The sequence below is a fragment of the Pyrgilauda ruficollis genome, unplaced genomic scaffold, assembly GCF_017590135.1.
Source record: "Pyrgilauda ruficollis isolate IOZ18807 unplaced genomic scaffold, ASM1759013v1 scaffold40, whole genome shotgun sequence".
Taxonomy (NCBI): domain Eukaryota; kingdom Metazoa; phylum Chordata; class Aves; order Passeriformes; family Passeridae; genus Pyrgilauda; species Pyrgilauda ruficollis.
Window position 1 is genome coordinate 12,455,277 of NW_024525490.1, and position 144,179 is coordinate 12,599,455.

Below are 144,179 nucleotides of genomic sequence, written 5' to 3' on the forward strand. Positions count from 1 at the left end.
CAATTAGCATCAGTCAATTAAACAGATAAACCAAAGAACTCTCCTTCATCTGTGTAAGGTCACCTGTCTCAATGCACATCTCCCCTAGGGGAGATGTACTGGGAGGTCAGCCCATGCTGTGCCATGAAGAGATTCATCACTTACACTCTAAGTAAAACCAAATTATTACTTTCTCCTTCTTTGGTGCACTTAGTCATGGCACAAAGAGGACCCGTGACCTGCTGAGTTTCACACCTATTTAAGAGTCTTAAAGCTTAACTGGGATTACAGTATTTTCTGCCACTTCCATTTCTTTGGGCATTTTTGCTGCAGTCAGTTCCTAGGAAGGAACACATGTTTTTGTTCATCTCTCCACCTGAGCCCTTACCTTTTTGTTCACAAAGCCTGCAGCTGGTAGTCCTGCCAGAGAGCTCTTCCTTCTGTGAGAGCTGCTGTGTGCCTCGCTGTAAATACAGCCAGCTTGGCCAGCATGATCATTGCTTTATAAACCATTTGTCACAGCGCTCAGGGTATTGCATGTGCCCTTTACGATACTAAGCACACAGAGGAAGCTACAAAATAATGTATCTGATTATTTATTCTGGAAAGTAATTTCTGCTGAATGAGAGAACAGCAATAACTAATATATTGTGCCAGCTCTTGGCAGGCTGACCAGCCCAGAAAACTGACCAGCCTGCAAAATCCCTTTGTTTCTCATCATCCACCAAGTAGAGATGCCTTTCTAAACCTCTTTTTTAGCTCTTTATAAGTCCATCTGTTTTCATTCTCCCTTTATGCTTTCTCCTTTAACATCTTTCTTTATTTGCCACAAACAAAGCCATTTTTTCCCCAGCTGCACCTCTAGAAAAATGGAAAGTTGATGTATACTATTTTTGGGTAGAGTGTTGACACCAATTTTTCTCCACTGAGTCTTAATATTTATTTTTATTTTGTTAATAAATCCAGAGTGTTTACATATCTGAGAATTTGACTAACATTATACATTAACACAAAAGGACTTAACTTTCTAATTTACATCACTTTTCATTTGTTTCTCTAGAATGTGGTAATTCAAGTTTTGATACAAACGTTTACGATTGTATATATTGTACTTGCTGTGAAGCATATTAGCTTGTAAATCCTTGTAAACATCTAGCTTGTCTAATGTCTTATCAGCAATTCAAATGTCTAACTTCTTTTTTTTTAAATTGTTAGGCTTTCTGAATCATTATCGTATTCTTTTCAGCTTTCCTACATTTTGCCATGCTTGAAGAATGACTCTATGTTATATGAATATGACTGGCAATTGTTTCAGTGAAAACAAGTTTAAAAAACTTTCATATTTTAAAAAAGGAACTCCTTTTAGAAGTTAGCCTTGTGTAGATATTTCTAAGTTCACACATATATTTCTAACTTATTCCCAATTATGACTTCTCAAACTGCCTTTTACTCTTTTCATTAAATGTATAATAACAATTTCCCCCCAAAAAAATATATATATTTCTATCTCTATTTTGAGGTAGTGGCATATATTAATATACAGATGCTTAATTCACATAGGCATGAGCAATCAAAGTGTTTAAAGAGGTCATTGTCAGGGCATTAAAGCAGATGTTCTTGCACCCCCTTTGCTGATTGTGGTTTCACATAAAGCTCAATGTCTTGCTATTCACACATATGCAAAGAAAAGGCTTTTTCTTTTCGCATTCTTTAGGGAAAATTCACGAAACGGAGCAGAGACAAAGGATACCACTGATGTATCCTAATGGAAGCATTTTGGCACTCACCAATAATTGTGAGTAGCATATATCCTGTGAGAACTCTGAGCAGCGTATTGTTGTGAGATGGTGAACCCCTAGAATCACCCTGATACACTGTGTCCTCCAAGGCATCATAACGAATGCACTATCAGAAAAATCTACTAGAAATAAATACTGAGAAAAAGTGGTTCACTAGAGAGATCGTTAAAAGACTTTCAGTGGTGTATAAAGGCACAATCTGGAAAAGCAATTTATTATCCTGTGCTCTTGGTAGCCTGGCACATACGCCCTTAAGTGACAGGTTTGGTTAGTTCCTATAGAAATTATTCTGATTATTATTGTTTTTATAACACCTCTTCCAGTGGTTAGTTGAAAGTGCTGTCCACAGGCTATCCATTCTACTAAGATTTCAAATTCATTATGGTCATTTTTCAGAACAAGGAAATCCATTTTCTATTACCCAGAAGATGTTAGCTTCATGCGTTTCTGAAAGAGCACAATTGTGGTGGTTGCTGATGGTGAGTGAGTAATTGACCAAAGAAACTTTTTGTATCCACTTTGGCATGATAAAAACCTAGTGCTGTTCAAGTGAAATATTATAAGCTCTTTTTTGTACAGAGAACTCATTCTTTGTCCACATAGTAAGTGCAAATAATTACATGCCATTTAGTTGAATAAAAAGATAGATGACAGAAAATGGGAGGAAACTGTAGCAAAGAGAAGAAAAAAAAATAGCTATGTAAAACTTATAAATCATTTTTACCTCCACAGAGTCCTTGAGATAAGAGGTACTAGTCTGCTTAGCTACTCTGAAGAGAAATTGTCTTAGAATTAGTACCACATTCTTATAAATTAAAAGTAAACACCTTTTTTACACCCTGCTGAGACCTCCCTGCTTTGAGCTGTCATGGCTTGAACTCTTCCAATGCCATGGGATGAGCTTTGTCCCAAAGCAGGGTGAGCACAGCCCTGCCAATAGGCTCTGGGGGAGTGGGTATTGGGGTAAAATATCCTCAAGCATGGAAATCAAACTGGGGCTCAGTGAATCTCCACATGCAGCGCCTCAGCACCTGCATCTGGAGCTCAGTTATCTGTTTCATTTCTGCTGCTGTTGTTTTTCCCACTCCTTCCAGTCTGGTGGAGGCGGTGGTAGGTAGAGGTCACATTTCAGATTAACATATGTCCTCCATAGTGATTTTTCAAAGTAATCTTGTTATGCTTATTTTTTGACAGTTGAAAGAGAGGAAGGAGCATGGGGCACCATGACATGAAAAGCATTTCTAGCAACCAGAAGTAGGGCAGACACAACATTGTCAAAGCAAAACAAATCCTGTTAAGCTCAGCCTGTTCATACAGCGAAATGGGTTTTCTTGCAGTTTATTATTTATAATACATATAACCTTAAAACCTTCATGACTCAGTTTCCTAAGTTGGGAGTACTGTTCTGTTCCTTTACTTAATAAGTGAGAATAACAAAACATAAATGAGCTACTCTATTGCAACATAAATTTGGATTTTCTAATTTGAAGCGGAACATAGTGCTGTAATTTAACATTAAATAAACGCTGAAGTCCAAAGACATCACAGTCAGAGAATAATACATTTTTGCAAGGCTGGGTACATCAATGGCTACATAGAAGGAAGCACTGGGGGAATTTGAGTACCATTGAGGAAGATTTTGATAATTCATTAAGCATGAGAGACAGTGCAACAGGGAAGACTGCAAATGAAGTTTCCCAAGTGTAAGACAAGAAGAAGAGAACAAAACTCCAAATTGTCACTGAATATAATACTAAAACTCTGATTTCAGTCTTCTTTGAGACAGAAGAGCTCAAAAATATATAATTTAATAAAAGCTAATCAGCATAGACCCATTACTGGAAGCCCAAACTTCAGAAATTTGCTTGAATGTTTTTATATATATAACGATGGGTGTGAAAGTCATAACATATCCATATTTCAGGAAATATTTTAAGCCATACTGCAGAATATATTATTCTGCAGAATATGAGGAAAGGTGCCCAGAGCAGCTATCAGGTGAGTGCAACAATCCCTGACTCTGGGACAGATGTCCCCAGTATCTCCGGACAGAGGCACACTTCTCTGCAGCAGGTAAAGGGAGGATTTGTGCACTACAGCATGTCCTGCTACAAGAAAGGATAAGGTGACAGGATGACCTAGATCCTCTTCCTATCAATCAAGAAAATCACAGCCTTCCTGACCACAGGGGATTTCATCAGTCTTTTCATTACGACACCATGGGTTAGATTTAGTCTGCTTGGATACCTACCTCAGAGCTGTAGGTTTGGTTTTCTGCTGAAACACTCTTCCTTCAGTTAAATGTGCTTCCTTATCTGTCAGTGAAATGTGGCTCACTGTTCTGAAGTCCTCCAGGAGGATATTTGTTCTGCTGGATCTGGTCAGAGTTGTGAAAAGATGAAACTTCCATTCATGGGTTGTATTTACAACACTCGCTGCCTTGCTTGAGTAATTGAATTCCTCTTTGCACACCTATGCTATGCAGAATAAGAGAAAATATGCCTTTAATCCCTTCTGGGGGCTTTTACTCCTTTATATGACAATGACTATATTGCTACTAAGCATTTTTGGTTTTGAAAGCCCACAATGCTCGTTAAGAAATCTCAGTGCTATTGCAGTGCTGTTGTATCGTGCTTTTTGTTTTATCATCACAGCCAGGTGGGGATATTCATCAAAGAGTTGTTTTGTGTTTATTATGGGTCATGTGCAAGCCAAGCTCTTTACATGCCTGAATAAAGGAGAAATATTTTTTTTTATGTTAGGGTTCCTCTCCTAACATAACCGTCTCATCCTCTGAACAGATCCAAAGTGGTTGTCTTTGCCAAAATTTTAGCAACCTTGAACACTTACTAGATATCCACGTCCTGTTTTCACAGCTCACATGATGCATATCATTCTATGCTCGTTAATCAAGGTCATGCTTATGCAGAGAGTAAAAACTGTCACTGGTAACAGATTCTCTTTTTGAGGGTTTTTCCTTATTCAAATGCATGATAGACATAAGAACAATTCTCTTTTTTCGCTTCTAATTTTCTTCATAATATGTTCAATTTGAAAACCATCTGGAACTGAGTTTTAAATCAGACACACTTTGGTTGTTCATGCTATTGCTAGATGATGTAAACATTCACATTACACACATGGTAAGTTAAGTGTAATCAACCATTTTGTGTCTTTCCTCCCCAGTGAAAATAGAAAATTCTTGGGGTTTAGCTGTCTGTCACAGTGAATTAAAAGCACAGACTTTTATATTTGAGGAGACTGTCTCTGATTAAAATGATCAAAGAGCTCTGTCTATGAACCAGTAATAAAAAAGTTATGCATCATTCAGAAATAAGGGTAAAAATATGGAAAATTCAAACACTAGTATCAGGAGAAGTTTGGGTGTTTAAAGCTGGATCTACAGCCTTCTCTATACCCTGTGTAGCTGAGTGAGTAATTGCTTTTGAGATAGTGATGGCATTTACATGTGCAGGTTTTTTTCCCCGGGTCTCAAACATGTCTTCTTGTTCAAAGAAAACAGAAGTCTTCTTTTTGGTACTCTATTACTGATATCTGCTTTTGTTATATATTACAATGCTTCCTTTGGATGAAGATACCATATTCTCTTACAGAGAGTGAAAAATGATCTTAGGCTGCAAGAAAAAGACCTTGTACAGGGTTCAGAGTGAAATAGCGTATTACTCATTCAGTTGTCATACTTATTTACCATATTACAGCTGTCACTGTTTGTAGATGGTGATGCTATCTCATTATTTTCCAGCCTGCCTGCAATTAACCTCTTATTTTGAGTGTGGTGAAAACATGCTGTAACAGCATATAATGTTTCAAACATATTTCAAAGTGCATCTTTGTCACTTCAGTCACTCGTGAGGGAATCAAATGCTTCCTTACTGATTTGCATGCATGCTGGTCATAAATAATTATTATCCTTAGTATCATGCATTAGAAAAAAGTAATAAACTTCGCTAATGGATTATGTGTTTGCCATCATTGTCTGAATTTTAATAGCTCCTGAATCTTGAACAAAAGTAATGCAAGCAGTAGCAAATAGATTGTGAGCTCAAAGGAGATCATCTTGACTCTGGAGCTGTTTGTGATGAAGACTGGCCAGTCTAGTCCCAAAATGTAGTCGTTGTGCTGTTACCCTCAGGAGAACTTCCAGTACCCAAATTTACTAGGGCCTCCAGTGTGCAATAAATGCTGAATTGCTACTTAATTATATTTTCACCCTCACATAAACTGTGTGGTAGCATACCTGCTTTAACATTTAAACCCTGTTTAAAAGTCAGCCTTGGGGACCTAAGCTTAGCGCCTTACCCTCCCTCTCTAGCCAGCTACAAAGCTGCTTCAGAAGGCAATTCCACTCATCCTCAGATGGTGGTTATAACAGGTGAGACAAACTGTTTCACTGGCGTTGCTATTCTCTCTAAGAGCAAAATTGGGAGTGAAGAGCTTCAATTTGGGCGAGGAACTTCTGACCTCTGGCATTGATTGGGCTGTGCCTGCTGATTTTTCCCTTTTCTTCTGTGAGACAGCTGTTCTTAGCTAATCATCTGGTTTCCCACCTACAGACAGCAGAGAGCAAAGAGACTCTCCGGTATGATTCATCCTCTCCAAAGATAAGTATCTGACACAGGTGGGTGTTAGTCAAAGTAGAAAATGTACTGTAAATTCAATTCTGCTGGTATTGTTCACTACTTAAGCAGTCTCTTGGGAGGAGAGCTTCTTATCTGATTCTTGCTTCAGAGAAGAGGGTAGCCGACCCACCGAATTGCTGGAGGATGAGCTCTCCTGGATGTTAGTCTGAGCATTGTTTCCCTGCATAAATGAGGGACATGCAGGAGGAGAGTAAGGCCCTTGGGAAAGGCGTGAGCAAGGAAAAGTATTTTGGGACATGTAAGAGGGTATATGTGAGAGGCAGTGATTACAGAAACAAATAGAAAAGGATTTTTAAGAGAAGAATGGTACAGGAAGTCAAATAAATTAAAGATTAAAGAGCACAAAAGATGTGGGGGGAAATGAATACAAATGCCATCAGAAATGGATGGTAAATACATGATAGAACTTGTATGGAAAAAGATGCCTCAGAGCAGGAGATTTTGAAGAGGTTATTTACAAAATGAAAAAGTAAGCTGTTGTCAGCTAAATAAAATAAATGCTGTTTTATTACTTTCATTTCAGGATAAGTTTTTGACAGAGGCAGGTAAAGTGTCTGGGAAATATGCCAGTTTGTTTTCCCAGGCCAGGAAATTAGAAAGAGGTGAGTTCCATATTGCCTGAATTTGAAGTTCAAGTGTTTGAATAATGCTTTCTGATAGCTGGTGTGATTTTTGGGGTTGTCATGTGCAGAGCCAGAAACTGGACTCCATAATCCTTGAGGGTCCCTTTCAACTCAGGATATTCTTTGATTCTATAATTTAGCTGTGTTTACTCTATGAAACTCACCACTGGGTCCTAAGCAGATTTAGGGGTTTTTCAATCTGGTCAGACACTTGCTCTGGTTCTAGTAGAAACTCTTTTCAACTGAGTGGATCTCCACTCACTAAAATGGGAGTTCAGCTCTCTAATGTGTCTGTAAACACCAAGATACAGAATTGGATGTGTTAATTTTGAATGGAATCTTACTCTCCTAGGCTGTGCTATCCTGCTCATGTGGACAGTTAACATAATTATTTTTTCCTTTCCTTCATTATTGTTCTTTATTACCATAAGGATTTTCTTTCTTGGACAGTAATAAGTGTTTGGCCACAGCAATACTGATTCACAGTGCACCATTTGTGATGAATTAACCCCAAGCAGACAGAGAATTCTACTTTAGCGTAAAGATGGGATAAACTATGGTTCATTAAGACACATGAATGTATCACTTACAAGTAAGATACATCAGAAACATAGACTGGGAGTTGCTTCACCTGGTTTAAGGTCATCACTTGTCCTAGCTCTAAAGACTTAAATAATGCTTTTCTAAAATAGATGTCTTAAATGCTCAGGTAGAAAGGTGACTTTGTCCAGAGAAAGACCCTGCTTTATTTAGGTGCTTCACTTTAGTGTACAGGACTTTACTGTGTGGCTATGGTCCAGAGTGTTCACTTGAGGTGTTTGGACAGACAGCAAAATTCTACCTACACTGCACCTACCATGTAAACCAGAGCACAGAGCTGTGTTGTAACTTAGACTAAAATAATTATTCCCAGGCTGTTTATTCTTGCCTGTCAATGTTGTTCATGACACAAGCAGAGAGCAGGCCTGATTGTGGTCCTTGGATGCAGTTATGGTACAAACAAAACCCAACAGTTTGACAATTAGGAGGTGAATGGAGCAGGGACTCTTGAGTTCTTCCATACCAGAAAAAACTCTGTTCCTCCCTTGGTATTAAAAGTAAATCCCCTAAAGTTCCTGAATGTCAGTAAGCCACTTTTAAGTATGCCTTAGCTATTGGTATTTGCTAGCACTGCTCAAAAGTCTGAGAAGGGGACTCCTTAAGCTGTATATCAGAAATGCCAAATGGTCAGCATAAAACTACATCAGTGTTTTGTCAAAATGCTGAGAAAAATGGAAAGTTCTTATCTTTTTGTTCCAGGCTGACAGCTGAGTTTTATTCTTACTGAAAAAGAATATGAGCAGAGTCTGTTTTAGTGCAGCAATCTGAGCATTAGAAGTCTAGCCATGACTCTGGACTAAAACTGATCCATGAACCAAAAGAGGCTTCAAGAATAATATTAGTTTTCTTCTTTGATTTAGGTCATAGAATCATAGAATGTTTTTGTTGGAAGAGACCGTAAAGATCTTTTTTCAATCCACTTGCCATGGGAGGGATGCCATTACCCTCACTACAATATCACCTGTCCCTGCCCTCCCTCCATTAATCCTGACCCATAAACTCTTGATCAGCTCCTCATTCAACTCCAGGTGAAGCTTCATGCTGGTCATGGCATAGAGGGTGACATTCCCTCCTTGTCCTCCTCCTCCTTTCATCAGTCTTCATTGGGAATGATTTTTACTGTTCATATTACAGCTCTGGCAAAACAAATCCTCTATTTTAAAATTATAAGTCACTTCTATTAAAGCACTTGACTGAAAGTTGAAGTCCTTTTTCTGCTGGGTCCAGCACTTGCAAATGTGAGTTCCGTCCCCTACAAAGTAGTATTAGACTGCCTTAAGAAATTCAAAGAGAGAAATAAAAGGTACCTTTGTAGGTGACTTCCATTCACATTTCAGATCTAGCCTAACTAACCTCTGCTGTTGGCCTCTGTGGCTTTGGGCTCCATGTAGGGCAAGGAGGAGATAGCCATGGCTGGCTGTCATCAAGGGATGCATGTAATTTTCAGATTTCTCCTTGTTTTAAAATAGACTCTAATTGTTGGTATAACTTTTATAGAAGTATAAGAACAGTGGGCTGCTTATCAGCAATTTTAGGTCCAAAAAAGTGGGGTAGACATATTGCATATGGTGCAACTTTCTTGCACCAGTATCTGAATCCAGCACCACATGGCTAAGACTTGTCTGAGGAAATCACTCTCCATACACCTGGTTCATTTCAATGCTGTGGCACATTGGAACAATACCTTGGAACAGACTGTTGAAATAAGATGCTTGCTTGCACAACTTAATTTAAACAAGCGCAAACAATTTTGAGAGAGTGATTTGTTACTCAGATTTGCTATAATCCTTTTGTGAATATATTTTAAGTCCTAAGAAGAAAATCTTAGATCAATTACTGTTACAATTCCTGTGGGGGGTTAAGTTCTTTTTAAAATTCCAAATACAGAAGAAAATAGATCAAATTTTGGAAAATATATTACAGAACCAAACACACGGATAGTTTGTGTCTCAAAGGACTTGACTCTTACCTACCTACTGCTGTAAATAACAAAGATGGGTGTCAGAAATCACAGGAGTACCAAGAAGCTCCAGTGTATTACTTACTAAAATGAAATAGAAGCAACGCCTCATTTCTGAAGTGAGTTAGACATAAACTTCCTAAGAGACCAACTGTAATGCTTTAAACATATCTCCACTCTCTTTCAAAAAAGATGTGATTGATTCCCACCACATTTTCTAGTCTACACTGCTCTGTCAAACTCATTCAAGAGTTTGTTCCCTTCATTTTGAACATTACAGAATCACAGAATATGCTGAGTTGCAAGGGACCCACAAGAGTCACAGAGACCAATTCCTCACATCAATTATGATTTATTTTTTTTTTTCTGAAGGAGTTTTTCAATTGATAGATTTAAAAAAACCCCATTGCTTTCTCCTAAGTTCTTTTGGTAAAACCCTCTACAATGATTGTGCTTGCTATCCATAATACACTGTTGGGATGAGTTCTAACTTCTTCCAATATGATCTAACTATAGACACACTGAAAATATAAAATACATTCCCCTCTTCCAAAACAACTTTAGATCTAGTTCTGGCCTAAAATATTTCCTGTGGCAAATGGAGGTTTATAAAGATAACTTAATGTTATAGTTCAACAGCTATCTATATTCACAGCAGTCAGAAGGAGTAATATGGTTGTATGTTTCAGTCACAGAATATTAATTTGAAATAGATTGATTTCCCCCTTAGATCAATACTTTCATAGCATATATATTTTAATCTATATGCAAAGTTGATGGTACCATTTGAAAAGCAATAAAGGCACAATTTATTTCTAGGTAGATCTTGAATGCTAGTTATTTTAGTATGACTACCAGAATAATTGACCATAAATTTTTTTCCAAGTTCATCTGTTTGTGTGGTTTTCCACAGTTCTTAAGACGAAACTGTGAAAATACTATATTAAATCCCATTTTAATTAAACTTCAAAAGCATTTACATATCCTTGTTGCTCTCAGGCAGTAGATCTCAGTACAAACAAGTCAATTGAATTATATGTTGGTCAAAATACTCCATAATAAGAGAAATGCAATGGAACTAATAAATTGTCACACATGAGAGTCTTGCTTGGGCTTTTTCCTCTCCTTTGGGCAGTAAAAGGGGGTGTCATCATCCTGCTTGTTCATTACAGGTGCTAGAAACCATATTTGACAAAGGCACATTTGATGCAATGTGTTAATAATCATTATAATTGATTTAAATGCTTGAATTGACCAAGAACACTCATAGATTTTTTCATTAGTTGGCTGCAAGATAACGCTGATGAAAACTGGAACATTTTGTTGTACTGCACAAAAGGCCTTAGAAAAGTTTCTGTGATGAGCAATTTTTTTTTCTACCTGCTGTTTTGAATATTTTTCAACTGAAGGTAAAGATTCAGGTGAATCAAAAGGTGGATGTACTGTGTTACCCTAGGCATTCACTCAATGGTAAAACAAAATCCGGGATTTAAATAAGCAGCGAGAAACAATATTTGTCAGCACATTTCTACAGCTTGAAATTTCCTCTGGATGCCACAGGAAGAATCACACTCTAGTATAAAAATTATTTTTGAAAAGCTAAAAGCATATCTGTGATTCTTAGTGTGCAGGTCAAGCCTTGTCCATTCTCACCTTCAGCACTGCCAACACAGAAGTCTCTTGTGAATTTTTGAGACAACACTTAAGGAAAGGCTGGTTGCAAATTCAAACCTGGGGGAGAGGAACAGAAAATCTGAGCTTGGCAGCATTTAGACACCAGGGTGCTGACAATGTGGAACCAACCTGATACAGTAAATCACCTTGGTTTTATTGTTACTCATTGAGGTCAGTAAGTGATTTCTATATAGGTAATAGAGTGGTTTCCACATAGACTTTTCGCCTTGTTTGTGCTGAGCAACTTTTATATTAAAGGGGTTTTGATTTATGAATATTGACAGGTCATATTCTGCTCTCAGTTATACCAATAATAAAATTCAATTCCACCTGTAAAAATCTGTTATGCCAATAGTTAACCTATATAGAAATAGGTGGAACTGGTGGTGGCATTTTGATAACTAAATGCAATCTGAAGAAATGAAACACCTTTATGCACTTTTTTGAATCATAAATGTTCTAGTTAGATCTACATCTACCAATGATGTGCCTCTGGTAATTATTCCAAAGTACTGGTTTCAGAAGACATCAGATTTTATCTTATATGATAATTTCCATGTCTATAGGAATCACTGATAGTAATTTGTACTTGTTCAGGTAAGTGTTTTTACAACACCTAGTAAACAAAGTGAGAAATATGCTAATTACCATAAATAGTGCATAAATTAATTCATTGCTCTTCCAGTAGCAGCATATGTTACTTTCTGATTGCAGAACCTTTGAGTTATACCAGAGATTCAATCTTTTTATAATTTATTGTCAAAGATATTTTCATGTGGAACAACATTTAAACACTGGTGATGATTTCTAATGTTTAGGATTTTCCAGGGTATTTTAGCAAAGCCCTCTGGACTTTATTCTGATTCTCAAGTTTGTTTAAGCTGCCCTAGTGCCCACAGTCCTAATTAAAAAATATATTGAATCTCAAACTATTAGTCAGAGTGTTCTCAAAAGAAGATTCTTTCCTCTTCTAAGCATTTATGAGGGAATGATTAGAACAATAACAATATCCATAAAAGTTAAAAGCAGCTAAAACGCCTCTCTCGAGGATTAGAAAAATTCTCAAAACCCCAGTTCTCAAAACTTCAATGCCAATGGATGGTAATGTAGGCTACTTAGAAATATAAAGGCAACTTTTATATTTGCAAAATCTTTCCTGCATGAGACAGCTATAAGGTAGGAATGTTCATCAGTCACATTAAAAAAAGGGGGAGAAATTTCTCTGTTGCTTGTCTCTCCACTGAAAGACAGTCTGCTGGGGTAAACAGTGATTTGTGCTGGATTGTCCCCTCTAAAATCTAATCTTGACAATATTTTAGCTTCCTTGCTGATACCTTAATTAATTCAGTAACTCGTTTACGATTTTCAAAGAAAGGATGTCTGTGGATTACTTTTGCCTAGATAAGAAATGAGTATCAATGCAAATGCATACTTTTCTCCATAACTGAATTTGTTGACAGTTATTTGAACCCACCAATCAAGTTTTTAAAGAGTAAGTTGAGTAAACATCTTCCACCAGTATTAACTAAGGTGTAGTTGAGTTCTGGTTTGGGGTGGAAGAGATGAATTTGTTAGCCTCTCTAATGCTGTGAGATGTCCTTATCTGTGCACTCCGCTCTATATATATTGCATAATATTGTAATTCATTAATCTTCGAGCCTACTTAATTCCTAGACTATGGAGTTCAAATGCTCCATCTGCCAGATTTTTACTTACAAGGTAAGCTTGCATTATCTGGCACAAAATCACTGCTTACAGTCTTGCTTCAAAGTCTGGGGTTTAGAGAGGATTTTGCCAACTCAGCTGCAGTGAGTACAGAATTGAAACCACCTAATCCTCCATGCAATAATTTTGAAACCCCCAAGAGCTCCTTGACAGCTGCACTCAATTCTGTACTGACTTGTGGTTTAGAGATCCAGTGGTCTCCAAACACATGCAGGAATAAATTGGTTATTGCTAAGATTTGTGATCTGAGGTAAATAAAACTTCCTCACTATTAGCAGTATCCCAGCTCCAGCAGGAGAAAGATCAGGTAGTACAATAAAGACACAGGAAACTTCTCTTGCAACAAAAAAAGGAAAGAGCTAATTTTTCTATATTGCTTATTTGGGGAACATAGTGCCAGATTTGGGGGCAGAGTAAAGGAGCAGGAACCTTGAGAGAAATGAGGACTCCTTGGCAGGGGTTACACAGATACTGGATAAGAGTGGTGAGATGCAAAACTCTCACTGGGGGTTCAGCCACACAAGATGAAAAAGTTTTATTCCTATCTTAGATACTTAATGAAAATTTTATCTTTTTTATAAAGAAATTGTATTTTCCATTTTCGTTGCTTATAACAAAGATTCAGCTGCAGCCACTTGTGACTTCAAAACAGTATTAGATGTGATCTCTATCCCTTGTGTTGGCTACACTGTTAATCAGAAAATGGACTGCATGGGATCTCTTAAAATGCCCATTACTGATGTAAGGAGAATTAATCTGGTTTTACTACCTTTTGTCTGCTGGCCTGGCAAACACATATTCATTGCAACTCGAGAAGGACAGACTCTGATTTAAAAAAAAAATAAATTAAAAATGTCTTGGAGTACCTCATCACTCTCCAAGATGGGCACCTTAATATTCTTTCAATTCACTCTCAATCCACTTTGTGAATTTTCTCAGAAAACCCTAGTTTTGTAGCACCTAACATAGGCCAGACTGTAATACCTGTTTTAGGAGCTCAATTGGTGCCATGGCCTTCCAGAGGACAGTCTGGTGCTTAGACAGGCATAATTTTCCAGTGCCTTGTCTCTCCCCTCCCCTCTGAGGGGAAATGATTAGTTCCTTAAGTTAGTCTATGTCTGCCTTAGCAAGTGGTACAGCACAGCAGGAGTTAGTCAGAAAACAAGGCATTCTTTTGTGGAGGATCCTTCATCTACTCCATGTCCTCTGTAATGCTTTAATCTACACTAAAGTAAGCCAAGTCTGCTGTCCCAAGCATGGTCATGGTACACAGAGCTGAAAGGAATTGCAGCCTCACTTCTGCTCCGTAGAGGTACTCTGGAGGAACAGATGCTGCTCCCCTTGACTGTCCTTTCCTAAGGAAAGAAGGCAGGGGCCATGAGATTCTGATAGTCTTCCCTGCTACAGCTGCTTTTATCCTCATTCACACGAAGTTCTGGATGCAGCAGGTGAGCTCAGAAGTGGTGGAAGGTGGAAATTGCATGGTCCATGGGATGGACAGCAACAGGCACAATGTTTGTGAACGAGGAGGCCAATATGAAGAGCTCGTGCTGTTATTCCACTCTCAGTGAATACAGCCTGGGGGGCCATCCCTTCATTTAAATTAATGGCCACCACTGTTGAGTCTTGCAGACCTCAGCACCTGCTGCTTGGTGGATAACTGTTTTTGAGGACAGCAGAGAGAAAAGTGATGAGGGAAGGTTTAGGAGGCATCCTCCAAGAGCATTTTTTTGGGGGGAAGTGAAAGTGGGACATATCAACAAATGGACAGAGAGCTGAGTGGTACTCCCTGATAATGAATGTTTCCAGAAACTTCTGAATACATGCTCAGCCCTCAGCACCTTCTGTTAGACCATAAACATTTTCAACTTAATGTTCAGCTTTATTAAAAGTGTTGGTATAATTTGATTTCCTGTTTGGCCTTATTAGTTTTATACAACATACAAAGTATTTTCACTGCAATAAATCAGTTTAGAGATTTAACTGGATATGTGTTGATAGGGATAGGTATGTACAAGGCAGGTTTTGAAAGAAAAACAACATAACTCTTTAGATCTTTGAATAACTGAAAAGGTTTGGGGAAAATTGGCTAAAGAGAAATAAATCCTTATGCTTTGGAGATGTTAATGAAAAATACTGTGCTCTTTTCTGTATTTTAACATGTGTTTACACTCACAGAAAAGATATTTGGATTCTAACAGAACTGTCACTGTCATTTCACTTCAGATTTTTTATCAAAATACTTAAAAATTTGAAAGTGTATTTACATTTTTATGCCTTTGCTGTGGTATTAATATAGGACTATCAATTATGGGGGTTACAGTTGCAGTGGGTAGATGAGGGCCTTCAGGCAAGGTGATGAGCTAAAATTCTAACTTGTACTTCTCTCATTTGCTTTTTCTTCTACTTTCATGTCACTATTATTATTGCTATCATTATTATTGTTGTTATTATTATTATTACCGTTATCTGACCATCCTCATCCATAATAATCACACCTCTAACTTTAGAAGTTGAAACTACTAAAAAAGAGACTCGATAGCACACCTGCTCAGCAATTTGGGAGTGAAAGGATAAAACAATTTGCTTTCTGTTTCCTGCTGCCTTTGCAGAGAATCTACAATTGACTCCCCTATCTTCTGTGCACAATTTGAATATTTTTTTTCTGTGTATTCTTGAGACCATCATGAAGCTGGGAAGAAGGACACACTGCAGAAAGCAAAGAGGCTTCCCTGTATTCAATTATAATGTCATCTCCCTTGACTCTACATTTTGCCTACACATTTTTTCTCCATTTATCTGACTCTGGACTGCAAAGTCTTTTTGAGGCTATTTCTGTTACAGAAACTCTGAAAAAATTGACTAATCAGATGAATAGAAAAAGAAAATAGTTTACTAGAGTGTTTCAAATGTGTGATGGTGTAAATGTCTATGATTTTATTTTAATAGTTAATATTTGGGGTTTGCATTCCTTGAATATTTCTCCTTGGTTATTTCCTGTGCTCTTGTCTCATTGAAAGCATCTCAGACGTGGCAGGTGGACTGCTGTCAGTGCTCCTCTAGTGTAATGTGAGAAGTGAGGGAGAGAAAGCTATAGATGCATTCTGGCCCACAGAATAAATGGTCACTGCAAGCATTGCAACATCAGAGACAGCCTATAAGAATCTATTGCTGTATTAAGATTACCAATTTGCTTAGAAGATCCAGATAACATTAAACTACTTTTTCTGTACAGTGAATAAAAGACACATAAGTTATCTTCCACATCTAATCAGGTTTGCAAATCATTAGCCTGGCAGCTATGAAAGGCTATAAGAACATAGCCCTACAAAGTAATAAGTAATAATAACTGCAGACTGTTTGAATCACTTTTTTTTTCCATCTTTGTTCTTCCTCGGTCCTCAGGTCAGTGGTCACTTAAATGTATCCAGAAATATGAATGTCCAGTAGCACCAGAGTCAGGGAGAATGATTTGCCTTTTCTGTGCACAGCAATACTTTTTTCTTCACTGTAAAACTTGGACTAAAAATAAACAGCCACCTGTAGCTGTGGATCAGGTTGTTTTTCTAGCTTCCAAATGCCTACACCAGTCTTACCTGGGTTATTGTAGAGTTCCCTCTGTCTAGCACAAACCATCAAAGAGAAGAAAATGATCCTGTTTCTTAAGAATAAATTTCAATTAGACTGTACTGTGTATAGTCACTGGGTTGTACAAGCTGGAGAAACTGCAATATTTAAAAATAATGGTCTGTAACAGGATTCCCCCGTGGATTTTCTCCTACAAATTCAATTTTCCTGGAGAAAGAAATGAAAATGTTTTTTTTTATGTTCCCCACTTTGTCTATGACTTTCCAATATCCTTATGGTGTTCAAAGAGCACATTTTAATTAACATTGCCTGGTCAAAGAACAATCTTCCAGCAATGAAAACATGCAGGATATTACTGTGCCCGGTGTGCAGCAGAACATCTGTAGCCAGTGAGCAATATGTCTCAGCAGGGTTAGTGCTCTAGAGAGGTCTAGCATACTGCTAAAAATAGTTTAGTTAAAATATTTCTGATATAAAAAAATAAATAGTGAGGAGTAAATAACAGAGAAAATGTTAACAATTCAGGCTTCATAGCAATTTACATAAAGTTTTTACTTTTCTTCGGTAGCTTTATCTTTCTATTTTTTTTCCTTAGTAGTTTTATTTTGGCCTATATATAGATATTGTTCTTGGGCCTTGTCTTATTTTTTTGGCAATTCTTCTCAGTATCTAGAAAAATCTTAGCCTTAGATAGCATCACAGTGGTATCTAAGGATTTTCTCACATGAAGGTGCTTGAAGAAGTCACAGGAAATCCTAGACACTAACTTAAGTCTGCCTGAAAGAATGCAGAACATTTATTAATTTTTTTGTGCAAAGTTGCTTCAAAACTTGAACTGGATCAGTTTGGAGCAGTGTCCCAAGTTACATTGCTCAGAAACACTGTGGAGATGGAGTTAATCTTAGGTGGAAAATTGTAACTGCGACATCCCTTTGCAATTCTTAATGAATACTAACTCTCTTCTTTCCATCTTGTTTTCATCTAGCAAAAGAGTAAAATCACATTGCAATTCTCCTGTCAGAACAATAAAATACAATTACCCCTGGCTGCAAAGACATTCCTGAAGGAATATAAAGCATTCCTTCAAACATTGATGGTGTAATGCAAATGAGGACCAAGAGGTAGAAGGAATATAACCTTATTTAGATGGTGCTTTATAGCTTTAAATGACACTAAGGAAAAATACAGCAAGTTATTACCAACACTCGGAATATTTCAAATCATCAGAGTACGTCAGCAAATAAAGGCATGTGTTTTCATTTGAAAATATTCTCTTTTTTCTAAGCCTCTCTGTATGTAATCATAAATTTTCATTGGTGCTGTAACTTGGAGAAAACAGCACTTCTGCTTTAACACTGTGTATGGAATGGTTGGAAAACTTAGGTATCAAACACACAAGTTAAATTCTTCATTTTAAGTGCCAAGACAATGCACATCTTTAGACTTCTTAATATACTTTGAGCCTGAAATGGAAAAGACAGCAGCTGCTTTTGATGATATCCACTGCAACTCTGACAGATGGCGATGAACAATGTGAAATCAGTGTTTCCCAAAAACGTTTTAAAATTGAGGATCGTTACTCCCTGATTTGCCACCAGCACTCCAGTGAAAACATGTAGATTTATGCTGTAATATTGTAGTTGGTCTTTGTGAGATGTACTTCATGGAATTTCTTCTTTCATTGATGTGTTGGAGTGCCTGACGTCTCCAGCACAGACTGCAGATAAGTGATACTGGTATTGTTCTTGCAGATATGTGCAGGACATGGAAACAAAGAACAAACTTATTTTAAAAAACAGCTGTGCCAGCAGAATTTTTCTGCCTTGCTGAGGGATTTAAGAAATTTCACTTGCTTAATTGTTTTTTTCACCTTGGCTGTTTCATTTGCCCTGTCTGGTACCACCTTGTCTTTTTCACTTAGACTAAGTAAAAATGAATCCTTCAAGGACTTTTCTAACACTTCCAGTGGTACAGAGCAGAATAATTTTCCCAGCATTTCTGAAATGTGATCTGAGTTGTCAAAACCAATCACTTGCCCAGAACATAGAACCACACAGCCTTACTCAGCATTTTGTCTCTGCTCAATATGTTGAATGTAGATTACCTTTTGATGTTTCTATGACAGAAATTCTATAAACGGGGTAATAATTGTATCACCCAAAATATAAATTAAAAAATAAAGAAAAATAAAGAGTGCCTACTTAATCTTCTCTTGGAAGAACACCAGATGAGTCTCCTGAGAGTGAAATAAAACACTTGGAATATGTTGTGGAATGTGATTATTTCAGTTCTTGACATGGGTATCACAATAAAGACCAGGGTTATTTGAACCCATTGAATTGAATATTGGGATATTTTTCACATTCCTGTCCATTAAGGTTTGAATTTTGTTAGGTATTGATTACAACGGTGCTGGAATACAAAAGTTTTGTAGATTAGGTTCAGGAAGTTGAAGGTAACATTATATAGAAGATATTAATATTATTAATATTATTGTGGGCACTTATATCTGTTGTGATTGCCTTATTAACAGAAGTTGAAAATCAAGAAGTGTTTAAAGAAATTATTCAAGACCTTGAAACTGACCTATATGTTAGACCTTAAATCTGAACAATCCGTTTAACTTACCAAAGAGACAGTTAAGAAGGGATTTGACAGTTATCTGTGCAGAGAGGTTGCAGGTGGTAAGGAAATGTTTCATTTAGCAGACAATGTATAATGCAATTCTCTGGTTATGGGGGGACACTGGATAAATTCAGCTGGAAATTAAGGTTCAGGTTTCTAGGCAGGCTGTTGCTGCAACAACTCCATGGGAACTATGATGAACTCGCTTGGTCTCAATAAGTCTCAGCTTGAGATGTGTCTTTGAAGTATAAATTATTCACCTAATCAAATCTGAATGAGAAATTATTTTAGTTAAATTCTATGGTTTGCATTGTGTGGGACATGAGACTGGGAACATTATCTGTACCTCCTGGATCTTAAATCTATGAACCTAGAACCAGAATACTTAAGGGCTGATTTTAACATAAATCACAGGTCTTTAACACAGTTGTGGCAGAATAAAGTGTTCTTTAAGTGAGAGTAAATGTAATTTATGCACAATTAAAAGGCACTTTACACTGCCTAAATAGTGTGAAGTGGAGTTATAATAGTGACAATAAATCCATACTTGTTTGGGAATAAAAGGGACTCTCATGATCATCTGGTGTGAGTTATGGCAGGACACAAGCTATAGAACTTCACAGAGTGTTTCTCACATCAAGCCAAATGATATGTGCTTGATCTTTTGGAGGGAATTCTGTTTTATGCCTTCATACCAGCTTCTTGATTCCCTTTACTCAAAATCTAACACACCTTTAAATTTTTCCTTCAGAGACCCCTGTTAAGTGAGGAGTGGAAATTTTTACACTGCCTTTGACATTCACGGACAGACTGGTGAATTTGAGAAAAATTAAATTAAAAGTAGGTGATTAGTTTTTAAGAGAGGGACTGAAAAATGCACTTTTTTCTCTGCATATATTTGGTTTATATTTGGTTTACATGGCCAAGCTTTGGTATTTGGGGGGGGGGGGGGGGGGGGAGTGGCTTCTGTGAGAAGCTGCCAGAATCTTCCTCTTTGTTTGGTAGAGCCAGTTGCTGGTGGCTCCAATGGTGGAGTGGTGGACGTGCCACCACTCAAGACTGGGCAGTTTAGAAATGGTGATAATACCTCTGTGACAACATATTGAAGAAGAAAGAAGAAGAAGAAAGAAGAAGAAAGAAGAAGAAAGAAGAAAGAAAGAAGAAAGAAGAAGAAGAGGAGAAGAAGAAGAAGTTGTCATTGCATGGTTGTAATTGCAGCCAGAGAAGAACAAAGTGAGAACATGTGAGAGGAACAACCCTGCAGGTACAAAGTGACCACGTGGAGAAGAAGGGGTGGGAGTTGAGATTCCCCTGCAGGCCATGGTGCCAACCATGGTGAGGCAGAGGCAGCTGGGCACCTGCAGCCCATGGAGGGCCATGGGGATGCAGAGATCCACTTCCAGCTCGTGGGCAAGCCCCACAGAGCAGGTGGATGTCTAAGAGGAGTCTGTGACCGTGTGGGATGCACATGGAGAGAGAAGCACCTTTGAAGGACTGCAGCCTGTGGAAGAATGACCCACATTGGAGCAGTCTGGGGAGGACTGTTGCTCATGGGATGGAGTCACGCAGGAGAGGTTCATGGAGAGCTGTCTCCCATGGGAGGGACCCTACAGTGAAGCATGAGAAGGACTGCTCTCCCTGAGCAGCAACCTGTGATGAACTGACCTTAGCTCCCATTCTCCTTGTGCTGCTGGCAGATAAGGTAGAGCTGGGAAGGAGGGAGGGATGGAGGGAAGGTGTATTTTAGGTTTTATTTTACTTGTTATACTATTCTAATTTTTTTAGCTCTATACTTAATTAATATCTCTAAGTTGAGCCTGTTTTTCCTGTGACGGTACTTGATGAGTGATCTCTCCAGGTTCTTATCTCAATCCATGAAACCTTTGTTACATTTTCTCTCCCCTGTCCGCCTGCAGAGTAGAGTGACAGAGTGGCTTTGATGAGCACCTGACATTCATCCAGCATCAACTCACAACTAGTTTTCCTCTGAATAGGCCCAATATATTGGTTTAGGTTATCTTTCTGAAATTTGTGAAGGTGTTTGATTGTACTTGTCTATTTTGACTGAAAAGCTTACTTTTGTTTCACAGAGATACAAAGATGTAAATCATAGTCAGAGTTAAGAATGTAAGTGGTTTTGAATAGCTGTTAAATGACACTGCCTACTCTGGGGCATGCTACAGTTTTCTAAAAACTTCATCAACTTTCGGATTATGTTTTGTCCCAGTAGAATCTAGGGGATCAGTTTATCTCCTGAATGTAACTGCCATGTTCTGGGAGCTGGATCAGACTGTAGGGTCTAATTTAATGCCTTATGATGGGCTCACCAAGGTTTCTCAAAATAAATTTGCCACAAATATGAACATGTATTTGGCAACAGGTCTCTTTGCTCAAATGTCCCTTTCAATGACAATAGTAATATAGTTATTTAATTTATTCTAGTTCATTTACGTTTATTACATCTCTTTTGTACTGCTAATGTGTCTTGTCCATTTGCCCCCCGGCTTCCACGTCTTTTTTTTCAGAAGGAACAGCCTTTACCTTGTGTCTAAAAATAAACACTTTCAAAAGACTTGTGAGGGGTAATGCTGGAAACCATGTTATGCTAAAATGTTGTACTCTGAAATGAAGTAACAATACCTAATCAGCAATAACATCTATCATGAAGTTGTGAAAAGCTGCAAAAATCTTAGACTTGTTTAGAGGAACAATTTTAGTTATCGATTTCATTACCTTTCCTATCACCTAATCACTGAAAAAGGCTTGGAATTAATGTGGAAGTCATTTATGACAGCTTTTACTATGACAGTGACTTAGATATCTATGTGCTTATGTAGAACAAGTGTTTATGTGTGTTTCTGGGGTTTGTAAGACCTTCACTGAATATCATCTTAATAACCGTGGTAACCATCGAAAGCTGAGGGGAAAACAATTTTCAAGTGCAAATAAAAGCCTCATGGAAGAACAGAGTAGAATGAGATTTCACCTGATCTAGACCTGTGATTTTTAAATGCATTAATAAATATGAATTATTAGGATCTTTTGTTTTCATTTGCTACCTAGACCAGTTCACCTACCTCCTTTTTCTACCTATTTGTGTAGCAATATATTGTTATTAATGGTACATGTTTTGAAACTAGTTTTTCATACCAGCTGTTAAAACTCCAGGTAGATATAAAGATAACAATCACCATGAAGAATACGTTGAACATATTTGAAAATCTCAAATTAACTTTTGAAGTGCTGCCAAACAATATCTCAGTGAGGTTTATGGATTTGGTGCACATACAGGATGCTTTGCTTGGGAAAATTCAATAGATCTTGATGAAAGTTCCTGAATCCCTAATTAGTGGAGTACTTTACAGAGGCTTTTTGGCTGAAGGTCTGTCTAGAAAAGAAAGCTGCAATTAACTTCTCAGCAAACCATCATGAACTTTATGGTACTTTTCAGACAAAAGCAGTAAAAGACAGATCCTGGAAGGACTGGAACGCCTCTTGCAATGCTTCTTTCCAGGTTTCTCAAACTGCGTCTGGTCTCTGCTGAACAGTGTGCTGGAAGAAAAGCATGAACTTTTCACAAATTTCTTCCTTTCTTGTCAGCCCCACGTCTGTTCCACAATATCTATAGCTTTTAAATCCAGTCATGGGATGCTTGCTCACATTTTAGCTTGATTGGTGTGGCTTACTGGACATTACTTAATGCCAAATAAGCAACCAGGAAAAAGTGCAATCCTTAGAGAAACTAATGTTTTTGGAAGGGAGATAACACAGATAAAAGTTTTGGTTAAGGATAAGAAATACAATGGTTGAGTTGTAAGAATAAATGATTACATTTTTTCACCTAGGAAAGCTTCTTCAAAGCTGCAGGAAAAAATGTGTTTTAATGTTATGACTAAAATCAAGTGTCAATTGTCATGCTCTGATGGCCATGCCTGAAGTTTGTACTATACACTGGGGAAGTTTAGCAGTGGCTTGCTTTCTGCACACTCCTGCATGCAATAGATCTAGTTACACAGGGTGTCTGTCATAGTGATTTATATCTTGTACACTGCATTTATGTTTATTATTGCTACAACTTCTTAAATGTGATAATTCTTTCATATAGATACAGTCCAGAAAATTGAATTCATGTTTCAATGCTTTATAATTCAAGCTACAGTGAAACTGAGTAAAAGATGTTTCATTAAATACTTACCAAATAATTAATTATTCTGCAGGAGAAGGCTCAAGGCATCCTTTCTTATTCAGTCACCATTAAAAATTCTTTTAAACATTTACTGAAAACTTCCAGCTGCTACCAACTTTTTAAGAACTCTTCATACAGCATGTATCAGTCTTCCACACTGAAAAAGAGCCCCTTTTCAGACAGATGAAACTGAGACAAAAAAAAATGGTCAGATAAAACCTGGTAGAACGGAAAGAAAACATCGAGAAAGACCTCCTGATGTTCATCCAGAAATTTGTACTCAGAAAAGTGTAATGTCAGTGACATTAAGTGATTTTTAATGGATAAGAAATAGTCATGCTTATCAGTTCTGATCATTTAAATAGGAGAAATACATACTTCTATTCTTCTTCCATAATGTTGTATCAGACTGCTTTACTAAACATTTCAAAGTGTAACAAACTAAGACTAATGCCAAAATATTGTATTCTCATTATGGTTTATAAATAGTGGGATGAAAAATAATCAGTAAATGCATGCTAAGTTACAGAGGTCATTAAATTAACTATGGCACATACTTTTGGTCAATGTTTTAGTTCACAATATGACAACGGGTCATCGGCTTAATCAAAATTATGGTACTTCACTTTTAAAAAAACTAAATTAATTACAAGGTTTCTATTTTAATTAGGTTTTTAATTTTTAATTTTAATTAGAATTTTAATTTTAACCTCTTGCAGTTAGAAAATCATGAGCTCATGTAGATTAGATTTAATCAACATTAAGCAAAACACATTTCAGTTCTATCAATTCCTTGGAGGTCCTTGAAGTAGTAATTAAATATTTCATTCAACAAAACTAGGTGTGAAATGAGATGCAGCTCACCTCATATGATTTTGTAGATCATTATTTGTATTTTCTCCTTCCTACTTGCTTAAAAATTAGCCACATGATACAGGTTTGAAAGAGAAACCTTTTCCTAAACCTTGGTGTAATATTGAGTACACATAGCTGTTCAGGGTACAGATTTGCAGTAGAGGGAGCCACAATGAATATTATAGAATTCAAAGAAGTCCAAAATATCCCACAGCCTTGCAGTTCCTAACCTCTTTTTGAACACAGATGCTGGGAAGTAGAGATTATTTTTTTTTCCCCTTTGTTTATGTGTGTGCAAATTTTCACTTGTTTTTTCCCTTTTAGTAAACTGGCTTATTTCAACTTACTGGTTGTTTTCCATTTTATTCTTTTCTCTCTCCCACTAGAAAGGAGGTTTAGTGGGCACCTGGCACCCAGCCAAGGTCAAACCACTACAAAATATTGCAAAAATCAGACTGTACATAAATGAGAGGAGTACAACCTAACAGTCAACCAAGAAGTTACCAAGAAGCCAGCTGCTGCTGCTTTATGTTGATTTTACAGCTACACAGTCATGGACGGAAGCATATCTCCAGGCCCACTTTCTTTCTTCCCTCCCTTTACACTGTATTTTCTCCTTGTTTCTTCTCTATAGTTATAGTCCTTAAGTAAAGGTCTTGAGGTTCACAAAGTTACATGCTAGACTGCACTGAAGACATATAAAACAGGCTTTTTCTTCCTTTGTACTACATAATTCTGCCCTGTTACTCTCTGTGAAATATGGAAGCATGGTTCCCCGACTAATGAAGAGGAACTGCCACACTTCTACAATTGCTCTAAATGATCACCATGATACTGTAGTTTTTGCCCATAAGAATCAGTTATTTACAGACACTTAAGTCTCTGTAGTTCTTTTTAGGACTGGGAAAAAACAGATAGTCTTAGAGATGTTTTAGACCCAGATAAATGCAGTATTAGGTTCTGTGATATCTGCCCTACACAGAGGTAGATGTGGACAATATATCTCTGCTCTGATTTAATTGGTTTAATCTGAGATAGATAGGAGAAGTCATAGACCAATTGTTTTTCAAGACTGTTTATGCTGACTTTCCTAATTTTTTTTCCCAGTGTGTCTTTGGGAAGACAATTTGGAAAAAAAAAAAAAAAAGATCAGCCAGAATTAATCCTTTCAGTGGTCTTTCTAAATATGTTGCCTTTCATTTTTTTTTTTGCTGTTGGAAAGATGGGTGGCTTGTTTTGACTTAAGAGAAACATGGATTTTGTATATACCAATAACTGTAAGAACTGGAAATTTAAATGAAGAGGCTGGTCTTTCCTATTGGATTAGGAAGAAATAGATACCATTTAATGACTGCTATGGAGAAAAAATAGGAGCTATATAGCTCACCTTTTTCAATGGACTGTTTTTAATAATAACTTATTGAATTTGGTCTGATATCTTGTGTAGTCTTTGGCAAACCAAATTATTTTAATTATCTCTGTGAAAATGATCATATAATATGTTAACTGGTTTGAGTGTTCTCAAAGCAAAACAAAACTAAACAGAAAGGCCTCCACAGGGCAGTTAAACCAATATAATAAACCTTTTTAAAAACAATATTTATAGCAATTTTGGAAGGGCTTGCTTTTACATTTTCTCTAAATATATTGGCTGTAATGCAATTTGTATTACTTTTAAGTATCTTGGAATTAAATAATGAATTTGTATGTAACATAAAAGTGACACAAATGAGCTCTGGTTTGCAATAATACCTTCATGCAATTCATACCCATATGTGTTTCAGTACCTCCTTTTAATTCCAGAGGGGCAGAATGCCTTTCAAATCCTCAGCCTTAACTCACCAAGAAAAGTAGTTGCTGGCTGATATCTGAGTGCATCACACAAGGTTACGATATTTCTAAGTTATAAGATAGTCTAAATCCTTGGCAAATTTAAAAAACATTATATTGTGTGTGTGTGTGTGTGTGTGTGTGTGTTTGTGTGTGTGTGTGTGTGTGTGTATAATCAACATTTAACTTTCCTTTAAACTCATAATATGATGAATCTGTAATAAAGTTCAAAACCTAGGGGACATAGTAGCATAAATTTACCTTAAGAGCTTAATTTTTTAGTTTACATTTTCTTATGCAAGTCTGACTTCTGAGAAGTGTGTTGGCTGAACTGTAGTGCCTTCACGGTTTTGCAAGTGAAAATACTGAAAGGCTCATCTCTGTGTATTTGAGTGTACCTTTAAAATATTCAGAGAAGCTAAGTAATTTATTATACTTCTGCTGATCTTGCCTTAGCAAATATTCCCCGTGAAAGCATTTAGTGAAGCCCTAAAATGCTTAAACGTAAATAACTAAGGATAAGTACAAATGATTTATCTAGGATAGCACATTTAAGGAATCAATACAGACCATTAGCTATTTTAATTAAAAATAGACAATAGATGGCTTTCAAGTAAAAATTCAAGAGCTTCACCTATCTCTCCAATCTGGTCCTGCCAGAAGAAATAGTATTTTCAAAATATGAACATTTGAAAACCCATTGGTTGAACCCTTGAAACACCAATCAATGCCTGTGCATCTTCAGGAGATAATCACAATTGCTTAATTTGGTTATTTTCTTGCTTTCAGTACTCTATCATATTTGTTTCTTGTTAAAGTTGTATTGATCTTCCACCACACAATTTTCAACTACTTAGCATGCTGACAGGGTGGCACTTGTCACAATGGATACTGGCAATTAAGCAGCCAACATTGTGAGAGGGATACAATTTACACCATGTCACTCTTTATAGATAAGATTATTGATGAGGGGCACGTACCTTGAAACAGAATTATTGGGTATTATTTAGGAATTTGCAAACTGGCTAAGTCACATGCTCATTTTGTCACTGTTAGCAACTTATTAGTTCATCGTTACTTTAAAGGTGTTGTTTATTTCGCTCTTTGGGAGTTAACTAGGTGTTTATACACCATTGACCTAGAAACCTATAAGGTAAGTTGGGTTCTTTCATACCAGAGATATTCATAACAATAGTTTGCGACTTGCCTACACTTTCCCAAAGAAATGGAAAAATCTTGTTATCCCTTCCTTAAAGTGTTCAAAGGGCTGACAGAGATTGTTAATGCCACTTCCATACTTCTCAGAGGCTTTTGTAGTGTGAATAGGAGGTTTCACAAGCATTAACACACACGACCTAACATTTTCAAAAACTAATCCAGAATTACACTTCCAATTTAGTCAATTATCTACCTGCAGCAATTCAACCACCTCTACCTTCCTTCTCTGAAGTGTACTGTGTCTCTTGCAGTCTCTGAATGTTTCATTAACCAGGAAAACAACAAGGAGTACATGTCAGTGAAGTACAGTTCATTCAGCACAGTAACTATCAACAACACTCCCGGAGTATCTCCAAGAGTCAGGGAGAGTAACATGCGGAGAAGTCTCAGAAAGTGATGGAGCCAGACTAGGTCTGCAAATTGGACATATCAGCCTGGTCGTTTGCCCTTCCTCTTCCAAATAAGAGTCCAAAACTGGCAGTCTGCACTCCTGTTCTCTACAATTTAGCATCTTTTGGGGCAGCCCTTTTCTGTCTGCCTCTGCTTTTGTTCCAAGTCCTAAATTCCAAGTGTTCCTTCCTCTCTTGATGCGGTGAGATATTGTGGTCCTCAAGAGGAGTGAGGACAGGTGGAAATTGTCTCTGTGATCCTGAAGGTTGTGATGATTTTGTGCCCAAAAGTGGCTACAAGTTGAGCTGAGCTGGGAGCAAGGTGCTACAGCTACACTGGCCCTACAACTAAATCTCATTGCTTCACTACAGGCCTCCTGTCCAAAGTAGGACTGCTTTGAGAGGTGAAGCATGATGACATCATGGAAAGGAGGACAACAACATCATGGGCACCCTGTGGGGCCTAGGGAGGGCTCTCAGTCATTTCAAGATACCAGGAAGGTGTGGAGATATCTGTTAAAGCTGTTAAGCATGGACTGTCCCTCTCCTATGGAGAAGGAAAAAGTGCAAGCAACGTGAATTTTTCACCCAGGACTGAAGACCATTTATGGTGAATTTTCAGACTACTAAAAACTCCTTTCTTTCTCTAAAACAGCAGTAGCTACCTTTAATACTGTACATTTGTAGTGGAAGCTCAGGTATTTACAGTCTGTAGTTTCTCTCCACCTGCAGAAGTTCAAATATATCTCTCCAGAAATACACACTCGCCACCATGGCTAAGTCATTAGAGAATTCCTGTTTTTTCCTATTGAATATATGCCAGTGTGAAAGTAATATTGACCTGATGGTGATATGCAAAGAGAGGCTGCCTGAAGGATATGGCTGTTGTAGCCTGGAAACTAGAGCACTCCGTTGAAAGCAGAAAGTTTGGGATTGGTTGCTATTCCCAGGTTTATTGCTAGGGGGGTTATGTATGTCCAGAACTAAGCTCATATCTATGCTTTATTCATGTTTGCTTCAGGCTTCTACATTCTGCCTAGGTCCCAGTTTAGAAATATTCTTTCTTCAAAAATACGTGATTCGTTTATTCCTGGGTATAGCCAAACTATCTGCCAGAGAGCTTTCAGCTATGCATTTGCTGGTGTCCAGGAGACAGCATGTGTGTGCTGCTGCAAGAGAAGACAAAGGATGAGAAGCAAGGATATGGAAAAAGATCCCCTTTTTATTTTCATACAAAGAATCAGAGTGGAAAACATACTATTTGCTCAGAGAAATTGTGTGAAGACTTGGAGACAGACTGACTTTTCCATAAAATTTTTGTGGTAGACTAATGTAACTTCTTTTCAGTAGTCCTGGATCTATTAACTTAGCAATAACCTGTTGTGTCTAGGACATGAAAGGATTATGGGAAGTACTCGAGTGGCCATATCAGAGGTTTTCAGAAGTTTTTCATGTGGTGGTTTTTATGCTTGTTTTTTAGGCACCAGAAACCTGTCTAAAATAGTTCTTACCACCTACCTACAGGCACTGACTTACAAGGAAATAAACATTACCATGCTTCAAATTCCACTCCTTTAGGTGTGGGAAGAAAGCTTAGTAGAGAGGGTAGGCCAACGTGGAATTGAGTTCCCTGTTTTTGTGCATTATGTCTAAGACATAACAGTGACAGAGTGGTGCAGTGGATTGAATAGGAGATTGTTTTGACATTAACTTCCAGGTTCACACTTCCACTTATTGAACAACCCTTAGTCAACAAACCAGCATGCTAAGATTGTGCTAATATTATTTCAGCATCATTCATCATCTGCTTATGCTCTTTGAACAGTAAAAAAATCTGTTATCTCTTAAACTCCTATTGCATACAATGTTAAACAGAGTGCTTTTTACAGCTCCTCATTTAAAAGTGCCTCTAGACCTTGATGAACAGAGATCCCTTACTGTAAAAATTAGTCTAAACATTTACTGTTTTTGTAAATCAATATATGCAACTCTAGAAGCTATAACCTGACAAAGGACAGAAATATTTTCATCCCCCACAATGGTAAAGAACCATCTAGACACAATCCTGTGTAATGTGCTCTAAGACAACCCTAACTGAGTAGGGAGGTTGGGCCAGATGACACACTGTGGTGCCTTCTAACCTTACCCATTCTGTGATTCTGTGATTTTATAAAAAAAAAAAAAAAAAAAAAAAGGGGACTAAGTGTGGAAAAGTTATTAGTCCAGTTATTGTGGGGCCAGCCATTGACAAAGCAAGGGCTCTAAACCAACAGCTGCAGTGCCTACAAAAATATTGGCAGGAAAACAAGTGAAAAGAAAGAGCAAAGTAATGGTTGTTGTTTATCTTCTCTGGTGACATAAAAGTGGAATGTGTTAAACTGGGACAAAGCAAGATATTTCAGTGTACATCCACTCAATTAGTTTTGGGACCACTTCTTTTAAGGTGGTCTTTCTTCTTTCTTCTTTGTTGAAATGTCTAAAGAAACAAGGATGAAAATAGTTAAAGCCTAGAACTTGACAGACCATCTCATAGAAGAATGTTAATGGCTAATGAACAATTTACCAATTCATTTGTTTATAGTCTCTTTCTTCCATCTAATGGTCAGGCAAACTACTCTTCAAAAATTCCATTAAGTTTCATAATTTCTGTTTGTTGACTCCCTTGGATCCTTTATTTCCAGCTTCTTCCGTCTCTTGAGGAAGTGATCTTTAAAATTACTCTTTTTTTGATTATGTGTTGCTCCAACCCATCATCAGGGAGTTGAATGAGTGCAATACATCCTAAAGTTGCGTTTCTGTTACTCACTAATGTAACTACCTGACAACAACACATAGAGAACATCACAGTTTTATATCTAATGTTTGGCTTCAGCATTCAAGTATTTAAAGTTTTCTTTTTTTTAAGATTTAATCAATATTCAGAGTGAAAGCAATAGAACTCTGGTGGAAGAATCTATTTTCAGCACAGAAAAAAAATGGGCCTTTTGGATTGGGTCCAGAGGAGGGCCAGGAAGATACTTAGAGGGATGGAACATCTCTCCTGTAAGGAAAGACTGAGAGAGTTGGAGTTGCTCAGCCTGGATGAGTTGTCTCCACAGAAACTTTATTGCAGCCTTCCAGTGTCTAACAGGGTCTTACAAGAAAGATGAAGTCAGATTTTGTTCTCCACAAATAGAATAGTCTGCTTCTAATCTGCGCCAAAATTTTATGATGCAGGTAATTTCTGAAAGGCAACCAATGTACAAGACTTTAGCCAAAGAAAGGCAATAATCAGGTGAGGCTGACATACACAGGTGGTATCAGGGAAGAGGAGGTTCCATGGTACTTCTGAGGCAGAGCAGAGCACACAAGTGAGTTAAAAATCCATTATCTTGCCAGCCAGCATGGAATTCACAGTCATGAACTTCCTAAGATTTGCAGTGAGAATGTGTCTCCATCACACTGAATTTGTGTAAACTAGTATTTAAGGGAACTTTAAAAAATATTTATTTATTTTTATATGAGTACAGTAACCCTTTCATGTTTTGGAATAAATGTGAAATTAAAACATTGCCCACCTCCATTAAACCAGAGGGGAAATAATATATGGTATCCATCCAGGTATTGCACCACAGACATACCTGACACTATGACATTTTTAGAAGACTACTCAACATTCTGGCTGAGATGTCTACATTCCCCAGGGACCATTTGTAAAACAAGATGTTTGCAACTCAATGAGATTGACTCATAGCACTTTTTAATAAAGAAGTAAGTATAACAAAGATCTCGAGGATTCCCAAAAACAATATGTCCACCCATGCAAAGACTGTATCCAACTTGTACCAGCACCCTGTGCTCTGAGTTAGTATTTTATGTGTGAATATTGTTGTTATTACTGGTCTGTAGTTTGCAGCTGCACATATTAAGAAACAAAGCTCTAAGTAGACCCACATTTAAATTGCAAGTTTCAATTAAATCCACTATTTATTATTCTCCTCCTCAACCAGCTGCAGATAACCATAAAGATAAGAATTAACAACTTAAATACAAATGTAAATGGTATCAATAGAATGCATGTGTTCCAAGTGAGACTGTGAATTAATTCCCTTCATGGGGAAAATACCTTAATAACTTATGCCAAGTTATTAAGTCGTCCTTTCCCTTGTGGTGTAGTTTCCATAACTCATGGAGTTCATTAAAGGGTTTGCATAAATATAGATCATCCACAGAAAATACTTAATCCTGTTACCTGTTTAGTAATCTGTGTGTTATACCTTATTAAAAATGCCATATACATATAAATATTAATATTCCAGGAAGAATGCTTATGGGAAAGCTGAAATTTCTGATTTTTTTTTATATTTTACTGGAGCCTTTTGATGTGGTTTTTTTTTTCCTTTTTCCTCTTTTTTTTTTTTTTTAATACGAAACTATATGTTTAGTGTCAGGACATAATTATGGTAGCAAAGTAGGCATTAATAATAGCTCATTACATAGCAAGGCTAGTCATACTCCATGGAGGTCTGTGAGAGATTTGCCACTGATTTCAGTGAAAGCAAGGTCAAGCCCACTGAGTTTCAAGATAATTGTTGCAAAGTATCCACTGGATAATAAAGGAGGTTATTAATAATTGGACACTAAAAAGCTTTCATTTATCATTAGATTAATATTTCAAATTTTCTTCAATGCAAGCAATACTCAAGAAACAAAGCATTGCAGCTTGTCTGCAGAGAAATGTGTTTTTAGATAATTAAGCCATCTGAACCTGAATTAATGGTACTTTATACCAGTAATTCAGGAACAGCTTAAAGCCATAGGTAATATTTTTTCATAATTTTCAGAAATTTTGCATAAGTAAAATATACGTTATATTTTTATGCAATACACTTTCATGAAGAGAGCAAGCTAACATACAGTTTTGGATAAAGAATAACCTAAACGTTTTTTAGGCTTCATTGAAAAAGTCCTGCATTTATCCAGGAGTGATAAATTCATTAGTATTTTGTACTGACTTGGTAAAGAAGGACTTCAGATTCATAAAGGAAGTAAGGTGATGGATTGATAAACTCCTGCATGCCCTTTTGAATGCAAGTATGTTGAAAATGTGTTGTCCTCATTACAGATAATATGAGAATTAAACAAGCCAAAGCTAAGTGGACAATATTATTATTTATTGTGTTCAAATATTCTTCGTAGCAGTAATTCAGTTAATGACTCTTTAAGTACATCATTCCCAGGGACTGGTTCCCATCAGTGTCCTTCCGTTACTTTATTAAATGGGCATAAGGATTGCAGGGATGAGAGAAGTGTTCTAGGCAGGAAAAAAAAAACTTCAAAGGCAAGAAAGAATTTCATATCTTTTGATGTCACTCAGCTTCAGGTAAGAGAGCATTACAGCTTCCAGGAGTGCCAATTAAAACTGATAGTTATTTCATTAACTTCATGTGCCTTTCAAATAGCTTACAAAACCTGCCATTCCTGACAAGAGGAAGTGCCTTAGTCCACGAACATGTATGATTTATAAGTCTTCCTTCTTTTGCCATGGAGACGCAAATGTAGTGATCTTGGATTGCAAGAATCAAAAGACAGAGCTGTACATACTAATTCTGAGGGCAATTCCCACTAGCAAAGTGCATTTTCTTTTCTTGACACTTTTAGGGGAGAATTGATTAACCTGAGTGTGGTATCAAAATTGTTTTCCTTACAATTGTTTCTAACGAACAATGTCTTTTCTAGCATAGGACAAAGCTGACACTTACTAACATCACCTTGTTGGAGAATGACTAGCAGCTCTGTCTTGTTAGTCTTTCCCGAGTCACAACACTCTCAAATACACCTCAAACTTTCTCTAATGCTCTGAAGTAGATATTGTTGCAGGGAATGATTTTATAGTCCATATTGTATGAAATACAGTAAATTATTTTTTCTTTGTTTCAGTGACATTGGTTATTTCATTACTGATAACCCATATGGCCTAGAACAGGTTAACAGGCAAAAGTCATGAAGTGCCTATGAAAGATGATTTTTGCTCTAAGAAAGGTTTTCCAAAATGTGTGAAGTGCAAAAAAAATATACACAAAAGTAATTCCTCTGCAAAAACGATTTGATGGCAGCTTTCCATTTCAGCTATTGTGAGACAGTTAGAAAAAATAAATGTCTTCATGACATATTTCTCTATGATGAAGGCTTGGACTACTGAGAATAGTATCAAAACACTGTTTCTGTCTCGGCACTCAAAGAGGAATGTAGGACTTTTCTTGACAATTTGGGGGAGATTTTGCTGCTTTGAGCTGCTGTTCATAGATGTGGTTTTCAGGTAGTTTTTTGTTGGGCAGCTTTGGAGTAATTCCACTTCTTGTTTGGTTTTTGTTGTGATGGTTCATACAAATATAACAGTCAACAAAGCAGTAGTTTTGACATGTGGGTGTTATTAACCTGATATCCGACATTAGCTCCTGCTGTATTTCCTTGTCTATTGTCTAATGATCTGTGACTAAATACCTTATCCTTCTTTTTCATTTCTTAATTTCATAGAATCATAGAATGGTTTTGGTTGGAAAGGACTTTAAAGAGCCTCTAGTTCCAACCCACCTGCAATAGCAGGAACACCTTCCACTAGACCACATTGCTCAAAACCCCATCCAGCCTGGCCTTGAACACTTCCAGGGATGAGGCACCCAACTTCTCTGGGCAACTTGTTCCAGTACCTCACCACGCTTACAGAAAAAAATATCTTCCCAATAGCCAGTCTAAATCTGCCCAGTTTATGTTTGATGACTTTGCTCTTCTCCTTACTGCATGTCCTTGTAAAAGCTTCCACTCCTGCTTTCTTGTAAGCCCCCTTCAGGTACTGAAAGGCCTCTGACAACTAGTTTGCTTTTTCTTTTCTGAATAAACCACCGTGGTCATAAAAGCAAAGACACTGAAATTGTCTCAAACCCTGACAGTGCTCCCAGCAAGGCACATCTGCTCCCATTTGAGCCTTTCTGCTTGACCTGAAGGATTAAGGATGAAATCAGCTGAGTCGTTGCATCTCATTTTTTCTCCCAGAGCTGACTATAAGTTCTCTCAATTTGCTCCATATGATCCTGGAGAGTGTCATTGGTGCCCATGTTGAGCAACAAGAGATAAAGGGCTGGACAAGCCTTAGCAGCCCCTGCAACATGGCAAATCTCCCTGTGAAAGCAACAAACCTCCAGTGACCACAAGCCTGCTTAAGCTGATGATGTCTCCCTGCATCCATCCTCACCAACCACTTCTGGTGCTGACTTTTGGCTCAGGCTCAGTAGGCTTCTGGAGTTTGTCTTGATGGAGCTTGATCCTCTCCACTGTCTGTTAGAGCACTTTACTAACACTACAAGTTCAAATTTGAGAGCACAGAAGGAACATTGTTCCTCTGTGAGAAGTCAGAAATCTCCATCTTTCCTTATGTTGGGACCATCCAGCCAGCACTTGTTCAAGCCCAGCTGTCCTTCCTTTCTTTCATTATATGGCTCAGGATATCTGCCAGGTTTCTGCAAAGACCCTGCCTCTTATTCACAAGGGATCTATTTGAGGCTTATCACTTGGAAGTTTCTGAAATATCAAGTTATTCTGAACCATACTGTTCTGCCTCAAGAAAATTGCTTTACATATATTAAGTATATCAGACTAAGCAAAAGCCCTTTACTTCAAAATCTGTTTATATCCAAATGCCATCTGCTGCTGGGTGGGTTTTTTCATGAAATAAATGATGTGCAACAAAGGTCATACTTACTGCTCTATTGATATTTCAGCATGACACCCAATTTTATAAAGGAATCTCATGCAGAAACGATTTGTTTTGCTACAGAGAGGTGTAAAGTTTAAATGCTCTGTCATAAAATAAAAGACAGCTTCTATACCTTGGGCACGCAGGAATCAGCACATTCATTAGTTTTAGGACAGCTGCATGCTGATGTTACAGCACTGGAAGTTATTGATACAGGGAACCTACAGAGAACACAGGTAGAACAAAGCAGTATTTAAATTGTGTGGTGCTAGTGATCAGTATTCTTTTGCTAGCTAATTTCTATGATCTTTTTATTAGACTTTTAGTCATCCAAGTAGTAGCTAAGAATTCCTATGATTCATTATTACATCAAAATAGGCGTTTGCAATGGAGGTTATGTAGATTCTTTCTAGTAACACTAGATAACATCAGTCTGAGGATGTCCTAATGTAAAATGTGAACTTTAGTACTGCAGTGTAAACAACTCAGAAGTATTCTCAGGAGAATATCCCAGTTCCACTTATTTCCAACATGATGTGTTGCCATCTTCTGGGCAGAACTTACTGGTTGAAAGTAAGGAGAGAGCGTGAGTGGAGGGGTCCGGAGCAGAGAGCACAGGAGTAGGTTAAGGGCATGCCTCTGAAAGGAGGCAGGCATGGCTATGAATCCCTGCAGTTCAGACATAAGCTCTCCTACAGAGCTATGTCATGGCAGAGTGACAAAGGTAACAGGAAGGCTGTTTTACAGGATAGCAAGGCTGCCATGGTGACTGTAACAAGGTTTGCTATGGGAGATGGACACAAGGAAGCTGCTGGTACACTGTTTTCAGGGAAAGAGCACTTACTTACTTGGATCCACAGTCTGATAAAATGTAAAGGCTGATTTCAAGTTGTTCAAAAATTAGAACAATTTGTTCACATGCAGGTGATAAAATGTCAAATACCAATAAACTTACAAAGTCCAGGAAACTCCTTAATTAGGTACAGGAGAAGAAGATTTTTGAAGAATGTGGTTTTTTAGGATTCTAAACTGTTGGCTTTAATCTCTTCACAGAAATCCTAGTGGAACTGTTACAAATAGAGGGAGAAACATCTGTCAGCTAACAGTGCATCTGTCAGTGGCACAACTTAGCTTCGTTAAGAGAATTTTCAGATGCTTGGAGGTCAGTTTTTCATTTTAACTAAGTGAAATATGTGCTTTGTGAGGGTATTAAGATGAGGAAAATCTGTAGGTTTAGAGTAGCTAAGGACATCTCCAATGTCCTTATTGTGCCAACATTTTATGTTGAATCGTTTTAGGTATGTAATCCCTAAGTGACTATTTATGCAACCATAAGTAAATAGACATTCTATTCCTGTCTCTCTGTAATCATTGAGTCATGGTGACAAATGTACAGGGGTGCAGACTGCATTGTATTTTTACTCACATATATATACTTTAATAAACTTCAGCTTGAGATATTAATGTGAGAACTATAAGCCATGACCTTCCAGATTAATTCTTTTAAAGTAGTACCTGATAATTCCTCAAGCTAGACAATGCATGATTTTAATTCTCACCTCATTTTAATAATTAAACAGATACTTTCATCAGCCTCTTATTCTGAGTGCATGCTACTTCTACTAATTGATTGAAAAATAACATGGTAGAAATGCCTGTAGCCACAGAAATACATATGTATTTCCATAGTAAGGATATTGCATGTTCAAATTTTTAAAACTGTACTCTGCTCAGAGAAAGTGGCCATGTAATCAGTAATACCAGTGATGCCACATGTTAAAGGAGAGAGATGCATCTTGTTCTGTCTCAAGGATTATTTTTGTCGCTTCCTGCTTTATAGCTTCCCTTAGTCCTGAAAAACAAGTACCGGTAGGACTGAGAAAAGCAGTAGTGTTAGAGAAAGGAGAAGGTTTTATCATTCTTCTCAGCCCAGTATCCAAGGCAAAGACATTAGCAGCAAACAAGAAAACACTTCAAAACTGTGAGGAACTGTTGATCTTTTAGATTAATTGACACTGAAAGTACTTTAAACAAAAGGAAATATTTTTCCGAGTTCTAAATTCTTATGAATGCTTTAGGATAATAGCCTGCAGATTTCATATAGAAAATTTTAAGGACCTCACCTTCACTTAAAAGGAAATAAATCTGGGTTTATCTTGAAAATCAATCTTTGTGGAAGTAATACCCTACTGCCTCATCTTGAGCCTTTAATATTCATTGTTTGTGTTCTCTGGATTCTCAAATACAGAGAGGAAGAACTACAGTTGTAAACACTACAAAAGAGTGATAACTTCAGCTGTCATTTTGCACCATCTGTGCATCTCAGTACTGCACATCTCAATGAATTGCTTAATCCTTCAGCAATTTGCTGTTTTATTTCAAGTAAAACATTCTGTCTTTGCAAGCAAAGAAGAACTTATCTAGTGCTTTCATCTTGCTATAACCATACCTGCTTTAAAATGTTCCCTACCTCCAGGGTACTATTCTGCTGGGATGTGGACAGGTTCCTAATTTTTTCAATGGAATCTCTCTGAGATGCTATCCAGATCCCAGGCCTCGGCACCACACAAAAGCTCTTCTGTGGGGTTGTAAATATTATACAGCACTATTGCAGGAAATCCAAAAACATTTGTATTTTTATTATTAATTCCTTCTCAGAACACTGTCAATCTCTTTTTTATATATTTGCATTCGTATTGTGTTTGCATGGTGAGGTTTTGGCAAATGGGATCCAGGGGTGGTTGCTACCAGAAGCTTCTCCCATGGCCAACAGAGCCAATGCCAGCCAGCTTCAAGACTGACCCACTGCTGGCCAAGGCTGAGCCCATCAGCAGTGGTGGTAGTACCTCTGGGATAACAGATTTAGGAAGGAGGAAAAGTTACTTTGCAGAAACAAATTGCAGCCAGAGGAGAGTGGAAGAAACAGTTCTGCTGACACCAAATTCAGTGAAGAAAGATAGGGACAAGGTGCTCCAGGCACAAAGATTTCCCTGGAGCTCATTGTGGATACCATGGTGAGGTGGCTGTGCCCCTGTAGCCCATGGAGGTCCATGTGGGAGCAGAGATCCACCTGCAGCCTCTGAAGGAGCCTGCACTAAATCAGGTGGATGCCCAAAGGAGGCTGTGATCACATGGTAAACCTGTGCTGGAACAGGTTTCTGTCAGAATTTCTGGCTGCATGGAGAGAGGAACTCGCACTGAAGCAGTTTTTTTGGTAGGATTTGGGGCCCCAGAGGGGGTCCATGCTGGAACAGCCTGTCCTTGAAGGACAGCACCTTGTGGAAGGGACCCACAATGGAGCAGTTTGTGAAGAGCTGCAGCTTGTGGGAAGGACTTACACTGACTAAATTAGTGCAGGATGACCTACCATGGGAGGGACCCCACACTGGAGCAGAGGAAGGGTGTGAAGAGTTCTGCCCCTGAGGAGAAAGGAGCAGTAACAAAATGTTATGAAGTGACTGCAGCCCCATTCCCCATTCCCCTGTGCCTCTCAGATGGAAGTGGAAGAGAAATTGAGAGAGAAGTTGAGCTCAGGAAGAAGGGAGTAGTTAGTGGTGGGTGTTTTTAAGATTTGGGTTTATTTCTCATTACTCTAATCTGATTTAATTGGTAATAAACAAAACTAATTTCCCTAAGTCTGTTTTGCCCATGACAGTAACTGAATGATGTATCTGAGGTACTGATGCTGAGTGATCTCTCCCTGTCCTTAGCTAGACCCATGGGCCCTTCATTACATTTTCTCTCTCCTGTCCAGATGAGGAGGAAAGGGAGAGAACGGCTTTAGTGGGCACCTGGTGGCGAGACAAGGTCAACCCACCAATCAATAAAACAAAATTATTCTCTACTTAGCTGATGGGTTCATTTTGCATTTTTCTTAGAGGAAGTCTCCCTTCACCACAATCATAAAGCACAGTTCCAGACATCCTGAACACCGTGTGAAGTCCACTATATTGGAAACTTGTTCTTCCTGCTTGAGTCCCCTACACCCTACAAGTGTCTAATTTTTTCGTTTGTAGAACAGCAAAACTACTCTCCAAATTCTTACACAAATGGAGAGTAATTTAGACACTTACTAATGCTAGCTATCTCATAACTGGAAGAAATAGTAACCTCAGGGAAAATGAGTCTGTCTTGTTTAAATGCTGGAAGGAGTTTTTTGCTTTTGTGCTTGCAGAAGTAGACAAAACAAGAATGAAGGATCACATTTCAAACACAGTCCTAGGCTTGTCTTTTTTCTTCTTGTTTCATCTTTTGCATATTTTCAGTGCTACACAGAGACAAAGAAAACTCAACTCATTGTAAAGTGATGCAGAACTTACTTGAGAAATTTATCTTTCTTCTAGGAAAAAAATTTTCAATTTAAATATTCATTTCATTCAGCATCTTTGTCTTGAGGGATTTCTTACATAGATTGCACAGAGATGAAAACTGAAAATCTGCATTTAGATAGAAGTATCAGGAAAGGCTTTCTTTACAAACTAAGCAGTATTGCTTTTTTCTTCCTTACAATATGACACGAAATAATTTTACTCTTCCATTCTTTAAATAATGACACTAAAGCAGGACTTCATGGTCCCCTAAATACTGAGGGTGAAGATTTTTTAATATCTCTAATTTTGTATGATGAACCAAACTTCCTGCATGGAATGCCCAAAAAGATATCTTTCTGTTCACTATAAAGATCTTCTGTTCTTCATTCACATACAATGACCACATTAAAAGTCAACAGAAAAAAATAGGAGAGCTAAGAAATAACATTTCTATTATATTCTTGCGCAAGGTCTTGCTGCAGTCCATGTACTGGGAAAGAAATGTTAGCAATGACTGATGAATTTTTAATAGGTTTTCCTAGATTTCAGTGGCTATCATTTGTTTTCAGTCAATAATTCACATGGTTACAGAAGGCAACTCAATTGATTTTTAGTGCAGTGGTTCACGGGGAAAAAGGATTGTAAAATGCTTCGTAACATTTTACACATTCTGGGAAAATTCTGCCCCCAGCTCAGATCCTGGTAATATCACTGATTTCACAAAGGGTGGATGAGACCCAGAGGAATTACATTAGAAGCAAAGTATGTACAATCAGTAGAGGGAAATCCCCAGTATCCCACTCCCTAATGGAATAGCAGGTGCAAAGACAGAGGGGAAGAACACAACTTGAGAGCAAGTGAAATTCTTATGCCCAAAATGATCCCATTGGATCACTCCATTGGGAAAATACTGATACACATGAAGGGAATAGAACTTTCCCAGTGAATTTCAGTGAATTTACCACAGTCTTCTGTTTTCCTCCACAAATAATAATCTTTAATTAATGAAAATCACTGCTGTAGCACCAAGAATGTCAGTGAGTTACAGCAAGTTGTCTTTTATGTGGCCAGCATGGTTCAAACCAAATCTACCAGACAGTAAAATAACAGGCAGATTTAATGAGATGTATTCACAGCCAGGAAGTTTCCAGGAACCAAGCATGACTCAATTGTTACGATTTCCAGAGAAAACAAGTCAGTCATGTAATTGTACTTTCATTAAATAATGGCATGTGCAAAACAGCTTCCTCAGAGTTGTGTTTCAAGCATTATGCTTATGATAAGCACACATTTAAAGCAGATGGTTCCCAAAAAGCCTCTGTTACAGAAAATTAAAGTTGGGGGTTACAATTTACTTTGTTTTAGGAAAAATATACAGAGACATTGATGTTTAGCAGGTTTTTATGTAAATGAAACTTGTGATCTAAAAGACAGAAGAGAAAGCAGCTTGATTGGTCATGCCTTGGAGTGATGCACCATGGTAGGTAACGATGGCTCTGAAGGACCCAGAGTTCTGGATGCATCATTAACAACCTGCAGGTGTTGAAAGACCCATTGTAATGCTGCTCTTCAGGTAAAGAAAAACAATTTCATCATCTCCTTCTGAAGAAAGACAGCCTTACAGAGCCAATATGAGTGACCTGACCAAAACCTCTAAAAACATGTTGACATGAACATGTGATCTTAGAAAATCTTATAAAAATCACTGAGTCTACAGGCTTTATAATGATCTTCGGTTTTTAATGAACCTTACTGCAAGTTTAGAAGCAAGGGAGGTTGGTCATTGCATTGCTGTCTCTCTCCCCATCGGGGAAAAAAACTTGGAAGTAGCCAAAGTTCAATTTATATGCCTTATAGAGCCAGGAATGAATGGAATTCCTGCATGGATTTACTGTGTTAACTGAATCTTTTCTTTGAAATTATTGAGTCAAGACATTCACCATTCACTCTGAAAGTACTGCCACCCGAAGGTAAAAACTGCTTTAATGAACTTCAATGAGCTTAAAAGCATTGCAAGAACTGGAACTGCAGATTATTTTTACACTCTATTGTTTATTTATCCTCATCAACATATTGATTGCAGCAGTGTGGTGAAAGCTCTGTGGTAACTGAGCTGAGAGAAGCAGATGAAAAATGAAATAGAAACATGGCAAGGCTACTTAACAGAATGATTGTGCTTACAGGTTATAATTATTCTATTGAATCTTATGGTTTCAAAGGTAAAACAAGTATTTTCACAATTTAAAGGTATTTAAATGCTCACCTGACTGTATAATGATTTAAGACATTTAAACTGTGGATGTCTGATTACACTAGTAGGTAATAGTAGGTAATATGCATGATAGTCACAAATTATCTGGCAAGTTCTTTCTTTTCAGGCCTCATGATTTATAGACAAGATACAGTGGGGGATAAGAAAAATGCTGGTAATCCAAGTATTGAAGGATTTCTTGATTGTGCTTGTAGCCTATTGCAACACTTGTCAGGATGTTCATACCAGGCTGCACTGCATCACTGGATATAAGCCTATATACCTAGTCTGAATCTCATCTTCCCAATAAATGTGTTTTTCAACACTCTCTAAAGTAAAGCTTTTACAGATTTTAGAGGAGAAAGATCTATCAACATGCTCTGGATTTAAGAGAAATCAGATTTACCAGGTAGTGTAAGTTACAGGGTACAGAAACATCAAGAAGAAAAGTGACTTTTTTTCATATTAAGAGTTTCTCTAAATGGTATTTATATGCTTCTTATGAAGTGAAGGATCTGAGAAAACCAAATGCAAAAGGTATGCCTTTCATTATTCCATCTCCATTTATTTTAAGTTGCCTGATTCCTCTCCAATGCATACTTCAAGCTGCAGTATTGGGCTCTAAATCCTTCTAAATCCTCTAAGAGACTAAAGCATATGAGACCAATAAAAGTAATGTCACTCTGCTGATCTTTGCCTCCCTAAAATCTTCTTCCTCCCTCCAGAAGCATATAGTTCACAACAGTGAACCACTACATTAAAACTGCTTGACAAGATGGCCAAGCCAAGCTATAATAGACAGTTTCCTGCAGGGTATCTTCCCAAGCATTAAAGAAAAGGGATAGCCAATACTTTTTAAAAAAAGGGGAGAAAAAAATCCAGTAAAGGATTGTAATGATACACTTGCTATGTTCTTCCTGGGCTGATAATAAAAGTTCTATGATATTTATTTGGATCCTGGACCCCCACGGATATCTCCGTGTACACACATACAAAAGAAATCACAGAACTATTGAGTTTTGAAGGGACATCTTGAGACCAGCTTGTGCACTCCCTGAGTTTAATCAGGCCCTGCTAGAGGGGGTGGCCCATGGCCATGTCCAATTGGGTTTCGGAGCTCTCCATAGATCCAGAGCTTCTCTGGGAAACTTGATCCAGTGTTCAAGCACCCTTACAGTAAAAATATATTGTGTTGTGTTCAGACAGAACCTCCTGTATTTCTGTTTTTCTTATTGTCTCTCTTTCCCTCAGTGAACACCAGTAAGAGCTCAGCTCCGTTTGCTTTAGTCTCCACATCAGGTATTTATATCCATTGATAAAATTCCCCTTGACCTCCTCTTCTCCAGACTGAGCAGTCCCAAATCTTTCTGTCTCTCCTCATATGTCAGATGCTCCAAGCCCTTCATTATTTCTGTGGCCCTTAGCTAGGCTGACTTGTATATCCATGTCTCCCTTGTGCTGGGGAGTCTAGAACTGTAAGCAGCATTCCAGGTGCTCCTCACTAGGGCCAAATAAGGGGGAAGGATCACCTCCTTTGACCTGTTAGAAAAGGCCTGCCTTCTGCTGCCCAGGATGCTGCTTGCCACTATTGTTACAAGGATGCATTGCAGCCTCATGGTCATCTGGCTGTCCACCAGTATCCCACGTCCTTCCCAGTAAACCTGCTTCAGCCACAGCCCTAATATACACTATTCAAGCATTAAACACCATTAAAGAACCTGTAAAACGTTCCATTTCTTCTGTCTGAGCAGGTTATTTTCTACAACAGGAGACAGATACTTTAATTGTCTCCTATTAAGAAGATAAAGAAGTTTGTGCTGTCAGCTAAAGAATAAAGAATTTTTAATTCTTCAAAATTACATAATTTGTGATATTATATCACATGCTATAGAGTTCTGCTTTTACTTAACCTATTAATAATATGCCTTTTGATTTACTTAGAGCCACAATTGCTCACTAGGGATTGAAGATATCTAAACTGGAAAATGAGCCTTTCAATCACTCAGTCTTGGCTCTAGATGAGAAATTAGTCTGAAGCTTGTTCTCTGAGAACATTTTTCTTATTCCCCAGAGGTTCATTTATAAGAACCAAGAGCATTAGTGCCCAATGTGAAACTGTCTAGATGGGTTTCAGCAAGAAATCAAACCACTCTGTGCTCCCAAAAATTCAGTACAGGGCTGGGGCTTTTAAAGTAGTATTTTTTCAGGAAACAAAAATGGAGGGTAGGTCAGCACAGTACCCTCCCTGGTAGCACTGACCTTTTGTTCTCATGTGCCAGCCCAGAAAACCAGCCCAGTTTGATGTCTATTTCTGGCCCCTCTGGCCCATGTACAAGATGCAAGGCACCAGCTGCGCAAGAGCAAGGCAGTCTATATCCCAGCTTGTTTGAAGAGTCCTGCCCCACGACACATTTGAGTTCAGGCACGAGGGGTTATTCCTGACACAGTTGTGTAGAAGCACACAGCCCCTGTTCAGGCACCAGCTGCACCTAATCCAGAGCACATTATTAGGGAGCCATGTTTTTCCTGGGCCGTATGCTGTATGGGGCTTGATGTAAGCAGGGGGAGTGATGCACACCCATAATTTCCTTGCAAGACAGAGTCATAAGCACTGTGAAGAAATAATAAGGTATTGAGTGGACACTGGAAAATAGCATCTAGCTTGTTATGAAGACTCAAATGTCAGATTACAATCTGACTGCAGTTTACAGGACAGGTGTCTCTGCGCTGCCCAGGCACAATTCGTTCAGTCAGTTTTGTGAAGGAGAATCCAGGCAATAGTTTTCCTAAAGCTGACACAACTGTGTGGATGGAAACACACCTTTGCAAAGTCTCTTTCAGTACAAAAGGCCATGGTGCTGTACTCAGGGGTTGACCTGAGAGCTCAGCCGTGCCTGCTGATAATATTGGGATGCCTTGCATTAACCAGGCTGCCAGGAACATGGCTCACAACCAGGGCAGAGGAGAACGAGGAATCAGGCCCCCCCCATATGCCTGGAAGGGGGGATCTTTTCAGCTGTCTGGCTTAGAGCATTAGGTCTGAAAAGCACATCAAGTCGCTGTTCATAGCACCTCAGAGAGCCGAGCAGGCTGCTTTCCACATATTTTGCTTGTCTAGTTTGTAAAAGCTCCTGATTTAATGAGATCTGTTTAGGTTCCAAGCCCTTAATAATCCAGGGCTCTTCCACAGCCATCCTTTTAAATTTCCCCCACAAAGAGTTTATTCACTGACATCTTTAAGCCGACTGATAGGTGAGCATTGCTCTCCAGCTGGTTGTCTGTCTTGTAACCTGACACATAAATGAACCCCTCTCTGTGGATGTGTATATATCTGATTGTTCTGAATAACAGACCATGTTATTCTGAAGTTCTTTGGCAAATGCCATAAGCACCAGCTGCTCACAACATTCATTACACCCATGTCTTAAGGATTAACTTATTGTTAAAGGAATGTTGTAAATAACCACTTCAGAGCTTTGGGGACATTTTATTTGTTCTGTCACATGCACCAGCATGGCAATATTCATGCATGAGACAGATGTTTATCATGATAGTTTACATAGACAGAGCTCCTGACTTCTGCAGTTTGAGAATAAAATGCACTCCTGGGAGAAGAACAAGTTTTGATATTTTCTTTCCCCTCCGCTTTCCTCCCTAAACCTTTCAGAAAGAAAGTAGAAAATGCTCATTGAAGCCTTCATTTTGAGGCAATTAAGACTATTCCTAAGCCAAGTGAAAAGGATTGCTGAAATGCACAGACCCGGGCTACTCACAAAGACAGTAAATTCTTGTGTGAAAGCAATTAAGACAAGAAACACATATTCTCAAGACAGCAGCAAGGAAATTCTGGTGTGACAGGAAAGAGCTTCACGTGATCTCCAGAAGTTAAAGTATCTCAAAATATTTGCTTTGAAAAAAGTTTGAAAATGGAAGAATGGTGCTTTTATCTGAAATTCTGAGAAAACCTCTTGATCTTGAAACAAATACATAAGGAGAACACAGAAAAAAACTAAAAACCTTCCAGGAAAAAACTAATATATTAAATATGTTGTATATATGCCATAAGTTTTCTTTTGCCCCTTTAAAAAAAAAAAAGAAGATGAAGAGAAAGGGGAAAGGAAAATTAAAAAGAAAAAAGAAAACACCACAATTTTCTTACATGTTAGATTTCAAATAATCAAAGACATTCAGAGTTTTGGTATAAAAATCTTGAGAATATCATTTACCTAAAACCCCAGTAAGGAATAATGGCAAATTTCCCCCAAATTCCTGTTCCCAGTACAGGGTATTTTTAAACCAAATCACTTGAATTAATTATCCTTCCTTAACTTGAAAAGTATAAATGAGAAGTTAACAGGTTTACTACTTGAGAAAGTCTCTACTCTCACCACTTCAGACTGCAGAATTGGATTCTGAGAACAAAGAGTCATTCAGTGACAACCCCTACATAAAATCTTGTCAAGCCAAGCCATATAATTAAATGTCAAGCCATATAATTAAATGCCTTGAATTTTCAAATGTATTAAAGTGTATTTTGTGTGCACAGTCTTGGACTGACAGTGTTTTGAATACAGAGTCACTGGTCCTGTGTGTGGCCATTTTGAATTCATAACACACTTCTGACTCTGTTTCCATTCAGAAAATTGGACTAAGGAAAGCAATGTTCCTACATAAAATGTTTTGGCATTTGAAATGGAATAGAAATGGAATTAATAACTAGCAGCATATAACAGTAATATTAGTAACATACAAATTAATAAAAGTTAAAACTAGTGAATATCTACTGTAGTACTTCTCAGCACTAATCTTTTGCCTAACATAGAAATACAGACACTAGTAGCATTTAGAAAAGGAAGATATTCAGGTCGCTCCATGAGTTCCACCTTAACAAAATGGCACATTTTTTAAAAAAATTAAAACGGGCCAGTTTTCAGTGACTACACCAAATTATGTGGTATATAGGTAAAATTCATCCAGTAAAATCTTAACAATAGTGAAGGCAAGTTGAATTTTGACACTGACATAGAAATAGATCATCTTTCTCTATTTTTCAGAAAAATCCTTTCTGTTGCTTGTACAATTTACAAGTATCATATTGAAGGAGTAACATTGGGTCATTTTGACATTTAAATGTCATAAAAAACCAGAAATATAATGAAACTTTAAAACTGAAAAGAAATAGGACACCAACTTATTAAACTTTTCATTGTTATGAGAAATGTGAAAACTTTGTGTTAGTGGGGTTTTTTTTAAGTTCATTTAAAAGATTAAATTATTCACTTAATTTAAGATCCCCTGTTCCACAGTATCTGGCTCTTCAGAGTGGTAAATCTCCCCAAAATGTGTTAAAAAGGCAGAGAATTATTCATCAGACCAAGCATGAAACCCTAGTTACTGTACAGGGAAAACTTAAAAATCAAATTTTCCATTGCCTAGTGGTTCCAGTTTTCTGTGGGATTTTTTTAAAGCTTTAGAGCTATTTTACAGATGGGTTTGAGAAAAAAATTGAAATAATTGGAACTATTTTTTTCATACAATAACAAAATATATGGAAACCCAAATAAAATAATAATTCAAATTACTTCTTCTTCAAAAGAAATGCATTTGTGATTAAATTATCATGCAGTGGATTAGTGGATTAAATGCAGCTAATAACTGCATTTAATTTCAAAAGATTAAAACTATTTTTCATCAAAGATTTTCAGTTTTTACCAAGGAATAACAATAACAGAGTGAACTATAAGAATGTGAGAAGAATGTCGCATTCTTCTTCACCCATTTACAGTGGCTTTCAATGTTGGAGGGCTAGAAATTTGAAATGTCTTTGATCACAGTATAATATAGCTTTAAAAAATCGGAGAAACACAACTCTAAACTTTGTGCAAAATGATGCCAGGCCCAAAACACAAAAACTGTCACCATATACATTAGATATCTTGTGTTCTTTTTCATCTCCCTCTTCCATAATTTGGCCCAGCTCTGCCATGAGTTGTTTTTATTTTCCCTTCAAACTTCTGCACTGTCAAAATAATTGTAAGTATAATCATCTAATGGTTTTGTTTAACATTCTACAGTTGTAGGATGAACTAATATATACAAATACATTCAGTGTAACTATTAGAAGCTTGAAGTAAACTGTCATCTTTGCCTGAAAAATACTTCCTTAACAGAGAAGACATTTTTCTCTCATTTAGTGTTCCCTTAATGATACTGGATCTTAAATTTCATTGACAACTTTTTCCATTTTTGATTGGCCTGAGTTTTATTTTCCAACTCATTGTTTGCTAAAGAAACAGAATGGGCTGACAGTTTTAGGATGTAGTCAACACACGTTAATTGAGCCAGCCAATATACATCTTGTTGAGAGTTCTTGTGCCAGGTACATGGCAGCATCAACATTTAGCACTTCAGACTGGAAAGAGGCTCTGGAACCAGCCAGAAACTTACACACTTCCCAGTGCCTGTGGCAGCTCTTGGAGTCCAGGTGACAAAGGGGAGAAAAAGTTCCCACACAATCTGTAAAACATGGTGGAAAAGCCTCAGCCTTGCTCCCACCACATGAACCCTCAAGTATTCTTTAAGAAAGTTGTTTTCTCCATTGCTATTATTCTTCTCTATGAATTCTTGTTAATCAGTTACTCTGCAGTGGCTCAGAATTATTTTCTTTCCTCTGAAAAAAAAAGGATTAATTTTTTTGGTACTGCAAAGCAACAGTTATTGGTGTTAGGAGGTTGCACACAAAGAAATTCACTTTTTGAAAAGCTTAGGGGGAAAACTAGGCTCCCTATCACCAAAAGCCTGGTACTTCTACAGGATTGAAATGCCATGCAATTTTCTGCCTTAGAAAAGCCAAACTAATGTCAAAATAGTGATTTTAGAGAAATAGTCTCTAGAAAATGTAGTCTATAAAAGACAAGTCTGTAAGTTTTACCATTTTTCTGGTAGTGATTTTTTTCATGATGCATAGAGCAGCTTTAATGCTGGAAGAATATAGAAGAAATTATGGGGCCATAGCTCAGAGGTCCAATAAGGAAACTCTGGAGATGTGCCACTAGAGTGCCTCCTATTCAGCAGTCCATTAGTTAACTGGGGTTTTTTCTGGCTAAGTGGAGAAGGCACACAGCTAGCTGTTTCCAGTAAAAAAAATCCACACCCAGGGGTCTCAGACAGAAACGCAACCTCTTAACCAGCTCATGAACTCTGAATTACAGAAAATCTCTTCATTCCTTGATCCTGCGCCTGAACTTTTAGTACCTTAAGCTTGACACCAGCACCTACCCACCCTCCCATGCCCTCTCAAACAGCACCTGTCTGTGCAATAGTTCTTATAGCTTCTTAGGATGTTCTGAAGGTGAATGTCTATTTGGATGTTCATGCCATTAAATAGTTTTTTGGGTGCTTTTGGCTTACCTTTAAGGTATGTCTGTTCCGAATTTGTTTAGAATTCTTCTTGAGACAAGCTTTATTTCTTTTCCAAGGCTAATGTTTCTAAAGCATTTCTCTCTTTCTCTCCACATGGTCTGTGCAGTGCCATGGCTTTTTCAGTTCTCCACATCAGATTGTACCAGTCAAAGTCTTCCCCTACAGAGTTTGGCAGCTGTGGAGAACTTGCTCTTACAGAGTCAGCATTTTCCCTGTTACTCTTGTTGCCACCAGAAAAGATTTTAATTATTTATACAAAAAAAAAAAAAATTACCTGATGCATGCAATTCCTTGGAGAATGTTGGGGGTTTTTTACCTTTCTACATGCTCACCTCATGTAGACAAGAACTTCCAGTGACCCAGAGATTGGTGGTTGAGCGTTCTTTAGGAGACTCATTCAACTCAAGCACAGTACTTGGTTATCTTTCTGTTAGCTGAATATACTGTAAATTCAGTGGTTTTGGAACCAAAGCAAGAAGGGGAAAAAAAAAAAAGGCATCCAAAAAACCAAAACAGAGTATTCAGGCATGTTTTACAGTAACCAGTGTGACTGAGACACAGTCAAAGCTCACTTGCAGAGTCACTGAGGATGTGGCATCATCCCCACTCAAAGCAGACAAGCATCTCTGCAATAGCAATTCTGCAGGAGATATATCTGAAAGCTGGACAGATAAAAGGATTAACTTTATATAAAGAAAAAAATTCTCCCTAGGAAAATGAGCCACTGAGATTGTTTGTAAATATCCAGATAGGTTTCAGACTGCAGAGTGCAGCAGCTCCATTTCATCTTTGGAAAACAATCTTACACATTTTGTAGTGTTATCAATAATGAACAATATTTGGTAAAATCAAAAAAGCCGGGAAACAATTTGGTATTTATAGCATGAGATAGTGCAGTACAAAAGCATACTTTCAGAGACTGTAAATTCCTCTGATCTGCCTGTAGAATCAAAAAGCTGAATGGACTTCAAATACCCTAACTAAACATTTTAGCTAATTATATAACAAATTTCTTACCATTTTATTGAAAAACATAATTTACTACAATTACAGTTTAATTACTTCACCCTCAGCATACTCTTATATGATAGCTATCAGATCTAATTATTTCCTTTCCATTTGAGTTTAATAAAAAATAAATTGGGCCAATGTAATTACTAGAGTAAATCTAGATGTAGTGGAGTAACACAGCTGAGTTTTTATCATGCATCTACTGGGGCACTGCTAGCTTAAATTGGGGAAATTTGTGCTTTGGAAGACACCCAGAAATTTTAGTTGAAATAAGATCCATTCAAATGCCACTACATTTTCTCTTAAAAGCTTCAATGAGCAAATCTAAATCTCCATATAAACCAATGAACATGTATTGTGACTGCAAAGAAGCACAGGGCACCATTCATGACCTGAAAATTAAGCTGAGTAAGCTGTTGCAGCCCTGTAAAAAATATTAGAATCACAATTTGTGGAAAACAATCTGGTAGCCTCAAATTTCTGATAGCATTTTTGGTCAGGAAATGTCTTTCAGACCTACTTTTATGATTGGCACTCCTCCAGCTATATTTTCACTGAAAAAAAATTGTAATAATAAAGTTTAAAGTATTTGAATTTGCATTTGCTTGTGATGATTTATTTTCTCAAGGCACTGACATTTCCTCTGGCCCCAAGAACAGAAGGCACAGGATGGTTCAACCTCTGGGAGGACCAGATGTCCTGCATGTCGTGCAGTTGCAGATGCACCAGCAGAGATACAGCCTCCAACAGCCACGTGAGTTCCACATTTCTGGAAACAAGGCAGCAACAAAGATGCAAATTAATGATGAAACTGTGAGAAAACAAATATTTTCAAATAAACCCCAGGAAGATGGCAGAAATATTACTGTGCTAAAAATGACTGCATGAACTGTTCTGTTTCATGAAGGTCTTGTTCTGTTTTGATAGAAAATATGAAAAAGAAGGTCTCATCATTTTCTGATCTCCTTTCTGTGCCCTGCAGAAATACCAGCATTTCTTATTGAAGAGAAAGTCTAGTTTATAATCTTCAGTGGTCATCAGTAAGTTTGGAAAATGATTTTATTTGCAGAATAAAAGTCGTAACATTGATGATATCCCTAACTTGAAGATCCAAAGTGTGAAACTAAGTTGGGGGTTTTTTCCTTTTCTTCAGACCAGTAACTTGACATTCTTAAACTCATTTGGTGCTTCTGAAGATTGAGATGTATTAGTCGTCTTTGCTTACAAGCACATTCTCATTTTTAGTCTTGCTTATTTTTCCTTCCCACTTTGACCCATCATTCAGGGTTTGCAGGGCAAGGTTTTGGTAGAGGGTGTGGCAACCAGGGTGACTTCTCTGAGAAGCTGCTGGAGGCCTCCTCCACATCTGACAGAGCCAACGCCAGCCAGCTCCACGATGGACCCACTGCTGGCCACAGAAAAGCCTATCAGCAACACTGATATTGCCTTTGGAATAACAGATTTAAGAAGGAAAAAAAAAAAAAAAAAAGTTATTGTGCAGAAAGAAATTGCAGCCAGAAAAATGAGGAGTAAGAATATGCGAGAAGAACAGTCCTGCAGACACCCCGGTCAGTGCAGCAGCAGTGGTGAGTGGAGGGCAGGGGGATGCTTCGGGCACCAGAGCACAGATTCCTCTGCAGCCCATGGGGAAGACCATGGTGAGGCAGCTGTTCCTCTGCTGCCCATGGTGGTCCATGGGAGAACAGAGATCCACCTGCAGCCTTTAGAGGACCCCACAGGGAAGCAGCTGAATGGTCAAAGGAGGCTGTAACCTTGTGAGAAGCCTACACTGCAGCAGGCTCTGGGTAGCAACTGCACACTTCTGGATGGAGGAGCCCACACTAGAGCAGGTTTGCTTACAGGATTTGTCATCCCATGGAAGGGACCCACCCTGGAGCAGTTCAAGAAGAACTGATGCCTGTAGAAATGACCCACGCTGGATAAGCTAATGGAAGATGATTTGCCATGGGAGAGACTCCATGCTGGAGCAAGGGAAGAATGTGAGGAGTGTTCCCTCCCTCTGAGAAGGAAGGAGCAGGAGAGACAACAGATGATGATCGGACTGCAACCCTCATTCCTCATCCCACTGTTCCACTGAGAGGGAAGAGGTAGAGAGAACTAGGAATAAAGCCTGAAAGGAGGATGGAGCAAAGGGGACATGTTTTTAAGATTTTGATTTACTTCTCAATATCCTACTCTGATTTGATTGGTAATAAATTAAACTCATTTCCCCAAGCTGAGTCTGTTTTGCCCATGATGGTACTTTCTGAGTGATCTCCCCCTTATCTCTAGGCACAAGCTATTTGTTACCTTTTTCTCTGATCTGTCCAACTGACAAGGGGAGTGACAGAGCAGTTTCGGTGGGCACCAGTCATCCAGAAAAGGTCAAAACACCCATCCCACTCAGTTTCATGCCATCCTTGCAAAATTTTCCCAACTGCTGAGTGGCATTTGTAAATATTTGCAAAGATCAGGCTCACGGCTATTTCAGACAGAATGCATTTTCCTCTTCATTGTGCAGTAAAATATCTTTGCATTCTTCAATGGTCTTTGCAACGTTATTTAATCAGTCCATTATCCAGAAAATATTGTCACTTCAGTCATCTTTTTCACATATTCTAAGTGTGACTGAATACCAGTAGGATGAAATAGCTCCACAAGTCTTAAATCTCTGTATTACTACCCATTTGTCACCCTTTTATTCTTTCTTTTCTTTTGAGTTAAAACCATTACTCTCTGTATTCTCAATTGAACAACAAACAAGTATGACATACTTGGCCTCAGTTTCAGTTGAAAAAATTTAATTTCACATTGGCTTTTCTACACAGAAATTAAATGGGTTATCTAGTCTTTAATAAAACTGCCTGGAGATCACCAATCTGTTAAGTTTAAGATTAATCAACACTTATTTACTTCAAACAAGAGTAGAAGCTGGATTTTTAAAAGCACTCAGCAGCAGTTCTCTCTCTGTCCTCATTGAAGTCTATTGGCTTCTGCTGATGAATTCAGTGAGCTGAAAAAGCCATTTAAGCCCTGTCTGTGCCTTACAGAAAAGATTAATGGTTAAAGAGCACCTTCATATGATAACCTGGGTCATTTCAATATCCAGAACTCTGAAGCTTATAGCAATTTCCTTTCCATACAGAAGTGTTGATATCCTCTCAAAAAGGCTTTCAGAATATTTCCCAAATTTTTCCATAAAGTGCAGAATTCAGTGAAATAAGACAGCATGAATCTACTGTTACCCATTAAAAATATTTTGAGGGTTCTGCAGTTTTGATACCTCAACAATTTCTTTTTCTGTGTTTGCTACTAAGAAAAGCAAAGTCTCTGCAGAAGAGAAATGAAACCATTCTGATAACTCTTTTCATCAGATATGGCTCAAAACTTTCAATCATCTTTCATGGCATGAATAATCAGACTATAGAGGAAATGAAGGTGTTTTATGTATTTAGCACATTTTGTATATTTAATTTTTTTCTTTTAAAATCACATCTTTCTTTTTACCTTTAGGTAAGCATACCATTGGCTAATCTCCAGAAACTGAAATTGTTTAGGTCTTTAAGGAGTTCTGTGAGTAGCTTAAAGAACAGGATATTTTATACCTGTTTGTATGAGTACCATCTGGATGGACATATCTAAGATTTTGTCTCACAAACTGAAAAAGTTTTGGTTTTTCAAAAAATATTCATTGTAGAATGGCTTGGCTTGGAAGGCACTATAAAGATCCTCTCTATCCACTCCACTCCCCACCCCCTTACCCCTTGCCGTGGGCAGGGATTTCACCCCTAGACCAGGTTGCTCATGGTCCCATCCAACCTGGCCTCGAACACTTCCATGGATGAGGCATCCAAACCTTCTCTGGGCAACCTGTTCCAGTGTCTCACTGTGCTCACATTAAACTTCCTCTTAGCCACTAGTCTAAATCTCTTCTCTTTTAGTTTAAAACCATTCCCCCTTTTCCTATCACTATCTGCCCATGTAAAAATCACTCTCCCCAGTATAAGTGATCTGAGGTCTTTATCTTGGTCTAAAACCACAGAATCTTAAATTTTAGAAAGATAAATTACACTAAAATTTGTATGAAAAAAGTAGGTGTAAATATGGTATCACACCATGGTATTTCCAGAACATCTCTAATCACATATGCTGCTGGCTTTCCATCATTCTTCTCTCCTCTAAGTAAGAAAGTACTAGAAGTTGCACACTGTGAGTTTTCATAAGATAACAACATTCTGTTCTAATTTTGGAACTCATCCCTTCCTTCATTTACAGCCATAAATTTAATAGATGTGACTCTCTCCCAGGTGGAGATGCATGGGACTTCATCACTGCCATCACCACGGTTTTTTTCTAGGGAACTACAGCATTCAGGTCCATCTCAGGTTCTCTAGCAAGGCTGCCAGATAATATTGTTCAGAAATTACACTGAATTCCCTGGGGTTACCAGGGAGAAAAGGCAATCTGGTCCATTGCCACTGGATCCTTCATTAACTTCCATCAATTTTAACATTTACACCTGCCATTACTTTCCTGCTGATAGAGTCTTGGCAATGCTGGCACTTCCAGGGTATTCCTGCCAGCTGGGTTTTCCTGACAACATTCATTAGCAGGTAATTTGCCAGTTACTCTGAAGGACCATGTTGTGTTCTGTGGTTTGAAGATCTCTAGCATACACCTGGTGTGGCTAATTGAATTCCAGCAATCCTTGCTATGGTTACTTTCATTACAGAATGCTTGCAGCCTGTTAAAGGAACAATTAAAACACATCCTTTTCTGCTTGCAAATTAAAAAATCTGCCAGCTTCTTATCCAGCTATGCCCAGTTGCAGGTACTGGAGACACACAAGCCTCTCTTGCTGTGAGGCTTTCAGTAAGTTTCCTTTTTACTTTGTTTTACTTTGTTTTGCTGCCACTGTTCATTGTGTAAGATTGATCTTCAGAATGATAGAATTCCAGTTTTTCAGTCTGAGTGTTGAATGTTTATGTCCTTCATGTGCAGTGTAAGCTGTATTCTAAGCAATATTTTAGAGCATTTTTATTTGAGAACCACCACACCTTTCAAAACCAATTTTAGCAGTGCCATTGGCTGAGGACCATCCATGATGCAAATTAGGTTAAATTTTGAATATTATTTTCATATCATTTGATACTTTTATTAAATTGGTGGAAATACATTTTTTGTAGTCATTCCATAGGTCTAATACTACATGGATCCTCTGTGATTCACTGAATACAGATTGTGAAATTTTTTATTTAACACAGCTCAACCATAAGCCAGGAAAATCTACTCCTGCAAATCCAAATGCATTGCTGGACATGATAATATCCAGCCTGTTCTGATTTTTGAAGCCATTTAAGTGTGTCTGTGTCACCAGCCCCCCTATTTAACAAAATATTTCAATGTCTATTTATAAAGCTACTAACACCTGAATCAGTTGAAGTTTTCCCACTTCTTTGAGAGAAGAAGATTTCAGCCTCAGTGGACACCTGATGCATCATCATTTCTGATGTTATTTTTCTTTTTTTCATCAATGCAAAGCTAAAGAAGTAGGTTTGTGTGTACAAGTTATTTTAATGTAATAATTTCTTTAAGATGATTTTAAATCTGCTTTCCTATGCCTTTACGTAACAGTTCCTATTCTCCATGATTACATTTTTTACCTGTCGGAATAATACAGGCAGTGCAAAAAGAATTATAATAAGACAGTTAGAATTAGTAAACTTCTGTGCTGCTCTCCAGTGTGGGTCCAGTCAGAGTTTCCTCCCAAACACACAAAATTTGCACTTGTCAACCAAACCTGAGGAGAAACACTAAGGTTGATATAGAAAAGTTCCCAAAACTGATATGGAAAGCTGCACTCGGTAATTTCTCTGTCTTGTTATAAAGGAGAATAATTTCTTTTTCATTTTGAAGTTTCGATAGCAGGGAACAGTGAAAATGGCACGCAAGAGCAATGATTTCCTTAGCACCTTATTGCCCCATATGAGCTTTTATACTTATTGAGATTTCTTTAAGCACTTGGGACAGCTGTGTCCAGCTGCATACTCAGACCTGTCTACAATTTTATCATCTCTCCTACTGAATGGTGTGGGTGAGTGGATTGAGCCTGTCACTCCCAACAAATCCTGGCCACTGCTCCCCATGGTGCTGGTGATAGTTTAATAAAGGTATAGTTCCATGCAGTGCCATGTATTTTAATGATTACACATTTTCCAGCTGTCATTTCCACTTTCCCAAAGTCACTCCCAGGCTTGGAACAGGAATTAATTGCAATCCTCCTGTTAGGCGGGTAACAGTGCTTGCCAGATTCATTCAAATTCTGCTGCTTCCACCCAAAAAGCTGCTTCGAACAGTCTTGAAAGAACAAAATGAGGAAGCTCCGTTCTTAGAAACTCTATCACTTGCTCACATGCTGCTACAAACAAACATCAAGGTAGATTATGGTGCCAGAATTGAGAATTATACCATTCTATCATAGCTGAACAAATTCAGTTTCTGCTAGTGATGTAAAAACCTCTGGGAAGATGGAGAAAAGGAATCAGAAATTTAAAAAAAAGAAAGATTACTTTATGTGCAATGGAATAAAAATTGAACATAAGCAAAAATTAAACCCTTCCTTTGATAACGAAGTTTGAGCTAAGGAAATAATTTCTCTGACATGCCATCTTTGCTGTTCCCAGTTTTCAAAACTTCAAAATTAAAAAAAATTTATTTCTCTTCATAGGAGACAGAGATATTACATTTTAGGTTATAACTCAAAATAATTGGCATGTCAGGCAAGGAGATGTTTTAAGTTCTATTTTACTTCCTTGCTTTTCTACTTCACTCCTTTCTTTCACCTATGATCTCTGATTGGAGAGGACTTGTCAAGAGATGTAGGGGTACGTATGTTGGATAGTCCATTTTGAGTTCTAGGGAAACAATAATAAATTCTGTACTCAGAGAGGTGAGTGAAATACCAATTTCTGTTACAAAGAGCACCACAAATTTAAGGAAAGCTGCTTCTGAGTAGTTCTGGTAATACCATGAAGTAAAAATTACTCAGTCTCCACACAAAAATTTGAATTGTGCTGAGTGACTTGTGCAAGATTGAGAATGGTTATATAATCCTTTACAAACTTTTCCCTGAAAAAAACTAGAAATTTCTTTTTTTTTTTTTTTATTTTTTTTTTATTTTTTTTTTTAGTTTATGAAAACATTCAGAAAAGTTTGTCTCCCCTTTTTAGGTTTTAGTGTTGAGGCAACTGCTCTATTTTCCCTTTTCTCAGATTTTCAGTCCTTTTGCTCCCTTCTTTTCTGTCATGTTAATAGTTGCATTGGGATTGCACAGCCAGGTTTTGGTAGTGGGGGGCTGCAGCACTACAGGGGTGGCTTTTGTGAGGAGGTGCCAGAAGCTTTCCCCCATGTCCAACAGAGCCAATGCCAAAGGGCTCCAGGATGGAGAGAGGAGCCCATGGTGGAGCAGGTTTCCTGGAAGGACTTGTGACCCTGTGGGGGACTCACACTGGAGCAGCCAGCTCCTGAAGAACTACATGCCATGGAGAAGTGACCCACATTGGAGCTGTTTGTGGGGAACTCTCCCAGGGGGAGGGACCCAATAGTGGACCCTGTGGCAAGGGCTCTTCTCCGTGAGCAGCAGCAGGAGCAACCTGTGATGAACTGACTGTAACCCCCACTCCCTGTTTCCCTGCACTGCTGGGGGCAGGAGGGAGAACCTGGGAAGAAAGGAGGGATGGGGGAAACTTGTTTTTAAGATTTATTTTACTTCTCGTTATCCTGCCCTGGTTTTGTTAGTAATAAATGCAATTAATATCCCCAATCTGAGTCTTGTTTGCCCATGTTGGTGTTTAATGAGTGATCTCTACTAGTCCCTATCTCAATTCACAAACCTTTCGTTATATTTTTTCTCCCCTATCCACTTGTGGAGGTCTGTGATAGAGCAGTTTTGGTGGATGCCTGACACCTAGCCAGGTCAAACCAACACAACATTGTGATCCTTCTGTGAGGCTTCCCACTTATTTACCAGAGCAAAAAAAAACATAAGCCTGCTTCAGACCATGAGTAGCCACTTTTGTTTAAGAAATCAGGGATTTTCTCTCTGGCTGGGGCAGGACTAGTACAGACCATGGGGGTGGAAGGAAGCAACCATCAGACTTTAATGCTCCTAGGTCAGTGGAAAGGCAGGCTGTCCCACTTCTTACACTGTATTTTTCTGCCATGGAAGCCATCAAGTGGATGTATTTTCACTATTTCAGCATTTGTTCAGATGTTAAAAATGTTCATCAGCATTTCTTTTCCCTCTGAATACCAGACAAGTAGGTCGTGCTCCACAAATTACTTTTTTTCCTCTTTGTGTCTAGACTTCATTCTGTTTGTATTTTCACCACCACACTCAGGATTTCACAGTTATGTGACTAAGCCTTTCTCTATGAACTACTAAATCACCTGATTTCCATGGCAACTTCTCTCATGGGACTGTCAATTAACTGACCTCTGGGTTTATATAGAACTGGCATGTATTATATTTCTTTCCTAGGGAAAGCAATTCTCACAAGCCGTCCTTTTGCCAGCAAAGTTTGCAAACCCTTACACTTAATCTACCATGCAGCCTCTCCAATAGGTTCATCTGGAGAAAAATTAAGTGATACACAAAAATTAAGACACAGTACTGCTGTGACAAACCTTTTTTGCCCAGAAATAAAGGAAAAATCCCATACTTTATTCTGTAATGCAGTCCTCTTGAGTTCTTAGTAATGGACCAATCCAGACCTAGGTACCAGTTACCTACACCCTGTAGGTGTATTTTCCAAATTAAATGCTATGACCCTCCTCTGATGCAGACTCCAACAGAGAAAACAATGAGCCTCAGACCTTCATTTAGCCGGTGTGTGGCTAAACATTGCTTTTTCTTCCTCAGCTCATAATGTGAGGCAGCTGCCTGGTGGAGAGAGCAGAAGAAACTAGATGAAAAGGTGCCAGATTGTTTGCTTCTACTCCTGCCACTCCTAAAGTATAGCTTTTATAGGCAAAGGAAACAGTGAGTTTGAACCTAAGCCTGGTTTTGTCTTTTGTTTTAAATGAATGACTTTAGTATTAAGCCAAAACAGTTAATAAAATCTTTTATTTTTTGTAAAAATCCCCCCAACATATATAAAAAACAAGAACAAGGAAACATTCCTAATACTTATCTTTGTATGAGCTTTCTTGATGCCATTTCTTCTCCAGTTGTTTTTCACAGGCTCTCAGGTTGTCTTTTCTTGACTGGGAAGTAAATCTCAGACCTACCTTTGAATCAGATCTGGAAATGCTGTGGGAGTTCCAAATAGTATGAAAATACCTGTACAGATCCTGAAAATACTCTGAAAAGCATGTCTGTAGACATTAAACATCGTAAAATCCATTATTCCAGGACACTTCAGCATTGATTAAAAGTCCTTTTAATTATGTCAGCTGAACTTGGATATTCAGTAAAGTCCACTGGAATTTTCTTGGAAAAGATTGCTATCATTGCCTGCACTTTCAATGGTAGCATATAGATGCAAAACAATCATCTTTAATTAAAGTTGTTTGCTTCTTCTGATCTAAAATACCACAGTCCATGAACTGTCATTTCATCATCCCACACTGTAGTTGTAAAATTGTTTGCCTGTTATAGAAATTCCTGCAAGAGTTTTGAGATGTACTCTTTAATACGTTTTGGTTGTTGTTGTTGTTTTTTTTTTGGTTTTTTTTGGGTTTTTTTTGTTTTTTTTTTTTTGTTGTTGTGGGGGTTTTTGGGGGGTTTGTTTGTTTGTTTTGGGTTTTGAGATTTGTGACTTACAGGAACTTATTTCAAAAATATTTATTCAAAATATATCCTGCATTTTTCTTTCCTTCTGTTTCTGGTCAATATCTGCCTTCTTTCCACTTTCACACATGGTATGGTATTAATATTTCATTTAGCTTTTGTACCAGGAGTCATATTTACAGCATATTAAATATATAAATATATATACTTCTTTTTCACTGCAGAATAAGGTATGCTGCTCAGTAATTTACTGAGAATCCTGGTTTTGGTTTGTTTTTATTTTTTCCTGAGGACTCTATATTTTTCCTTGTGACTCAAGGTGGCTGAATGGCGTGCATGGTTTACCTTGGCAGCTGTTCAATACAATTCAGAACACACAAACATATGCATACATTTTTAAATAATACTATTTATTTCATTTAGCCATCTTATATCATCACTGCTTTCTCTGATGCAAATGAATAGAATAGAATTACACTAGAAAACAGCATTTTATAATACAATCACAGCGCTGTAGTAAAGCTGCAACTTCACCCATCTGATCCCACAAATTCTGCTCTCATCCCTACATTTTTACAGGAAAAATGGAAAGATGAAACATTAAGGAGCCCAAGAAACTTTTATTCTGGTTTCCGAAATACTAAAATAGGTGAATAAGCACCACAACCGCTAAGTTGCCACAGTCCTTTGTGAAGAAGAATGTGAAACATCTTCTGTGTACAGGCTGGATGAGAACACAAAGGACAGCAGCACAAAATCAAATATGCTGCATTGGAAGGGACCAACAAGGATCATTGAGTACAGCTCCTGGCCTCACATGGGACCATTCCAAGAGTCACACCATGTGTTTGAGAGCACTGCCCAAATGCTTCTTGGACTCTATCAGACTGATGCTGTGATCACTTCCCTGGAGAGCCTGTTCCAGTGCCTAACCACCCTCTGGGTAAAGAAACTTTTTCTAATATCCAGCCTAAACCTCCCCTGACACAAATTCAGGCCCTTGGGTCCTGTCTCTGGTCACCACAGAGCAGAGATCAGTGCCTGCCCCTCCTCTTCCCGTCGTGAGGAAATTGTAACTGCAGTGAGGTCTCCCTTCAATCTCTTCTCCAGGCTAGAAGACTCTACAAGTATTCAGAATAGTGGCAACAGATCTGGACTAGTTCCAGTTATCCCAAAAGTCAAACAGGGACAGAAAAATGATTTGTCACTTTTACAGGAGTGAAAGGAGAAATGTCCATGCCAGCTGAGCTCACAAAATGTTGAGGTTCTTGCAGGAGGTCCCTATAGAAGAATAAGAAGGTTTTATAGAAGAGTTAAGGCTCTTGAATAAAGTATCCCAAGTGGAGAGCACTTAGAATCTTATTTAAGACTAGATTGCAGTGGGAACACAGAAATCTTATGATGACTGCTGGACTATCCCACCAACTATACAGAACTAGCATGGCTAAACACACATCTTCTGAGCATCCATTTTCTTATCAGAAAGTTATAGTTGTTATATATAGAACACCAGATGGGTATAAGAACTGATAATAGACTGAAATATTCTAGTGTTTTAAAGTTTTTAATAATTCATAGGATTTTAAGACTCCATATACCCAGATACCCAGAAACTGCTGAGGATTTTGGCAAAATTTATCAAAAATTATTGGAGCTGTGTATAAGATTTATGAATCAAATACAGTTTCAAAGTTACATTCACACTCTTAAATGAAGGCATCCTCTTTGTGTCCAAGACCACCATCTCCTGAAACACACATTCAGAATTCAAATGTCCAGTTTTGAAATCTTGGATGTTAAAATCAATATAGAATAAACATTAAATGTCATGACAAAGTGGAGAAAATATTCTCTTATGAAAGATCAAGTAATGTAAGACCTATGCAGTCACTAGATGGTGTACACATACTCAACTTATGAGGCTGTTACTCTTTGCTATGAGGTTGTTATGAAACCAGGGAAGATTTAACAAAGTCATATCTTTCTGTTCATCCTATGAACAGATATTTGTCATAAAAATGGAATAGATCCTGGAATTCTGAGTCCTGGAGCTGGACTGAAAGGAACAAACCAAGCTAATAAATGCTGCATTGGGAATCTCTGAGCACAGAAATGCAGGTGCAGTCTGAGTTGTCTCTTGGTAATCTGCACAAATAATGGAAATTTGTTTTCTTTTGTACCAAAGGTGTGCAAACTCAGTTACGTGTTAATTAATAAATAAATAAATAAATAAAGGCCCTCTGTTTCCTGAAAACACTATATTTTAATTTGACAACTTATTCTTGCAGTACATGTCAATAAAAACCTTGTTTTCCTGCAAAGTTGATTATATTCAAATTGAAACTAGGGTGGCATAAAGAAATCCCCTCAAATGTCAGTTATCCAGGAGTCTTGCAGTCCTTCTTGAATGAATGTTGCAACAAAGCTGCTAGATCTGAACTTACCATCTTTGTGACAACTGTAAACTCTGTGGCTGCAGCTTTTATGCTTCATAGGCTGTTATACGGACACTGTGGCTCAGTGTGTGCTTTTATATGTAGATACATTAAATGCCAATATTTTATGAATTCAGATACATAAAGTATGGGCTTGTCTGTCCGGGCAGACTGAGAGATTTCCTACAGAAGCAGTGGCACTTTGACCTATGTCACATTCACAAAGTAAGCATAATCAGTTTCTCACTACCAATTAGCTTTCTGGTACAAAACTTGCTTTATCCCAGAGCCCTAGACAGAGACTATATAAATGTTAATACCTGAATGGATTCTCTCAACCTTTTATTATAACTTATAACCTTTGCACTAACATTTAGTAGTACATTTTCAGTGCGAAATCCAAAGAACTGATCTACAAAGTGCACTTAAATTAATACTGAATTTTAAACAGTCTTTACTGACCAGCTAGTCAGAAAACCAGTGTTACCAGTGCTATAGCTAAGCAGCTTTAAAAAGCTGAATTTTAAGGTCAGAAATAACTATTGAGCAAAGCATTCTTTCTGGATTCAAATGCCAAATACTTAGCAGGGTGTGGATCTTATGTTGCACAGTTCTCAAGGCTGTGCAAAGAATCTACTCCCTTATGAATGAATTCAACCTTCAGTGTTATCCTTTTGCAGAGGAGCCACTACAGGACACCCACCCACTGTAAGTATCTTTAATCACAGTGTGGGTGACTGAAAATGCTTCCAAAGGGCAGGAAACGTCCTGTTCTCCTTTGAGTGCTGGATGCCAATATGGACCTACAAATATAATTTTTTTAAGGATAGGTGGAAGCATGCATCTGATTTATTAAGTTGTTTAGTTAAGGACTATTCAGTCCTAAAGGATTAAAAAAGCAACAAGGAAATTGATAGATGGAAAGGAAAAGGGAAGTGACCATAATGATGACCAGTGCTCTTTGGGCACTGATTGGTGACCATTGAGGGAACTGCTCAGGCACAGCCTTGAGGAGGGTCGGTGTAACTAACAAGGAGGGGAAACATTAAAATTGTGAGCACTGGGGGATATTTCAGGAGACTTCTGAGAATGTTCTGACGCTCTTGAAAGGGTCTTGTGGCATTGTGTAAAATGTATTGTGGAATGTTTAGGAGAATGGTCAAAGGAAGGGTCATGCTGCACCATGGACCAGCAAGCACAAGACAAAGGAGAAGAGGGAGGAAAAGGGACGGTCACACATGAGCAGCCATTTACCCATGGCTGGATATAGCCTCTATAGGGGGGTATGCTTGCAAACAGGTAAGGAGAGGGGGAGGGGTCTGTGCACATACTTCACTAGTGAAATTCAATCCTGACTCAGTGGCTGGTAAGAAGATGGGAACATGAGCATCTAGGGAGAGTTTGTCAGTACAAGACACCTCATTTCTGTAGTGGCATAGCATTATATATGGGGTAACGTGATTTGACAGACTTCAGAGTGGGAGATGACCTTGTTGACACCGTGCGAAAACTGACAAAGCAAAGCCCCCACACTCTTCCTGGTCCATGGAAAGAAAAGACATCAATTCCCGTTGCTGCATATTTGGCATCATTTTGAAGAAAATTCTCAGCAGGCAAATTGCTAAATAAATATCTCATAAAAGAAAACCTCTTTGCCTATATTGTTTAATGAAAATATTTGTTCTGAAGGAACGTTCCTTTAATCTGAAACAAATAAAACTGTTAAATCTTCCTGCACAGGTTGTCACAAAACCAGCATAAATCCTTTGTCAACTGTTTTCATTAGCATAGAAAGTCAGCACAGCAAGAACCATAACTCTATCCATCTGGTATTGGAACAAATATATATACACATATATATTCCAAAAAATCAGCTGACTTTAGTACTCCCCACAGTCTTAATTTTCAGACTGTTGCTTTGAACATGACCACATGCATGAGGATACAGCTTTCACATTAAGGAAAAATATATCATGACTTTTGTGTACATTTCTCTGTTCTTTACCTCACTGTGTCTCCAGAAAATACCAAATGTAAGAGTGAAACTGGACTTCTGCAGTTAGGGCAGAAACATCACTAGCTTTAGGTTGCTAAATTTGAGCAATGAAGGACCACCAATGCTTTTGGAAACTATGTCCTGCTATGAGGGATGTCAGGAGGTCAGCACCAACCTGAGCCATGCATGGCTACAAAGCACCTTTCATCCTTTAATGTAGCTTGCAAAGAGTTTGTCAACCTCAAATAGTTTTCAGCTCAGAATCACAGAATTACTGAGACTGGAAGGAGCTCCTGGAAACTGAGCAGTCCAACAACACTGCTCAGAGCAGGTAGCCAGCTAGAGCAGGTTGTTCAGGACTTTTCCAAGCTATTTATGACTATGTGTAAGCATGAAGACTCCTCAACCTCTCAAGCCAACCTCTGCTGGTTTTTTAAAGTAAAAGTATCTCTCTTAAGTTAAAATGGAATTTTCTATTCCATTGACTCCTAGCCCACTACTGGATGCCACTGAGAAGTGCCTGGCTTAATTTTCTTAAGTCCCCCCACCATTCATGTATTTATACATGTTTGTTGATAACATCCCTTTGAACCTTCTGTTCTCCAGGCTGAATAGTCCCAGTCTTCTCAGCCTCTCCTCAGACATCAGATGCTCCAAATCCCTTAATGTTCAGCCCTTTGCTAGATTCTCTGCAGCATGCTCATGTTCCTCTTCTACCAGAGAGACCAAACCTGGACCTAGTACTTCAGAGGTGTCTCATTGGTTCTGAGTAGAAGGAAAGAGTCACCTCATTTGACATGCTGGCATTGCTTCTCCTCACTTTTTACTTATTTATCCCATACTTCACTAGTTTGTCTGTGTGGATATTACGGAAAACTATGGAAAACTGTATTGAAAGCTTTGCTTATGTTGAGCTAAAACATCCACTGCTCTGCCTTCATCCACCAGCCAGAAATCTCCTTGTAGAGGTTATGAGGCAGTTTAAACAGGATTTCCTCTTTGTAAAACCACACTGACTTCTCTCAGCTCCCTGCTTCCTGCTGAGCGGCCTGGTCTAGCGGAAGGTGTCCTTGTCTATGGCAAGAGAGTTGCAATAAATGATCTCTGGAGTCCCTTTCAACCCAAGCCATTCTACAATTTTATGATATGTTTGGAAATGGTTTCCAGGAGGATTTGGATTATACAGGCTTGTTAAATGGTGGGTTAGTTCAGAATGTAAGTATACATGTTTCAGCCAAGCAATTTAGGAGAGCAGGTGGTCAAGCCCAGCTGTACATGAGTTGTCTAAAGGAGTAAATTAGACTGTTCATAGAATGTAGTTGGGGTTTTTTAATTTATTCATTTTTGACTGATTAAGGCATTTCAGTTATTCTTATGCGAATAAGTGGAGGAGCAGAATATCCTTCCAACATTAATTTCTTGGAGACTAAGTCAAAGGTATTGAAGCTTTTGAAATGACACAAATATATTCTGATAAATTCTGGTTGCCACTAACATAAATGAAGTCCTTTTGCTGTGGGCACAACATTTGCATATCATGAAAGTTGATCCTGGACTTTGGCTGTTTTAATATCTTTGTTGAACACAACACCGAGAATAAGTTTGTCAGAGAAGAACTTTTTTTAGTGCAGGAATTGAAGCAGGAGAGAACAAAAAAGGGGAAAATAAAGGAAAAAAAAATAAGAGAAAAGAGAAAAAACAAAGGTGTGTAGGTGTTTTTACATGAAGACTTTGGTGTCCACCCTCCTGTTACTGACAGTGTTGACCTTATTTCAGTTGCCAAAAAATAGGTGGCCAATGTTATTTGAGATGTCTTGGACATGCCTGGTAAATAGCATGAGCTGGTAAATGAAGATTCTTCCAAATTAAATAAAAAGTGGAACCCATGGTTGTAGTGGGTCTTTTGGTGGGAGCATTGCAGCTCTAATTTTGCCAGAGTTGCCTGAAATTCTACCTCTTCCCTCCTTGTTAAGTAGTCAGTCAGGTTCTAAAGATTGTGTCTGTGCCTCATTTAACATCAGTCCTAAAGGAGATAAAATGTATAGTTTGCTAGGAAGAGAAAATCTCAGCTGAATAACAGAAAGTCACACATCCATTTCAAAACACTCAACTCAGGTGCTTCCGCATGTTCTTTTGTATTTAGAAATTTAAATGGAAACATAGCATTTAAGACCTGATGGAGATTAATTGTTTGTGTGCTCAGCAAGCCCATGAAGAGGAATAAAAAAATAATTTAAAAAGAGCATGATTAAAATGCATGATGTAAGCCACAGGTATTGATGTATAACAGTTAGGTGCTCACTCAAATGTTTCTCTTATTCAGAGTCAGTATAGCAAATACATTTCTTTCCTTTCTCTGCAGCTCAACTATGGAATGAAAATTTCATTTTTGTGGAGTATTAGAGATACGTGACACTGAAAGCTTTTGGAAAACAGAAGATACACAAACACATCCTCATTTTAGAAAATTCTTGGATGAGTTGAAAGATGAAAATTATGCAGGCTCAAAAATAATTTTAAATTAGCTCTAAGGTTCTTTAATACTGAAGGCTAAATAATCCATCTGGTGGATTTTGGGGGCAGAGTTAATCTTTGGTATCAAACAGCTCAGCAAGAGTATTTCTTTGCAGTTTCTATTTGCCAAAAGTCCTCTTCTGCAGCACTTTTACAAGCACCTTGTCTGTTGTGCTCTGGGGACCATCTTCTGCCTCAGATCCCATGCCGGGAGAAATGCCATGCTAAGAGGAATAGAGAGAGATGCCACCTGGGTTCACCTTTAGCAGCAAGACTGTCATGGTACAGGACACTCCCTCATTCCCCTCTCAGGAAGGGGTGGTGGATCAGAAAGGCCCAGCACCAGGAACTGCAACCCAGGAAAGATGCTGCAACCTGGTCATGGGGGGAAGCACAAGGCGAGGAGCAAGCATCAAACAGGAAAGCAAGACCTAACACAAAGAGGTGAAGAAATAAATTCCATACTGTTTGCTTCCTATTCTTCCCTTTTTCTGTCTCCCAAGCTATTTTTCAACTCTTGCTCCTAAAGAGCAAGACTGTTATTAATATTTTCCCCCATACTCTATAAAGTATTGAAAATTATATCCTTGGCCAGCTTTTCCATACTTTAAATCTTGATTTCCTTTGTTCAATTTCTCTTTCTTTTCTTCCTCAGTATATTTTTCCTGGAACTCTTAAACAAGTGTCAGCCTAGCCAGTCTTTGCTACAATTTTAGTGCTCAAATATTCTGAGTGAATCATCTTTTTCATGTAATTCCATTTGTATCAGGAAATAGGACTATGTCATAATAACATGAAAATATTTGCCTAGAAATTGTTCTGGTATTTGTAAAGCGCACCAAATTTTCTTGAATGCTTTGCCTTCCAAGATTTTGTGCTGTACTGTTACTGTGTATTTTTACCAGTAAGGTTAGCAAACACTTCTAAAAAGTATAGTCTCCAGAGGTTAAGCAGACTGATTGGTTGACAAAACACATAAACAAGGAGTCATCTTTTAAAATTTAATTCAAGATAAAAAAACTTTTCTTGTCACTTTCATATCACATCAGATTTTCTGTGTGTGTATCACCATAGTCCAGTTCTGCTCAAGAGAAACAGAGAAAAAAGCACTGCCTTGCTCTCTCACTGGGTCAGGACTAAGTTATAAGGATTAAAATGAGCCCACCCATGTTGGTAACAATTGGCAATTTCAACATTTTTAAGTTCATAAACATATTTTGATCTCTTTTACTTTCAGGCTAGAGCTAAAGAGGATTTTTTGGATCAGCATGGGGATCTTGTCTTCCTGAACAGGAAGAAAAGTGACAAAAGCTCCGTGTTAGGTAGAAAGCAATGTTCCTTAGTAGGATACTTAATTTCCTTGGGGAGCTTCTTCCCCTCAACAATTATAAACCATGTTTAGAAATACTATTTCATTTTTGTAAACCAGGGAAAAGAAATACCTCTTGCAGTCACTGTACTGTCAGCTCAGAAAGACATCAAAGTTGGGAAGGAGAGGCTGTTTCCTAAAGGTTATTGCCAGTTGCATCTGCTTCTTCATTAACACTGTAAAGCTCAGAGAAACTTTTTCTGCTCCACCTAGTCAGCTGAGCCACTAGAACTCCTGTCAAGAGACATCTTGGATTCTGCATTTTGTTTAATGCAATCAGATGGCTACTGGCAGTTGAAACACAATCAAATTTATTGTTTCAGGTAGAAAAAACCTACAGAAATGTTGAAAACTGACTGATAATTCTCCTTTCCCCATAGAATATATACCAGGCTAGGCTGCTCCTACTTATAAACACTCATTGCCCATTTGGAGATTGGGAGATTGTGGCTGCCATAGAGGGAAGCATTTGCCATTCTGGCTGAAGGCTATTAGCTGGGTCATGAAATAAATACCTCGAAAGGCTTAAACAACTGCTGGCTGCCCAATTTTTTGCAACTTACTACATAAACACTCTTTGATGCAAGCACTATAGCACATTGGTCCACAGCCAGATACACTTTTAACAAGCAATGTGTGGGCTCAATCTGTCCATCAGCAGAGCTCTCATTCACCACCCTGGGAAGAGCAACAGCCAAACAACATCACAGGTGTCCTCCTTCACTACTTCGTAACAGCGAAAGTCTCCTGAACAGCCCTTGCCTTCTCTCAAACACTGTTGAAAAGCTAAGTTTAAGCAGCATAATAGAGCTTTATAAAGGAATTAATCTGTGTGGTGATTGACCACAGAGATTAATTCCTTTAAGAAACTTTCTCACTTAGATCCAACCAAGCCATCTGTTCTTTCAAAGGTTTGGGTTTACTTCGAGCAATCAAATTTTCCGAGAATGATGATACATGATACCTGTGTCCCTCCTTTGCATGCATTTATTTTTGTTCAAACTGTGCTCCCTAACAACGGCCCTGGAAGATATTCCAGTGCTTTTTTATCAATACTGAATTTTTTTACTACTGAATGCATTAATCCATGAACTGGACCATAGACCATGTGTAGCCATATTTGGCCCCATGGTGATCAAGTGCCTCACCCCTCCAACAGAGTAATGACTCAAATGCGTTGCCCAGCTACCCAAGTGGCTGGCTAGTAGCAATCAGGACTTGTACTTAAAAGCAGGTAAAACAGCTGAGTAATCCCAGTGAGTTTTAAATTTTCAGTCCATCTCTTCGAAGTTCCAGTCAGTCATTACATCAGTATGTAATAGTTGTACAAGAAAGCAAGGGATAATATTAGAGGCAAACCCCTGCCACCTCTGTCTGGTTTTGGCTGGAGTATAGTTAATTTTCTTCTCAGTTGCTGATGTTTTGGATTTGTGCTGGAAACACTGCTGATAACACAGGGATGTTTTTGTTATTGCTGAGCGGTGCTGCTCCCCACCCCATGCCATCAGCAAATAGGGTGGAAGTGCACAGGAATTTGAGAGGGGACACAGCTGGGACATCTGACCCCAAGTGACCAACAGGAGGCTCTATACCCTGTGGCATCATGCTCAGCATATAAACTAGAGGGAAAGTTGCTCAGGCACTGTCTGGGCATCAGTTGCTTGATGGTGAGTGATTGCTTCACTTGTCTTTCATGGGGTTTATTTGTTGTTGTTGTTGTTGTTATTTTATATCTTTATTATTTTTGTTATGATATATACAGCTATAATAACTATTGTAATTATTTTTTATTTCAATTATTAAAGTCTTCTTATCTCACCTCACAAATCTTCTCCCTTTTGCCTTTTGAATCCTCCTCCCCCCATCATGCTGGAGGGAGTGAGCAAGCATCCGTGTGCTGAGCTGCCTGCTGGAGTCAAACCATGACAACCACAAAAAAAAAAAAAAAAAAAAAAAAAAAGGAAAAAAAAGTATCTGACTTGAACTCATTACATACAAAAATTGTTATGATATTTTTTATTTAGAGAAAAAAACAGTATATTCATAAGATTGCTGATCATTGCTTTAATGCTTTTGTGCTTAACCTAGGATTTTCTTTTCCAAACTGCTTTGTTGGCAAAATATAGGAAATGTTAGGACAGTTTAAAGAAATGTTTTTTCATAGGTCATATTGCTGATTGCTGTTATGTTATTCTCATATGGCAGGGCACCAAATCTTAAGAGAGAATAGTTTTAATTAAGCAGGAGAGTGCACTTATTGCCTGCTAGAGACAAACCTTACAGAAAGGTTTTTCATTTAATTTGGGGCCATCTTTTCAGTGTAGAGGGATCCTTTCAAGCCTATGCAGTAATTGAGAGGTGCTCAGGTGCAATGCTGAGAGAAAATGTCTTGAAAAGATTTTCAGGGATGAGTCAGCCCTAGTTCTGATCAGTAATTCAGACAGAGTTTTTCATAGCAATGAAAATATAATCATTGTGCTGCTGCGTGGAGTGATGTGCTGGTGTAGAACTGGGCATCAGATTCAGTAGTAGAGTACACAAACCTCAGGCAAGAAGCGGGTAGGCACTGTACAGGCTCACAGGTAGATCCACTACCTGCCACACCCTGCTCACATATTTTACCTCTGCAGATTGCTTTTCTGAGCCTACCAATTTAAATCCCTTGCTGTAATTTAATTTTTAAATTAAAATCATGTATTATAGCTTTGCTATGGGTGTTTTAATACACCACAGAGAGTAGAAATTTGCTTGAATGCCTTTCCTTTCGTTAATGCAGAACAGCCAGCTGCCCTTCCCTCTTTGTCTGCAATGACGGGGAAGTTGTAACAATAGGATGAACAGCATCTCTCTGCATTATGTATGTGCACACAGGGGCAGTAGCAGCCCTTAAGCAGTGCCTGCTGCCTAGCAAGAAGTTACTCACTTTTAAGACACTATTATGACAGAGAGACAGGCCAAAAAGATAATTACTCAGTGGCCAGTGCAATTTTGCACTTGAGGGTTATGCAAACATCCCCAAATAATTAATACTATCTCAACAAGAGTGTAATAGGAATGGCTTCAGCTGTTGCAATGAAGAATAGAATAGTTATAGCACTTGTGCATCACCTCTTGTTTTTTAACTCTGGTATAATTATGATGTTAAATAACAAATACCTTTTAAGTGATATCACAGATGTTGTCATGACGAAAAAAATACATAACCATGTAGCTGTATTGTGATAAGATAAAACAAATTTCTTCTTACAAAGAACAAATATAAATATAGAAGGTTGTCCTGATGAATTATTCAATTTGAGGGCTCACTGTGTTCTACAATAAAAAATTGCTGTAAACTGACAGACCTCAAATTTCGTACACACTTTGTTTGAATTGTTTGAAATATGTAAAAGCAAATGTAGAATAAGCTTTAAGCTACAATTTGCAATAAATTCAACTTCTTCTAACTAGGCACTGGGCTCCTGAAACTGATTCCAGGATGAAGGATATTTCTCTCAATTCCTTTTAAATTTTATTTGTGCTAAACTGGAAAGGAGAAAAGCAGGAGCAATTCGTTTCACAGCATAAACTTTATGTATGCTGCAATTTAATGGTTTGAAGACACAACTGAGTGCAACTTCAGGAATATAATCTGATATCCTCTGTCTGCTGAGCCAATGACAGAAACAGCAGACCTTCTGGAAACTAATAATTTCTGCAAAAAAATAAAAACACAGTATAGTTATTTTGTGATGTGTTCATAAAAATCCTCCTTGAGTTTTCATTGTGATATATATGTTCACATCCATCTTTTTTTGCTGGTTTGCAGAAACAACCATCATTACATAGTTTAGAAGTTAAAGCAGGACCTCCCCATATGATAAATAAAACATAATGGGTAGTGAGCAGCAACATTCCCCAGTAATCATATTAGAACACAAAAGCCTTTGTGCTCCCTGTTTATCACTCCTTTGGTAAAGCCCAGATCATAAATTCTGATTTAATAATAGAGAATCATTTAGAATGAAAAACACCTTTTTCCCTTTTTTTTTTTTTTTTTTTACTATCATGGAGTCCAGTCATTAACCCATTATTGTCAAATACATGACCTTAGATGCAACAACTACATGTCCTTTAAATACCTCCAGCGATGGTGACTCAATCTTTTCCTAACACCTGACCTAGCCCACTCACACACCGACACAGCTTCAGGCCATTCCCTTGGTTCTGTTTCTGGTCACCACAGAGCAGAGATCAGTGCCTGCCCCTCCTCTTCCCCTCACAAGGAAGCTGTAACTGCAGTGAGGTCTCCCCTCAGTCTCCTCCAGGCTGAACAGACCCAGTGCCCTCAGCTGCTCCTCACAGCTTCCCCTCAAGGCCCTTCACCATCTTTGTTGCCCTCCTTGGACACTCTCTAATAGTTTAATGTCCTTTTCACATTGTGGCGCCCAGAACCGCCCCAGCACTGGAGGTGAGGCCCAGAGCAGAGCAGAGCAGGACAATCCCCTCCCTTGCCCGGCTGGTGATGCTGTGCCTGATGCCCCCAGGACGGGGCTGGCTCTCCTGGCTGCCAGGGCACTGCTGGCTCATTTCCATTGACCAAGACCCATCCCAGGTGCAAAATCTTATAATTGACTTTGTTAAACTTCATCTGGTTGGTGATTGCTCTGACTTGTGGAGGTCTCTCTTCAGGGCCTTCCTGCCTTTAAGAGAGTCAATGGCTCTTCCAATTTTTTATCATCTGTGGACTTTCTCAATATCTCTTCCTGTGTCCAAGTCATTTATGAAGATGTTGAAGAGCACAGGGCCAAGGATGGAGCCCTGTGGAACCCCAGTAGTGGCAGCTCACCAGTCTGATGTCATCCCATTCACTCTTTGTGCCCAACCCATAACCCAGCTGCTCACACACCACATGATGTGTTTGTCCAGCTGCATGTGAGACATTTTGTTCCAGCAGTAGACTGTGAGAGACACTATTGAAAGCTTTACTGAAATCCAAAAAGATTACATCAACTGGCTTCCATTGGTCAACTCAGGGTTAGCCATAATTGCTTCTATCTAAATTCCAGTGCATGAAAAATAGGAAATTTGAGCTGAAAAGCAGACTTCACAGAACCCTTCTTGACATCTCTACCATACAAATTTTTTTTTGTTTTGTAAATGGTTCCACATTACAAAGACAGATTTATCATGACTAATGTTTCAGTAATAGGAGTAGAGTAAGCATCAAGTAGATTTAATGGAATTAAATTAATCAATGAAAAATTTAGTTTGCGAAGGAAAACTCCTTCTGGGAGAGTAACTTATGAATGTCACTCCATAGTACTAATTTAATTTTCTCTTCTCTCCAAATTACATGTAATAGACACATTTATTGAGGAAAAAGCTAAAGTGGTTAAATCATTAGCAAATCTATCCCACTAAACTATGTTGGAAAATATGTTTCACATTTGGAAAATTGTCTGGACATTCTAGATTTTCTCATCAAACTGTATATAATGGAATGAAAAATGCCTGAAATTTCACTGAAGTTATCAACAGACTTAATTGCTTTACTGTGATATATGTAATTGTAAAGTTTAAACAAATGCTGCCAATGAGCACTGAGCTTTAGGAGCAAAACCCTATAACGCTATCCTTTGTGTTGATCCAATAATAACTATTTTTCTTACAAAAGAATTTGAAAAGCCTTCAATTAATTTGGGTAAAAGAAGATAAAATGTTTGAAATAAGAAAATGTTTATACATATGAAAATAAAAGGATACCTGAGAAAAAGTGTTAGTTCAGACTATTCAGCTAACATGGCAAAATTATGTATTTCAATGTGGTATCTCATTTATATGCTGCTGTATGCAGTCCTGATGTCAAAACAGAAAAAAATAAGCTCTCAAATATTCATACAACTGCCTTCTAGTAGGGCAAATGAAATTACACATGTATTTGCAACCTCTGGCAATAAGGAATAGCAGTAGTGATTTGATTTTTAATTTCCCCCAGTCTTGCCTAAGAAGCATAAAGGTCTCCTTTTACAGTGATGTAAAAGGTTGGCTAAAGTTCAGCCCAAAGAAAACCTCGAAATGTTATTTTGAGAAAGAAGTGGGCGTTCTGACCACTGGAAGCAGGACACAATATATTAAAACAAAATCTCACAATGAAAGAGGAAATTGAAGTGAATTGGAAGTCTAATGTCCTTGGGTAAAATGCAACGTGCTTCATAACTGCAAGTGAAATGTCCATGCTGTACTCTATCTGCTCTGATAAATCTCAGACTCAGCTTGTCTTTGCAATAGCTGGAGAGAGAGCATTAAAACATGAAGGTCCTGGGAGAATTTTGAAAGTATTACTTTTTTTTTATTAGTTTTGAAGTAATAGATTTTTATTTATTTAGTTACACACAAAGGAAGGAAAGATTCAATTTGGCATTTGGGTTTTTTTTTTTCCTTTTTTAATGGGTGGACAAATATTCTTGGTCTTCCATAAAGAGCATGTAATACTATTGTGGGTATAGTGCAAGCCCACCCTTTCTCCAGAGCATTAAAGGAGGCAGATTTCTTAAGGAAAGAGGATAGGACTGAAGACAGAGTCTTATGGTGAAATGTCTAGGCTGATCTTTTACCAAGACATGGTGCTGGTATGCAAAAATATAGAGACATTGATAGTCCACAGATATGGGCTAAGGGCAAGAAGTTTGAGGAGCCAACCTCCAGGACAAACTAGCTGGTACTTTAATGAAAGAGCACTGCTTCTCCGTGGGTCAGCTGTGACACCACAGGACATTCCATGCCTGATAAAAGAGGACAAGGGAACAGAAACTCAGATCCAAATCACTAAGGAGCTATGCCACACATTTTAGCTGTAACAAAACCCTGGGATATTTTAAAGCGGCACAGTTTTCAACAACTGTCTCATTAGGGCAGGGCTTTTTGTCCTCCCTGTTCCAGAATGTCAGGCAGAAGAATTAATTAGCAGAAAGCTATTAAGTTAGATGGCTATTTCTCCAGAAGCAACAGTGGGAAAGTTAGGTCCCTAATGTATCACAGAGTCTTTGTCGTGAAGGCTTCAGATGGAGACTTTAACTCTTATGAAGTCTGAGGATTTATGCTAATTAATTTGAAGAAAAGGTCAAGTTCATGTTAATAACCAAATTGAACTGGTGCCTCTGCATAAAGGTCACTGGAAAAGATTATGATTTTACACAGTTTTAATGTAGGAACTACCAGCTTCATCACAGCTTTGTGGCTCTTCAGCCATGTTTCTTCAAAAGCTGAATTATACAGAGCTGCAAGAGTTTTGCAAATTGAAAAAAATTCTGTATCAGAATAACTGAGGAACATCTCTTCTGGGAAATCATATCAGAAGATTGTTTTATATAGTCAGGTCACCACCACAATATTTATTCTACTACACTCATAAAAGCCCTTGTCTTTAAAACATGCAATGTGCCATGTCCTCTGCAGATATTCTCACAGGTCAGCATAGTCAGTAACCTGCATCATTCCAATTTGTCAAAATTTTAACTAGATAGATATAAGTTTTCTTGCTTTGGAAAACTGGGGGGAAATGAAGGGGAATGTCTATTATTGTATGAAAAAGCAATTTCCTTTGCCAGTAATCTTTCAAACCCCTATTCCTATTATTTGTGATGCTTGTGTTTGAAAAAGGTCTTTATCTTTCCCCTTACAGCTCTTATATAGATGGAATTATTTATTTTCCTATTAAATTGCCTATTTCTACCAACAGTATCTATAATTCAACATGATTTCCTTTGCATGGTTAGTTTTGTTAAAACTCAGGAAAACAGATGTTCCTTCAAGTCTAGTAAAGCAGAACAAAATATTTTGAAAAACTAAGCGGTCCCTTTGAAAAAAGTGAAATGTCTGCCAACCTAAAACAGTAAGTAAAAGGATCCCAGTGAGACCTGGCAGCAAAGGACCCCCAGAGTAGGTGCACAGGCTTCTCCGGGCTTGGGCTGAACACAATGCTAAGGACATGCAATGTCAGCTTTATGGACAGTAAGACTCCTAGACTTCAGAGAGGCAAGCAGGACCAGGATAAGTAGGTCTGCCTGCTAGTTGTCCCTCTCTCTGTGCCTGCCTTCAGAGGCAATGCACCACGGGTGGGGATTTTTCCCATCCATGCCTTCTACCTTTCTTCTACCCAAGAGCTCACTGAGGGCATCAAAAAAGCAGATTCAATGGCAAGAAATCCAGCAGTCTGAGGTTTGTGCCAGGCACTTTTCCAGGACAACTGCTCCTGATGAGGTACATACCCACTTTGCCTTCAATGATTGCCTAAAATCCATTTGGTCCTTTCTTTTCTGTAGGTTATGAGGAAGAGACTCTCACAATATCTCCCCTAGCCTTCACCTCAATGCCCTAGAAAAATAGAGGATAGGAAGACAAAGAGCTTTATTGCTTATTCTCTTTTTAAGGGAATATAAAAATCCTGTGTAGAGGAGTGAACTGTGAACAAAGAGCAGGGAGAATTAAGCTGGGAGAACTCAATTGTTTGATGCTAATTTTAATACAGCCATAAGAACAGAGTGGGGACAGTATAGGGAAAAGCAGAAGAAGGGACAAAAATGGGAGACAAGGAATAAGGAGAAAGGGACCATATGTAAGTCAGATATTTGAAACAAAATAAAACAAAAACCCAAATCAAAACAAAGAGAACATTTAAAAAATAAGAGAAATAAGGGAAAAGGAAATGTATGCACACAGAAAAAATCCCCACACATTGGAAATATGGAATAAAGCATCTCCTTTGAATATACTATGGGAAGAAAGAAAAGCTGAGCAGGACAGGAAAACCACTTTACTACCACAAGATGCCTACCTTAAAAATAAGTGTTGAAATGTTCTGCATCTGTCATGCCACATAGATGATGGGTTAAGGACTCCATGAACTTTCATATATTTGACTGCTCTCTGACTCACTCACTGTGTAATTTTACTTGGAACATGCTACATTGTTAAACATTTATAGAGAAAAGCCAACCCTTCCCTGACAGCAAAACAGACATTACACCCAAACCTATCTGACATTTGGCTGTTCTCTCCAAAATGTAACTTACCAACAATTTATTGCCTTTTTCCCCTTAAATTTTGATAGATGTGTTTGCAAATACCCACTGATGGAGGTCAGCTGTAGTGTTAGAAACAAGGGTGCAGGGGGACAGTGCTCACACTCATAAAAGCAGACGTTTTGGAGAAAATTTAAGAGCTGAAAATAACTATAAGAAATAGTTGAACTGCAACTAAATCCCAAATTCAGAAGAAAATAGTCCCATTATTCCTCTACAAAAGTTCCTAGTTTTGAAGACAATAAGTTTTGAAGGAGTAAGGGTTTAGGCTCGGTGATAAAACAGATAATCTTCAGTTGCAGTGAATCTAGGTAATGAGCATGAGGGTGAGGCCCAAGATACCACTACTCCATAATTCTCCTCCTGAGTGACAGAAAGACTGATTCACTGGCTTAAAGCTGTCCAGAAGAAAGTGATGGATCTAGGCTTATGTCCAATACCTCCTTAATAGCCCAAGTAGAGTGCTAAAGCTACATTTGCTGTCATTGAGGAATTTCCTGCCTTTGTGGGAAGCTGCTGCCCTGAGAGGAAGACCTACTCCATGCAATGGCAGATGAAAAAAGGGGTAAAATCCAGGGGAATACTAGTCTCTGACTTTGAAATACAGTGAAATGTGAAAAAAAAAAAAAAAAAGTTCAGGCAGGTCTACTTACAACATTTCACATGTGGAAAGCAAAGAGTAAGTAATTACTGCAAATGTGCTGTTAACATGACCAAAAGCCAGTAGCTTAAGTGCTGTTTGTAATTAAGTGTGTATGAGCTCCTTCATCCCAAAACAGATGGGGTCAAAGTGTGTTAGCCTGTTCTCTGAAGTCCATTTCCAAACTAGATTTTTCTCATTTACTAACAAAGTCTATTCCCTGGGCTAGTCCAGTACTACATCACTCTTGACATCAGGACTAGATCCAAGAGGGGTGGCACATATGTAGGACTGAGCTTGCACTCCTGGAAACTTTCTGTTGCTTACACATTTTGTGACACTAACATTTCCTGAGCACCAGAAAGCCCTGCTGTCAAGCATTCACAGAAATACCCCAGTAATAAGGGGACAGCTGAGATTGCTTAGGCCCAGAGCATAGACAGCACTTACTTTTGCTGCTTTGATTTAGCAGGTAGTTCCAGGGGATGCCTGCAGACCTGGGATCCCTACAAAATCCAAGTCCTTCAAATATGCTTTTTTGCTATTCCCCAGCTGAGTGCTCTAACCACTAGTTACATTCTCTTTTCACTTGCTCATGCCTGGAAGGAAAGGCTGCAGGCACCATTAATTAGGAGAGGGATCTGGACTGCAGGAAATGCTGTCTGATGTTTTTACCTGAGGAATCAAATTTAAGATACATACACAGGATTTGCATTTTCTGCCAGGTAATATGTTTATTATGCATTTTTGCAACATCTAAAAAGACAGCAAGGCAGTGCCTAACTTGTGACCGTGTGTGTTCTATTTTCTCTTCTGGCTGCATGCCCCTTGCCCTGCTCAATACATTAAGCTGTTCCTCCGGGCCAATAATGACATGGGAAAATGTGAAACTATGAGGATAATGCATTAAGCCCCTAATTGCTGAGAAAGTAAGAAAGGCAAAGAATTGATGGGCATAGTAGAGGAAGGCTGAAATCTAATTAGTCCCTCTTCCAAGACAGCACCATATTTCTTTACAACCAGATCACGTTCTAGGAGTTATGTTCAACAGTTTTGCTAATCTGCTCTCTGGAGAGGATCCCAATGGTAGCTCCTCTACAGCAGCTCAGTACCTCGCACAACTAACTGCTAATCCTCCTCCAGTGTTTGATGCTCAACAGAGGGCTCAATAGCAGAAGAAATCACTCATATTACTGACCAATTTTTCTTATAACCTGCCATAAAGGTATGACACAGACCTTGAAGTCCAAATGTGCATTACTCCACACACACACACACCCCCAAAAAAAAAAAAAAAAAAAAAAAAAAAAAAAAAAAATCTGTCTTTCTTACTCCTACAAACAGCAATAACTTTCTTTCAATAAAAGCAGAAAAGTCTTGCTTTTTAATGATTAATGATTTATTTTTGAATTCTGAAAATGCATTTATTAAGTTCATTTTAGGGAGGGGGATTCATTTTTGATTCTGTTCTTAGCCAATGGAAACTTTAGGGTAAGAAAAGCAATGTTATCTGGGAATTTCTGTCTTTCTTTTTATACTTACCTAATTACCATCAGTTTTAGCATTCTGTGTTTTAGTTTCCAGAGAAGGATAAATGTTATTAGACTTACAAATCAATCTGGGGACTCAGCATCTCTGCTTACCAGGACAGGGCATTTGCTTGTCAGGAGCTGGGCTCACACAGATGCATTTATTTAACAGGCAGAAGTGAATCTCTCAGGAAATATGTGTACTGCTATTCACTTTCTGCTCATGGTTTTCACACCTTGGGACTAGATAGTCCTGCAAAAGAATGAGTTCAGACCAATGAAGATTCAGACAGGAAAAAAAAAAAAGTTGATTTCTTGTGTTATTCAAAAGAGTGACTGAAATACCAGCACATTTTCACAAGTTTGTCCATAGTAGGCTTTAACCTCAAGCTTTCTTTCAAAGAATACTGTGTACATAATAGTCCCCCTGAGGTTTCACCAGACTTCTAATAAAATTCACGTGTGTGTGTGTGTTTGTGTGTGTTACTGTGAAAGAAAGAAGACTTAATACACAGACATGTGTAAATTCTCAGGTATAACCTTGAGTCTGAGATAATTCTATATATTTTGTACAAAGCAAAACAGAATTGGGGATTATGGAAGACCACTTTTTCCACAACCTGAACTTCATCACGGGGGATAGTCTATCCATTGTACCATGACAAAGTCAGAAACCTCAGTTAAAGAGCCTGAAGACACAGCTGTTCATGAAAGCCATTCACTTCAGTGCTCGTTCACTTCAGTCACCAACCAGAATCACTCAAGCAGCCCTGGGTGTTACTCTGCTCAGACTTTATGTGACCCCCAAAGACCTTTATCTCAATAAGGAGGCAGTTATGGCCTATATGAATTTAGACAACTTTATTTTTTGCATCAGTGTTCAAAACTGCATTGTAATATAGCATTCAACAGATAAAACAGTTTCATGTGTCATGCATAGAGGGTGACAACCAAATAACTCAGAATACTTTTATCCACTGCTGATGCAAATAGTTGTTAACTTGCAAGGCCAGAAAAAAAAGATGACATCTGATTTAGCAAAGAGATATTTTCTTCTCAAGAAAAAGGAAAAATATTTATTCTGCTTCAAAAGAAACTCCAGTATAATCAAGTAAAGTAGAAGTAAAGTTGACTTCTGGAAGAAAGATGGTAACTGTCCAGAACTGATCAAGGACTTCAAGGGCAACATTAGCTAATAAGCTCAGTTAGTACAGAGTCCTCACTTACGAATGCAATTTTAAACAGGAGGCAAATGCAAGAAAAAAGGAGCTTCTGACAGTCATCTCAGAGAAAGCCTACAACAGGTCAGCTGAATAAGGAAGAGGGAGAGAGGCACCTTTCTAATTAAGTCTTACTAGAGGTAAGGTAGGTTTTTCTTCTGTTTCTTTATCCATATCATTTTTAAACATAAGTGACTGTTGTGTATTTTGAGTGGTGTAAAATGCAAAAAAAAAAAAAAAATTTAAAAAATTGAACTTGACTGGAACAAGAAGTGATTTTGAGGTAGATGTATAACAGCAAAGCACTTTGCCACTAGGAATACTGCTGGTGGTACAAATCTATAAAGTTTGGTTCCAGTATTCCCTATCAAGTGTCCCAGCTTTCCGTAACCTGTCCTTTACAGTACTCCAAGTGTAGCAGAGGAGCATCCACAAAAGCTGGCTAAGCAGAATGGAGAGTGCAATGGTTGGAGAGGGAGAACTATTTTCCATTCCCTGAAATGGGAGGAGGCAGCATACTTGAACCCCAGGGACAATAATCTCTATAAAGACATTAACAAGGCCAAGGCAAAATCACAAGCATGGCATACCCAAGCTGTTGCCTCTATTTCTGGCACAGTCTGAGCCCAGGCCAGACCTCCAGATGACATTTGGGCACTGTCCCAGTTGAGCCTGAGGCCAGGATGGTGTCTGATGTGTTTAGGGGTATCAATGTAGCTGGATCCAGCAGGTCTAAACTCCTACTGCATGACAGATGGATGAGCCTTTCATTCTAGAGCCGAGCTTTTCTGTCACTTTGAGAGTTTAGAAACAGCAATTTCTAAGTAGAAAAAAATGAACCCTGTCCTACAATGCCAGACATATCAATCATTTTCTATTCTTCTTCCAGCTTTAACTATTATATTCTTGAGAATGCACTCTGACCACGTAAATCTAGTAGCATATTTAAAACTACTTACAGCATCACAATTTTAACAAGTAGCTCGGTCTAATTCTGGGCTTTCCCTCAGTAGGATTATAAAATTTTTTAAAATACTACTTAAGCTTAAATTGCTTTCATGAATCCCAGACCTGAATTATTATGGACAGCTAGCGATCATCTGCCTATATTGTTTTCAAGCTACAGTCCACATGGGACCCATTATCTCTGCACACTGGAAAAAGCAAAGCCTCCATTGAACTTTCACAACAAATAGTTTTGCTTGAGATAAAGCAGAACAGTTTGCCCTTTTTTGTGTACTTGTTTAAGTTTGTTTTCTGTGATGTCACCATAGAGCGCCAAATTGGTAGCATCAGGTGACCTACTGAGCTAATATGGATTTGGATCAACACAATTGTTCTTTGGATCAAACATAATGTCACAGTTGGGATTAGCTCTCTCTGTTTAAGACAAATGCGTTCTTTTGGGTGGATCACTAAAATTTAATTCTATGGGTAATGAAGAGTGAGGTTATTATGGATTATCACAGCTCTTTCATAGCCACTACAGCACAAATACTTTTCCTCTTTTGTTGAAATAGTGTTTTACTGACTCTAAAGACAGGCTTATCTTAAATTTGCTGCTATTGGCAAAAACCGTGTTTTGTATTTGATGCACATGGACGATGTTCACAATTGTTTCAAAGCAGTGGTACAGAGGCCTCTCTATTACTTGCTGTCAAAAATATCTATATTTACCACTTCTCTGTAACACTCTCGTCATGATGTGTCACCTCTAAGTAGTCAAAATGGGCATCGGCTGCAGCCCACAGAGAGTTAAGATAAAATCATGCTGAAGCTTCTGCAACTTTCAGGGATCTTCTTGCTCTTCCTATTATAATATCACTTCCCTTTTTAAAAACTCTGATGTCAGCTCTTAGTTCAGCAGATAAGAATTGGACTGCAGATTTCTTCAAAAGATGTGAACATTATTTTCACTTTGTAAAGGAGAAACTCTTTAGTTAGCTCTTCAGGTTATTTTAAAAGATGCTGGGCAAGTAGCAAAGGACCTTCATCTACTGTCTCAAAAATCTATCAGGTACTTTCTTGTGCGATTGAAATTAAACTTCCCCAGCTGCTCCTAATATTGCTTAAACCAAGGACAATGCTGAGGAGAAAACAGAGCTGAAATGATAGGAAGCCAGGATGGAAGATTAACCAAAACATAAATGCCACTACGCCAGCTCATTTTTCATAATGTGTGAGAAAGACTGGATTTACCAGGAGTTAGTAGTGGCTCTCATTTATTTTCTTCATTTATACATTGGAGTAGTGTACTGGGTTGATGCTGGCTGGATGGCAGGCACCCATCAAAACTTCTCTATCACTCCCTTTTACAGTTGGACAGGGGAGAGAAAATATAATGAAGGGTTCATGAGTTGAGATAAGGATCAGGAGAGATCACCCACCAAATACCATCATTGGCAAAACAGACTAGAATTAGAGATATTAATTTAATTTATTACTAAGAAAATCAGAGCAGGATAATGAGAAGTAAAAAATACAAAACTTCAAAACAACTTCCCCTCACTCCTCCCTCCTTCCCAGTTCTATCTTCTCCCCCAGCAGTGCAGGGAGATAGGGAATGGGGGTTATGGTTGGTTCATCACAGGTTGTTGTTCTCTCTGTTCAGGGAGAGGAGTCTTTTCCCTGCTCCACCATGGGGTCCCTCCCATGGGAGATAGTTGTTTACCTCTTCTCCAATGCAAGTCCATCTCACAGGCAACAGCTTTCTGTAAACTGCTGCAATGTGGGTCACTCTCCCACAGGCTGCAGTCCTTCAAGGACAGGCTGCTCCCATGGGTGCTGCCTTCTCCATGGGCCTCCCATGGGGTCACAGCCTGTTCTCAGGCACCCACGTACTCCATCGAGGGTCTCCTCCCCAGGCTGCAGGGGGATCTCTGCATCCCCATGGCCCTCCCTGGGCTGCAGGGGCTCAGCTGCCTCTGCCCCACCATGGGCTGCACCAGGGGCTGCAGGGGAATCCCAGCTCCTGCCCCTCCTTCTCCACTGCCCTTGGAATCTGCAGAGTTGCTCCTCTCACATGTTCCCACTCCTCTCTTCTCTGGCCACAATTACAAATGTGCATTAACTTTTTTTTTTTTTTTTTTCCTTTCTTCCTTTTTTCTTAAATTTGTTATCACAGAGGCCTTACCACCATTTCTAGCTGGGCCAGACTTGACCAGTGGCACGTCCATCTTTGGAACTGCCAGGGATTAGCTCTGCTGGACATGTAGGAAGCTTCCAGCACCTTCTCACAGAAGCTGCCCCTGTAGCCACCTGCTACCAAAGCTTATCCATGCAGACTCAGTACAAGAAGAGAAAGAGTTCTCAAAAGGGGCTGTACTCCAACAGCATACGTGCACAAAGGTGGGATGGTTTAGCATCTCCTGCTTGTCTGACACGAAGAGATACCATTGCCTATTGAAAATAATCTGTGTACTGTTAACAAAGCATTAAGACTGGCATTGCCTTGTAGGACATTGCAAAAGCAATATTATGTGATTAAAAATAATCTGAGTCAATCAAAACTTCACGTGACGCAGAAGCAGCTTTATACATACTTTTTTAGGATAGAAGATTACAAAGTCCCATTTATGGTTTTATACTCAAGTGCTGTCCAGAACCATAGGTTTGTGAAACAGTAGTGCTGGTGCCCACACCAGCTTAAGAACTGGAATTTTTTCTGTCCCTGGCCTAATTCTTGCCTTTTTCAACTGAGTATTTCTTGGGTTACAGGCAGTTAAATTTTTTAATTGGTTTGGCCCAATCTTAGAAGCAATAATGCTTGTTAGGGATTTCATGCTGCTGTGGAAGTGTGAGCAGACATGGGCACAAGTTCTTAAGCTGACGCTGCTGCCAAAGCTACCTTAACAGGAAAATACATCTGAATTTGGTAAATTAAGATTTTGCCTCAAATAAATTCCCATGTTTTTGTTAACAAGCCTGAGGACAGGACTTGTCAATGACTGTATTTCTGCTGTGGGGAACTGTTTAAAATGCCCTGACAGATAGTTAGACAATGTGCTGTCTGTAAGTCACCTAGAAGCAAGACTGTAATCATCTAATTTTAAATATAGTAATGTTTGTGTGCCCTTGCCTGTTCCTTTAAGGTCAGATAAGAGTGATTTCAGGAAACCCAGCAGAAACACTTAAGTTTCCAGGACACGGTGATCCAGAGAAGAGCAGAAATGTTTATTCATGTCCCCAGGATCCCGTAATGGGCCAGCCTTCCCTCAAACTGTGTGAGTCCCTCTGCAAGTCTGCTCCTCCTGCAGATTCCTTGGATGGCACGTGCCGGAAGAGGCTCCTTCACACTCACCAGGCTATGGGAAATGCCAAAGCTGCCCTCAAAATCATAACAGATGGTTTCCATGCAAGTAAAGACTACTGATATGTGAATGGCATTGTACAGATCTGCATGTCCTGTCCTGCTGCTCAAAATGCATCTAAGAAAGATTTGTTTGCTTACCCTACAGATGACGTGCATCCTATGTCTGTAGGGCATATATTTTTTAATTGTTTTCATTTCTAACATTATTCTGTGGCAAAGTATGAATTAACATCAAATATTTAATAACTCAATCTTTCACAGCTGGCCAATTCAACAATGAAAAGGATGGTAGAAAAACAAGGTTTGCAGGCCAGCAATTTTTCTGCATAATAAGTGTTTGTATGGAAATAAGCACATGGTGACTGGCTTATTTTCTGCTCAAGGCAACAATGTCTTCCAAAGATACAGGCACTTAATGCACAGGCACTGCATTCTCTTTGCTTTATTGAGACTTCCTCTACAGTGTGAACCACGTTTCAAATGGCTTTCGCCCAGCCTTCTCAGGAATAAGAGGAAGGAACAAACAGAGAAGCAATGACAGAGTTTCTGCTGAAAGCAGTGATTCTGCTAGCAAAGGAACTCGCTGTATTTAGTATTTACTGTAGGGAAGACTGGGCTGTGCCCAGGAAAAAAGAAAAGGAGCAATATGCAATGGAGAGAAAAATTCTAGCAGAGAAAGGTTCTAGCATTATTGCTTTCTAAATATTTGAAATCTAAGGAGTCACAAGACAAAGCAAAGTATTAAATCCAAGTAAAAAGACACAGAATTACCTTAGATGTTTTTTGTCAAATGTGAATAGTGTTTGAGTAACCCTATAAATGCCTAAAGCTTCAAGTATGCTTTTTTTCTTTACAGATTCTTCAGAGCTCTGCTTTTTGCACCTTCTGCTCTGAGTGTTTACTCCACACCTACAACTACATGGCTATGGACACAAGGTGGCTTTCTGTCTCAGTGCTGGAAGGTGCTGAGTCAAGCCCTCACAACACATATGGGACCACTTCTGTTGGAAACCTGGGAGTTCTGGGAGTTGCTTAGACTTACCCAATAAATGAGAGGCCTGAGTTAAATGATCTCTGCAGCTTGACGGAATTAAGGACATTCAAGATTCAAAGTTGTTATATTGCTACAAAGAGCAGAGAAGGGAGGCTGCATGAATAGGCAGAGGAAGTGTAAGTACAGACACCATAATGCAATCCCAGAGTAAGTCTGCTGTCTGCAAAAATGATAGGGGACAAAAAATGCATTTATCATCTTAAATGGGATTTATCATGTTATTCTAAAAGCATGCTAACTTGTCTGTCAGTCTTCCATATAAAACCTAGCTTGTGTGCTGTCAGCTCAAACTGTGAGCATGTGACAGCATTGCTCTGTATTCAACCCTTTTCATACTTGTTTGATTTTATTCTTTTCTGTCATACCCCCTTCATTCGCTGTCTTTTTTTTTTTTACAAGCTCAAGAATTCTAAACCTATCTAATCTTCTCTGACAGGGGAATGAGACACATCTGTCCTTCATGAACCTGTACTTCTATGAAAATTATCTAGTTCAAAAACTTTCTTATGAAAAATGATGACAGACACATCCAATATTCAAGCACTAGAAGGAGTTATGGATTTGTACTTTGGCTGCTACTGTAATGATACTTTTTTGATTTGTTCTCCAATCTGATTCTATAATTGCATTTGTTTTTTGACTGACATTGAATAACAAGTTCACCCAAACAGTTTTCACAATACTGTCTGTAGCGGTGGCTTGCTGAGTGATAATAATTTCCTTTCAGCTCTCTGCTGTGGGTTGGTATAGCAGGGATTATTTCTGCCATTGTCACTAATTTGTGTTCATCAGCACTAAACAGCACCAGATCTCAGCTCACCCCCACAGCCTGTACTGAGAGAAGCTCCTGCAACACTCTTTGGTAACTCCAGTTTATTACAGGAGTTCTCTAACATCACAAAACCTCCTTGACCACCCCCTTTCCAGACCACTAATGAATGCTGACCAGCAAAGTCATCTTACCTCCATTGTAAAATATCTTACCATTCCTATGTTTTCTTCTTTATAGTTTCATCAATCCACACATAGAACTTTCTGCTTATACTATGGCAGCTTTTTTTCTGTGTTTTGTAACAGACCTACTCAAACTCTTTTGGAAATGCCGTGCACAACAGTTCACCTTTATCAATGTGTTCCCTGACTTTTAAAGAGAATTACAGACATGTGAGGCATGACTTCTACAAGAAAATACTCTTTTTCCCCATTGTATCATTTTTACCAACACATGTTTTAATCCTGTTCTTTATCATAGTTTGCATGAGTTTGCTCAAAATAGTCAAACTTACTGTTGTTACCTATATCTCACCACAATCTGGGTGTCATGTTTGATAACTGACATTTCTCAGGTACCTTGGATGACTTAAACTATTAACAGGTCATGGTTACTTGGCAGTTGCATGCACAGGATCCCTCAGAACTCTTGGGCAAACACCCCTGGGTCTCATATATTAGTCCATATTATTTTCATAGGCCGCTTATAGCTTGACTTGTTATGTAACAAGACGAGAATTCTTAATGCTAGTTAGGAATGTTATCAACTCTGAACAAGGAATAAACACAAGATTTTGTTTGATGGAGTTGTGGCTGCTGCTAAAACTGCTCCGTAGAGTGACCATCAGGAACACCAAAAGACTATCAAGAAATCAGGTGATACTTCACGGCCATATAATAACAACTGATACAGGTGGGGTACGTGCCTTGAACACCAAAGGAGAGAAAATCCTGTGCTTTTCTAAAATACATAGCTACTCTCAGCCCTTAAAGTTGTAAGAGATTAACTTCTAAGGAGTTATTTTTAGCATCTAATGAGACGGTGCTTAGATTAAGAAGTCTGATATCCTGTTTGGTTATCTAGTAATAAATCAAGTTTCACACATCTTTCTCTCATTAGTCTTTCGCACAACACATCTTCCAGACTCCTCAAGGTTGTTTAAACCAACAGGGATTCTACCTACTTAAAAAATACCATGCAGACACATACTGGACTGCCATGGTTCTGATGGACTTCAGTGTTTCAACATGAATTCAGCCTAGAGCTTTATCCAAATAACCATAAAAAGTTGACATTGTCCTGAAGCTTGCCCTGAAAGACACATCTCAGCAACCCTCCACATTTGGTTTTGCCTGAGCAGGAAATCCACCAGAATCACAGGAGTATTATCACATTTGAAAGAAACTGAAGCTACTCTGAATAGAGTAGCTTTAGCTACTCTGCTAAAGCTCAGCAGAGTAGATCTGTGTAAGAGGGGAATGGCTACAAATCCCTCAGTTTCTCCTGGGCCAAATATTTATGTCCTTAATTGATGCTTTCTTAATATAAAAAAGTTATAATTTTTTAAGTAAAACATAAAGTAAATCTACTTTTTCAGTAAAATATTCCTGGATATATATTATATCCAGTGATAGATAGTATGACTATATTTTTATATCATTGTGTATCTTATATTTCTGTGAAAGACAGAAATGTTTCCATCTGAAAAAAAAAGGACTTCAAATCTCATTTTTACCTTTCCCCCTCTTCATCATGATAAAGAGGCTATTGGTATTTTTACACAAGAAATTCATTAAAAAATGAATTGTTTGTTGAGAGGCTGTAAGAGTAAAACAAATAAATCTGAAAGAGCTACAGATGTGGGGGCAGGTTATTAGACTGACTCATGGAAGCAGTCTGCTCTGACAGCCATGTAATGTCCTCTGTGTTTCATTTTTCTCTGCTCACATCAGTGACTCTTTCTTGACTAAATATATTTGCATAGTGAAAAATCATTTTTACAAATTCTCAGTGTCCAAAATGAGGGATTTTAGGATTTCCAAAAAGTCCTCAGTGTTTCCCAAACCCTGCTCTGGGAAAGTTGAGTATGGTTGATGCTTCAAGAAGAATCATGAGACTAAAAAGTACTGAAGAGCTTACCAGAAAGGGGATATTGGTCACACACTTCTGGGGACTAACCAAGGTGCAGAGTAAATGACTGGAACTTCCTTCAGGAACTTTAGTCTAGCAGTTAGATTTATTTTCCCTATTATGTTCTGAATTGTTTCATATAATGCATAGTAATTTTACTTGATTTATAGTAGGAGGACATTATGCAAATAATTCAAATCTTGCTGGTCTCCAGTGTCTCACTTAAAGACAAGTGTTGATCCAAGAGCTGCTCTAGGTCTGCAGCCTTGTTAGATGCAGGCTCACAGCCAGGTTGTATGACAGAATCATGAGACTCTCCAGCTAAAGAGGAGGAAAAGAAAAAAATCTCCTGTAAATTACCTTTCTCACCTCTCAGTTCTTGTGAAATGGAAGTGGCAGTGGCTGTTGTTTCCATAACAGATGCTTCCAGCCAGGAACAGAGGGCATCTCTCAGCAGTATCACTGTTCAAGGTCACAGGAGGAACAGTGCATATGGATATTCCAGAGCTCAGTCTTCCTTCTGTCTCTTGACTCTTTCCTGTCTCCCAACCACAAACTCACAGAGATTAAAGCAGCCCTATTATGTTGGCACTGTGGTTTGTCAGAAGTGGAGGAAGAGTCAAAGGGCACAAAGGTCTTTGCTCATCCTAACAGAGCAAAAAAATGTGAGATGCAGCACAGGCTGTGATGGGTTACATGACTGCAAAGAGATAGGTGTGTAAATTATTCTGTCACCATGCAACTGTAAACAGAGTGGTGCTGAGTTGCAAGTTCAGCATGATTTGTCTAATCGGGACAACAATCAGTCTCTACAAACCTTTTCTTGGTCTTTGTTTGGGTTTGGTTTTTTTTAATACAAAGGCAAATAGTGGAGCTAAAGTGTTTAAAATGTAAAGTATGAAATCCTTTATTTTAACTGTGTTTTAAATACCTTTTCCCTTTCTCTATAAGGACAGAAAGCTGTTGAGTGACAATCTTTTGAAGGCAGAAATTATCCCTATATCCAGGGAAACTTTAGTAATCTGGATGTGCTGTGGAAATTGCTTCTATTTCAAAATCAGGTCTGCTTCCAATAAGATGAAAAAAAACCCAAAAAATTAGAAAGGAGATGGGAAGGAAAGAACAGGGAAGGGAAGGAGAGGAGAAGGGAGTGAGGGAAAGAAATAGCAGTGCAACAAAATCTGCATCTCTGCCATTGTGTGGATTAGCTCATTGCTGCAGAAAAGGCTGGTCACAGCATCATCTTATCAGCAGCCTCAGAACCTGACACATAACCTGACATGCCCACGTCAGGCTAGGCCAGAGTTTAGCATTTTTGATCATGGCTATGTTGAAAAAGTTGAAGCTTTGACTAGCTAAAAGATAGATATGGAAAGAAGAAATCATATAGGAAAGCAAAAGGGAGAACATGGTAACATAAGTCCCAATTTCATATCCAGTACTTCATGGAAGCAAGACAGGTGGTGATGGGCTCAGGTCAAATTTTCTGACTTAAGTTTACCAAGAGGTGTCTTACCAGATAAAGTAATATAATGTCAGAGCTTTTGACTTTGTTCCAGAGTCATGAGAGTTGTGAGGATCTTTAACAATGAAATTTGCTTTTTGAGGCCAGAATAGGACAGAGTAAGTCCTGTTTCTGTATAGAATTTAAGTATTGTAAATTGCATTTTCAAGCAAGAAGACAGTAGACAAACTATAATCTCTTTTGAGTACGTGTTGTAACATAATTTCTAATGCTTTTTTACTTATTACTTAATTTAGAACAAAAGAACAGCAGATATATCTAAAATGCACTTAAGGACATCTCCTTTAAATTATGACAGCCAATATCCTTCACATTGTATGTTTTAGTTCAAGTTCATACTGAATTCCAGATTTGGATCCTTTCCTGAAGTTTAGTATGACAAAGCATTTTCCTTGCAGCATGGGGTATGCCTTCTAAGATCATCTGAACATATTAGGTCCAGCTATTTCAGTCTCGAGGCTCTGCTCTCACTTTGTCTGTAGTCTGACACTACACACTATAGTCTGAGGAGGACTGAAATGTTTTCCTTTAGTTCAAGCTGATGGATCTCATATAGAGTATCTGCGTGAAATTTAATTGCCTGTAAAATGCAGGTCAGTTTAGATGATCTAATGGTCCCTTCTGGCCTTAAACTATACAATATCTGTCAAACAAACCATTAAAATGTTGCTGTGTGTAATAATCACAAGGATAACTGCAGCTTTTTTAAATGCCCCCTAATTTACATGATACCCTTTATAGTCTGCGTACAAGCTCTAATTAGCTATTTTAATGATGCTTCTAAATGTGGTAAGTGTTTTGTATAACATAGAATTTAACAGTTACTGGTATAGCAGGGATCAGATCTGTGCAACAAAACTCTCTTGTCCTCCAAAGCTGAGGCTGCACCTGTCAGAGCAGCATAATGTTTCCCAGTGCTTAAAAACTCAGATGTTCTCCCAGGTATTATCCAGGTGAGCAGCAGCTGTCCCATGCCAAAATTGCACCTAGAACTATATTAAGAAAACTATCTGTAGAATGATGGCACATGCCTTTGTCTCTTGCTCTGTTTAGTTTTAAATACTTTTTTTTTTTTTAATTTAGATATAATTTGCATTAATGTGTTGGTAGCTTGGCAGGTGCCTGGAGGAACAGGGAGGAAGTAGGAAGAATGGCTCAGAAACAAAGTACTACTCACCCAGCTCTTGGAAGTTGTTCAGACAATGACCTATCTGTTGGCTTCTGTATCACTAGTTAATGTTTGTTTTTTTTTTTTCTTTTACACCCTTATATTCAAAACCAGGGAGCACAGTTTCATTTAAAGGGAGTTTTGTTTCACCCAGATGAGGGTGACCCCCAGCATTTCCCTGAGGATTCTGGCAAAGCCAAATCTACATAGGTCTCCCAGCAAGGTAAGGTGAGTACAGGAGTAAGATGGACATGGTTTTTAATTATAATATGTTGCATCTGTTTCTACAGAATATTTTGCTTCAGCTGGTAAATTAGCATACCTTAAAAAGTTTTTTTGATCAGTGTGTGGTTTTGATCACCAGAGAAATGTAAATACTTGAACACAATGAATTGACAAGTTCACTTGCATGGGTGTGCAGCTCAGTGGATCAGGGCTTTTCTTTGACAAGCCAGTGCTTGCTTTGGGTAATGCTTGTAACTATTGTCCTGGAATGAGGCACTCTGCTTTGTTCAGTGTCTGCCTTGTCTGTGCGTTCTGGTACCATAACAGAGCTCATCCATTTGTGACACAGTTTGCTCACGCAGAAATATTTGGCTAATGAGATATTTTCCTCACTGAAGAAAGCAAATTAAGCACTACCAAGGTATAGACCCAGGCATTTTGACCCTCAACTGCTGGCAATTTTAGATCATTAAAACAGTCCCTAATATCTACTGTCATGCAATTACCAGAATTTATTCCTAATGGCTTAGTGGATCTATTTTTTCTGTCCACAATATATCTGAAAAACATCAAATATATAATAATTTAGGTTATAATTAGTTGCACTTAACTCTAACCATCAAAAATTAATGTTTAATTCCTTTAAATTGTCTAACACTCTTTATGACCAACCTAAATGGCAATTCTAGACTGGAAGTTTTCAGATAGCTAAAATCAGACGACATGGGTTATCCTCTCCCTCCCCTGGATTATTTATGTGAGTCATTTCTAGCCCTTGTAAGATGCCATATAGAACTATTTTTATGTGATGGGTTGCCCTATATCCCAAAGTAGTTTGCCATAATTTTAAGGAACAGGGAATTGGAAAAGTGTTCAGTGTAATTTTCACTTTCCAATGTATTTTGGGGGTTGCATTGGAAATTAAATTTAATTTCACTACACAAAAGGTCTTTCTTATTTCAGGATGGCTGGTTTCTTTCATAACCATGAGACAAATATGACCAAAACCAGGTTTGCCAGGCATGCAACAGATGTTGCACACTCTTTTCTGTCTCACTGTCAAAGTGGAGGGACACTTGTGGACAAACCTGTCTGCAAAGCTTGTAGCCAGACTTTGGCTGGTGCCTTCCTGATGAAAAAATTGTGTGAAGGAAGCTGCTCACAGTTGTGTGATGTCTGCAGCATCAAGTGGACCCCTCTGAAGCCATGTGAACAAAGATGTCTTGTGCACATCAAGCACACTGGGCTGCAGATTCGACAGACATTTCTGCCCACAAAGTCTTCTGGAATCGCAATTTTCACTACCCAGGTCTTCAGAACATGCCAGAGAGGTTGGAAATTTTGTGCCAGTTCATGGGTGCTGAGGCCAATGTAGCAGTTGATCTAAATGTGAGAATATGTCACCTTCTTCATAACAGCTTTTCTCTCTATTATCAGCTTAAGTATTTCTGCCTGTTTCTTTGTTGTGCTCAAGTTATTTGTCTTCTTGTTCCAGAACCTTATAAAGGCTTGCAAATAGCCATAGGCCAAGTTCCATTATAAATTTTAATTCAAATATTTGTTTGTGTAGAAGTCTGAGATACCAAATAATAGAAGCAAATAGTCATTTTATGTATGAATATTCTGAAATATATTTTCAAAGTACCTTTTTTGTATGTCTAGTGATAATAGCACTGGCTGATTAAATGGAGAGAATGCTCAATTCATATGCTCCTTAGTATTCAAAACAAAATTTACAACCTATTACCATTAGAAGGTATCTTTTGAAATTACACACAAAAACCCCATTTTTATTATTAATTTTAATGATTAATTATTTCCATGAAGAAAAGTCCTTGAAAAAGATAAATTCCTTGCCAATTGAACTGACTGTGCTGTAGTTGATTCACTAACTCTTTCCATAGATTAACTAAATTAATCATTCTCCCTACAGCAATACTTCATATTTATTTTATCCAAAACTTTAATCCAGTTTTCATTATATATAAACCTGTGGCTACTGTCCTGTGGGATAATAAGCTATTCCTATCATAGGGCTGCATGTCTTTAAAAAGAAGAAATTTTGAGAAAGTCTCCTGTTGGTTAATCTAATTACCATATTTCAGTTTTAAAATTTTCTGTTAAAACCCAAGGCTTAAACTAACTGAAATTAAAGCAAAATTTTAAACAGACAAGAATATCTAGTTTTATGATGAATTTTAATATTTAAAAACCATATTAATTTCTGAGGAATTGAGAATTTATTGTTTTTCAAATATATGATGACAATATGGGGCTAGATAACACAAATATAAACACACTTCTCCTCCATTTTAAAAAATTTATCTTGTCAGCTTAAGTGCTTTTTTATGTTGGAAATGGTTTATAGTAGAAATCCCTCAGACAAGAGCAGAAATTGGCAACCGCTGAATGTAAGTTAAAACACACACCATGAAATTTGTGTTCCTGCAATTGCTTATGTCTATACATTTGGAACAAGTGTGTTATGATCTATTAGTGTCAGTGCTCGGATCTATGAAGTGGTTTTGAAATTTAATAAACATAGAAATAGGTTTTAAAGTAATGAGGAAGAAAGTTGCAAACATTTTCTTATGGCAAGATTGGAACATCTTTTGAATTCCAGATGTGATTTTACTCAGTGTCTCTTAAGAAAGTAACTTTTCAAAATCACCTTGAAAAGATTGTTATGGTTGCCATATCCCAAGGTAAATACCAGGTTTGTTAGTTGTATCATCTTGGAGATCAAGTTTTACTTGTTTGTTCAGGTAAAACTCCCAGTCCTTACATTATTTAGAGAATTCTTCCAAATGAAGAAAACTCCTATAATGATCCCATGTTTGCCATCTATCCAAGGAAGTGGATAGACCATGAGAAATGAGAGCCAAGGCTTCCAAACAAGGTAGCAGTGCATTGACTGGCAAGGAGAGAAATAATGATAAAATGAAAGCCAAGAATATGCCAAATATTTAAAATTCTATTTTTTCCTTTGTAATCTCATGTAGGTGGAAGTATTGTAATTCTTATCTGCAGCAGGAAAACTCAAATTAGAAATGCATAAATATATATGTAAGTTATGGAAGATAAATATTACTTCTTTAAGAAATGCCTTAAATACTAAAGGGAAAAGTAGATATTTCCTGGACAAGTAAATGGTTCATAAATACTTTATCATGCGCCAAAGCCAAACAGTATAGGGAAATAACATGCAAGGGTGTTTCTTATTTTTGAGTCAGAAGAGAACAAAATTCCTCCCGTAGGAAAAATATGGCATTCTCTTATCCCACTGGAGTACCCTAATTGTTTCAGGGAGTGAGCCACCAGAGACATTGTGCCTCACAGCACTCTGTGTTTTATAACAGCAATTTGGGAAACTCAGGCTTTTCACTCCCAGAGTCTCCATTTGTTCAAATAGCTTCCCAGGACATGCAAATACTTTACAAACAAAAGCGTTTCCCAAATATTACATACCTGACACAAGAAAAAAACAAGACAAAAACAAGACAAAAACAAAACAAAAAAAAATTCCTTTATTTAAAGGAGAAAAAATTCAAAAATCAATTTTTTAAAAAAATGTATTTAGCTCTACCCTGTGTCTCAACCAATGATCTTTTGTTGCTGGTGGGAAATAACGAGTAAATACCAAGTTCCTTGGGGGGAAAAATCAGAAATCAAAGTAAATGCAATAAATTTACTCACTAGGCCCTTGTCCATCATCTGAAGGTGAAGATTTATCATCTGCCTATTGTCCTGTTCAGAGAAGCCAGACACTTGCAAAACCTCAGATCATAAGAGGAACTGAAAGCTTTTGTATCTCCTACACAAGTGGCTGGTAGATTGCAACCAACTTTTCTTCTACCACGAAGAAATTTCTCCTTGAACCTCAGGCACTGCCTTTGAGCAGTTATCTCATAAGCCATAATATCCTACCAAATGAAAAGGTGGCCACACATTTCAAGCTTAGCATCTCATGTGAAAAATGGACCTCTGAGCAAGTAACTGATGAGTGATAATTGTGCTGTGACTCAACATTAACCATGCTGCAAAGATCTGTGTGAATTCTGCTCTGAAAGGGCAGAAACCTTCCCTTAGAAAATCAGATTTTCAGAGAAGGCAGGCATAATATTTTAAGTCATGTCATCTGCCCTCTACTGACATTCCACTCAAACCAGTATGTGGCCTTTCACGTAAAGTCACCATTCCATATGTATTTTAGATTTTAGCAACTGTGTGATTTGCTTGAACAAGACAAATTATGGCTATACCATTAGGTAAGGTAGGACACTGACCTTCGCAAAAACACACAACAACAAGCTCAGAAGAGAATACATTAAGCAGCCTCTAATTCACAAGCAATTCAAATATAGGTTACAGAATAATTCTTTGCTGAAACCTTTGGAAGAGCAGCTGCCACAGGGCATCATATTTTGTATGTTCAAAGAAAGATGAAATGCTTTGGAGACCATCAGAGCTCATAAGAGAGAGAAGGCAGCCTCAGTTAGATATCACAGTTGTTGCTAACATAAATTATTGCAAAACAACCTAGTGGAAGTATTGTCCTACTGTTGCAGGTAGTTCAATGGCTATTTTCAAGAAATACATTACCTCAAGCCAGTATGTTACACTAAAGATTGTCCTGCAAGTCCCAGAGCCCACAGTGGGCCAGCAAATTGCTTGGTCTCTACTGGGACCTTTTTGTCTTTAACTTCATTCAAAGTAAAAACCATGGATATCATGATTTGGTTTCATAAGGGAATACTCTGTGGAAAACATGGGAATGGTTGTTGAAAATGAAGAGACAAGCAGCTTCCCACAAAATCTCCCAGAAATAAAGTGCAGGCAGTAAGAAGCAAAAAACTCCATAGGTTCTTCCCCTAAAAGCTTGCAAGTGGAGAGGAGATCCCTAAGGAAATCTAAAAAGGGACAAAAGAAAGAGAAGCAGAAGAAAGAGGGACATTATAATGAAATAAAACATATGCTCAGCACATAGTGCTGTCCAGTCTGTGAAGATTTCTTTACTTCACTTTCTTGCTAACAACTGGTGTTGTGAAAGATATGTAAATAATCAGTGCTGACAGCTCCCTTGCACTAAAGGAGCTGAATAAAATTCACCTGGCCTGATAAACTTCTCAGTGAGTTGCACCAAATTTCAGTATTGCCTTTTTTGATTTGTCATTTATTATTACCATTAAATACCAGTTTAGCACTGCTACAGTCAGTGGCTTGGTCAGCCACCTGAACCTATCATTCCAATGATAAAGCATCTGCTAAGCACAGATGAAAGGGCTTGCTTTTGTCCTAATTTCAAGCACACAACCAAAACCTTGACAACCAAACTCATTAGGAACCTACTTGCCCACCATGGTAAATTTCCACCTGATTTTAATAAAAATATGTGTTCCAGTTGAGAATTTTATGTTTCGTATTTTAAAGTACGGTGATGGGTGTTTCTCTTTTCTTTTTAAAATATATATTCTAATTTATTACCATAAAAGAGAGGTTGTTGAACAAATCTGAGCAATTTTAGAAGCACAGTACAGCATTTTGTTGCTAAAAGTGTTCTGGTAAACATGAAAAAATGTGGGTAGTGATTTTAGGAAGAAAGCAGTAAGATTCAAATAGTAGAGATCTTGAATATAGGGTTTATAAAAATATATTTCATTTGAGTGAGTGTAAATTGGACTACCAAATAATAGCATTCTCCAGGGTAATTGCATTACTATAATGTACTTTGCAGTTTCAAAAATAGCAGGCAATGATCACTCAGAAGGCAACTATTTTATTGAGATAAGCCAAATATTAACAGAGGAAGTTAAAAAAGGAAAGCCTCACTTTCACATAAAGTGTTTCAAGATCACTTTTAGCCATCCTAACTTTCTACTTTTCGCAAAAATTTTACATTTAAGTCTTGCTAGATGAGAATAATACTACCTGAAAGGAGAGTGCAGTGAGAAAGGGGTCAGTCATATTCCTCAATCTTACCAAGTAACAAGAAACAGGACAACATGAAAAGTCATCAAGTTGCACCAGGGGAGTATTGCATTGGACATTAAGAAAATTGTTTTTCATGGAAAATGTCATCAAGCACTGGAATATGGTGCCCAGGGAAGTGGTGGAGTCACTGTCTCTGGAGGTATTTAAAAGACATGTAGATGTGGCACTTAGACACTTGGTTTTGTGGTGGACTTATCAGTTCTGGGTTGAGGGTTGGACTTGATCTTAGAGGTGTTTTCCAACCTAAACTTTTCCATGATACTAGGTAAAAAGTATGTACAGGAGTGCAGAACTCCCTGTGTTGTGCTATCAGTCTTTCAAACAGAGCTAACACTCCGAAAATTCTCAAATACCTGAGAATCTTCCCAAGCAAATGAAAAGTGACAAATGTGCTTCCATCTCTTAAGTGCAGAAATGCAATGTATTTCTTGGAATCTCAGATCCTCATTCTCTGTAGCATCCTAAACATTCACATCCAAATTTCATGCCAATATAAACATGTAACAAAATGACTGGTTTTTTTAACAAAAGCTGAGCAGCAGGTTTTGTTCCAGTCCCCTCTATATAACCATGATACTTAAGCATTTTAAATAATTGCTCTGCTTCTGACGACGAAATTCAGAGATTACAGGATAATGAAGTCTGACCTTCTGTATCTCAAAAGACAGTACATTTTACCCAGATACCCACAAACCAAATCCAAGAACACTTAGCCATTTAAACCACTTAAAGCCACTCTGATTTCTATGAGCCTTTGCAGACACACAGATATATAAACAACTCAGTACTTCTCTTTGGGGCCGTTTGCTCTCACTGTCTGATCTTGTTAGAGATGTTCTTTATTTCTAATTCAGCTATGTCTGACTGATGCTTCCAGCCACTGGTTACCATGTGCCTTTCACCAGCCAGCTAAAGTGACCATTAGCATTCAGTTGTTCTCCCTCAGTGATATTGCTGAGTATGAGAAAATACTTGTGGGATCTCAATTCCTTTGTCGGGGCAGAGACACATAACAGCGGACCCCGACAAAACTCTTCAAGGTGTGGACTGCACTTGTGCCTCTTCTCCAGAATGTATCCAGTCCTAAATTGCTAATATCCTCAGTACCTCTGACCAGTACACTCATCTACCCACAAAAAAATCCCACCATCTTCCTGTGAAACTAAAAAATATCTGCTGAAGAGTTTATCTCACACTCTTGATCATTAGGGGAAACCTGAGTCATTTGAGGAGATATGTCAAAAACAAATGCCTCTGAAACATTCCCCCCCTCTGTTAATACGTGCAGAGAAGCCCCTGACTTCTGCATTTTAAAGAGCAGCAGAATTGTGTCAGGTTCAGATGCTTTAGGGAAGTTATCATTTTGCTTCATTTTGTATCATGGTCATTTTTTATTGAACTAAATTTTCCAATAAAATATGTTGGCATAGATTTTCGCATGCCACTTTTTTTCCTGTGAAATTCTATAAATTTTAGGTTTACTTATTTCACTTTCAGATTGCTTCAGAAATATTGTATTGCAAGATAGTTTTATCTGGCAATAATTGAAAGATAATTATATATTGGTACTGGAAAGCCAATAAATACATTGCATGGAAATGCAGTTAAAATATTTTCAGTCGGAAAACCAAACTTTGAAATATACTATCCATTACAATATTAAGTGGAGCAATTTAAGTTTTAGAGCATTTGTATCAGGATATTTTGCAAACACAATAAGAAAACTCTACTTTGACTACCTCTTTAGTCTGTGTTATCTGTTTTGCACTGTAAAAGGAGTGCAGTGTAATTCTTTTTAAATTAAAATATAGCCTTGACAGCAGAGTTTTACTTGAGGATGTGGATTTGACAGCAAATCCCCTGGCTGTGAGAGGCCTTGCTTGTAGTAAGTCACCTCCTAACAACCCCTAAATCACAGGTTGAAATTAATATGAATAAATTAAATTGAATGCCTCTGACATAAAGTTGTGTGCATTTTGGCTTTTTTCCTTCAGTTTTCCTTCCTTCTTTTGGTTCCTTTCTCTTCTGTCATACTCCGCTTTTCTAGTCTTTTATTTGTTTCCTTGTAGAGAAACCTGCAGTTCTTAGAATGGAAAGGTAGGAGATCTTTTTTTCCTTTTTACCATTTAAATACTTCTTTGTCTCCAAAAAGACTTAAGACATGACTAAGAACTTTGACTAAGTAAGTTCTAATTTATTTTAATTCATCTCTGGTCACTCCCATTTGTCTTTTCTGCCTCTTTTTAATCACACTCTTTTTAAAGCTTTTGTCATAATCATGTCTGCTACTTATTCCTTTTCCAGAATAAGTCTTTACTTTTTTTAGTATTAGCTATCTCTTTGTTTCTACGGTGTGTTTTAATTTACTCTCCCTTTTCAGGTGTTTTTTTCCCCTCAGAGGTTGTGTTCTCTGCCTCAGCTGTACTGGCAAGATGTCAGCCATGGTCTCAAGGGTTTGGCTCTGAAATCCTCTGGGATGGAAAGCTTCCTGGCTGAAAGGTGGGTTAGAAAGTCTGAAAACCCTGTTCACTTGAACCCCGTCAAAAGAATCAGTGAGAATGATGAAGTCACTGGGAAGGGGCTCTCTCTCTGGCACTGAGAGATTGAAAAGTACAAACCACCCCAGCGTCTCCTTCCTTCTCAACACCCGCTCTGGTCTCCAAAACTGCCAGTCAATTTTCTGCAGTGCAGGCAGAGAATTACTTACTGCTCCATCTCCTAACTCCTGTAGAATACTGCATTATTCCTCAATCTTACCAATTTAGCATTTTGAATGTGTATCAAATTTTCATGCCAATGGCTCTGTTGTATTTTCTCACCCTAAGATTTCAGGTAAGAGAGAGCAGTAGCCTAACTCAGCAGACTGCTTGGCTGAACCAGTAGGAAAGATTGCAATTGCAAGATTGCAACTGTAAGATTGTTTCTCAGTACTCTTAAGCTCATATGTCTTTGCTTTGAGCAAGGTTTTAAGCAGTTCTGTTCAGGATTTTTTCAGGTACGGTAATTTGATGGTAAATGAATTAACAGTTAAAAAATTATTGTCATTTTTAAGCATGCTAATACAATACAATTTAGCTGAAGAGTATTGCTTGATTCAAAAGTGAGTCCAACATTAATCTAAAGCAATAGAAATTAAAACACTGAAATAATTCTTATTTAAATTATTTGGAATAAAAAACTAGACTATTTTCATGAAAGTGTTTAGACTTTAATTTTATTGTGGTTAGTGGCAGGGAAATTTTTAAATCTCAAAAATGCTTACAGTGGAAGATGCAACCTTGCTCTTTTGATGAGTTTTTTATATATGGTACTTCAGAGCAAATTTTGTAATTGTAACTATACAGCTACATTTGTGTCCATTTGATTCCACTCTGTAACAATGCTTACTAATTTGCTTTCCATGCTTGTCATCTTCATAATCATTTGCCTTACCTTTATCCTGGTTTATTGCACAAAAGTAATTTAATACCTCAATAATGGAATAAATTATACACTACAACTCCAGTTTAAATGCCTAGTTCATTAACACTTTATAATTTTATTTTCTACATAAGATCTTCCATATAACTCCTTGAGCCTTTAATAAATCATTTTACAACTTTATTCAGTATTTGACAATCATATTAAATTTATTCTGTGCCTCATATATGGAATAATACTAAACATACCTCAGAGAGGTGTTTCAGATTTCATTTACTGAACTATTAAAAGATCACAGATGAACACATATGAAAAATTTACCTTTTGAAATAGATTTATTAATATTTTGTGCCTGTAACTATAACAATCTGCCACAAATTGAAAAGGGCATGGATGTATAGGTAACATTAGCATTCCTACAACTCATACACAACTTTTTCTACTAACTACTTAAAACAGAGAAAGGTCCTCACAATGACAGAATACCTAATTTATTTAACTACATACTGTGTTTCAAGATTTTTCTAATTGCACTCATATTCTTTATGGGGACTGTTGGTATATTTTCTTTTCCTTTTTTTTTTTTTTTTTTTCTTCTTAGATAACAGCCAAAATCTCTAAAGCCTCTAAAGCCATTCAGACTCCTGCCTGAAAACTTTGGCCTTTCCTTCCTGAACTGTGCTGTTTACCTGCCTCAGTTTTGCTGTCTCTAGGGGCAATAATGCACTAAAGGCCAGAAACAGGCATAGGCTCCTACAAGTAATGTAGGCATCTGAACTCCAGCATGACCACCCATGGAAGCTCTGGGAACTGCTTTGGTCCCCACCACAGCTGGACACTGTGGCTGGGCTGAGGTGCTGCAACTGCCTCAGAAATGCCACATCAGCACAGCTGGGATCACTGGGAGCAGGAGGGACTATGGCTTGTGCACATGAGTAAACTGCTCAGATGGAAGCATGCAAGCTTGGGATCAGACATCCTCCCAAAAACCTGTTTCTGCTCCCCACTGGGTTCTAGGCCTCCTCTAGTTTGGTCCTGGCCTCCCTCTCACAAACCCCACTAATCTTGCCTGTGGCCAGCTTCAGAAGAAGTAGCAGAGTCATGTAATCCTGGAAGGTGTTTCCTAGCAGAGGGTGGTAAGGAAGCAGGGACCTTCCAAGATATTCAGCTGGAGGAAGGTCTGTTTCTGGAAATACTGTGTCACCAAATCACCTTATCCCTTCCAACAGCGCTCAGTTTTCTACCCCAACTTGGCATCTCTCCATAGGTGCTAACATGTCTTCCTAGGGATCTGGACAGACCTGCAGGAGAAAGAGAATCAATCACATGATCATAGAACTATAGAATGGTTTGGGTTGAAAAGGGTCTTTAAAGATCCTCTAGTCTAATCCCCCTGACATGAGCAGGGAACCTTCCACTAGTTAAGGTTGCTCAGAGCCCCATTCAGCCTGACACTGAACATTTCCAGGGATGGAGCATCCACAAATTCTCTAGGTAACCTGTCACAGTGTCTGACCACCTTCATTGTAAAACAAAATTCTTCCTTATATCCAATTTAAACCTACACTCCTTGAGTTTAAAACGGTTGTCCCTTGTTCTACCAGTACAGGATTTGGTAAAAAGTCTGTCTTTCTTATAAACACCTTTCTGTAGTGAAAGGCCACAAGTGATCCTAAATGCTTCTGAGATTACCAAAACAGGTAACAATTGCTCTCACATATTTAGGCACCAGGACAAGATCTATCTGCCTAAAATAGATTTTTTCCACACTGATATCTCTGTATAGACATTGTTATCTGTTCATAGCCAATAAAGAAAAATTGGACTTTTTAAAAAACACAGCATCACCAAAACAGAATCATCAAAGCTGGAAGACACTTTCAAGATCATCTAGTCAACTATGAAGCTGGCACCACTGTAATCAACTCTCAATCATATTCCCAAGTGCCCCATCCAGACGCCTCTTGAACATGTCCAGAGGCAGTGAATCAACCACTTCCCTGGATAACTTCTTCCAATGCCTAACCACTCTTTCATTGAAAAAAAAATTTCTAACCTCTTATCTAAGCCTCCCCTGGCACAACTTAAGCCCATTTCCTCTTCTCCTTTGAACTTGAGACATGGCAGAAGAGACCAACCCTCACCTGGCTACTGCCTCCTTTCAGGCGTTTATGGAGCATGGTTAAGATCACCCTTGAGCTTCCTTTTCTCCAGGCTACACAACCCCATCTCCCTCAGCTGCTCCTCACACGACTTGTGCTCCAGACCCTTCACACCTCCACTGCCCTGCTCTGGACTCGCCCCTGCCACTCAATGTCTTTCCTGAACAGAGGGGCACAGAATTAGACACAGCACTCAGAGTGTGGCCCCACCAGTGCTGAGCGCAGAGGGACAGTCTGGTCCTGATCCTGCTGGCCGCACTGTTGCTGATACAGGCCAGGTGCCATCGGCCTTCTTGGCCACCTGGGCACACACTGCACTGACATCTGAATAGACAACATCCACAGACTTTCCCTCACCCACTAACAGTTGACTTCAGAGAGTAAAATATTTTATTATACAGGCAAACATGGCCTTTGTAGTTTTCTTCCCAGCACTGTGAAGGTTAAGTAAGCTTCAAGTGAATGTACACACTCTGTCCTAGAAGTTGATCAAACATGTTACAGGAGAATATATTACTAAGAGAAAATTCAGTTTTACAGTATGAAATTCCAAGTAAGAATTGAAATCTATTAATCTAACCCACAGTCTAAAGTAAACTAATTAATTTTTCATATACATCAGAGGAGACATGAAATAAACTGGCAGTGACTCACTGAAATAGAAGTATTCACTTCTTTGAAAAGACAGTAAGATGAGCTTCTGAACAAATGTACAGCAAGTTGAAAGAAAGGACACAGGCTATGTTCTGGGCATAAAAATGTGATTGTCTAAATGGCATTTTTCCATTGTAAAGTTTCTACTGTTCTTGAAAAAATATAATACTTTATTCTCAAAAGACATATGAAAGTTGGGAGGAAATAAGAGCTGAGAAATAGCTACTGCTCTGTTTTTGAAGGGTATTTTAGCTCATCAAATGTAACCTTTGAGAGAAAGGTAAAGACACCTTTTATGCTTATTAGGGAAAAATCTTACATGACATTTCCCAAATCTCCTACTTATCCAACTGTCCAGTCAGCTGCAGTAAGTGCCAGGACCAGCAGAGAGCCAGGATGGCTGCTGTGTCTTGTCTCCCAGAATGTCACATTTTCAACTCTCATCACTGCTGTTTCTTTTTCCTATTTTTTTATGTCCATCTGACAGAGCTGGAATAGATTCATTTTCTATAGGATCTGAAAAAAAGGCCATATCTATCTATTTTTTGTGTTTCATCATAGATTTAAAGGCATGGTGAACAGATTAATAGGTGGAAGAAAATGTGGGGTCCTTTTCTAAAGAATGAAAATTTCAAGGACCGCGCTAGCAAGGTTCTTCTGGAAAGAGTATGGAGAAGGAGGAAAGATGGGGGCTGCTCTGGGTCTCTCTCTCCTCTGTGCAGACCTGTTCGTCACCCTTTAGGCCACTGCAGTGAAGCACATCTTTTCTCAAGCCAAGTGAAGAAAGTTTGTGGGTGAAGGCCCTGAAATGAGGGTTTGTCATTACCGTTCCTGTGCCTCTGTCCCTATTTTCAAGTGGATGTCAAGTGTCATTTTTGGTCACAAGACCACGTAGAGAACAAGAGCTTCTAAAGTTCTGGGAAAGCAATATTTTATGGATGCATTCATATGGAAATGAATGATAATTTAAAAAATACTATTAGTCTTAATCAGTAAATTCCACAATTTGCACAATCCAGAATTAGAAATTATGGTTCCTTACAGGCTTTTATCTTGTTATCATTATTTCTCATTTCTTGCATAACAAACTGGACTTGACATTCCTCTTACCATTTATAATCCTAACTTCCATGTAGCCTTATATTTGTTTCAAAATCAACTACTGAGGGGTTTTTTATCTGTTTTTCCTCCTCTTCTCACTTTTCCTCACAAAAAATTTATCCCATTGCCTGTTTTCTCTAATTTAAAACTTAAATGTGCCTATTCATTTGAGGCTACTATCTCCAGAGCAATATGACACTGCACACTATTAGTGGCCACATTTTTGGTTTTCTTTCCCATCCTAAAAATACAGTCCTGATTGTTGTCACTTCTGCTCCTTCAAATGTAAAAATTATCAGCTTAAAGGGGAAAAAAAAAACACTTATCTGCCAATGCTGATGGCAGCACCTGAATACCAGCAATTCTGAGTACTGCTATGAATATATATTGCTGCTGTCCTCTACTAGTGAAAGCAGGAGCATTTGGTTCTGTGAATGAATATTTCCCAAACAGTGATATATTCTGTATACCCAGTAATACTATAATATTTGCATACCACTTTTGTCATTAGAATGAAAACATGTCACTTTGTCATAGCTCTGCAATGGACCATTTGTACACTACTAGAAATTATTATCTTATGTTACAAAAAAATATTTCATTATAGAGAAGCTGATGATTTATTAAATGGGAGGTATTCTACCTGAAAAACAGGTGTTAGTACAGATTCCTCAGCCTCCCTGGAATATTGTTTCATATACACTTGAAAAGATCAACAGTAATAATAGAAAAAAGAGGCAGAGATATGAAACAGAGGAGGAAGGTGTCTTATCTACAAGTACACATAAGTATTAAGTACTAATTTACATTTAATATCTATTCCATATTCTGAGAAAGTGAGATAGCGTGTTTTAGAAACACATCTTCAAGATACAATTTATGCTGTAAATAAAAGAAGCCTAAAAATTTATGTATCACATATAATAATCAGCAACACTGGCTCATTTACACCAACAGAAGATTTGTCCTTCATCATTCAGGTACACCATTTCTGAGCATACCACTCCTTTTCTGTTTTTTTCCAAGTTTCTATTGAAGTTTGAAGGTCAGAGAATGCTTGATTCAGGTACAGTTACCTCAGGATAATTTTGTCTGACCTTTAGGTAACTGATGAGTATTTTAAGAAGCCACATGGGTTTTGAGCCATTCCCATGACATTTATTCTGGAAAGAATTATTCCTGATGTTTGGCATTTCTGTATTTCAGACTGCCAGCGCTTCAGCTATCATCATTGCTCCAGCTCACTGCTCAGACAGACGGAGTTGGATGAGGTCTGGGCCATCCACTGCTCTTGACTGGTTAAGTTTATGAATTCTCATGATCATAGGCTTTAACTTTTTTACAGCAATGTCCTCAATTTCCCAGTATCTGTTCTTTAACTTCAGGCTTGCAGATCTGCCTTGGTGACAAATGTCTCCATTAGAATAGATTCATTTTATTTTCTCAGTCTCACTCCACATGTTTAAAAAGATCTTAAAGATTTAGGAACTAATAGAGCTAGGCAAATAGAGCAAGAAATGTCAGTGAATTATTGGTTCATGATATTTTAATGAATTCTCTTAATCTGTGTCCAGCAATAGTCCAATATGTGGGTTTCACACGTTGGTAGAGCTAAAGAATCAGCAATTTTTAAATAAGTATTGGAGTCTAACATCAAGATTCACTTTCCATAAAATACTTACACCAGAAATCAGATTTTAAGAGCTCTGAGAATTTAATAGGGAATTGGAGCACTCCTGTTAGTGTGAATATGTTGAGGAAGCATTGCAGCTGTATTTTAGTAAGGTGGAAGTCATCACTCTTGAGATAAGAATAATTGCACTCTTCAGAGATGGCAGGAGCATGCTGGTTCTGCATGGCACTTGGCCACACAAACCTCTTTTTCATTTCCATTTCTGCTCAAGTCACGTCAAGCAGTACTAAAGAATGCACATTTCTTTAACAGCAAACATTTAACTGTTTTAAAATCTGCAGGTTACACAAAAGCCATGTGGCAGCTTGAGAAGTCCATCAGTTTACTGCAAACAAGATTTATCTATTGTCGAATCAGAAGGAGCCATGCCTCAGTAAGCCCTGCAGTCATCTGATCTGCAAGAGCATGTTGTTTAAAGATTTCATAATTAGTTCATTATCTATGAATGGGCTATGGGCTATTTTCCAATTAATCTACTCATTTTATTCAGGGACTACACACTAATAGATCAAAAGAAAATGTATTCCTCTTGCTACAAGTACTTCTGTATTGCGCTGTAATTTCCTCTGCTCTAGAATGTTTTATTTCTTTCCTCTTTCTTCACTTCTGGCCTGCCCTGAAATATCAGTTTGATTAGGGTGTCTGAGGACTCAGATTTCCCCATTAGAAATGCAATACTGAAAGGGTTTTTCTTCTCCAAACCAGAAACATTGTTTGAGGCTAAAGATAGATTAAAAGAAATCTGAGGACTTGAGGACGATAGGAAGAAGCTCAGATTCTAAAAGAGCAGTGAAATAAAGCATCTCTTTATTGGCAACTTTGATCAATATTAGAAGGGAAGAGAAGTCAGCATTCATTGCTTTTGCCAACAGTTTTTTCATGAGTAGACCAGTAGCCCTTTTCTTCTTGATAAGGTGGTGTGTCAGATGTAAACCTCAAAGAAAATATTCATTTTAGCCATCAAAGCCTACCACTGTCCAAATGAAAAAAAGCAACCAAATAACTAATTTCCAGTAAAAAAAAAAAAAATTAAAAAAAGTCCAGGGAATTAAATAACATCTGCTTTAAAAAATTAACAAATTTAAACTGGAGAAGCCCTGCACAAATGCCGAGGGTAATGCCCAGCATATAGGTGTCATGATCATTTATTCTACTTATGACTAGACATCCAGTGCTTCATCATGTTTTAAACACATTTCCTCTAGTCAGTCTCAATCTGCTAAAGGAATAAGTCACAGTGCTTTGACATAAATACTTACCTAGGGCTGCACCTTTAAAAAAAAAGTTCTTGAATTATTCTGACAGTAAGTAGTTACAAATAAAGAAAGTTAAATAAATGATAGTGAAATACTATTATTATCCAATTTAGAAAATTTTCTCAGAACAGTCATTATTGTTTCATATTTTTTGCCCCTTCTGTTAAATGGGGAATATGCCCTGTGCTAGAAACATGGGAGGTTTTTAGCTACTCTTACACAGCATGGGAAAATTATTTTTATACTAAAAACTGGATGTTCAAGCTTTGGAATATTTCACTATATCTGGGTGAAAGGCTGAAACATTAAAATGCACAATTAAATATAACATCTTGTAGCTGCTGTGTGTTGTCTGAATGGATTAGGGAAGATTTTTCCTTTAACTTTTCTCCTTATCCATTCATATAGGCAAAGAGGTTTTTTTCAAAAAGATCTTTGGAGGAATATAAGACCACAGGCATTCCTGTAAACATGACTATTTTCTGGTTTTGACCACTTGTCATTTATTACTCATTTCAGCCAGATGCATAAATAAGAGCTGAGTCTCACATGGCTCCCTGTGTAAAGTGCCAAAGTCAAAGACATCAGTGTTTAGGACCAGAACTTCACAGAGACGCTGCCAAATCTGTCCATTCCCAGAGATGCCACAATGGGATGATGTCTCAATTTATCAGCAGAGCTCCCATATATATAAAAAGCATTAACATTAAACCACATTTGATTTATTCTAAAAATAAGCACTTTATTGTTTGCTTGATTTCACAAATAAATTGGGATTCAGCTGAGAGTAAGACATCTAAATTTATACATCTATGTACAGGGATTCAGATATAACCAGGTGAGATCCTACTAAAGTTAGGACACAAGCTATCAACCAGACATTGACATTTTAAAGTTATTTATCTGACTAGCTGCTACAGTAAGATTCAGCAACCTAAACAGAGGTGTCCAGTGTAATTTTAGATGCTGTGAATTATCTTTGATGTCTTCAGTTGATGCCACAAAAGCGTGGAGTTCTGCTGTGCCTGCCCTGTCTGCCTGTCCTGGGCAGATCTCCCGGGCATCACAGGCACCACAGGAAGCCTGTGCTCAGGAAACTCAGTCCCACCCCAAGCAGCTGCCCCTGGGATGAGGTGAACTGCTCCACAGGTATGAATAACTGCATCATCTGTCACAGGAGCCTAAACTCCTGGCTAATACCTGTTGTACAAACTGTAGTTCAGATATCTCGGTTTTGAACTGAATCCCAACCACAAGCTTCCCTTTCTTCTGAAACAAACATGTCATTCCAAGAAAGTCTAGGAAAATACAAGGCTGTATCCCCAGCAATGCCAAAAGAAGAAAATATTATTTTCTACTTTGCTTTCTGACTAACAACATTACAGATTTCTTTCCTGCTGCTGCTTTTGGGGATTGGACTGCATATTTCCCATTTGCAGATGTGATGTATAGGGAGTACTCTCCCTCTTTTCAACCAGCAGTTCCAATCATTGTAAATCAAGCCTGGAAATCCATCATCATCCGGGGAGCTTCCAAAACAGTAGACAAGAATGTCATTTTTATGTGCTTTTATACTGCTTGTCAATCTGTACTTAGTTTATGCCCAGAAGAGCAACTTTAATAAGAAAGACTTGAGCTAAGGCTCCAAAAGATGAAGCATCCAGGAATTTTAAGATATTCACACCCTACAGCTCACTTCTACCTGGTGCTGTGTGCCATTGCTCTTTTGCAGGACCAGAATAGCTGCTTGTGTGGCTTGTAACTCAGGAAATTACCCAGCTCAAAAATAAGCCAGAAATTAAAGAAAGTCATTAAAGTAAAGAGAGGTTATTTCAAATCAAAATCAATAGATCCAATTTACAGTGTAGCCACAGGAAGCAGAGTTGGAAAGGGAGTATATAGGGATGAGAACAGGGAAAAGGTCTGGGGAAGGGATGAGAGATGGAAGAATAGGGCAAGAATATTTCAAAAGAGTTTTGCAACTCATTGCTTTGTCATGAGAATCTGCAGTCTGAAATAACCTCATTTCTAAACAAGCTGTAGCCTGGTGGTTGGTACGTGCACCTGACAGCTAAGACTCACTCACTGAACTCCAGTCTGCGATTTCCATCAGGAAAGGTTCTGCCTTCTCAGATAAACCCTTTAATGGAGTGAAATTAGATGGGGAACATACTGCATTTACAGAGATTTCTGTCTCTCATGCATCTCAAGGATAGATGGACCTACTGAGTTCCTCTTCTAAGGAATTAAATATCCTCCTTCTCTACAGGAGATAAAAAGCCACAACTTGCACAGCTTGGGTACACAAACACTTTTTAAAATCTTGGGAGAAGCCTGGGCTGGACAATCCCATGGCTTCGGTCAGCCCAGCCACAAGCCTTGCTGGAGGTTGATTCAGCTCTGGTACAAATGTGATGGTGCAAGGTGATGAAGGGGCACCCTGCCTCACAAAAAGTCTCTCCTGTGTCTGGGACTGCACTCAGGATGTAACACTGGTCTCTGCACGCACAGAGATAACTGCTGGGGCTAGACTGCCAGTCACATAATTAGCCAGATATGCAGTCAAATCCTGCCTTCTCAATCTGGAGAATACTTCCAGGTAGTCTTCAAGGAATAAAAAACATGTATACCCAGCTTTTGGGTTTGCTTGGTCTTGGTGTGACCCAGGGGGTCACTGCTGGATGATGTGGTCACACCTCAAGCTGCAGTTCTTTACCTGCGTTCTCTTCTGCTAAGTTGATGCTGTTACCTGAGATAAATTTGACATTTCCAGAAGAAAAGCAGATTTTCCTCTAAAATCATCATCTGCTGCTAATTTCCTTGTCAATTAGAGAACAGCTCCCAGGCTCAGAAGGGAACAATAGTTTCCCTCTGAGGTGATAACTTTATGACATGCTACACTGTTCAACTGCTTGCTTTGCTGTCATGGTGCGCATTTTATCTTGCCATGAGCTGGAAGCCTTAATTACAATCTTGTGTCTTCCATTGTTTGAGAAAAATTACTAAGTGACTTATAAAGACAATTAGATTTGAATCTGCTCTAACTAATTTATTTCCAAGTGTGATATCCTATTAGACACACTAGGCCTTTTTCTGAAGGGAATAAGGGAAGATGGGGAGGGGAGAGATGCCTTTGAAATTCTGTTTCAGGGACTAAAAAGCTGAGTAATCAATTCTCATTGCTGAGTCTTCTTTGTTTGTCACCAGCTACCTTTTCTATTCCTGCTGCACTCAAATACATCCAGATGAAACTCGATCTACAGGAATAACAGGAAGTGGACAAGAATGATAACTCCAAGGCACCGTTTTGTAAAAATGCATTTATTAGCTGTTTTGCAGGAGCCAGAAGTGAAATTCTGGTGGTGGTGTGTTCTGATTGTTCTTGTATTTGGGGAGAGAGGAGAGCACCCAAATTTTCATTCACTTAGAGCTTATCTTACTGTCTTTAGGATCTCATGTCTTATTGGTGTGGAGAGACATGGACATACCTCAATATCACATAACATTTGCTCTGAAGAGATCATTAACCAGCCCATTACACCAAAATGGAATTCAGAGAATTCACAGAATCACTGGGTTGGAAGAGACCTTCCAGATCATAAGTTCAACCCATGCCCTAACACCTCAACTAAACCATAGCACCGAGTGCCACATCCAGTCTTTTTTTAAACACCTCCAGGGATGGTGACTCCACCAGTACTTTATCACTCTTTTTGTAAAAAACTTTTTCCTGATATCCAACCTATATTTCCCTTGACACAGCTTGAGACTCTGTCCTCTCGTTCTGTCAGTTGCTGCCTGGAGAAAGAGACCAGCCCCCACCTGACTGCAGCCACCATTGAGGAAGTTATAGAGAGTGAAAAGGTCACCTTTGAGTCTCCAATTCTCCAGGATAAACACCCCCAGCTCCTCAGTTGTTCCTCACAAAGCTTGTGTTCCAAGCCCCTCACCAATCTAGCTGTCCTCCTCTGGATGCTCTCAATACCATTTATAGCTTTAAAAACAGAAGGACACTTCTTACTTTTCTTCCTGAGTAATTTCTAAAAATTCATATTTGTCTTTATTAACTCACACCTTAGTGCTGCATTTCTTGACCCTTTGGTTTTCTTTGTGGATGATTCTTCTCCAGATTGACTGGATAAAGAATCAAGCATAATAGGTTTACACCAGAAATTGAGAAGATGGGGCAATAAAAGCACAAGAGGCCAAGAACTGGAGAGGTCATGGGGGGGAGATGATGAGGTATTTTTTGAGAAGTATGTGGGCAAAATTTTATCAGACCTGGTTTTGATGGAATATTTTCTGTTGGGAAATGCCAGAGGACATCCCAGGCAGGCAGAACTAAGCCTGGGCCTGCTCCAGTGTCATAACCAATGCATTAAATTATTGCCAGACTTTTCCTCCTCCCAGTGGTGGAGTGAAAGCTCCCATGGAAGCTCCCAGCAGCAGGAGAAGTCTCCCCTTTCTGTAAGCTACTTTGCAGGGCCCTGCTCTCCACCAAATGCATTTGAAAAATATTACTCAGATACATTTAGCTGCTGTAATTGGAAAGACCTCTCCCACTTCCACCCAAAAATCATATCTACTTAATGAAATATGAAAATAAGTAAAAATCCATTTTTATACACTGATATTCAGTTACTGATGAATTAAGTTATTGCTTTCATTTTTTAATTGTTTATATTAATTAAATATAATATTTAGTTCTTCTTTATTTATGTTGTCTATTTATCTAAAAATGCCACATCTGGTTATCCTAGTGTTATTAAATCACAATAACAACACCTGAAAGACTGGTAGTCTACCTCTTTAAATGAACCATCCCAAGATGGAGGTACATATAATTTTCTGAAAGTTTGAAAAAAAATCCACCTCAGATTAGAATTTATTTTAGTTCCTGTGCGTTAGCTAAAAAGGTACTGCACACAGGAAAGAACAAAACATTTTCTGATACATGTCTCTAGAATATACATTTTTCAAAAATACCTTATATGAATTTTATATATCAAAATATAAATTATTTTTATATATCATAATGAATCTTACAGATCATAAACCAATTTTTAAGTGTTTTTCTGAATCTCACTAAACAACAACCTGGATCTTAGACTATCTTTGCAAATTATGTCTATATTTATAGGGCCCATCATGTGTGTTTCCCACACTCAAATAGTAGAACAATAATGTGTTTTATTATTTTTACTCATATGAATTAACCATGTAATGTGTAAATATTTTCTGAGTTCAATAAGTATGTTTGCAAATTTAAATTTATTGAAGACTTAGATTGGTTCTAAATATAATGTAACACAGTATAATGTAGCACAGTATAACATAACACAGTGTCTAGAAATTTGTAACATATAAAACTTTCTTTATGAAGCTTGATGTACCAATGAAAAGGTTTAATAGAGCAAATTTTCATTTCTAGTTGAGTAACCAAAAATGCACTTTAAACTTGGAAAAATAACCATTCACTTTATACTACTTCAATCCCATGTTTTTATAAATTCCTTTTGCAGAGGCAGGTGAACATCTTCAGAATAAGGACCCTTGGGAATTTTAAAATAACTTCATGAAAGACCTTTGCTTGCAACAAGAAGTGTTTAAGTTTCTAGGCTGGATCTCTTGCACTGCCAAATGTTCCAGCAATTTAGAAAGACATTTCAAGCACAGAAAATAGAAGGGTGTTTTCCTGAATATAGGATTTGAGTAATCTTACAGAACAAGGGATTTATGTTGTCTTCCTACCTGGAACTACCTGAAGGCATCTGACATACCTAGTTATGCTTTGCAACACTTTGAGATGAAATGAAAACAATTTCGCAATGAAGTGCATTGGGTTGACCTTGGTCGGCCACCGGGTTGCCTACAAGCCGCTCTATCACCTCCGCCTCTCAGCTGGACAGGGAGAAATAAGATAAAAATCTTCTGGGTCAATGTAAAGTTTAATAACAGAAAAGCAAAGGCCTCACACAGGAAAGAAAAGGATTTATTCTGTACTTCCAATCAGCAAGTGATATCCAACAGTTCCTAGGAAACAGAACCCCAGCATACAGAGCAGTTGCACTAGAAGACAAATGTTGTAACACCGAGTGTGCCACTCCTCCTCCTTTCTCTTAGCTTTTATTGCCAAGATGACCTCATATGGAATGGGATATTGCTTCCACTGGGTGAGCTGTCTCAGCTGTGTCCTGTCCCAAACTGTGACCCACTCCCAGCCCACTGTCCTGTGGACGGGATTGGAGAGGCATCCTTGAGGCTGTGTGCACACTGTTCAGCAGTGACCAAAATAGTGCCATCCCACTGACTCAACTACAGCCACAAATGCAAAGCACAGCACTAGGAAGGCTTCTATAATAAAGGATAACTCCATCTCAGCAAGATCCAATATGTGCATTTAAAATACTCACAGGAATTCCCACTCCAAAAACGGCTGGAATTTCATCTGTAACTAGAGCATATAATTGAAACATTTCCTTAGGACCTCAAACATAGCAAGCAGCTAATCCAAATTAGGAATTTAACATGTCATTCATTCTTCTATGGGTTTGACCCATTATTTCTGTAAATGCTAGTTATAATTTTGTCTTTTTCCTCTTTACTTATAGACAGAGAAAACTGAAACCTTAGGATATCTAGAAGGGATTATACATACCCATGACTACCTTACTCTCTTGAGCAGGAACTGGAAATTCCCAAAATGGACAGCTAATCCTATGTAGAAATAATGATGTTTTCTTTTCTCTGGGAATTGGCTTAGCTCAAGTTCTATAAGGGTGTTGAAATGAAATAAAAAATGTCCCAGGAACACAGAACACCAATATCTTTAATGTACATCCTAAGAACGTGAAGTAAAATACTACAAAGCTGTACAGGTCAATACTAGTCAAGAAGAAAACTTGACTTAACAAAAATAAATTTTCCCCCCTTACAAAAAAAAAAAAAGGAAAAAGAAAAGAAAAAACAAACAAAAACACCTTGGAGAAACTTTAGATTACTTGGGATCTTTGATTATTTACTGAAATACAGCCTGATATAAATTCACCTCTTTTCAAAAAAAACATTCCAGGGCTAGAGAGGTATGACCAGACTTTTTTGATTTAAGGGTCTTCAACCCTCAGAGAATAGAATTGCTATAAATCACCTTCTTATCTTCAGCGATTTTTAGCTGATCTGAGACCTACATCTTCCTTTGCTGCCACTTCCATGTTTCTTTCCAGAAACATGAGTTGCACATTAACTGCGACCTATAAAGTTTTTCTGTTCAATAAAAGCAGAACAGCATACTTTTTGTAGCCTATTTGCTTTGTGTAGACTTGAATGAAGTCAAGTTTAGGCATCTGAACTGCCTAAACACAGTGAATAGGTGGTGATTTAGTGTGCATTTGCTTAGAACCTAAACTCATTAACTCCACAAAACTAATTTGTCAATCCAAAAGGATGTACATGCCATGAAGCATGCTTAACAACTCCTCAGTCCAGAAATTACAAAGGCTCTTCTTTCTCAGCAACTGTGGGCATTCAACTTACCAAAAGACTACAGAAATGCAAGTTATGAGAAGCTACTTTGGCATCTCTAACAAACTCTGCTCCTAACACGTCAGCAGCAACCAGAGAGGTAGACAGAAGAATTGAAATTTTACATGAATTTGCTCTGAGTAAAGAGTCTGAAAAAATTCACAGGGCTTTATATCCCAAGTTTTTTCTGAAAAACTTTCCTTCTTTGTGCAAAACTGGCTGATTGAAATCATCAGGTGATATTATAAATAGTGCTGTTAAATGGATCATAATTTCTCCAAGCTGAAGCATGCTAGCTTGGCATTATATGAAAATAAGCTGAGTGCAATTTTTTCCTTGCAATTTGTGGAAAATGTAACTGGCCTTTTTTCTTACTAAAAAAATAAAAAATAAAAAATAAATAAACAAGTCCACAGAAATCAACAAAAAAATCACATCTTTAGACAGAAACTGATCTCCAGATGCAAGCCTTGACACTTCTCTTTCCCATTATATGTCAGGGCACAGCACAGGCCAGCTGGTAGTTGCTCAGTTTAAAAGTATCTCCCATGGGAAGCAGGGTCAGCCCAGGATGGACCATTCCCATAACACCATCTGGGAATCTGACAAAGGAAGGGGCCCTTGGCCACACTACCTCAAAGATGTCACCTGAACTTCCAGGAAGGGGGACATCCTCGGGGCCCTGATGATGTGTTTCATATACACCGTCACAGTGCCAGGGAGAGGCTGCACACAGACAGGCAGAAAGCCTTTCCACACAAAATTCAGAAGCCAAAATGGAACTTCTGCTGTTCAACTCTTTTCTATCAGTCCATTATTTTATTCCATATGTACTCATCTGTTAAGCTAACTGCTGTATTCCATCTATGCTTTGTCTTGACAACCATCACCCCCATGAACATTATCCATACTTCATGAGTGGAGAGGTTTTACATCATTTTATTTGCTGTCTTACATCCTGCTTCTGAAAAGAGCCTAACAGAGGCTCAGGGCCCTAATTTCTCTTGTGAGGACAAGCAACAAGAGAACTTGATTAGTGGGTTTATCATACAAGACAAACACAGCCACAATCAGTACAAGACAACATTCCAGGTCAAAGGAAAGTGCTCCATGTTAAGGATGGTGGGCAGCATTTTCTGAAATGCCCATGTCCATAAAGGGTGTCCATAAAAGAGCAGTAGCAAAAAGAACCATAGGAGGATTTGGAATTGGCAGTGACTCCTTCACATCAGCTTCTCACATTCAAGTTTTACTCCATGCTCAAAATGCTGTGAAGTGGCTTAGGACTCAGAATGCTGCTCTCATCAATCTTGAGATGGTGAAGCATCAGAAAATTTTGTCAACATATGACCGAGGACAATATTGTGCCCAGAGAACAGCAAGCATTCAGCAAAGCATTGAGCTTTGACACCATCAAAGCAACTTCAGTCACAGAGCAACTGCTCAGTAAGTCTGATTCAATTGCAAATGTCCTGGCAAACAGCAGGATGCTAAATGCAGAGAGCCATGAGCCATTCAGTTCTTTGTAAATGACCCATTTGCTGCAATAAAGAAACGAGGGTCAATAGGGAAGTGCTTTCCCTATTTATTTATTTCATTTTTCATAAGGCAAATTCATTCTGGACCATTAGGTTACATATCCAACCAACCCTAGAATCATCTCAGTTTCTTAGAACGCCCTCTATTTTTTGTATTGCTTTTAACAAATTTTTCTCTCTTGAATTACCTATAACTGAAAAACCCACACAAGAGAATTTCTTCCTTCTCAAGTGCTATGAAAGCACAAATAACTATAACAATAAGCCAGATTTCTTGCTTCTGTAACTTCATTGATTTAAAAGTGCACAGATGCAGATAATCTGGAATAATAACTTCTTTCAAGTGTGAGCAGATAAAACCACTAAACAAAAAGCTGCCAAAATAACAGCAGATTAACTACCACCATACATAGGACTAAAACTGTTATTATTTATACCAACACAGGGTGATCCACCTTGAATCATTAGGTGAGCTGCTGTTTGGAAGGCAGCCACAGATTTTTTGATAACGGGGTATTTTTTGAGCTAACCTAAATAGAAGATGCTCAGTAATACTCCTTCATGAAGACTAACAGAAGACATACCAGAGACTATCTCCACCTCAGATGTGTTTATGTTGGGCGTGGGGTTGTTTTTATTTGGGCTCTAGAAACCAGTGCAGTAAGCAGCAGGAGTGTAGAGGTAATATATGCTTTATATCTTACCAAATTTTTGTTTGGATGCAATCTCTCCAGTTGTATCCAGGAATTTATCAAAAAAATAGATTGCATGATCAGCCTCACCATATATCATGTCACCTGCACTTAAGTTGGATTTGGTATATGATTTTGTTGGTGTTGCCTTTGGGTTATGCTTGCTTTTCTGCATGCTCAGATACTGGATGTGTGTTGTCCTTACTAAACATATGCACAATCCAGGCTCAGGAACATTTTTTGGACGTGCTTTACTTTGCAGGTGACAGCTCAATGTAAAGACACAGGCTGCTCCTGAAGAAGCTGTCAAAAATGCTTTGGCTAACATAGAGACCTGGAAGATGAGACTTTAATTCACGTTGTTCTGACCAACAATCATTACTTCTGGCAATTTTTCCAGCAAATTTGAAGGGATTTTGTGCACAGTTACACGCAACTACAATTGTTCACATTTTTGTACTGGTGTTGGAAGAATTTTAATTAAAATTTTGTATGGGAAAGCTGTCTCATGAAAAGATCTTTTTGTGGGGTTAATTTTGCTGTGCCACAAACCCACTGACTAAAGTGTGTTTATGCCAAAATTGTTTCTGTGTTTGTTTTTTTTTTTTTTTGCTCTAAATTAAATACAGATGATAATTGCAATCAATCACTGAAAAAATGGCTGTATCATTTGAAACTGTAATTAAGTAAAAAGTTTAGTAGCCTGTAATTAAGTAAAAAGTTTAGTAGCCTTCAAAAAATATTTGGATGCCTCTAAGTGTGCTGCCAAGGCTTAGCTTATTGCATTCCTGTGACCATGACTGATACTGAGGACCATGTTTTAGTGACGTTCTAATGATTCATCATTGAGCATATTCTGATGACTCAATATTCTGGCAGATGAAGTGGACTTACAGAAAGATGTTGTCTGGGGGAAAAGCCTTTAATAAGTCTGAATAGAACTGCAAAATTTTCATAAAGATAGATGACAGTAGTAATTTTTATATGTGTTGCACAGTGTAATTGGTTTTTAATTGGTGTTGCAAGTTTAAATTTGTGAAAATAGGATTCCATTTCACATGGGGAATCAAAGCTTAGGGAGTCAAGTGCCCTCTACCCAGATGTGCAGACTGGCATATTCTGTGGCTGTTGACAGGGATTTCAAAGAGACGTGTCCATGTCTTTTCTCAAAGCTACATGTGCCTGGCACTCATCCACCACAGTCAGAAAGCTGAGGAGCAACTTGGAAGAGAGAAAGAGAAGAGAAGCAGAATTGTGCGCCCAGGCAGGAGGAGAGTGATCAGAGCTCTCTAGGGAGATCGAACACCCAGTGGCACTGGGACAAGGTTGTTGTATGACTTAGTCCCTGTCATGCTGCTTGTGGGCATCTGGGTTGATCAGCCCCACCTGCACTCATGGGGGTGTTGCTGGCCAAGAGTATGCAACTGCAAACCAGCTAGGAGGCAGGGAGCCTAGTTTTGGGAACAGTCTGCACTCCAAGAGGGTGAATGGGAAAAGAAACATCATATCTCATCATCCTCAGCTTTGGACAGATGTGTGCAGTAATTAAACACATTGTTAGAATACCCAAAGTTCCTCTCAGACTAAATGAGGAAGTAAAGATGCTCAGCTATAGTGGCAGAGGAAATTGCCATCTAAATATCTGCGCTAAAATAATCATAATATCATAGAATTGCTCAGGCTGGAAAACACATTTAAGATTCCTGATTCCAATTGTGAACCCATCGCTGACAAATTCATCACTAAACCATGTCCCTCCATGGTACTGGGACTTCAGCACTTCCCTGGACAGCCTGTTCCAACACCTGGCAACTCTTTCTGTGAACAAATTTTTCTTGATGCCCAAACTAAATCTCCTCTAGCTCCACTCGAGGTCATTTCCTCTTGTCCTCTCTTTTATTACCTGTGAGAAGAGACCAACCCACACCTCACCACACCCTCTTTCAGGTAGTTGTAAAGAGCAACAAGAGTCCCCATGAGCCTCCTTTTCTCCAGGCTATACACCACCAGCTCCCTCAGTCACTCCTCATTAGACTCGTCCTGCAGACCTTTTCACAGCTTCACCAGCCTTGCTGACCTTCCCTGAACACACTCCAGGACCTCACAGTCCTTTTCAAAGTGAGGGGCCCAAAACTGAACACAGTACTCAAGGTGCAGCCTCACTGTGCTGAGTACAGGAAGAAAATGTGGTACAACACAGGAGCCAATCAGTAGGTGTTGATGCAGCTTCATAGAGCAATGGGCCACATTAAATGGACTGTTAAATTAAATGGAGCACATTAAATACAATTAATATTGCTACTGCTTCTACACATGCATTCAGTGGTGCAGACAATGCCTTACACACGCTGCACCAAATGCATACCCCAAAGCTCACTACATTATCACTCCATAGTCGTGTCTATGCTTTGCCCACTTCTCCTTGCTGTTGAAAAGGTGATGAGGGCATCCAGCCTCCCAGGCTTCAGCTGCCAGGGCTCAGGGCCAGCACCCCACCAGCACAGCCAGGAGAAACCCCCCTCTCAGGGGACACGGGGAGCCCACAGGGTTGCTGTGGCTGCAGCCCCCACTGCCTCCAGTGCACACTCATGTGTTGGACACACCAGTGCCACCATGGCAGGCCAGCCTGGGGGACAGTGGGGTCTGGGATGACCCCATTACTGGCTTTGTCCAGTCCTGCTTTCACTCTCAGCCCCCACAAGGCAGCCAGGGCCCTGATGTCTGTATTACAATAGCCTATGAAATTTGCTCTGTTATTTCTCTATTACTATACAACAGGTTAAAAATATTAAAAAAAAAAAAAAAGAAAAGGAAAGAAAAGAAAAGAAAATGCTGAGAATGTTATATCAAACTGCACTAACTTCCCTTTTAATGGTTGTAAATCTTGTTATCTTTTAACTACATATAGTAGGCATAACATTAAATAAAATTAATATTGTTACTGCTTTCCCTATTCATATATTCAATAATGCAAACTTGCATTTTATTTGAAGCTATGTATAAATTTAATATACATACCATTACAACAAGGTCACTTTGGAGTAATCTGTTTGATTGATTCCAAGGAGGTGGTATGCAGAGGGAAAAAGTAATCTTGTATGGAAAACACACAATATCAACCTGAAAACAGCCTGTTTTCAAGTCAGAGCATATAAATGACAACTATTATAATTTCACTTATACCACACAGCCAAGCATTGGCTTGTTGCAGCTTTGCCAGTTATTTTCCATAATAAATTAAATTATCTTCAGGGCTGGCCTTTTTGCTGTGTTTGTCACTCCACTATCAGAGTACTTTACACACACAAAATCACCTCTTGGTTTTTGCTTTCAGACAAATTCTTGTAGCAGCTCCTCCACTCTGTGCTATCGAAACAATAAGATATCAATCAGGATGGAAAAAAAATTATGAAAAGAAGAAAGGACAAAGTAATACTCTTTAGAACATTTCTCCTCAGCACAATATTGCAAACAAACACTGTGAGGCAACAGGCAGCACAGAAAGAGAAATTTCCATTATAGTATGAGTGTGAACAAGAGATCCAAGCACGAAGCACAGGTTCCTTTGCTCTGAGCCCTGTGCCATGCCAATATTTAGCTGGTGCTGGTCATCAATATTTAAACCAGCCAGAATAGGCTGATATTTAAATATTAGTATACTTGTGTTACAACCTTTGTATATTTTAAATCTAAAATGGCTACTAAACTTTAACAGAATCCAAGGCACGAACATATTCCTCTCTTCTGTCTAGCAAGCAAAGGCCACTGGGTGCTGGCTCAAACCCAGCAGCAGTGGAGCATCTCCTCAGACAACTACCTTATTTCAAAAACATTCCAAGGAAAAGGAAGTCATTACGACATCTCATAATTGCTCCAGCAGATATTTGATCCAACTACAAAGAAAAAAACATGCTCATTGTCATGACTTTTAATTTGGTCAACTGTCAGCTAGTAGATGTTAGTGTAAATGTTGAGACTCTCCCTGCTTCTTTACTCCTTACCTTAGCCCAAAAGAGAACTGTGGGGCAGACAGTAGTTCCTCAGCACCCTGATGAGGTCTGTAAGGTGGAGAGTGAGATAACAGTGGTTAAGAACTGGGGAAACTGAGCAAGGATTTGCTCCCTTCAGTGTTTATCACTTATGTTGTACAATGTTTTCATACATTCTGTCTTCTCCTAGCACTGGAAGGGGAAACAAAAGTTCTTAAGTTATCAGAAAATCCTTTTTCATCACTGATCAGAAAATGCAGTCATATTTTCTACAGAAGATGAGTACAATAGGATCTGAGAGTACAATATGTAGGAGATGAAACACAAAAGAACCCTTGGTGTTTGCGTTCTGTATCGTGAGAGAACCGCAAGCTGTTCTGTATAGGTAAATTTTTCTGCTGAGATCATGCACAAAAACACATGAATCAGGCCCAAGACTGTGGGTGGCAGATCATCTTGGGCTACTTTCAGACTTGCACCTAGATCTACTTTTTCTAACCACAAGTTGTTAAATTGGATACCTCTGTGAGGAGCTCTCATAACTTTCCTCAGTTCTTGTTTTGTGCCTCAACATCTTCCACAAATTAGGGAAAAACCCTTTTTCTCTGTTGCATGAACAAAGCAGAAGATATCATGTGTTCATGCTCCATCCACCCTGACTGTCTCTTTTCTTCAGTACTCAGTTGTACATTAGATCCAAAATTCCAGATTGTTTAGGGCTCAGCCCTCCATCAACTTTTGCCATGATATTGATCTTCCTGTGTAAGCTGTAATGTGTGGACGTTCTGTGGATGAATGATGCTACCAGAAGTTTCTTCCTATATTGTTGGTATCAACATTTTTAAATGTATGCCTTTTGGTTTCCCACGTCACTACTTTGCTAATAGCAATTCTCCATCCATAACAATATTTTCCTGAAGAGCCCTTCTAGTGTGAACATCTTTAACTGCTTTTAAAAGCTTTTAGACTCTTCAGGAAAGTCATAACGCACTCAAAATAATCTCCTCCTTTTAAAAGGCATTTGTGGTGGACAAATACATTGCCTCAAAAATGTTAATTACATCTGATAATGATTGAGTATTGCATTACAGGACAGGTGCAGCAAACTCAATAGCAGCACTCTACTTTTTGTGTTCCATCATGTTAATGAAAGCAATAAATCAATGACATGATCCAAACCTTGACTTGTCCCAAAAAAGGGGAATGCTAACAAAATTTAGCACATCCAGCTTAGAATTTCCCAGATGGATAGGTCTGTCTCTTTTCACTCTAGAAAGGTCTAAATTCTCCTTCCAGCGTAAAGGCAATCTTCCAAGATGCTGAGCATGCAATGGATCTGAATGTAACTTTTTTTTGGAAGACTGTATTAACTTAGAAACAGGTACACTATTCCGATTAATGATAGGGGAAACAGAGTCCTGAGATGAATGATACAAGGGACAGAGTGTTATGGAAGATGATTTCACAGAGATAATAGGAAAACAGGAAACGTCATTTCAGAAAGCCAGAAAAGTCTGTTTTCCCTTTTGTGGTATAAACATGCAGAAAATTTCAGTCTCCAGAGGAAAAAAGTAATATGAAAGGACCTTAAAATATTGACATCTCATAGTCTTGAGAATGAAGGCAAAATTAAGGCTAACATTAAAACATCAAAGGTCTAAATGACAGGAATTGGAGCTATATCTCATTTGTCTAAGAGTATTGTGCAATTAAAGACCTTGATGATACATAACCTTGTTCTCTATAGGGTATGTACACCTTAGTCTGCAGCTACTGAACGGCTATTTCTCCTCTGAAGTTTTGGTATCCTTCCTTAATTGCTGTAGCATATACAGACATTCATTTGATGAAGATAATCAGAAATTGCTACTAGTAATACCCCAACATCACTGGAAACTAAAATTTCCACTCTGAGAGGGACAAATATATGGCCCACCCAGATTTTTAGTGTAAAATCTGGTCAGTTGGATGACAATGCCTTTAAGGCAATAAACCATAAAGGGCTGCAGGCATTAGCCTGGCATGGGCTGTCATGGAAAGCAATGGGAGTAACCAAGGTTCCCATTTCAATGGAACAAGGACCTGAACACCTCTTACAGGTAACTGAGGAGTGATGTTCCACTCCTCTGGTCAGAGCCATTTTCATTTCAGTGGGCCCTCTGCAAGAAACCTGTTTATGCAGAATTTAAGGAAATTAAGTAGATTCTTAAGGAAATTAAGTAGATTCTGAGGACTGAGGAGATGTAATGTACCACATCACTGAAAAACCTTTGGTTGGCTCTGCTAAACTTTTCTGCTAGCTGATCATGGTATCCCTAACTACTTGTTCTGACATTATGGCACCTGGCTCCAGCACACCTTCAGCTCTGAAGAAGAGCTTTGAAGTGGGTCAGCTCACAGAATCAAATGGCTACATCTGAGATGAGGTCATTCAGTCTCTATGAGGTCTTTGAGGAATGTACATGACTTATAGGTACAGCAGGCACTACCAGCTGCAATACCTGAATTTCAGTTCCTGTTATCACAACTCTACAATACCTTAGAGTATTTATGATCCTCTTTGTTGTTTTTTGTTTTTTGAGTGCTAACAAAGTGTGGCAGCCATACCAAGAAAAAAGACAGATATTACTTAGAGAACCTGATGTGATTGCATTGTAAATTTTCTTCATAGTTCACACAAAGAAGTTCCTACAACATGTTTCCCTCAATTTTTATTTTAATAACCTCTTATATGTAGCATCCTTTGACCTTGAGGAAATCTGTCTAAGCGTTTATTGACTAATCTTTCTGTCTGCCCTGCCTTGTGCAAACTTAGTCAGTAAACAATTTGTTTTGATGGATGTGTACTGAGTATGGAGAAGTTTAACAGGAAATTGGTTGGACAACTCTTACCAAATGAGTAAAGGTCAGCAAAGTATAAAACAGACTTTTTGGTCTGGAAGACCATACAAAATTCTATTTATATTAATCACTGTGTTTGTTCAGCACCTGAATTTGTGATTTTAAAGGAATTTACAGAAAGAAAACTCCCCTGGCTTACTATAACAGTAATAACAATTACCAGCTACTGCAATTCAGTCCTCACTATTTTGAAATGAGAGGTAACTGAAATTTTTACTTTTCCATTTGTTTTTTTAAAGGGTTCCTAAAATGCAGAGGTAAAACCTGTTGTCTCTGGTGTTAGTATGCATCTTGGAGAAGTAAATCAGTTGTTTTATTAAACCTTAACCAACACAAATGTATCATCACTGAGGAATTCTATGAATGCATACATTAACATTTATATAAATTGTGTGACATTTTAAGAACATTCTGGCAAGATTTTGAAAAGCAGGAAGCTTATTGAGATGGTCTGGAAGTATAATGGTGACCTGATTCTGTTTTCTTGGAGACAAACAAGTAAAGCATATACAACAGAGGTAAAGAAACCAAGGTAAAAATCAAAAGCCTGGCTTTGGTTTTTGAGTTTTACTTGTAGTTTCTTTGTTAGAAAAACTTAGACACAGCACTTGTTTCTCTCAGCCACCTCAAAAACTGCCAATCCAATGCCAGTGGTAATCTTTGTAAGATACTGCTTTTAGCTGTCATTTTGGACGTGTTCAAAAGACTTGGACTCAACTAGCTAAAACAAAGACTCCTTAAACAGAGGGCAAAAGGAAAGGGAGAAATGAGATGAGAATAGGGAAGCCTGGTAAAAAAAAAAAAAAAAACAGTTGATTAGATTAGCTGTAGAACTTGTAACTTTCAAAAGGTATCTGGCAGCCAGATTAACCTGACAGAGATCCTAGTGTCATCTGCTTTCTCCCTTTTGGACTGTCAGGCCATGACATCTGTGAGAGTCGGAATGACAATGGCACAGTGGTATTAATATAGTAGGCTCTAGAGCCCCAGGCACAACTGTGATACTCGCTTGTCTTAGCTTCATACCTTACTTGTATCCAAATCAAATTGTGATTGTTCAGAACAGCCACCTGCCCATTATTTTGTCCACTAATTGACCCTCCTTTTAAGTTGGGCAAAGTTAATGAGTTTCTGTGTTCGCACATTCCCTACTTACAAGTGCAATCTCAGCATTGCCATTCTCCAAATGCAAAAGTCTTTGATTTATTAGATTAATTCAATTTTTCTGCCTTTGGCAACTTCTTAAAAACATTTCTCTGTGAAGGGATCAACTGCATTTTTGTTACTGGAACAGCTCCTGTGAGTTGTGTGCTAAATGCCTCTCCACTTTGCTGTACTTGGAATGCAAGAGGAGTGAACTGACTGGGACACAATTCCCAGGATGTCTGGGAACTGAAGAGTAATTAGACAAATTCTTCTGAACAGAGCTTATGCTATACCTCCACCTCACCTTTTCTTTATGACTATCTTCAAGAGGGCATCATGACAACTGAGATTCACTTTCCAAGACACAGTCCTGCTTGGGATAGGAGGTTTCACGTCACGTGAATCGGGAAAGTGACTTCACTGGTTAGCAGGACAATTCATGAGCGTTTCCACACTGATCCTGTCTCTTTCCCCCACACCTGCAAACTTATCTCCAAATAGATTTGTAGGTTCTGACACACAGCAATAAAATCAACTTGGTGAAAATAACTTGACTTGTAAACTGCAGTAACCAAGAATCTTAATTTATTGAATCCCTTGTCAGTGCATTGCTGTTTTAAAACTCTTACTGTGTCATACACATACCAGCTAATAATATACAGATTCATATTAGCTACCTTAGAAATATATGTGACAATTTTACACATTTGTAATAATGGCTTCCACTGCACAAAACGCCTCCCTACCTAGGAGGTAGAAAGAGACACTCAGAACCGAAAAAATAACCGTTTTTCAGAGATGACAGCTATAGTGCATCCAGTCAAATAAAGACAATCCTGGAGATCAGGCATGAGATGAGCCCAAAAAGGGCAAAGACTTGCTCTACATCAATATTCAGTCCAATCTGCTTTCTGGAATGGTTCAGACAACTGACCAGCTATTCCAAGCATGATGGGGGTAGTGCTGTGCAACAGTGATAGACTGCTCCATCCAGCCAAGCTACTGCGCTTGTAGAACACCTTGCAGGATCTGATAGTTTATCTTCAGGCAATTTCTCTAGAAACAACAGCAGTACAGTAACTTTACCTTGGTCTTTCTGGTTTAGTTAAGTTCAGAGCAGGTAAAGCCAATTTTGTTCCGGCCAAACTACAATCAATCCCAGCAGGCAGCACTGTTCCCTCAATACCAAATGACTTTCCTTCCTCTAGACTACTTACCAATTTCCTTCCATACTCTTTCTAGTGTTCGTCTAAATATAAATGTCCTGGTTTTCATTACAAATTCCTAGAATATGCTGGGTGGAAATGACCCATCAGGATCATCAAGCACTCCTTGAACTCTGACAGGCTTGGTGCTCTGATCAATTCCCTGGGGAGCCTGTTCCAGCTCCAAGGAGAGGGATTTTATACTTGATTATGCTCCCTCTATTCTTGATCATGCTCCCAGTCTGTCTCTGAAAAGCATGAGAATTTTGCAGATTATCATATCAAGCACAGAAAAATGCCACTGATTTCCTACTGAGCTGCTACTGTTGCTCACCCTGAGCATCTGATCTCTAGGTGCCCAAATATGGGGCTTGACTTAATGACATGAATGTTGTAAAAAATTATAAAGGAAAATGACAGTGTTTTTAATGTATAAAGGGTGTTTTGGCAGGAAGATTTAGTGCTGTGCATTGTTATATGAGCTTTTGGCCTTCAGGAATACTCAGTGATTTGGAGATGATAAGGAAAGAGACAAACAATGCAGCAGCCAGAAAACTGGCTCAATGTTTCTTATTGAGGGTGCTTCTGAAACAATGGAAGGTCCCAGAGGACATCAGTGATATGGAAGAAAGGGGGATGAGGATGGCATGAAAGAAGAGAGAGAGGAAAAAAAGGAGAAGGGAGAGGGAGGAAAGGAAGAAGAAATGTCAATCTTTCCCGTGCTTGGTCTTGCTTGTCTTAGACTGAGAATTTTGTGATTGTCTTAAGTAACAGGGGAAAAACATTTCGTACATTCACCTGCAGGTAATAATATCCCTCTCCTTAAATCAAAATACATAAAAACCAGCCCAGATATCTTCCAGGTGCTAGTACTTGGGCTGTTTTCCTGTGCTTCCTCAAGCACTGCTTATCTCTTGTCTCCTGCCCGTAGCAGAGAGCAGTGTGTGGACTGCAGAGCCCTTAATTCACAGTGGGACCCATAATCACAGACCTCTCTTTCCCTTCAAGGTCCTCCATGCCCAGTGCCAGGTGTCACATGTCTCCAGAGCATTGGGTTCATGCTCTGGTTTGGTGGCCTGGGAGGGCTGATACCAGGCCCAGCAAAGCAGCTAAGCATTGAAAGGTGGGTCACTAATCAGAGCACTGCAGTCAGGAAGGACTCACAAGGTGGCAATTTCACAGCAAGTCACAGCTTCTTTTGCCCATCATTTTCCAGGCAGTCAGGAAGGACTCACAAGGTGGCAATTTCACAGCAAGTCACAGCTTCTTGTTTTGCCCATCATTTTCCACATGGTTCAATGCTCCATCACCTCCCCTGCATATGCCTACTCTCAGGAGATGGGTTACATAGCTTCATTTTGGCATCAAGACATACTTGTCATTTTGCTGGCTAATCTAAATAAATGAATATGCTCCTCTTCTTTGTCTTCAGCTTTTTCTCCTTATTAGGGATATGATACGGCAGGCAAAGGTAAAGACTTGAGCTAGTGTACCCCAGGAGTCCAGCTGCAGCACTGTCAACTATAACACTTGGACTGTCTTCAGAATCATCCAGTGAATTAACACTCCAACTTGTCTCCCTTCAAACACACTTTAGCTACCAAATTTTTCCAGCTGTACGTAAGGTCACTGTAATATATTTATTTTAGTCTCTGAATACTGCAGTACACTTTTTTTTTCTTTATGTCACACTACTGCTCCCTGCTGCTCAAGTCTGTTTCAAATTTACAGAACCATTTTACACCACCTAAACATGAGACAGATCATATAACGACTGAGGGTAGCATGCTCCTCAGAAGCTGGGGGCTGTCAATGAGATGTTTGTCTCACCGTGATTAATTGCTGTGAAATGCCCACAGAGATTTAAAATCATGATTAATTAGCAGAAAATGCACAGAGACCTTAAAGACTAAATTCTACTCCTTGCTAAGTTTAGCCAAGAGTTCCTGTACACCCTGCATCTGGGGACACTCAATGCATCCTGCATTTGTGCAGCATGCAATCAATTGCTAAAACTCCCCCAGAACATATGGCAAATTGTCAGCCAAAGGCTACATAAAAATAGTTTGTAGTAAGCTCAGAGTCAATATGTGTAGATAGTCAATGGCTGAGGTGTTAATAGTCTATTTCTTTAACTGCTGTTATCTTTTACCTAGAAGATACTAATTTGTTTGCAATTACATTGTTCTTGGTGCTTTTTTCATTTGGCCTGCTCAAAGACATAACAGTTACTACAAGGTTAATGTTCTCTCTGAGTAAAAAAAAAATGCTAGATCCTATCTGTACAATGCATTTCTTTTCCATTTTATTCAGCACAGACACTGACAAGATTAATAAGCTTCAGTATTTTATGTTAAGCTTATTAAAGATCCAAGTTTTAATAGGTTTGAAATCATCTTCTGAAATCCCACATTAAAAGAAAAGCTAAAAGCAACTTACTCCATTTCCTGGGAACTTTCCCAAAGACTTTTATCATTCACATAAAATCCAGAAACCAGACCACACTGTATCACGTGGTAGGGAAGAGGATAGTCAGTCCACCCAGACTTCTGCCACATTTGGCTCTGGCTGGATTCATAACAGCCTCCTCCCACCTTGCAGAAAAGTGCTTATAAGCACAGCCATGCTTCAACAGGTAGAAGCAATCTGGTATTGTGCTAGGAGAGACAGAACTGGGAAGAAGATGTGGCAGTGAGAGTGCCTGTTACCTGCACAAACAAGTAACCAGAGAGCACCACAGACTGTGTTAACCCCTTCAGCTGGTAAAACCCCATCAAGAGCACAGTCTCTTTGAATGAGGAAAATGAATTATCCTAATCACTTCAATCCTTCTTCAGTTTTCCATGCAAAACTTCACCACATTTTCAATACATTTCAGTCAAGTGCACTGAATTAAGTCCTTTTAAAAAGTTTTGTTTCTGTAACACTCAAAGTTCTTAGTGAATTTTGTCACTGGGCTTTCTGGGAGTGAATTCCTTTCACCATTTCCTTCTGCTACCTGCAATCCATTTAACATAGATTTACAATGCTGCTGTCCAGCACGTTGCAGTTAAAATCACAGGGAAAAATGGGTGCTCTGAGAAATAGAATTCCTTCTCAAGATAATTTACCTAACTTTACAACTTCTTATATGAAAACCAAGAACTGCAGAGGTCTTTGAGTACACACACACTAGGTCTAAGCTCTAGGTAGAGAGTAATCATATCCATTAGTAGCAGGTACATTGTGCACAGGGATTTCATCCTACACAGAGGTTTGGTAGATACATTAATTGTGTTCTTGTAAGAGAAATTAATTAATATTAACTGTTACTGTAAGAGAAAGGTCAAGCAAATAGACCTGCTAAAGCTGAAAAAACTCCCTCTTTCCCTTGCCTTCTCAGAGCTTTTCACTTCTTGGAGTTTACAAGCCTGGCTGAAGAAAAACTACTGAGAGAATACTATGAGCATCAAATCTTTATTCCTTTGGGATTTCGTTAAAGAATAAAAGAATTTAAAGAACTTTAATAAAGAATAATAGAGTGTGATTCAAGTGTGAAAAAAAGAACCATCAAAATTTGACCTGGGAACATCCCACTCCCTACTCTTTAGACATTTTCACACATATAATGTTTTTATTTCAGGAACAGCCATAGAAAAGGTTCCAACCTAAGCCTAGGGATGAGGTAACTCACCAGAGGGGTAGCTGTAAAAAATGTTGCATATCTAAGAAGTGGGTCAAAGACCAGGTATCCTCTCTCAATAAACTAACTACAAGATGACAACACAGAGCTGAGTTAAGAGTAGAGAATTAAATAGAATATTGGAATATTCTAAGACAAACAGAAAAATATGAAAATAATTACAATCTATAATTGCAAAGTGACGCACTGGTATGTTAATTGGGTAGGAGTTAGATGTTTTTCTGAGAAATTGCTCCAGACAGTGCCAACCTGCAAAACCCAGTCTTAGTCATAGTAGCTGGAAAGCTGGCCTTGCTTCTCCTCACCTAGTAGAAGCCAGTTGTTTAAGTTGCAAATTAAGTTAAAATGTTCGGGCCATAAAAAAAAAAAAATAAAACCAACACATTGGCATAATGAAGTGCAACTATGAGGAACGGCTTTTCAATGGGAGAGCCCAGATGTTCTATGCATAATGGCTATGGTTTAAATTGAAAAGTGCCATTGTTTGGCCATAATTTCAAATCACAATACTCTAAAGGAGAGTTTTCAGGACATACACACTTGAGGAGCACAAAGCTAAGGTAGAGCTAAATTGCTATTTCTGCTCTGTTCTGTCTGAGGGAAAAGAAAATGGTTTTCATGTGCAAAAAAACCAAAAAGTGGAAAATCATAGTTGGCATGTAAGGGGAGACAAGGAGTGAAAGGCAAAGAGCATGGATAGCAGCAGCCTTCCATCAGCTGATGGGAACAAAAAAGAAAAAAAGAATTATTTTTTTTTCCCCCAAAGCTGGCACTACAGCAATAGGTAGGAACACTGTGCCATTTCCCTGAAGCCTAAAGGCTTGATGTGCATTGGCACTGGAACAGGAGGAAGAGAGGAGGAAATACGTACACCCAGTGCTTTCTTGACTAGACAGAGTGCCCAAGTCAGCCATGCCATACCACTGCACAGATCCCCTCTCGTGCTACAACACCACAGGGATCTTGAACAACGTTTGGGCTGCTGCCACAAGAGACCAAAGCCTGCCTTCCTGACAGTAATGTCACCAGCAATCCCCTACTGTGAACACTCCCACTACTTTTATTTGTCCTGCACTTCAGAGCAACCTCTGTACATGCTCTGAGTTAGAGATGCTGGATTGGACCTCCCAGGCATGGTAGTGATAGAAGGAATACCTTGTATTTTATACTCATTTCAGATCAGCTGTATATGGCAACACTTCTCTGTCCCCTGCAGAAATAATCATAGAATCATAGAATGTTAAGGGGTTGGAAAGGACCTTAAAGATCATCTAGTCCCAGTCTCCCTTGCCATGGGCAGGGGCATCTCCCACTAGACCAGGTTTCTCAAGGCGTTACCCAGCCTGGCCTTGAACATCACCAGTGTTGGGGCACCCTCTACTTCTCTGGGCAACCTGTTCCAGTGTCTCACCACACTAAGAGTGAAAAATTTCTGCATAATATCTAACCTAAATTTCCCCTCTTTCATTCTGTACCGATTACTCCTTGCCCCATCACTGCAGATCCTGACAAAGGGTCCCTCTCTGGCTTCCCTGCAGGCCCCCTTCAGGTACTGGAAGGTTGCTGTGAGATCTCCACACAACCTTCTCTTCTCCAGGTGAACAGTCCCAACTTTCACAGCCTGTCTTCCTAGGGGAAGTGCTCTACTCCTCTTATGAGCTTCATGGCCCTCCTCTGGACTGGCTCCAACAGTTCCATGTCTTTTTTATGTTGGGGGCACCAGAACTGGATATAGTAAAAGCAGTTACATAGCAGATAATTTTGTCCAGAGTTGCAAACAGCCCAATAGGCTCCCCAAATGTTTCAACAGCACTTGCTCACAGAAATTGTCCAACATATATGAGGAATTCCAATAAACGAGCAATAAACATGATTTTCCATATACTTCATCACTATAGAAAAAAATGCCTTAGCAAAATCTGAAGAGTCATGGTAAGATGATAGGTCAACCACAGTGAAAAGAAATCCAGGTATGTACTGATTACATAAAAACTGTCAGATTTATCCCATGGCAAATCATGGGAAAAGATTTGATTGCCAATCAAGAGCCACTTTCTTCTCCAGACAGCAGAGAAGAGGGGGATAATGTATAGAACTGATAGGAATTTTCATTGGTCAGGAAAAATACAGAAAACAGAAAAGCCCACTTAATTCATATTCTTCGGGATAATGCAGGTCTCCTTTATACCTTTCTTTTGCTTATCTCTTTCGGCTATCTCCTTTTTCCTTCTTTACACAGCTGTCAATTTGGAAGCGAAAGAGTCAAGATGCTCTTCAAAAAATTTGATCCCACAGAAGATATGGAAAATGGTCAAAAAGCCTCAGCTAAAGAAGCTCTGGCTCCCACTCCTCATAAGCATACTTTCAGCACTAGACATTGTGGAAAAGGTTTGCTGTTGGAGGCAGAGGTAACTGCACCACTCAGTAAAACTGAAAGCTTAGCTTAAAATACAGTCACAGATTTTTGTTGGTTTTAAAAGTTAGCTCATAAAGCTGTGTTTTATAACATGCATTAAGTGAAGCAGAAAAGGAATCATGGGTTCTTGTGGGAAAATGAATGTGTTCATGGGCCTATAACAGAATTTCACTTTTAAAATACTTTTCTGTGACTATAACAGAAATCTCTTTCCATCTCGGCTACAATTCATATATTCACATTGCTGGGAAGGCCATTCTCTTTGCTGTATAGTCAGAAGCTGGGTGAAAAGTAACTTTATGCCATTCATTAGCAGATAGCAAAGAGAGACTGGGCAGAATACCAGCTAATATTGTTTTTGGTTTGGAGTGTGCATACACTATTGCACGTGTCCAGCCAAATTGTTCTTAGAAACAAGTAGATGTGACACAATAAATAACACCATTCTGTTCTGTCCAAAACTGTCTACACCTAAATGGTCCAAGAAGCACAAACAGAAGGAACAGAGACGACTAACTTCTTCCATTAAAGTAAATGTGCCACCATCCTCAGTACTTCCAACATTTCAGCTTTGTTAATGGCAGTAGGGTTGCCTAAGCTACACCACTGCACAGGATTTTGCATTTCTATTAACATTCCTCTGGCAGGCAGGGATCTTGTTAAGGTTCGTTAATCTTTAATTATGTTTTTAAAACCCTGTAGCTGCAGTAAATACCAGTAGTTTATAGTCAGTTGTGAGAAGTAATATTAACCTCCAATCTGCATACACCAGTCTGCTCCCATACGTTAAGCACCTAGCACTGTTCACCTTCTCTACCATTTTGACTTGCACACAATTTACATCGTCCAGGTACTGTAAATTGGTATTTATACATAGGACTCACAGCCTGCATATGCACACAAAATCAGGGCTAGAGGGTAATAAGGTAAGAAATAGTAAAGTTTAGAATAAGAAATGGAGACAAATGACAGGGAAGGCAGACAATATGATATAGAGGAGCCCTGGGGAGCTAAAGGAGAAGAGATGATGCTTCAGCTGATTCCCTTTGTATAGCCCACACTCATTTATAACATGAATGGATGAATAAGTGAGTATTTTTACTTCCAGCTATCCTGCTAGCTGTAAGTGTGAAAATATGGTAAACATCCTCTCCGAAATGCATTCCTTATTTCTCATCTCCTACTGTGTGCAGAAACTAGTTAAATTCATTTTAAAATACTTCTTGGCTGAGTTCTTTAGCCTCCTCAGATATGGGAGCAGAGACTTAATCACTGTTTAACTTCCAGGCTGGTTTTGTCGCTTGATTTAAACATAACTCTCAGAAAGCTTAGTACTGTAAGATCCAAATTTATGAGACATCAAGCACCATCTTTGAGCCTTAACGCCCTTAGCTGCCTTTGTCTTCTGAAGGGGTTTAGGATAAGGTCCTGAAAAGCAATCACCAAGAAGTCATGCCTAAATACTCTTTCAATTAGGGCTTGGTCCCACAGGTGGTTATGTGCTGGAAGTGCAGAAACCAAGGGCTGGTGCTGAATACTTAGTGTTTGTTTAGTGCCTGAGCAGTGAAGCTCGATAACAGAGTGAGCAAATGCAAAGAGAGGAGGGAAAAAAGCATCTAGCAATATAGCCAAATTTGTGCAGCCTCGTGCTGAGCCCTGCAGAGGAGGGGCGCATGGGCATGCCCAGCATGAGCTGCTCAGAATGAGACAGTCATGATACAGAACTCAAGTGAGGAATTTCAGGTGCTGCCTGTGTGACAGAACCAGCAGATCACTCAACCGTGACCTCATCAGAGATGAATCCACAGTAATGACACAGTAAAGACCAGAAGAAATTGGGGGGCCATTCTTTTCCTAATATTCAGCAGTCTGTTGACCCCATTTATGCTATTCCAGGAGATTACAGCCTGTGCTGGGCTGCAGCAACAAAGTCTCCCCAGCAGCCCTGCAAGCAGCTCGGTGCTGCTCTCCCACCAGTCAAGATCTTGTGTTGCTTCCTCATAGATTAGCCTGGGAAGCTGAAACAAATACAAATACCATGAGAAAAATAGTTTTTATCCTCTTCTGGTATTTTCACTCTCTTTTAGCTTTATTTTCTATATCTGTTCAGCCTGCAGGTCTACGGACGAGTGTTTGCTGAAACAGCAAATTCTTGTGCAAGCTATAGACTAAGAACTTGTAGAAATTATTCAATGCATAAGGAATAAATTAAAAGGAATCAGATAATTAGCAAACAGAAAACAGAACCAAATTACATTAGTCATCAGCTCTCCCTAGCAGTTCTGACCTTGGAATGGCTGGTGGCTGCTTCACACACATTTACTGAGTCTCCCACTAGTTTCAGAGACCTCACCACAACCACTGTGATGTGCCTTGGGAGCTCTTGCACCACCATCAGACCCCATTAGCTACCACGGACAGTCAGTGCAGGCCAGCTGCCCGACAAGGAGCAGTAGTGACAGTGGGGTCAGGAGGGTTTCACTGGCAAGGCCCAACCCCAGAACCTCCATAAGGCCACCAGGACCAAGCTGAGGTAGCAACAAGGCTAGCTTAAACCACCACATTAGTTAACAGACATGGGTTGAAAGCTCTCAGTTTTGCAGATTTCTCACAAACTCATTGAGAAATGCAGGAAAAATTCATTTGTGATACTTAGCTCAGGTAGAGTTTCAGTCAGCATGATCTTCTTGCTATTCCCAGGTGAGTTAGACTGTGGGAGTTACTAATTTCCCTCCTTGTAGTCACATAAGAAAAGCTGTCTTTGGCCAGATTAGCCTCAATATTGAATAAAGAAAGCTTGTCTGTGATCCTTGTCTGAAAGTCAGCCTACAGTTAACCTCTTTTGGTGTCCCTAATAACGTTGAGTATATCTATACCAATTTATATCACTGGAAAGGGAGTTCAATTTCCCTTCAAACTCCAGTAGCTCCTATAGGAGTTAATGACTAATATGTTCAACATCCTCTTTATCAGCTGCATAATTATTCTTTTTTCCACACTTCATATCTCTTCTCCTTTCAGAGAAGACTTTTGTCTCTCAGAGCTGCCCTCAGTGGAACTCACCGTATGCTTTCAGATGCCCCCTCTGTCAGCTGCCAAGCTGCCCTTCTCTGCCTCTGAAATTTTCTCCTGGGGATTTAATTTGCAAACTACAACAAGAGGGGAAAGCAGCCACTGTGGTGCCAGCTGAAGAGATTTGATTTCTACAGGACTTTGGTACCTGAGGATATCCAGATACCCTGAGGATGTCCTTCAGAGAGGGTATTCTTGGACTTGACACATATCTTCAAACATCAGGCATGGGAAAAAAAATATGTAGATTTCAAATCAGATTTTTTTTTTTTTTTTACCTTTAGGGGATTGTTCTAATCCATTCAAACTACTACTAGTGCCATCAAGGACAGAGACCAGTAGGCATATCTTGGTGGTCATCTTTATCCCACATTGACTCCTAGCACTTTCACCCTGTACATACATTGTACCACATGAAAGCAACCATTCTCCTCCAAACAAGCTGACATCTTGACTCCAGCTACCCTGGGAATCTCTTTAGCCCACTGCAAATTAAGTGGAAAATGAAATGTCATCACCTGACAAGACGGAGAACAGCAATACTTACAAAAATACTTACTAGTCTGGTGCCAACCAGTGTCATCTAGAAGGTCCTAAGCCTGTCTTTCAGGGCAAACACCTAATGATTTTTGTGAAAGAAAATGAGAAAGGACCACCAATTTTCAGAAAGCTCTCATTTGGATGACCCACTCTGGCAAGGGTTTCCGGTTACAAAACACAGAGAGATGCAAATATTTCCCATCCTCTGCACCCAGGGCTTTTTGTTGGCTAACCAAGGAAACTCTCAACTTAGCATGCTGGCTGTTTTCAGGTACCTTGCTTTATCATGTGTTATGGCAAGGTGCCCAGGCACCCCACGTGACAAAGAGAAGACATCCCAATGGATTTCAGCACATCTAAAAGTCAGGAATTGCCCTGCCCTACACAGCACACCCTGGAGAAATTACAAACCAGAGACCACCATGCCCAGTATATAAACTGGGGGAGTTGATATGCTGTGAGGAGCCAATTGCTGCTCAGGGACAGGCTGCACATTAGTCAGTGGGTGGTGAGCAATTGTTTTGTGCAGCTCTTTCCTTTCTTGGGTTTTATCCTCTCTACATTTTTATCTGCCTTTTCATTATTATTAATTAGTGTTATATTTCACATTATTTCAGTTATTAAACTGTCCTCGTCTGAGCCCGTGGGTTTTACATTTTTTCCAGTTCTCCTTCCCCTCCCACTTTGTGGGGAGAGGCATTGAGGAGTGTTTGTATGGTATTTAGTTTCTGGCTGTTATTAAACCATGGCAGAAGTCACCATGCCTGCTGTGCCCTGGCACACAGCCTGAAAATGCCAGTGCTCAGGAGCTGCTATCGAGCTGCGGGTCTGCCTTTGTTTGCCTGAGCAGCACGTATACACTGGGGCTGCATTAGCCTGCACCTCGCTGTGTGCTGATAAAAAATCCTGATGAATTATCCAGTTCATTTTGGCTCTGTGTAGAGCTATCAAGACTCAATATGCAAATGGGTCTTGTTTATCATGTGATAGATACTGTGTAATGTAGCACCTAAATTACACTGAGTTTGCAATACCATCTGGTTTAATCTTTCATCATATTAGAGGATCACTGTGTAATATTTGACCTGAAAATTGGCGCAGGAATAAAGCAGGGCCATGGATGCAGTTTGAAGGGGTTAGAAGCTCTGCTCACTCACATGAGGCAAGCAAGTTTCAGACATAATTCTCTTTTCTCCTCTTCAGATTTGGAAAACAGCAAGTACCAAGTAGGCCACAGCAAAAATCTAGTATTATGCACAAGTTTATCTGGAAGTAGAGCCAAGTGACTGCTATAGGAGGAGTGTCCATTCAAATTTTCTCATGTGACAGAAAAAAACTGACATACAGTGGAAGGAAAGCCAGTGAACATTCAGAGGAGCAGTCCATAGATATTAAATTATTTTTAGTTTGATAGGATCTTAAGACAAATAAAATATTTACATTAACATTTATGCAACTCCAAGTCTTCCCATTGATGCCAAACTGATTTTTGCTTTTAAGTATTCTTCACATATACTTGCATCTCTCTAGCTTATTATGGTATAATTACATAGATTTGTAGCTAGCATTTCACCCACTCTGTTAGACAGAAAGACAAAGCACATTCCTGAAGGCCCCTATCCCATCTTGTTTCCTTTGGGAACTAAGGACAAGGCACTCTTCCAAGACACTTTCTCATAAACCACTAGCAAAAGGGGGGCTCCAGAAAAGGGCTGAAACAAGGGGGAGAATTACCTCATCACCTGTGCTTTTAACTGGGGATTCTTGGAATTATGCTAAATTGTTAAACTTTAAAACTGTTTCAGCCTATATCACGTCAGCATTTTTCCATACTTGCCACTGAAGGCCTCCAACTAAAGAGAAGATTTTATGTTAATGCCTCTATTAATATTGTCTTAAAAGTGTGTTGTTTTATGTTTAGATCTTTAAGGCATCAAAGAAATTATGTGACTTCAAAGAAATTATGAGCTAATGTATTTTTTTTTATTGGTAGTGCAAAGATGCTTAAGAAAATGGACCATTTCTCCTCGTTGTCTACACTTGACTCAATCGACCAAAGGGCTTTCTTGAGTGCAAACTCCTCTTGCACACCAGTTCTCTGGCTGTCTGATTAAACAGAATAATAATTCATCATTGTCTGTCTATTCCCACTTTACTGACTGTCTAAATAAAACTATTTTTATTTCTTCTATTGTTACTCTGAAATGTTAATATAATCTAGCTCACCAGCCTCTGTGTCTACCACTAGAGATAATAAATAAATTAGATACAGAAAAATGATGTTTAAATAATATTATGATTTAGTCATAAAACTATAATAGCACAGAAATTCCAGTTAAGGCCACAGAGTGTTGCCAAAGACATTTGCTGTACATTTCTCAGAATCTCAGAAAAGGCCGTGCATCCTGGGTGCTTCATTAGCAACACATTACTGGCCTTATAGAGTCAAGTGAAACAGAAAATCACTTTACAGTGGTCATTATTTTTAATGTCAGTACTTACTGACAGTCCTTATCCTGCAGCATCTGAAATACATGGATCAGAAGATGTTGACAGATGTTGGCCCTTCAGTGGAATCTTCTTGCCTTAATTATCTTATTAGTTTATAAATTGTCAAGAAATGCCTTTTTTTTTTTTTTTTGTGGTTTGTCTTTGTCTTTGTCTAATGGCATTTTGATAAAGATAGTTGCACCATATTAATGCCCTCAGAAGACAGAAGTAGCAATCAAAAATAGAATTGCCACAAACTAGACATTTCTGCAAAGAGCAATCAAGTCAATATAAATATTGGATATTTTAATTTTAAATGCTCAGAATATTTTTTCTCTTCCTTATTGGTTTTTAGATACTATCACCACCAGCCATCCTCAGTATGTCACTATTTCCTACCTTCAGCACTTTTCCTTCTTCTATGGTATCTGTTTATTCTGGTCCCTGATCAGTCCCAAACACGTGTGAGTACATACACACATGGGCACAGGTAATGCCACTTAAATTCATTTGAGGCTGGTCAGATGCATCTCATTCAGCCTCAAAAGCTACAGCATGCAGATCAGCAGGCCTAGCTGAACTTGAAAAGTATCCATGCACTTTTTGTCTTTTCCTAATTTGAAATTTTACCCTATGTTTTTAATGATAATTGCATTAGCTGCCTGGTTTCAGCAGGCCTTTTCAGTGAAAAGTGTAGAAAAAAAAGGCAACAAACACACTGGCCTTACCCAGTGTGACACATGTTGAAAATTTTCCATTCTTGCAGGCTGAACCAGAGAACATTGTAACAACCAATATTATTATCATCTGAATCCCTCACCTCCTTCCAGCCCTGATCCGTGTTTTGGGGCTTGCTGTAAATTTCCATAACATTTCCATAACAAAAAAAACTTCAAACTTTGCTTTACGTCTCATCTAAGCCGGTCCCACAAGCAGGAATTTTATTTTGTTAAGATCTCTTGAGATATCAAAATAAAACATGTGAAGTTTTAGGTTTACAAGTTACTTGAGGTTATTTCCATATATTTTTATGTCTACTTTCAGTACCCTATAGTTAAATTCATACCAGCTATAATCAACTTGGTTTTAAAAAATAAGGTCAGCGAAGATTAATGGCAGATTTACAGGAGATTTTTATATCTTGGTGTGAAGGTAATTTGCTAATGCAGGTTGACAAAGATCTTGGAACACAAAGCCATGCTGATGTCTTCCCTTCCCAAACAGTGGTGCTGTGGATGCAGCTTGTACTGAAATGGCCCTCATGCAATGCTGTCTATCTCATTCCCACTCGTTTTCTGTCACATGTGCAGCATTATGAGCTTCAAAAATAATTTTTTCTCCTGAGAGATCTGGGTGTCCCATCCGTGTCTCTTGATTCCTTGTCCCTCATATGGCCACAGCAAGTTGTGGGCTCAGACAACAAAATCCTTTGACACATTTGCCAAAATAAATTTCACTGAGTCCTTAGACAGCATCAAGACACCAGTGAAAATGTAGGAAGAAGTAATTGTAATCTGTCTTTTACAGCACAGCCTTTTTTTCCCCAAGTAGGGCTATATTTATCTTGCATGAGGAGAAGAAGAAATCTCTTGGGAAAATTGTACCATATTTCTTTTTCATCCCAGCATTATCAGCCTCTAAATCTAAATGCTTTGGGAAAAGGTTTCTGACTTTAAACAAAAGGGAAAGTCCCCTTAAGACTTACCTGACCTTTCCTCTCACATGGTTGTATACGTGTACCTTCCAGGGGCTACAGCTCATTTCCCACTGCTGGAATCATTTGTGCGGACATGCCACTTAGCCCATCTGCTCCTTCAATTAAGTCTGTGCTGCTTCGTGAATGCACTAACTATAATAATCTTTAATTAGCATAGATTACATAGATATCACATAGATATCCCCTACAGCTTAAAGTATATACACTATTTTATGCTCCCTCTTAGAACTCAGAATCTGATGTGTTCATTGCTGAAAACCTTCACAGGCAAAAAAACAGCAAAACAAAAAATACAGACAAAAGAACCAAGACAAAGCAACTGGTGTGAGAGTTCAGATCCAAGTTTCCAACTCCCTGCCCAAGACTTCCGGTAGTAATAACTGAAGACAAATAAGACAGATCATATAAAAATTAATCCATCTTCCTCAGTAAATGGAGAGGAAGTCAATCAATGTCTTATTCTCAAAAAAAAAAAAAAAAAAAAAAGTTGAAAGAGGTCTACCTCCTTTACAGCAGTTTGTAGTCCAAGGCTTGATTTTCATAGTAGACCAGTAGCTAGCTGGAAGAGAGTTATTATGTGATTTCATCTATATAATATTTATAGTGGAACAGATGCTTACAATGTCTTTCTATTTATTAAATCTTTACCATGATAGTATACAAAACATAGAGTCATTCAAATGGTAATTGAGACACAAAGAAAACACATCTTGCAAAGCTTACATGGAAAATTTATCAGATTGGAATCCTTGAACTACAACACAAACCACAGCTCTTTCCCTTCCTCCCTGATTTCCATGAATACCTGATTAAGACAACCTTTGAAACTGCCTTAAAAATTATGACAGACATAAAACTTAATGTTGAAATGGGATTTTAGGTTTTTTTTTTCAGTTCTAATCTGCAGTTTCTTTGTTTACAGTTCAAGCCTCTCTATTGTATAAGGCAGGTTATGCTTATTAGTCACTGACTGTAGAAGAAGTTCTTGATGGAAGATACATGCATACTCACCTAGGATAGGTGGGATTATATTTCTTCTTGAACACTTTTTCTCAAATCTAGGATAAAGCATTCTCCCATGACATCACAGTAAAATATGAGGTTTACACAAACTGGACAGTTTGCAGAAAAGAAAATTCCAATATATTGCTCAAGTCTGTGGAATTCCTTCCAGCTTTAGCCTGTAAAATACTGCTACTTTGAGGTTATAGCACCTTCTTTGTGTATTACTCAAAAAAAATTCTGTAAGATTCCATTATCAAAAGCACGACCATAAATATGCAGAAAAGTAAGCTTCAGGAAGTGCAGATACTGCAGTGTATCTTTTGAATTCTAGAGGAGCTGGCTGATGAAAGCAGGAGAAAAACAATTAATTTAACTTGACTCCTTGACTATTCTTGCAACTATTTTTTATTCCCTTCTCTAAAAATATCAATTTTCTCCTAAATCAGACATATTAAGACAAAATGCTCCAAGTCAAGCTTTCAGAGTTTCCTAAGCATTCTGTTGTTGTCTTTAATCAACATTGGTCAAAATGGATTGCAGAAATACCTTCTGCAGGGCTTAGCCACACTATGTGGGTAGTTTGGATTGCATTGAACTGGGCTGAGTTATAAGCTTTATTTGCAGGTGAAAGTGCTTTAGATTTTCTAAATATTTGTTTTCATTGTTTTTATTTACTTAGAAGTTTTGTTCTTTTATTCAGAATCACAAAAACAGCATTACATCTTCTCTAACAGTTGCAATTAATATCAACATCTGAATATTGAACAAATTAGCTGGGAAAGACTATATTAATTTGTTCTGGTCAAAGTCTGAATTTTTTCATTCATCAGAAGCATTACCTTTATTCCCTTGGGGAGTGTGAGAGAACTGCTGGACAGCTCCTTCATGCAGGATTGAGCAGAAGTTGCTATTTTGCTTGCAGAAGGAGATAGCAGTCCAAAACAAGTCTACACAAGGCTGCTCAGAAATTGAGCTGCATGACATGGGTCCTGTTAGAGAGCAGTGTGTGCATCTGCAAACAGACAGCAACAGGAAAACTTACAGAAAACAAAACAAAACACCAAATAACAAGAAAAGGAAATAGTGTCCTCATAGAAAATAAGGATTTTGATACAGTGTTGCCTCTACAGAAGCTTGAAATTGTGAATTAATAAATTATTTCACTTTTATTTCTTCCCTGTTCAGGTGAGATCTGGTGAATATTTTTTCTCAAGAAAGAGCAATTCCTCTTTTCAGGCAGAGCTGCCCACAAACCCTGAACACTGGCTACCTGCAGAAGTCACGGGGAGCGCCAGTGCAACAGAACATGAAAAACATTCATGTTCCTAGCAGGGCAACCCAAAGCAATACATTTCACAACCAGTCAACAAACAAGGATGTAGATTGGCAGCTGTGAGCCCTCCTGGTGGAAGTGCTTGCATGGCTCTCATGAGAAGAGAGAAAGTTCCATCCAGTTCACTAGCCGGTCATAAGTCAATAGCATATCCCAGCTGCAGCCTCTCTGCCAGGCCTAGGCATAGATCCCAGGCAGATCAACAGAACTAAATTTACAGTGGAACTGTTTGGAATAACAAATTAAGAGAAAGAAATCAGGATATGCTCAAAATTATATTACATGAACATAAAGGGAGGTCATGTGTTGCATGTGTTATTTTTTGCAGAAAGTCATTCTATCCCAGCTCTATATTAATCATGTTTCATCAGAATGGTTTTGCATATCAATAAAGCTGCATTGCTTAGGAATTCAGGTATTTCATAAGAATTTCATAAGAAAGTGCAAATTTTTAGCATCTAGACTTCCACATCAGA